General features: G+C 45.5%; 2 protein-coding genes across 4 annotated transcripts in view; one reads left to right on the top strand and one right to left on the bottom strand.

Moving 5' to 3' along the window:
- Positions 1–19969: 19969 nt before the first annotated feature.
- ACTR10 (actin related protein 10) lies at positions 19970–80658 on the bottom strand. Its single transcript, XM_068129535.2, has 13 exons — positions 80312–80658; positions 70501–70573; positions 60716–60798; positions 51455–51563; positions 48696–48803; positions 47757–47824; positions 45956–46035; positions 44795–44830; positions 36852–36931; positions 33810–33883; positions 23804–23885; positions 21946–22147; positions 19970–20810 (listed from the first exon to the last, which is right to left on the bottom strand). Exons 1-13 carry the CDS (start codon positions 80449–80451, stop codon positions 20632–20634), a joined length of 1314 nt encoding a protein of 437 aa, XP_067985636.1. The 5' UTR covers positions 80452–80658; the 3' UTR covers positions 19970–20631.
- Positions 80659–91451: 10793 nt separating this feature from the next.
- Positions 91452–137104, top strand: part of ARMH4 (armadillo like helical domain containing 4) — a 47923-nt gene continuing 2270 nt past the window's right edge. Inside the window, exons 1-4 of one of the 3 annotated variants that reach the window (XM_068129540.2) lie at positions 91452–93560; positions 95465–95590; positions 118493–118524; positions 128398–128532. In XM_068129540.2, the coding sequence (XP_067985641.2) occupies positions 91523–93560; positions 95465–95590; positions 118493–118524; positions 128398–128532 (2331 nt within the window). In that variant the 5' untranslated portion in view covers positions 91452–91522. Of the gene's footprint in view, positions 93561–95464; positions 95591–118492; positions 118525–128379; positions 128533–137104 lie in introns of all 3 variants that reach the window. The other 2 variants (XM_068129539.2, XM_068129538.2) reach the window with 2 other exon arrangements.

Below are 137104 nucleotides of genomic sequence, written 5' to 3'. Positions count from 1 at the left end.
TGGCCAATGAATTGGCAGGGAAAGACCCCGGGTAGTGTAAAGTGTGTTAAAATCATTTAGAGGATAGTTAGGATGAAGGATCTCCTCACACCATCTGCATCCACTCACCTGAGGTGACAGGTACTCCACACCATGCCATGTTTGATTATTTTTTACTGTGCAAATGTTTGGATTGTGAGACGCATCATGACGTGGGTGTGACATTGTGCTTTGATGTTCCATCTCTGCCTCCTTATGAGGATTGATGATGAATTTGGTGATGGCAAATTTTGAAGTAGAGGGATTGTGGTGACGAATTTGGTATAAGGGAAATATGGGGAGGACGTGACAGTGGTGACGAATTTGTAAATGGGTAGATTTTGTAAATGTGGGGTAAGAGCAAGGGTAGTGTAGGTGACAGGGGGGTGACGTACGGTAGGGACGAGCTTTCTCACTTCGCCCTCCGTACGCATTTCACCTTGCATTGCCTTGTTTGACGTGTACCCTTGTGACCTTACCCCTCGCTCAATTGTCTTTCTTTTGTCTCCCACATGACCTGTGCACCATTGGGTGCCGAGGGGAGCGTGCGTGAGGTGGCCATTGTGCGCCCGAGATTCCCAGAACCAGCACGCATTGCGTTGATGTACCACTTTATGGACCGCTGTTCGGCGGCCAAGTACCACTTGATGGACCCCAGGTTCTGGGGCAGAGCACCTCTGTTGGAGACCGGCCATAGTGGCCAGGGAATCTTGCTTGCGGACCTCGGTAAGGTGGCACCTATGCCAAACAGGTGGACCACCCTTCGTTGGCCCCTGAGGCCCTAAATAATAATAAAAAACGAACACAAGTTGTGCTTTTTATTATGTCCAAATAGGCCGCATGAAGCCAGAAGACGTCAGGAAGAACATCGGCCCAGCAGACAAGGAGAAGACCACCACCAGTTGTTTTGTTGTGTTTATTATGAACCATGGTGACTGCGCACCTTGTGGTGCTTTGTGGTGCTTTTGGGTGCTTTTGGGTGCTTTGGTGGTATTGGTCCTGGTGCATCGATGCAATGCGTGCTGTCTCCTCCCTCCCAACAGGAATTTCTTTCTCTTGTTCCCTAAAAAGAAAAGAAAAAAACACACAGGTCCTGGGTTGCGTTGTAAATAAGAAATCACGTCATTGTAAATAATGCTCCCCACCGTAAATGTATAGTTTGAGAATAATCCCGTAATTCGGTTAGCTGTGGGCTTGAGTCTGTTAGACAGGATGCAATGCAATAGGGGGACATACTTATTTGTGTTTTAAAATTGTCACACTCAGGGTCAGGTTAATTGTAGAGGGAATTACACCTACATGTCACACTCAGTTAAGTCTAGTAGGCCCGAGGACGTGCCTGAAGAAAGGAGGGTGCAGTGTAACGATTTTGAGAAGTGTAACGGGTTTTGAGAAGTGTAACGGGTTTTGAGAAGTGTAACGGGTTTTGAGGAGTGTAACAATTTTGGAGGAAGGGTAACGGATGTGAAGAGTATGGTTTTGGTATGGTAACATCCTGGTAATGTAAATAATGGTCGCAGCCGTCCTCCTAATTAATTTCATAGAACATACACGCAGGTCACGATATATCTTTTAAATAGTGTATTTCCTTATTCCATGTAGGCTAAGTATGTGTTTTCCACTAGATTGACTTTGCATTGTATCAAACAAAATAAGCGTAGGCCCTTCCAATTTCCCCAAAACCTCCCTTCCATTTGCCTTCCGCATTTTGGCTGGTTTTCTTCAAACCACCATTGGCCACGAGGTAAGGTTGGAGAAGAAAGGCGTGTCTCCACCTCGTCAGAAGAGGGCAGGAGTGAACCGGCCCTAACAGCCAATCAACACCGCGGTGAGTGACCCGGTAGGCGTGCCCTCGGAGCCGGCGGCTTAATTCCGCCGGAGGTGATAAAAGCGACTGCAGGGGACTGCTTTACGAGTCCAGATGAGAGATGACTGGAGAGAGGCCTTGAGAGATACGCTGGGGGATGACCTGGAAGAGGAGCGCAATCCACCGCAAGCCCTACCTACCTACCTACCTGCCTGCCTGCAATACCCCCCTGTCGTTGGAGAGACGCGCTGAACGGAGGGAGACGGCTCCACCCCAGGAAGAGGAGCAGGTGTGCCGAGCCAGCGCGTGACGGCCGCGGATACGCGACGGAGGTTTTCCCGCCAAAACCGCGAGGGGTGCTGCGGCCTCCGACCTTGCCTTCCTCCACGCGTCCACCTCAGCTATTCCTTCCTGCAATATCCACCGTGTGAGTGTGAACGTCCTGTCCTACTCGTTTGTCTTGGGGATTAAGTAAATGAAATAGAATAAGTTAACAATGCACTGTGTGACTGCTCTTTTCCATCTATTGCTGTAAATAATATTGGTCGCTCTAAAATATTGCTTGTGTGTGTATAATAAATCTGTTCTTCCTCCGTATTCTTCTTCTTCTTTTTCATTCTCTTGCGATCGCTTTAGAGATTTCCCGATTGAATATCCGTGGGGCGATCTGGTCAACGTCGGGTGAAATCGGGTTTTAATCGGGGAGTAACTGTTCGGACGCGGTTAAATACACCACCGCTCGGTCCATATAACATCTAAAAGCCGCGTCTGTAACAATACGATACATCACGCCAACACAAATCACATTTCACAAATCACATGTCACAAATCCCCGAGTGCCGTGAACCCCTTAGAACCCTTTAAGATTGTTTATTAAGGTTATGACAGCGGAAGAAGATGAAAGTTTAGGAAGACCATCCTCGGCGAGTCCCCGAGTGGAGCCAAACGAGCCTCACGCGTTGAGGCGAGTCCGGGCAGCGGTGTTCGCCGGCCTCGCTGAGAAGCCATGCGTAGGTGGGATTTCGAACAGCAGCAACGGGGCCACAGAGTAGTGCCAGCGAGGGGAATCGCATGCGCTTCGCGTGAAGAAGGGGTCCATCCAGCGAAGATGCGGCGCGCGCGACTGGCGCGTCGTGCCTAGTGAGGATGCCATCCAGCGATGGGGCAGCGCGTGATTCGTGCGTGAGGAGGTGATTCCGGCGAGCAGCGATAGGAATCGCCGGCCTCGCCGAGTAGGGCCCGCGAAGGGAGCTACGTGCGGCTTCGCGGCGAGGAGGTGATTCCGAGCAGCGATCGGAATCGTCGGCCTCCCAGAGTATTGCACGCGATGGGTGCAGTGCACGATTCGCGCGGAGGAGGTGATTCCACCGAGCAGCCGGAGTGAGCCGGCCATGTGAGGCACAGCGTGGTTCCGACGAGCAGTGCGCGATTCGCGCGGAGGAGGTGGTTCCACCGAGCAGCGAGTGGATTCGCGTGGAAGAGGTGATTCCACCGAGCAGCTGGAGTGAGCCGGCCGTGTGAGGCACGGCGTGATTCCGACGAGCAGTGCGCGATTCGCGCGGAGGAGGTGGTTCCACCGAGCAGCGAGTGGTCAGGGTGAGCCGGCCGTGTGAGGCACGGCGTGATCCCGACGAGCAGTGCGCGATCCGCGCGGAGGAGGCGATTCCACCGAGCAGCGAGTGGTCGGAGTGTGCCGGCCCGCGCGGAGGAGGCGATTCCACCGAGTAGCGAGTGGTCGGAGTGTGCCGGCCCACGCGGAGGAGGCGATTCCACCGAGCAGCGAGTGGTCGGAGTGTGCCGGCCCGCGCGGAGGAGGCGATTCCACCGAGCAGCGAGTGGTCGGAGTGTGCCGGCCCGCGCGGAGGAGGCGATTCCACCGAGTAGCGAGTGGTCGGAGTGTGCCGGCCGTGTGGAGGCATGGCCGACATGGGAGTCGTGATCACTCGCGTGAGAATCTCATCTCGGGCCGAGGCACGCAAATCTAGGATGATTCTCTCGGACGGAGCCGTTAGCGTTTCGAGCAACCGAGGCTAGACTCGTACCTTCGGCGCCAAGCGGGTCCGTCGTTCCGACGAGGTTGCGGCCGCAGGACGTTTCCCAGGAGCCTCCTTCACCAGGCGCCCTGCCAGAGTCCGTCATGCCTGCTCCGGCGTTCGGGCCCCAGGAGAGCAGTTCGCGCTTTGACGGCGCGGTTCCGCAAAATGCTTGCGCATCCGGTCCCGTCGAGGTAGACCGGCAGCGAGAGTCGTCGGAGCTCCGTGGCTGGAGCTAGCTCGATGGGCCCTCAGCTGGTCATTCTTCTCCGAGGTGGGCCGCGCAGGAGCATGGAGAATGTCGGGAAACGCTCGTCTGAGATCAGCGTTCATCCGGCCATCGCCAGACTCGTGTCCCGCCATTCCCGAAGATCTTGATTGAGATTAAGTGTTGTGAAAATCAACCAGATCCACAACTTGTTCCATATGTATGGTTTAATCTCAATCAGATCTGTACATCATCCTGTAAAGTATATCATGCAACATACATGTCAGGATCTAGGCATCATATGAGAAAGATTGAATATATCAGTCAATGCAAGCAAACCTAGAATATAGGCGGGTACGTACCATTCAATTCTACATGGCATTGTATAATGATGTCGCAGGAGTGGCCTCGAGTCGCGGACGTCCGAGGTCTTATAGACACCGCCCAGCGGTTTAAGGGAGCACCACACCTGGGTTCAACTTTGGTACAATTTCACCACATAGTCCATTCGCTCGGACGGGCGCGTGTCGCCGAGCTCGGGCAGGTCGAGCAGGCGCTGTGCGCGTTCCGCCGATGAGAGGGCGAAAGCGTCGAGGAGGAGCTTTTTAATCGCGTCGTATTTGTCAGCGGCTGGCGGGCTCTCGAGGAGGCTCAGGGCGCGGGCCGCGGTGGCTGAGCCGAGTGCTGCTACAACATGGTGGAAGCGGGTGTCGTCGGCTGTGATGCCTCGCAGGGCGAACAGGGAGTCCGCCTGGGCGAACCAAACCGCCGCGTGAGCCTCCCAGAAGGTAGGCAGTTTGAGGGCAACTGCCGTGTCCATGTTGGGTCACCAATGTAGGAGCTGTGCTCCAACGTAAATCGGAAGAATGGACGCGACAAAAAGCTGGAATTCGTCCGAGTTTCTTTATTGTGTCAAATCAACTCTGTTTGCTTGTTGATTGAGTAAATGTTGTAAATTACTTGAATGTAATTTGTTGTAAAAATGTAAACAACTTGAGTAAATGTTTGCTTGTTTTCTGACAATTCTAATGTACTTTGCTTAATTTACAGATGGCTGGATACTGTGAAACAGAGGTATCAAGAAATCCCACAAAGTGACAGTAACTTATCATGGGCAACCTACCATGCCAGTAAGGAGTCAGGACAAGTTAATCTGCCGGCGATCACAGCACTACTTCCCCTCTTTCCGGACGACTCCAAGTCTGTTGGTATGATACGGCACTCCATGGACGTGATTTATAAAGCTGTGATGGAAGTCAACCAAGGACAGAAACCAGTGATCACTGTGGATCAACCACTCTACACCATCTCCAAGCAGATACAGTGGACTTGGCCATCAACGTACGGGGAAGATCATTTCGTCATCATCTTGGGAGGGCTGCATATAGAGATGGCTTGACTAAAAGTGATTGGAGACTGGCTGGAAGATGCTGGATGGGTGGAAGCCCTGGTTCAGGCCAAAGTTGCTTCTCCTGGAACTGCAGATTCATTTCTGCATGCATCTCATGTTACAAAAACCAGACATGCGCATGTGACAGCAAGCAGCTTATATATCCTACTGACAAAATCTTACGCCCATTACACAGAGTCTCTGGAGTCTGAAAGCCATCCTGAATCCTTTGATGACTGGTGTAGTCAACGAATTCGAGATGTGCCACAGTTCCAATTCTGGCACATCACTCTTCAACTGGAAGTCCTCCTCTTAACGTTTGTCAAGTCACTGAGGACAGCAAACTTCCCCCTGTACATGGACAGCCTCACACAGCTTGCACCATGGTTTTTCAGCATGGACCACACCAACTATGCACGATGGGTGCCTGTCCACATTCAAGACATGATGAGTCTTAGCAAGTCACACCCAGATATTGCTACTGAATTCACCAATGGCAAATTCACAGTTCACAAGACAAAACGAGTTTTCTCATCTATGGCCATTGACCAGGCTCATGAGCAAAATAATGCTGCTGTGAAGAGTGACGGTGGTGCTGTTGGACTCACTCAAAATCCAAATGCTCTTAGAAGATGGATGGTGGCTGGGCCGGAACTGGTTAGAATGACTACCGAGTTTGAAGCATCCATGGAGGGAAGGAAAATAAGGATTAATCAAGACACACGCCACCATGAGCAAACATATAGTTCACAGGTAATCTTTACTCAACATGTCAAACGTCTGGTTGAAGTAATAGAGGAAATGGGAAACCCCTTCCTAGAAGAGAGTACAGACTTGCTGCGGCTGGACACAAGAGACATTGCTGACCCAACTGTTGTTTCTACTGTTCAACAGGCTGAGGAGATAGGTAACCAACAGTACAAGACCTTCGTAGCAGACCGTCTACTGGAGCGAACCGTACCTCTTACTGAGCCAATAAAGAAGAATAAACTCCCATTGTTTAGTCGATCGTCTCCAAGAGAGAAATCCAAGACAAGTTTGCAAGTAACTTCGCTAAAGAGTGACTGCTCTTTATTCTCAAGACTCTACATTGCGTCTCAAACACGAGATGGTGATCTTGCAAAAAAATTCCGCCATGAAAACCAAGCATGTCCCCCGTCTTTATCTCAGCTTGGGAAGTTACGACTGGGAACCAAATCAGATCTATTGGTGTGTCTAGAGAGTTGCGCAGAGGTCAGAGGTGATGCTCCAAAACCAGATACTGACGTCACTATCCTTGACGGGGCAGTGTTGGTGAACGTTCTGAAACCAGTTGCTGCCAAAACCTTTGATGATTATGCGCTGAAAGTATTCTTGCCACACATACAAGGTCACTTGCAAAGAGCCTGTCGTGTGGATATAGTCTGGGACCAGTACCGTGACAACAGCCTGAAATCTCAAGCCAGGGACAAACGTGGGAAAGGCATTCGAAGGAGAGTTGACGGATCCACTGTTCTTCCAGGAAATTGGCAGCAGTTCCGTGAGAATTGATGCAAACAAAACAGAACTGTTTGCCTTCTTGACAAAACACATCACACATCTTGTATCAGATAAGCAGATAGTCACCACGGATGGTTCAGATGTGACGTGCATTCCCGCATGCGACACCAGTCATCTTGCCCCATGTGGAGGCTGATACACGAATGATGATACATCTCGCAGATGCAGTCCGTGATGGATTTCAGAAAATTCTTCTACGTACGGTGGATACAGATATAGTGGTATTGGCTGTGGCAGCAACAACCAAACTCAAAATCCAGGAGCTTTGGGTGGCCTTTGGGACAGGCCAGCACTTCAGGTATATTCCAGCACATGAAATTGCAGCATTCCTCGGACCAGATAAGTCACAGGCCCTCCCGATGTTCCATGCATACACAGGGTGTGACACAGTCTCGTCATTTAATACACGGGGCAAGAATACAGCCTGGGATACCTGGAAAGTATTTGACGAATTGACGCCAGCGTTAGTTCATCTCTCCACGGGGACAGCAGACATCTCTGATGACGTTGTGGCAGTGCTCGAGCGGTTCACCATTCTTCTCTACGATTGCACCAGCAATCTCGTCAACATAGACGAAGCTCGACAGGCACTCTTCACGAAGAAAGGACGAGCCATGCAAGCTATTCCCCCTACCAGAGGAGCCCTGGTACAACAAATCAAGAGGGCTGTGTACACGGGTGGCCACTGCTGGGGAAACATGCTCATGGTTGTTATGGATCTGCCCTCACCTGGGGATTGGGGATGGATCGATCCCCACAACTGGAAACCCCTGTGGTCCATGCTTCCTGAAGCCAGCATTTCATCAAGGGAGCTGATTTGTTGTAAATGCAAAAAGGGTTGCAAGGGACGATGCAAGTGCAAACAAGCTAGTTTGAAATGTACCGCTTTGTGCCAGTGTGGTGGAGAAAATTGTGACGTATAAACAAGATCAAACTGGAACTATCTAGTAATATAAGTTACCGTTACAGTGCTTGGTGGGTTAATTGACATTGCTGGCAACACAAATGCAAATTGTTGTCATTTGGAGAATACAATTATGGCATATATGTGTATCTAGAGTCATTTCATTAGAACATAAAGAAGCATTTGTGTCGTCCGGTAAAAAATAATCGCGGTCAAAACGGCCATTTTGTAAAATGGCCGCCATGGCTACCATAGGACGTTTTCGCGGTGGGTCCATCTGGAATTATTCATTAGATTATTATCTATGACTGTGCCAAATTTCATGCTTGTACGTCTAAACCCACAATTCTTATGATGGATACACCTATCTGCCTGACTATACTCTGAAAAGCCCGTTTATCGGGCAGCAATATATATACACATTATCCCGGAGCGTTTGCCTGGGAAAGGCGAGACCGGGCGTGCCTGGGCGTCCTGGGCGAACCCTGGAAAGGGGAGTCTGGACATGCCCGGGCGTCCTGGACGAGGCCTGGCAAGTCGAGAGCGGGCATGCCCGGGCGTCCTGGACGAGCCCTGGAAAGGCGAGGCTGGGCGTGCCCGGGCGTTCTGGGCGAACCCTGGAAAGGCGAGTCTGGACATGCCCGGGCATCCTGGACGAGGCCTGGCAAGTCGAGAGCGGGCATGCCCGGGCGTCCTGGACGAGCCCTGGAAAGGCGAGGCTGGGCGTGCCCGGGCGTCCTGGGCGAGCCCGGCATGGTGATCACTCCGCGTCCTCGGTAGGTGCAAGGCGATTGTGTATACCCAGCGGTAGCCACTACATTACCTTTAAAATGAGCTCCGATGTCCCTCGCGAAATGATGGGGGAACGTTTTCCAAGATGGCCGCCATTAACATCTATCTATAATTCCACTAATCTCTGTGTGTGTGTGTGTGTGTATGTCTGTGTGTGTGTTTGTTTGTCTGTGACCGCTGTTTCTCGACAACCACGGGTCCGATATACTTGCAACTTGCCAGGTATATTGCTGGGGACCCGAGGATGTGCCTTTTCAAGGTTTGAAATTAATCGGACAAGTAGTTACCGAGCTATGTCCAAAAAACGATTCAACCAATCAGAGAGCAGCGAGCTATCACGTGTGCTGAACGTGGCGAACAGACTCTGCCTCGGACGGCACATTTGAGAGCGTATTCATTTATTTCACGTTGGCAAACTATGTTGGCGTTAAACTATGTTTTAAAACTAATTAAAACTAATTTGCGATTCATCGTAACTGCGATTTGCGACCTTCCGGACAGTGAAGACTTCACTTCCGGCAGCCAATCACAGAACGAGCCGAGCCGAGCGCGTGCGCCATTACGGTTCGTAATTCGATTTCTTCCGGAGAAAATAATAATTTCTCGATTTCTTATGCGCATTATTTCTCCCAATTCAGTCAGAGCGAAGGGCGGAAGCGAAGAGCGTTGTTTTTTTTGTTTACGGGCGTACGGGCGTACGGGCGGGGTAGAGCGTACGGGTAGCGTTTTTTTTTTTTTTTGGCAAGGAACGGGCACCCACGTACGGGCATGCCCTAGTATACCTAATATCGGTTTGGCCTACGATTTTCTATTAAAGTGTTTATAAAATCTATTCTGGGGTTTTGTTATATTCTAAATCCATAAATCATACTTATAACACATAGAGAAACTCATAAATACTCATATTGTTGATTTCTTTTATCTCAAATGACGCAGAAAATAACAAAATGGCTGCCGCAAGATACAAATTATTTGTCATTTCTTGTGATTACTTGATGTTTCTAAGATTTTCATCCAGATATTTACTCGGTGGGTTTCTGAAATGGACGAATGCCGCAGTGTCCTGACCAATCTCCATCGCTTTTAACTGAATATAGCACATCCAAAATGCTCTTTGCATGGGTTCAGGCATGTCTGCACGTATGCCTACCAAGCTATACTGCAAAGTAATACTATTTCCTTATATAAGTAAATTAATCGATTATTTTTTCGACGTAGGTCAAAGGACAACTGAATGAAATGGTCGCTTTTTTTTCTTTTCTTTTTTTTTGCACACAGAATCGAGGCTCGTGAAAGAGCTAACATTTATCACACAAACAAATCAAACAGACAAACAAACAAAGTATATAAAAAGGGGAGCGGTAGACAAGATGGGGAGAGAAGGGGAAGCACATAAACACAACCTTTCAGAGCAGGGACATCGGGAATGTGTGGGAGGGAGAGGGCTTGGGGGAGGCGGCGTGGGAAGGGGGGGGGGGGGGGGGGTTGGAAAGGTACAAACACAAGGACACCGAGGACTTCCAGGAAAGAAGTTGGTATTTCAAAAAAGTGGATTTGGGGTAAAATTAGCGGGGGTACAAAAGATCAAGGTTTTGGATGGGGGAAGATAAGAGATGGTGGTGAACAGCTGTTTTAAAGACCTGGAGGGAAGAGTGGGATTGAAGAGAGTGAGGGAGTTTGTTCCAGAGGCAGGAGAAAAGAGGAATGAAGGAGTGAAGGTGAGCAGAGAGTCTTGATTTTGGCAGTTTAACCATAAGAGGGTTGCAGGCAGATCTTGTGCGACCTGTAGGAATATTTAGGGGACAGAGCCCAGAGAGAGCTGGAGGAGCAAGGCCAGGGAGGAGTCGATAGAAGACAGAAAGACCACCAACCTGCCTGCGGTGAGTGAGTGAGAGGCCCTTGGAGTTAGCTTCATCGCAGGAGATTCCAATGATTCTGAACGCTTTGGTTTCAACAGCGTGAAGGCGAGCTCGGTGTGAGGCAGGAGCACCAGCCCAGATGGGAGAGCAATATTCCATTGAGCTGCAGATGAAAGCCTTGTATGTGGTGAGGAGCTCAGGTGTGCCAAGGAAGGACTTCGCACGACGGAGGATGCCCAGTCGGTGACTGGCTTTGCAGGCCAGATTTGAAATGTGGTTTTCCCAGGAAAGATCATGGCAGATAGTGAGACCCAAAAGCTTGAGTGACAGAACTTCTTGGAGAGGATTATTCAGAAAGTGGATGGGACGGTTGTCCATAATGTCTGTCCTTAATGTCCTTCTGTCCATAATGGATTGTTTATTCATTTATTGACATCAGCAACTCCTGGAGCTTCTATACCGAACATGCTTATTTCAGACCACCACAGTTCACATGGTCAGTCCGCCAGTTTCCGTTGTCTGGAGCGGTACTTATTCCTCAGTTGTCTCATCGTCACGATCATCAGAACGAGTTGAAGAATCAGAATCTGTTCCACTATCGTCGTCTTCTCTCTCCAAGACGCTCTGTTCATCCCGCATAATAATGGAAAGATCCCCAGGCATCATGGGTTTGGAGTGGATTACAGGCACGAGCGTGCCGGACGCATCTTTACTCCATCCATGTCCTAATGGCGTAGGAGGGGAATCGGGCTTGCTTTCCAGAAGTTTGGAAAGCATTCCAAACATTTCAGGGGAATGGGGCTTGCTGTAGTTTTGAAAAACCCAAACTTGATAATTGGCCCTGGCAATATGGAAACTGCGAGAGTCCGAGTCTGGTGGAAGTCTGGATATCACCTTTTTCTTCATCTTGTTCCATTTCACAGCACGGGCTTGTCCCAGGGAATCTGCGTGCTTGTCCCCTAACAACTCAAATAATCAAATACTCAAATACTAATAAATTAATAATTAATAAATATTAATACTCAATACTCAAATTCACTTAAGGGTGTAGTTCTGGTGAACAGGTGATTATTATTATTTTTTTTAGCTGAACAGTTTCCTTATAGTCTTATAAACAAGAATCATCCTATTAGAGGTCATAGAAGTACCCCTAATTATTGAAAAATTCAAATTTTCTAACATCATACATGCCCCTCAATAACCGGAAGTAGAATTATTTGTTATAACTTTAATTTGCATCATTCTTTTGGACTGAAATTTGGACAGGATATTCAGAATATCACTCCCTTTAAAATGATGAAGGCTTTTGTTTATAGGAGTAGCCATTGTGGATTTATTGAAGGACAACCACGTTTTATCTGGTAATTGGCATAATTAGCTAATTAGTGAACATTTGACATAATTTCACAAAATCCTCTCATCAGGTAGTAGAGTAACATGTATAATACATGTACCAAGTTTTGTGTGAAAAGAATGATGGGTGACATAGAAGATAGAAGTAGAAATGTGTTCTTTGTTTTTCCTTGTTTTTTATTGACGGTCTAATTTATGCAAATTATATGCATGTAATATGACAAAGAAGCGTTGAAACTGGTCTGAGTTAAAGCCAAGATTATATCTTTCAAGAAAAACTGAAAATTAGATATTAACTTGACTTTGTTTTTGTGTAAAGGCCTCTCAAAGGTACCTATGTAGTTTTCTCAATTTTTCACCAGGACTACACCCTTAAACCACAAAGAAGTTCAACGTATGTGAATTGGAGGCTTGATATTTCTCCTGAGTCAATAAAAAGAGTCGCCCTTTTGGTCTGTTAGGGTGTCGGCTATCAGCAGACTGGAAACACCAAATACAGACATCCTTCTGGTGTATAGTCCCCGTTTTGCCTCGCGTTATCCTGCTAGGTCCAGCCTCTTGTTCTGTCCCATCTGATTGATCTTGAAGTTCCTCTTGCTCTCTGTTTTCGTCTCTTGGCTTCGGCAATTGCTCGGCCGGAATAAATTTTAATTTTACATGCCATGTGCATCAATTGTCCCTTCGGTCCGGCAGATCAGTCAACGTTATCAAATGAGTTTGTAAAGGGATCAAGAGTAACCCAGTCTTGAGCCTTTACTCTGAGACTCCCCCATGCCGTCAACTCCTTCAACTCCAGAATATCGTCATCTTTAATTTCCTGCTCACACAATATACAGTTGGGTCGGTATTTTCTCTTTTGCCCACTCTCCTCTGGCACCGGTTTCAGCAGTGGCCTCGATCTAAGGGATTCAGCCATTACACCTGTTCACTGTATTGGAAATTGATATTCATATGAAAGATTATGACTCCAATAGTTCGATGACGTCATTCCCAGAGGCATTTCTGTTATCCAGATTTGCTTCTAAAATGGCTGCTAGTAGTACTCTGATTCACAAACCTTCAATATCCATAGTTCATACTCACAGCACTGCGGTATAGATATTTCTGAGTTCCTTTGTGAGCTATAACACTGATTAAAGGTTTTAGAACACTACAAAACCTGAGTGAACATGTTAAATTAGTTTTGAAGTGAAAAACGTAGGCCAAACCGATATTAAGTATATGTTAATGGCGGCCATTTTGGAAAACTCCCCCTAGCGGGAGTTCCCCATCGTTTCGCGAGGGACATGGGAGCTCATTTTAAAGGTAATGTCTTAAAGTAGCCAAATCCACCTTCAAATTTAGTTCTCCGCAAAATAGTTACGGGGTCCCAGAAAAGTGACCCCGCTACAGTCCTGATCCTCCGGAGACACGAATATCCTTCGACAGTCATCTCAGTCATCCGGTGACGACACTACCAGCCACGTCGTCCGCAACTCTCTCATCGACTGCCCTGGTTCCACACGGTCCTCCGGTGACAAGAACAGCCTCGAGGGGTCAGGTAGGCCTGCAACCAAAGCTCTTCTGCTTCCCAACGAGTCTCTCCATCCCATTGACACCACCAACTCTCTCTCTTCACTGCACCTCCCTCCCGTCTCCAGGGTTATGGCTTTGGGGTCACTACCAACGGGTCCATGTGAGAAGATGACAAGGACATCACGTGCTGGCTTCTTCTACGTCATCTTGCGTGTGTGTCGTTGGTCAACTACAAAAGTGGGTTTCGGGAGGTGAAACAGAGCTCTCCCAGGTCTCGATGCATTTGCCTTTGTGTGTGTATACATATGAGTGTGTGCACGTGTTGTGAGTGTCTCCTCCATAACTCCAAAACCATGAAACCGAGCAGTCCCACACTTTGCAAGCAGACTTCTCGACCTCAAAGAAAGTGCGTGAATGACTACTGTGTGTTTGGCTTTATTTTTGAAGATAATTTATGCCAACTGACTTACCTTTGGTCAGCCTACATTCAGGTGATTCAGCTTGGGGTCTTAATTCACCATTTTGTCTGCTCAACCCAAGTATGCCTTGGCTCAGGACAGGTCAGTTCCTGTTTACAATAAAGCTTCATATCTACAAATGGTAATATCGCTGATCTTCATACCTTCGAATCGATGTATTCCTGTATACATCACAATGCTTATTAACGCCAGCGTTCGTGCCTTTATTTAATTCCTGCAAATCTCTAGAATCTCTTCACCTGAACCAAATTTCAAAATGTTAACTCCAGACTTGTCCTCAGCAGGAGTTCCGACTATTAAAAAGGTGTTCATTTGTCTCATTCGGACATTGTGGGACACTCCAGGCATCTCAATGATATTGTTGGAGTGCTTGCTTGAGTGCTTAAGCTGCTTGGAGAGTGCTTTACAAGCAGCTTGGTAATGGAACACCCCGCTAGATGGAACACCGCTTCTCCATACTCAGATTCAATCTTTAAAAAGCAACTCCATCGTGCCGGAAGTGAGCGTCTTTAATTGACGCAATGGTCTCTTCACGTACGCAATCAACAACTCAAAAAAACAACAAAACCAACACCAATAATAATGCAACAACGGCAGCGTTGATGTAGCCTAATGCATATACTAAATTTCCCTTTCTTACAAAGAAACAAGGAAAGCAAAAGTATCTTTATATTTATAAGCTGCTCATGAATTAGCACACAACTTCAAAGTTAGATCAAATAGATCAATTAATTTTAAATGATTGTTTTTAAAGATCCAGATGTCGGGGAGGGTTCACTGCCCTGCTGCTGCTCCTGGTGGTGTACCTGATGTTTCTGGGTGATGCAATGACTTGAAAAGAAGACGCTGTTGGGAAGCTCCAGTATTCCGATGCTTGTACATTGGGACTTGAACACATTTTCCACTGGGGTGTGGTGTCCCATTGAGAAACGGGAGCAGGGACATCATTTACATCCAGAGAAACATAATAACAGGAGGGTGGCTGACTTTCCGCAGCTTTTCATTATTTTGTAAGAAATTCTAAAAAATAAAAAAACTCTACTTTGACATTATGGGGTATCATGTGTAGATCAGCGACAAAAATCTCGATGTAATCCAATTTAAATTCAGGCTGTAACACAACAAAATGTGAAAAGGCCAAGGGGTGTGAATACTTTCTGAAGGTCCTGTACATTGTAGAGAAGGCTCAATTCTCTCAAAGTAGCTTCTTAGATGTTGAGGTATTCCTCACTCATGATTGTGAGGAACTGGAACATGTTGATAGACAAGCTCCTTGCCAGCTTCCAAGCCGGTGTCTGTCCACAGGACAATGTGTCTGGAATATGGGAACTGATGGTTGCTTTATTAAACTTTTTCTTATTAGACTGCTGACAGGCTGGGAATGTGATTTTTCTCATGCCCTTTGATTACTCCCACCAGGGAGTAATGCATTCGATCGTGTCTGTGTGTGTCTGTGTCTGTGTCTGTGTCTGTGTGTGTGTGTGCGTGAACAAGATATCTGGAAATGTTCTGAACGGATTTGGATGAAAGTTGGTGGGATGATTGCCCTTGGGAAATGGAAGAATTGATTAGTTTTTGGTGAAGCTCAGGATATTATTCCGGATCCAGGAATTTTTTGAAGGATTTTTTACCATTGGAAGATAGGGCTCATTTCTTTTTAACATTATCTTCTATATATTCTATATTTAACATTGTGATATGAAAATAGTTTTCATATTTGTTGTAAATGTAGTTTAAACTCGTGGTTATGCGTTAGAGCGGTGTATTTTGTTAGCAGCGTTGTCTTCAAGGTTCTTTTTTTTTTTCTATTAAAGACATTCTGTCATTTTAAAACCACCAAAGTGTGTATTAGGTTTCCCCGTTTCATAAAATGTATCGTTTGATACGTATAATGCTTTAAAACTGTTTTGTTTTTTTTTACCTCAGAAGAGATATCAACATTTACCTCAGCGAATGTCAATCACGGTGTCAGTATTTGATGAACTTATAAAGACTTAGGTGACTTATACGTGTGACCAGCATGTGCACGGGATTCTTCCCAGAAGAATGAGTGGTCGCATTAGCTTGTACAACTTAAAATGAACGAGTTTTGTTTTGACGTTTGGGCCAGTTTTACATGTTGCATCCCTACGAATGAAACGAACGTTTTTTCTGGCTTACAATTTTATTTGAAGTCACACATGCCTCAAAATACACTCACCTATATGGAATTGAACGCTGAATCCGAAAATGTAAGTGAAATTGCCTTGTTTTTTTTTTAACATTATCTTCTATATATTCTAAATATATATCTGTGCAGTGTCTGTCTTGTGTTGTCTTGCCTTGTGTTGTCACTGAACAACTCCCTCAAACTTTTGTGAAATCGTACTATTCCAACTTGACCCATGGCGGGAGTATGCGCTCTACTGAGTGGCGTTCTAGTTTCTCTTGCATTTTGCTTCGTGGCCACAAGCTGGTCTATGTTTCTCTCCCTGCTTATCTGACCATGACAGGAACTCTGTGTTTTTCCTGCCCTGGTACAAAACTCCCACATCCTTGGGAGTGACCCTCAAGGTTACATGTGAGATGCACTGGGCATGAGCCATGTTGTTGTGGGAAGTTTCCTGTGGAGATGGTTATCTTTGCTCCGCTGAAAGTGCCTTTTTGCTTATAAATGGAGCGTGCAGTAAAACCTATTGAGAAGGAATCTGGCATTTATCTGGAGCCAACCCTTTTCCCGCATATGTGTGAATCCCATATTAAACGGCTTGTATCTTCAATTCTCCCCAGACATCGGACATCGGACTTCGACAGGAAGCACCAGCTCGGAAGCACGGCAATACTTAACCTCCAAACTATACCGCTGAAGCTTGAGCAACATGCGATGTGAACGCACGGGGGAAGATAGGAAAGGTTTCTTGAAGATTTCCTCGAGAGGCTTATGATCATTGTATGCGACCAACATGATGCTGCCACCACCATGCTTGACAAGCGGGATGGTGTTGACCGAGTGACGTGAAATGTTAGGCTTGTGTCAGACGTAACACTTTGAATTTAGACCAAAAAGTTTAATTTTTGTCTCATCTGAACACAAAACTTTTCTGTACATGTCTGCAGTATCATTACGATGCTTTTTCACAAACTCCATACAAGCTTTTGGATGTGTCTTTTTCAATAATGGCTTCTTTTTTGCCACCTGTCCGTAGAGGCCAGCTTTGTGAAGGGAACAGGATATTGCTGATTGATGAACACTGACCCCCATCTCAGACATAGAGTCTTGCAGATCTTTCAAAGTCATTGTTGGATTTACAGTCACATCCCGAACCAGTTTCCTGCTTGTCCGGCTGCCAACTTTGGATGGGCGACCTCATCTGGGTTGACTCTGGGTGGTATGATACATCTTCCTCTTCTTAATGATGGATTCACCATACTGAAAGGGATAATGAGTGACTGCAAAATCTTCTTATAACCTTTTCATGAACGGTGCTTCTCCACCACTTTATGTCTGACTTCTTTGAAAAGCTCCTTGGTCTTCATATTTGCCTTGTTGGTTGAATGAGTGAGTTTCACTTTAAAACTCCTTTGATAAGTGAGGTAGATTAATTTTAAAGGGAAACCACTGATTGCACACAGGTGAAACCTATTACACTTGTTTTGTAACTTTTCAAACAAAGAATTTACTCCTGAAATGATTTAGGGTTAATTAGGCAAAGGGTTTGAATACTTATACAACTGAGAATGCCTTGATTTTCTCTGTTAATCAAATTTATTCACATTTTATCTACATTTTTAAAATCTTTATCACTTTGCAGTAAGTTTGTGAAGACTTGTATATTAAGTTTGATTTGAAAGCATCATGGAATAATCTCAGGTGGCATCAAAATGTGAAAACTTTTGAGGGGGTGAATACTTTTGCAGGCCACTGTACATATATACACATATACGTACATACACACATGTAGAAGTGGATTAAATAATGATTGTCATTCCTGTCCACTCAGGAAAGCAGGAATGATGGAACCACATGATTACTGAACTCACGTGGGTAAAAGATTGCAATTAAGAAAACATTGAATGGACTTGTGTCCATGTGTGAACTTCCTGTTGACGAGCAAAAAGGACTTGCTATCTGCTAGGAACAAATCCAAGGTTAACCACCTGGTTCATCTCTTTTTGGCAGGCTTATGTGCCGTTGGTACAACTTTGATGAGAAAGTGTGGGCTGAACTGCATTCCTATCCTTTGGTTGAATTTTGCCAGCATATTGTGCTTTGTATAAATGTGGCTGCTGTACAGCCATCTCTTCAGAGATCTGCAAGGGTTGCGTATATGTTATTTCTTTACGCAGATGCTAATCTCTCCGTGTACACAAACTCTGAATAAATTCCTCTGTATCAGTCTGAAGTCTGTTGGTGACCCATTCCAGTACGAGTGGCCTCCACACACACACATCTCCATGGTGATGTCCCTGTGCCTGGCTCATTGCTCACCTCCTTCCTCCTCCTCTCCAACCCATGAAATTAAGTAAATAAACTGATTGATTGGATCAGTATGTTGACGATGTAGCACAGGCTTAATGGACAAAATGGGCTCCACTGTTAAAGTTCATTTTCCTTGTAAAACAGGAAAGGTCCCTGGATACAATGGAATTCTTATTACCCTGCGCTCGCGAAGCGAAAGGCCCCGTTAAGCAATCGGTTGCGTACATGTGCCGTGTGCCGTACGTGTGCCGTGTCTGCATTTTAAAAATTCATTTACTCGGCAACCGTTGGTCCGATTGACATGAAATTTTACCGTAAGAGCGCCTCTGCCTGTAGATTTTTTTGCTGATAATTATGACGTCATATGTCACGTGGTATGGACGCCATCTTGGAAAAACGTTACCCCTCTATATCTCCCAAACCGCTTAATGGGAAAAATTGAAACATGGCTCATTGTCCCATGGGGAATAAGACATGTTAATGATGTCATAGGTGCCTCCATTATGATGTCAAAATTCGAAAAAAGGGCAACGCTTGATATGATCAGTACGAGAAAAAAGAATTCCTCTGCAACTGTTAGTCCGAGGAACACGAAATTTTCAGAATATGAGCAGCTCCTCCTGTAGAATTGTTCCAATGATAATTACGACGTCATTGGTCATTGGTCATTGGTCACATGGTACAGGCGCAATCTTGTAAAAAAAATCGAAAAAGGTTGCACCTCTATATCTCCAAAACCACTCCATGGAAAAAATTGAAATATGGCTCAATGTCAAGCACTCCCCTTGGGGAATAAGATATGTTTATGATGATGTCATCAGTACCGTAATAATGACGTCATAATTCGGCAAGTACAACACTTGATTCGATCAGTATGAATTTTTTTCTCTATAATTCCTGGACCGATTGACACGAAATTTTCACCATACGAGCGCCTTCTCCTGTAGAATATTTTAATGATAATTATGACGCCATAGTTCAGCGGTAAAGGTGCCATCTTGCAAAAACCATAAAACTTTGCCCCTCGATATCTCCGACCCCGCTCCATGGAAAAAATTGAAACGTGGCTCATTGTCAATACTCCCCACGGGGAATAAGATATGTTAATGATGTCATCGGTGCCTTCATTATGATGCCATAATTCGACAAGTACAACGCTTGATTTGATAAGTAATTAATTTATTTTTTTTTCTTAGCAACTGTTGGTCCGATGGACACAATCTTCACCATACGAGCACCTCCTGTATAACTTTTTGTTGTTGATAACTGACGTTATCGGTCACGTTTTACGGACGCCATCTTGGAAAAAACGAGAATCTTTGCACCTCTATATGGAAAACAAGAAAGAGCAATCAGAGATCGCAGACGGAAATACAGTTTGAGGGAAATATAGATTGATAAAAGTGACATCATCAGTCACTGGTCGGGCAGCCATATTGGATCAGAAAAAACCCCCCCCCCAAAAACACCTTTAAACAACAGAAGAGTTGACTTGCACCAAGTCCTTCTCAAGACTGCACAGGGTAAGTAGTCTATGAATACCATCCAGTTCATGGAGTGGTGGTAATGAAACTATTTACAAATGGAGTGGAAGATGGAAAAGACAGAAGGAATCCACGAAAAAAGGATTTGTTTATTTATAATACCAAACCTTCCACGAGCCTCGACTTGAATATAATTTATTTTTAAAGAGTGATCTGAATGATTGCTTTCGTTCAACTCCCTGCTCTTCAAATCCCAGTCTGTCAAAATGCGTTTTATTTATGCAAGCTTCTAACCTTAGCAAGGCTAAGCGGTGTGCTGTGACAAGGCCACAAGGGAATCATGAATTCATCTTCACCGTGGCAAGGCCGAAAGGGAATCCCCCGACATGTAAACCTCAATGTCAAAGGTAAGCAGAAACTACATTTGGACAGAAATGAACAAAACATAAATAAATGGACTGAAAGGAACGGTACGTTATAAAATAACTGCAAACATGTTTAGACAAAGCTTACGCAGCATGTCTCAGACGATGTCCAGCATCAGATGCACAACAGCCAAGAGCAAAATATACAATTATACAGAATCTGGGGAAGTTGAACATTTCAAGTTAAAATGCACAAACGATAAGGGAGGTCAAATTGGAAACCTTTGAAAAGGTACACACAGTAACCAACCTGGGCCATCGATCTCGTGTCATGTTTAATTGAACCACCAAGCCAGGTTAAAGATCATCCAGAGAGAACGTGATCGTTGAGGCTTGGAGATGCAGTGATGGAGAAGGAGCGATGGATCACTTGTCTGTGGAGTAAGCGCGTTTGAGAAGAGGGACAGGAGTCTTGGCTTCCATGCTGAGTTCAGCTGGAGGGTTGCAAAGACTGCACCAGTCAGGAACACGACTTGTCTGCATGTAGAGATCCCGAGAAACAGATCTGCTGCCCAGCACCTCCTGCAGGGCTCCAAAGATTGCCCCTGAAATGCACACAGGGCCACACATGTTCAACCAAACAAGAGGGAGAATTTCCCAACCCCAACCAGGTTTCAGTTCCAGTTCCATATGTTAAAGGTGAACCTAAATACTCAGATCACCTCGACGCGAATCCATCCCATGATACACCACAAAATAGATAGGCCTTTAGGATAGGATATGGAGTGGTGAATCAAACGCCGAACTCGCCTCACAAGATGTGCTGGATAACATCTCCGCCACCACCATGCCCTATACATCTGAAGAGCTCAAAAGCCCTAGCTAACAAAAAGGGCATAACTCCGTGAAAAATTGGCAAAACGCCCCGAAATTCAAACTTGTTCTGTAGCTTATCATAATAAAACCACGTGCAAAGTTTCAGTTGAAAATGTTAAACGGTATGGGGAAAAAAAGTCTAGAAAACCATAGGTGGGACAGACAGACAGACAGACAGAGCAAACCTATGGTCCCCTCCGGGTAGGGGACTAATACTTCACACCAAAGGGTTCACGAAGGCCTTTTGCAGAAATGCAGAATAGGATGGAACCACAACAACAACAGGCATTTTAAGGCCATTTTCCCTGCTAGAGCGGGGGTTAGCCCAGAACAGGATGGAAACTTGAGATTTTTGCAGATATTCTATTAAATGAGGCTGGCTAAACAAAAGCACATGTCCCAAAAGCAGATTTTCCTCTAAAAGTGGGTGGGTGGTTCATGTACAGCCATCCAGCTGCTGGTTGCATCATTTCTGTGGGCGCGTCTGCCGCTGATGCAATGCCTCTCTTTAACCAGTTATCTGGTACTCATTTTGCCGACCTCGGAAGGATGACAGGCTGGGTCAGGTCAACCCCACCTGGCGTTAATTCAACGGGATTCAAACTCAGAACCTTAGGATACCAAGCCCACCACCCTAACCATCAGGCCAACACCAGGTATCCTATAAAAGTAAAGTGACTACAATTTGCCACAGTCACATGGCCGAGTAGATACATTGTTGTGATGAAGGTTCATAAAAGAGTGTGACATTGTGTGACAAGTAGATTAAACATATATTTATGGAATATCATGAGTGAAGCAAGTAATCTGCAGATAAGACACTGAAGTGCATTTTGTATGAAACATCCTGTTTTGGAAACGTACCCCCAAGCCAAGCAACATAGTTTGGCTTCGCAGGAGGTGTGTGTATCTGGAATGAGGAGATGGTGAGGGCTTCCTGATAACGTGGTCGCTGCAGCAGGAATCTCAACTCGGCCATGAGGCGATGGGTGAGGCCAGGCAGGGCAACCGTGCCCCCCATCACCAGCAGGTTATCGGCCAGTGTCTGGCGCATGTCGATTGGACACTGTGGCAAGAATAGAACGGAGGGCTAAACAAAATAACTATCAACTTGGAATAAAATCCTCAAGAGCAGCAGTACACATGTAACACTGTGAGGGACGGTGGGGGTACATTGGTGGTTGGAGCAGAAAGATGGGAAAACAAGTACAGATACATTCAAAGTACACCACCCCATGCCAATTAATTAAATATCCTCCAGCGCGGCATTGCTGGGGCGCCTCTGGCACCCGGCAATACCGCCGTGCAGCACATAGAGACTGTATTTGGAGGGAGAGGTGCACAATAATCGATTGATTAATTGCATAATTAAAATCAATAAAAGACTATCATAAAATATTTTCTTAATCAATTGGCTAATAGCAGAACTAAACCACGAGTGCTTCGTCTGAAGATGTAACTTTTAGAAACTTAATTAAATAAGCCATTAATAAATTTTTTTAATAACTAATTAAGTAATCAATATATAATTAATCGATTAATTGATTAATCAAGAAATCAAAAATATCCTTTATAGCCAGCCACATCACTTGGTCACTGTCGTGTCCAAATATCAGCTTCCAAGCTCAAAAGGTGCCCGAGATATTGCCCAGATGAGAAAGAAAATAAACAAATTATTAATAATGAAAATAAATAAGTAATAATCCTAAAAAATCAAATAATTAATCATTTGGCTAATAGAATACATAAACCACCACCATTCCATCCGAATCTGAAACTACAAAAAACAACAAAAAAATTAAGTCACTAATCGAATAATTAAATAATTAATCGATTAATCAATAAATCAAAAATACCCTTTACAGCCAAATCGCTTGGCCATTGTCATGTCCAAATATCAGCTTCCTAGCTCAAAAGGTGCCTGAAATATTGCCCAGATGAGAAAGAAAACAAAATAAATGATTAATAATGAAAATAAATAAATAATAATCATAAAAAATAAAATAAATAATCAATTGGCTAATAGAATACATAAGCCACCACCATTTCATCCGAATCTGTAACTTAATTTTTTTATTTTTAATTGAGGCATAAATCAAATAATTAAATAATTAATCGATTAATTGATTAATCAATAAATCAAAAATTGCCTTTACAGCCAAATCACTTGGTCATTGGCATGTCCAAATATCAGCTTGCTAGCTCAAAAGGTGCCTGAGATAATGCCCAGAAGAGAAAGAATATACAAGTACTTAATTAATCGATAATAATTAAGTAACTAATCAATTAATTGATTAATCAAAAAACAAAAAATACAGTTTTTGACAAAGTGCTTGTTCACTATTGTGCCCAAATTTCAGCTTCCGAGCTCAAATGATGGCTGAGATATCACCCGGACAAACAAACAAGTAAACAAACAAACAAACAACTGGAGTGAAAACTGAGTACTCCCTTTCAGTGTGCGTCATTGCCGAGCCCCCTTCGGTGCCCGGCAATGACGTTATGCAGCGCCTGGAGATGGCATAGCAAAGGAGCGGTGTACAATACCCAAAACTTTCACAACGAATGCAAATCAAATCAATGTCAAACATCAATTATTTTTTGGGAATTGTGAGGAAAATATCTTGAAAAATTGTTAAACTTTGCACCAAACTGCTGTCACGGTCCAAATGTGTATTTGTAACAAACACGGCAAGACGTATCCAGCAGAGACCAATTTTACCTTTATCAGACAGTCAAGCACCAGGGCAGCCACAGACTTCTCTTCGTTATCCTCCTCAAACAAGATCTCACATACAGAATCTCTACACAACACCAGAGGTGGGTGGGGGATGAGGGAGGGAGAAACATTGCAAGCATAACTGCTTTCCATAAATATTCCATTTTATTGAACTAACTACATCAAGAGCATGGTAGTATGCACTGACTGACAACCGAATCCTTCAGGGAGGAGGAAGGGGAGGAGGAAAAGTAGTGGGAGGAGGAAGAGTAGAGGGCGGCGGAAGAGGAACGGAAGAAGTGGGCAAGGGGAAAGCAGGAACGATAGGGGGAGAGTAAGAAGGGTGTGGATTATACAAGAGACCAAGAAAGAGCAATCAGAGATTGCAGACCCTCACCAAGACGTGTTTTAGTGTTTTAAGGCTTTTTTTTGTGTGAAAACAAATATGGTGGCCGAACCACGTGACCAATTATGTCATTACAGACATCAGATAATGATGCCTTTATATCATTTCTCCACCACTTTATCCCGAGAAGTCATAATTATTTTTTCTCCACCACTTTATCCCGAGATGACGCTCAAGAAAATTCATCTTGATCGGATGAAGTTTTGTACATGTCGAATTGTGATGTCATAATGGAGGCACCTATGACATCATTAACATGTTATTCCCCATGGAGAGTTCTTTACAATGAGCAGTCTCAAGTTTTTCTTTGCAGCACTTTTGGAGATATAGGTGCAATTTTTTTTGTTTTTTCCAAGATGGTGCCCGTACCATGTGACCTATGACGTCATACTTCATAAAAATTCCACAGGAGTTGCACCTATGGTGAAAATTTCCTGTCAATCGGACCAATGGTTGCAGACAAAATCATATATATATTCTGCGAGGACAAACAAATAAACAACAACAACAAACAACAACAGGCATTTTAAGGCCATTTTCCCTGCAAGAGCGGAGGTTAGCCTTGCGGTCCCCATGACAATCTTCTCCATTTTGCCCTATTTTCTGCATCTCCCCTTGTTAACCCCCTTGCCCGCATTTCTTCTTCGACCATCTTTAGCCAAGTCTTTCTCGGTCTTCCCCGTCCTCTACTTCCCTCTACATTCATTTCCATAACTCTTCTCAACCAGTCACTTTCATCCTTCCTCAACACATGACCAAACCATCTCAAACTGTTTCTCTTCACAGCATCCGTCACAGGCTCTATTCCCTTCACCTTTCGCAATTCATCATTTGTCCTCCTCTCTCTCTCAACGATACTCGAAACATCCACCAAACCATTCGCAATTCCACCCTTTCCAGCCTTCGTTGCTGCTCCACGTTCATTACCCATGTCTCGCTCCCATAAATCATAACACTTCTCACACATGCAGCATACACCTTTCCCTTCAGCTTCAACGACACTCCCCTCCTCGTCAGCACGCCACTCAGTTCCCGAAACTTCTTCCATGCACATCTCACTCTAGCAACCGTTGCCGAGTCTGATCCACTTTCTCCATTCAGCATGTCTCCTAGGTAACAAAATGTTTTCACACCTTCCAGCTTCACGCCGTCTCCAAGATCCAACTCTACATTTCCTCCATCTGCAGCTCCCTCTGTGCACACCTTACACTTGAATGTCGCTGCCACACTGGTTAATGACCCTCTCAAACCACTACATTTTTGATGAACCCACTCAGCGCACATTGTACATTGAATGGAATTCACTCCGACATCCTTCCTGCACACAGCACACGGCCACTTCCAAGTTCTTTCCACCTCACCACATGCTTTACCACTTGCCATCACCTTCGTTTTTCCGATATTCACCTTCAGACCTTTTGTCTCCATACATTCCTTCCACTTGTTCATCTTCTCCTTCAGTCCATCCATACTTTCCGCAATCAACACCAGATCATCTGCATACAACAACTCCCACGGTAAACCCTCCTTTACGTCCGAGCCAGCACCTCCATCACAGCTACAAATAGTAGTGGACTTAGGACCGACCCCTGATGCACTCCCACCTTCACCTCAAACTCACCACTGTCCCCGTCCTTCGTCCTTACAGCTGTGCGCGCTCTTTTGTACATTGCCATCACTACTCTGATAAACCATTCCTCCACTCCTAACTTCCTCAATGCCCAGGTCACTACTTCACGTGGAACCCTATCGAATGCTTTCTCCAGATCAACAAACCCAAGAAACAACTTCTTCCTCTTCTCCATGTACTTCTCCTGCAACTGCCTCACAATAAAAAGCACGTCTGTCGTTCCTCTTCCTGGCATAAATCCAAACTGCATTTCGTCAATCTTCACTTTCTTCCTTATCCTCCTCTCCAACACCCTTTCCAATACCTTCATTCCATGCTCCAATAACTTTATCGTTCAATACGAGCCACAGTCCAGAGGGTCACCTTTCCCCTTGTATGGAGGGACGAGGGTACTCAGTTCCCAATCCACTGGAATGCGGCCTTCTTTCACCACCAGATTGCAGATCTCTGTCATTCTCTTCACACCCCAATTTCCCGCTGCCTTCAACATATCTCCCACAACTCCCGTCGGCCCTCCCGCTTTTCTACTCTTCATTGCTTTTATCGCTTCCTCAACTTCCTTCTCAGTTATCTTCTCTGCCGGTCCTAAAACTGGGTTGCTCTCTATGTTGCCATCCCATTCATTCTCTGCATTCAACAGTATTTCCATATATCTCTTCCATCTTCCTTTAATTCCATCTGGGTCCACAACGATTTGTCCCACTTCATCCTTCAAGCAACTCACCCCCATCACATCACACCTCTCTTTCGCTATCTGCTTTGCAATCCTGAACAACGCTCTCTGACCCTCTTCCAAATCCAAGCGTTCTCCGAACATTTTCCTGTATGCCTCCTGTGACTTTGCTACCTCTTTCTTTGCAGCCTTCTTGGCTGCCTTATAACTTTCATGCTCTGCCTTTTCTGCCCCCATACCCTTCGCCTTCTGCCACTCCTTGAACTTCTTCCTCTTCTCGTCAATCCTCTTTCCAACTTCATCATCCCACCACCATGTTTCCGAGTGCCTCGGTGGTCCTTTTGTCCATCCACATACCTCACCAACGGCTCCCAACAGACTATCTTTCATTGACATCCAACCACTTTCAAGCTCAACCACATCATCCTCGACCATACTCAACCTCTCTTTTAATGCCTCCCTCACTGTCACCTCTTTCAACCTCCACACCTTCATTCTCGGTTGGTACTTTACCCGCCAAGCTATCCTTGCACCTTTCACCCTTGTAGACCAGGAGCCCAGAAGGTTTATTCAAGTGAAATTCAAGTGAAGTTTACTGACCACGTGGGTTGAAAGGGTTCTACCCCCACATCACAAAAATGCATTGCTGCCGGGTCAGGGCCGGTGCCTTCCCGCCCAAAATAGGGACGCCATTACCAAAAATCCTATTTTCTTCAATATCTGGAAAACTATACATGGCAGTATCACAAATCTGGTGTCTACACCCATGTTTTCATGGTCAAACATTACAAAAATGCAGTTTTCTCCTTAGTAAGGGTCATATTTTTCCCGCCCAAAAGCGCCCAAAGTAAGGAAACTTGTTGAAATCCTACGTTCCTCAATATCTGGAAAACTATGCATGAGAATATCACAAATGATGTGTCGACACCCATGTTTTCACGGTCAATTATTACATTGCCAGCAATTGCAGTGCTTTAAAAATGACTAAATTCACCATGTATTATCTAAACAATGGTGTATTATATTGTACCGTACATGGTGTGATGTAACATGTCTTGATTTTATTGCAAAATTTGCTTTTCTAGTTGCACCAATGTTTTTGATTTCCTTAAACCCCACGGAACACAGCCGGGTTGGTGTCATTTTTTTTCCTATTATTCCAATGGTGGCCATTTTGAATTTCACAATGTCCACCATTTTTACATAAAAATAACTATATCTCAGATTCTAGTACAGCATCTAGTGGTTATTTTGGTGCCAATGGGGAGGTTTATGGGATCAAATAATTCAAATTTCCCATTATTTCCAATGTTCCTGAGTATCCATCTGCCAAAATTCAAGATGGTGCCCAAAATGGCTTCCAAAATGGACGCCACAGCAGAAAAATAAATTCTGCCAGCTTAATGACTGTGGAAAAAAAACGTGACAATGATCACGGGAGATGGTGATAATACGAAATTATTAAATTAAATTGGACACATCTGGGTATCCGTAGTAAAAAAAAACAAAAAAAAAAAACTTTAGAGGGCAGCACAGTGACTACAGGCTTTGTTTACTACAACCATCAGCTCATCTAATTGGGTGGAAGTTCTGCATGCCATTGTTTGTATCAAAAGGTGACTAGTGTCATTGAACAGTACTATTTTCCTTCTGAAGGACAATGACTGCAAGTTGTGAGTTAAGGACACAAGTTGGATGGAAATACCATAATACACCATTGTTGAGGTAATGCATGGTGAACTAGATATTTTAAACACTGTAAATGTTGGCAATGTAATGACTGACCATGAAAACATGGGTGTAGACACGTCATTTGTGACTTTAAACACTTTTCTTGCACAACGTTTCGAAAAATCTTTAAAACCTAAACACAAATGTCAAATTCATAAACACCGTCTGTTTAATAAACACAAGCCATCAACTTCCTAAACATGTTTGGCATAAATTTAAACATGTTTAGAAACGTGGTGCAAGATAGTGTTTAGAAAAGTGTTTAAAGTCTAAACACTGTTTTTGCATATGGTATTATCATGTATAGTTTTCCAGATAATTAGGAAAGTATGATCTTTTAACAATGGTATCCTTACTTTGGGCGCTTTTGGGCTTGACCAAGGAGAAATGCATTTTTGTAATGTTTGACCATGAAGACATGGGTGTAGACAGCAGATTTGTGATACTCCCATGTATAGTTGTCCAGATATTGAGGGAAATAGGACTTTCAGCAATGGTTTCCTTACTTTGGGCACTTTGGGTGCTTTTGGGCAGGAAAGACACAACCCTGGCTAAGGAGAAATGCATTTTTATAATGATTGACCATGAAAACATGGGTGAAGACACCAGATTTGTGATACTGCCATGTATCGTTTTCCAGATATTGATGAAAATAGGATTTTCGGTAACGGCGTCCCGATTTTGGGCGATTTGGGCGGGAAGGCACCGGCCCTGACCCGGCAGCAATGCATTTTTGTGATGTGGGGGTAGAACCCTTTCAACCCACGTGGTCAGTTGCTTCGGCGCTTTTCACTTGAATACACCTTCTGGGCTCCTGGTCTATAATGTCGCAGACAACCAAGTGGTGCTGTGAAGCAGCCTCCTCTCCCGGGATCACCTTTGTGTGCCAGAGGTGCCCCCTCTCTCGCCTACGCACCAGCAGGTAGTCAACGGTTGTCGTCGACCCACCTGACGCGTATGTAACAAGCTTATTATCCTCTTTCTGGAACAGAGTATTACAAATCAGCTCCATCAGCAAACTCCAAAATCCTTTCACCTTCTCCATTTCTCACACCATATCCGTAACCCCCATGAACTCCCTCAAAACCGTCCATACTCCTTCCCACATGTCCATTTAGGTCTCCTCCTACCACAACAACTTCCTTATCTTTCACGTTTTCCATCAGCTTCTCTATTGCACACCAGAACTTGTCCTTCTCTTCATCGCTCCGACCAACCTGCGGAGCATATCCCGAGATGACGTTCACCAAGAGCTTTCCAATCATCATTTTCACCATCATCAACCTATCACCCACTTTAGTCACACTCACCACACTGTCTACAAACTCCTCAGAAAACAGGACACCAACACCATTCACGCCCTCCGGGCACCCTTGCCACGCAAACTTGTATTTCTGTCCCTGCCTACCCTTCACCATTCTCACACCACTTCCCTTCCATCTCGTCTCCTGCACACAACATATGTCCACTCTTCTTCTGACCAATACTTCCACCACTTCTCCTGATCTCCCTGTCATTGTCCCTACATTCCATGGCCCAAACCTCAGAAACCGATCTCCACGTCGGGCATCAGACGTTTCGTTGTCATAAATGAAGTCATTTCCACCCTTGCTTCGATCGGGTTCCCCACCTTGAGTTTTGACGAGAGGGAGTGGGGTCCCCCACGGGGTACTTCAGGCTGTACCCTGCCCATATGTAGTTGTAATTGTCATGGTTCTCTTTTTGAGGCAATGTTTTTATGGCCGGATGCCCTTCCTGACGCCAACCCTTTTAGTCGCCTCTTACGACAAGCAGGGATACGGTGTACCTATTCTAAACCGGGGTACACAGTGGGTACACCCGGACACACCGGGACACACTGGGACAAACAAACCCAAAAAACGGACTCAAACACTATAGCCTCTCCTCTGGCGAGGGTAGGATAACTCCAGAGCACTTGGAATGACAAGACAATAAAGTTGTCCAAATCATCAACATTACGAGTCGATTCAGTAATTACCACCTGGTAGAGGAAGAGAAAAGCGATCAAAGGTGTGCATCGTCTGCGCGGTTCAATACAATTGAGGGGAAAAAAAAAAGACCTAATCTTGCAAGTCGCGGGGTTTCAATCACGGCACTTCAGGAGGCACTAAAGTACTATAGATGTATTCAATGACAATAGATCTGCAGGAAAGGGCAAATTTACAAGACATGTTTATATATATATTTGTTCTGTTCAACGGAGGTAGAAGAGTCACAGTCCTGTGACACCACAAAGACAAAACCGTGGCTCTAAGTGCTTGACAGGTCCAACGGGAAGATAGATATATATAATAATAATAATAATTCATTTATTTTGTATAGCGCTTTTCATGAAGCCCAAAGGCGCTTTGACAGAGTGCAAAACATAATGCATAACAAAACATGAAAACAACAATTGCAAAAAGACAAGAATCAATAGGGAAATATTTAAAGCAAAAGGAGGGAGAAGGAGAAGTGATAGTCAGGGGTTAAATGCTGTGGGTTGAATGTTGAATGCAGTGCTGAACAGGTGGGTCTTGAGTGATGTTTTGAATGTGGTGAGTGAGGAGGAGTCTCTGATGGTGTGAGGTAGTGAGTTCCAGAGGGTGGGAGCAGCGATGGAGAAGGCCCTGTCCCCCCAGGATCTGAATTTGGTCCGGATGGGGGGGGGGGTCAGGAGGTTGGTACCGGCAGAGCGGAGGTTGCGGGTGGGAGTGTGTCTGGAGAGGAGGTCAGCCAGGTAGGATGGGGCCAGGTTATGGAGGGCTTTGTAGGTCAAGAGGAGGATTTTGTACTGGATTCTCTGGGAGATGGGGAGCCAGTGAAGCTTGTAAAGGACGGGGGTGATGCGGTCACGGGTCCGGGAATGGGTGAGTAGACGGGCAGCAGAGTTCTGAATGTATTGGAGTTTATTGGTGATTGTTGAGGGTGAACCATAGAGGAGGCTATTGCAGTAGTCCAGACGGGAGGTGATGAAGGTGTGGATGAGGGTTTCTGCAGCCGTGGAGGAGAGGGATGGACGGAGACGGGCGATGTTTTTCAGGTGAAAGAAGGCTGTCTTTGTGATCTGTTTAGTGTATTTGTCGAAGGAGAGGGTTTGGTCAAAGATGACGCCAAGATTCCGGATGAGAAGGGAGGTGGATACTGGGATACCGTCGATGTTGAGGGCAAAATTATGGGTGGATTTTGTGAGCGTTTTTGGGCCAATGATGATTATTTCAGATTTATCACAGTTAAGTTTGAGGAAGTTGATTTGAAGCCAGGATTTTATTTCAGAGATACAGTTTGTCAGGATAGAGTGGGTGTCGGTGGAGATGGACTTGGTGGAGATGAAAAGCTGGATGTCATCGGCGAAGCAGTGGAATTGGAGACCATGACGGCGGATTAAGTGACCGAGGGGGGACAGGTAAAGGATGAAGAGGAGGGGGCCAAGAACTGAACCTTGGGGGACACCTTGGGGGAGGGGAGCAGTGGGGGATTTGCAGTTATTGATGGAGAAGAAATGGCGTCTGTCAGAGAGGTATGATTTAATCCAAGAGAGGGCAGTGCCGGTAACGTTAAAGGTGGATTCAAGTCGGGTGAGGAGGATGGTGTGATCAATGGTGTCAAAGGCAGCGCTGAGGTCGAGGAGGACGAGAATGTTGAGGTTGCCAGCGTCAGAGGAGAGGAGAAGGTGGTTGGTGATTTTGAGGAGAGCAGTTTCAGTACTGTGGTTGGAGCGGAATCCGGATTGGAATGTTTCATACAGGTTATTGGCAGAGAGGTGATGTTTGAGTTGAGTGGCTACAGCACGTTCCAAAACTTTCGACAGAAAGGGTAGGTTGGAGATGGGTCTGAAGTTGTTTAGGGTGTCAGGGTTTAGACCAGGTTTTTTTAGAATGGGGGTAACAGCAGCAATTTTGAGGGATGGTGGGACGATGCCTGTAGACAGGGAGGAGTTTATTGTTGCAATGATAAGTGGAGAGAGAGCAGGGAGGGAGGCCTTGACAAAGCTGGAGGGGATGGGGTCAAGAGTGCAGGTGGCAGTTTTCATTCCTATGAGGAGTTCAGAGAGGTCAGATGGGGAGACCGGGGAGAATTGAGACAGGGGAAGGCAGGATAAGGGGGGGCAGGTGGTTGGAGGGGGAGCGGGTGCGGCGGTGGTCAAGCTGTTGTAGATGTTGTCAATTTTGCGTTGGAAGAAAGAAAGGAAGGAGATGCAGTTGTCTACTGTGAATGACTGGGTGGTGGTGTCCAGGGGGCGGAGGAGTTTGTTTATTGTCGAGAAGAGTGCTTTTGGGTTTCCGGAGCCAGAGTGGATAATTTGATAGTAGGCGGAGCGGGCGTGGGAGAGGGCATCTTTGTAGTGTTGTAGGTGGTCCTTGTAGACTTGGGAGTGAACTGTGAGACCTGTTTTATTGCGGAGTCTTTCATGTTGGCGAGCACGAGTTTTCATCAGGCGGAGTTCAGGGGTAAACCAGGGAGCAGAATGGGTGAAAGAAACTGTTTTGGTTTTTACAGGCGCAAGCTGGTCAAGGCAGGAGGAGAGAGTGTGGTTGTAGTAGTCAGTGAGGTCGGAAGGGGTGTGGAGGTCAATGAAGGGAGAAGTGGACATTTTTTCAGAGAGGGTGGATGAGAATGAGGTAGGTGAAAGAGCGTTTAGCTTACGGAAGTTGATAGTGCGATAATGTCTTGGTGTTGGGGTGGGGATGTTGATGGTCATAGTGATGGCTAAGTGGTCAGAGAGGGTGAGGTCGGAGCCAGAGAGATGGTGCAAAATTAATCCAGTGGAGCAGACAAGGTCCAAAATGTGACCACGGATATGCATAGGAAAGTCGACATGTTGAGTGAGGTTAAAGCAGGTGAGTAAATCAGTGAAGTCAGTGGTTATTGTGGAGTCAGTGGAGTCCACGTGGATATTGAAATCACCAAGGAGGAGGATTGAGGGGGAGAGGGAACATAGCTGGGTCAGAAAGTAGGAGAAGTCAGACAGGAATAATGGGTGTGGTTTGGGAGGGCGGTAGACGACAGCCATGACTGACTGCGTGCGACCAGAGAGTTTAAAAGCCAGGTGTTCAAAGGATGAGGATGAGGCGATGGGGATGAGGCTGGTCCTATATACAATTTTATTTATTTATATATATATATATATATATATATATATATATATATATATATATATATATATATACACACATATATATATATACATATATATACATATATATACGTATATATATATATATATATATATATATATATATATATATATATATATATATATATATATATATATATATATATATACATACATACATACATATACTTTTTTTCTTTTCTTTTTTTTTGCAAATCCCTCTTTGGTTTAACCAAGTGCTGAGGCTGAGCAAAACTGCACGGCCGATGGATGTGATCACACGTGTAATCGTCATAGAGTGAACCCTCGACATTGTTGTGAAGACACAGCCTTAGAGAAACCAAGAAACGTGCAAAAGGTCACTCTGCAAGGTCATGTCAAGATATTTATTGCATGTGGCACAAAACGAACTTTTACATCAATAAATTGTAACAAAATTTAAACATCATTTACCTGATTTCTCCTTTGATGTGCAAAATGTGAGCACCGTCGATTGGATACTGAACACCAGGAGGGGGCTTTGGGCGCTGGAAACAGGTGAATAGAAATCAAAATGAGCATGTGATCATAATAAACACCAAATGTTTAATTAATAAAGAAACACATTGAGGATCAGGTTCACATTTTCACGTACTCCTGAACATCTCAAGCAAATGCTTCATTGCATTGAGATATTAAAGGAGCCCCAATTGCATCCCATACTTCAACCCCCCAGCTTCATGGGGAATTGAAATATAATTAAATATTTCATTTAATGTACAAGTACGGCTTTCAGGTTCACACTTAAAATATATGGCCAAGTTGTTCTACCATGAATATGTGACACATAGTAAGCATGGGTTTAACGGGGACAAAGCCAGAGGGGGAGGGCAGTAAGGGGAAATCGAATCGCTTGCGAGTTGTTAATTCGATGACGAGAAAGTAAAGGATATGAAACAGTTACCGCAGACCTTTCAACACTCCGATTTCACAAAACCGAACCTGGAAACTTACATTAAATCCGTTTTACCTTTAAAATACATTTAGAGGATATTTGGGCTCTGGGGATTTAATATTAGATTGAATGTTTAATAAGGACAAAAAAAACCAAAAAACACCTTTAGAGGCCATTTTCCCCCGCAAAGCGGGGGTTGGCCTTTTTCGGGAACCGTGGTTGTTGTTGTTTTTCGGTCCCCTTTTTCGGTCCCCTTTAATAAGGACAATGGGAATGTAATCCATCAGGGAAGGTGATGTTAGAAATTTTGTACATTTTTTATCTCAAGCTGGAGGATGACACATCTTTCTTCATCCTCAAAGTAATAGCATCGTGATGAATACGGTACAATAATAGCATCGTGCTCGACTTCGCCGTCTCTGTCGTCGAGACATGGCAAAATAATTAGAGCGATTCCGTAGCTGAATGGATTAATAAGATTTTATTTCATCAACGCTGACACTTTTCAGTGCCCGAGAGAAAATAAAGGGACAAGTCGTGCCCACAAAGCGAGTGACATCTGGATACAGATGAGCAGATATAATGCATTTCTAAAGGGGAACCCAAACGATCAGACCACGTAAATGCTAATCTATCCCTTGCTGCCCCTCAAAATAGATATGGATGTGTCTTTCCCTAATTTCCGATTTTAAAAGTAGGAAATTTTGCAATTAAAAGGCGACATCTTCTTCACGATTAGCCGTGACACATTTACCGATGTTGATCAAACTTAATTTTACCGAACAGAAACGATCAAATTTGACCAAACGATCAAATTTACCGAACAGAAAATAGGGCAAAATGGAGAAGATTGTCATGGGGACCGCAAGGCTAACCCCCACTCTTGCAGGGAAAATGGCCTTAAAATTCCTGTTGTTGTTGATCAAACTCTTCACACAGATAATGAATGATGGCTTACACTACATGTCCAAAAGTATGTGGACACCCCTTATAATTAGTGGATTCGGCTGTTTCAGCAACACCCATTGCTGACAGGTATATATAATCAAGCACACAGCCATGCAATCTCCATAGACAAACATTGGAAGTAGAATGGGCCGTACTGAAGAGCTCAGTGACTTTCAACGTGGCACCGTCATTGGATGCCACCTTTCCAAAAAGTCAGTTCGTCAAATTTCTGCCGTGCTAATGCTGCCCCGCTCAAATGCAAGTGCTGTTATTGTGAAGTGGAAACGTCGAGAAGCAACAACAGCTCAGCCGCAAAGTGGTAGGCCACACAAGCTCACAGAACGGGACCGTCAAGTGCTGAAGCGCGTAGCGCGTAAAAATAGTCTGTCCTCGGTTGCAACACTCACTACCGAGTTCCAAAACACCTCTGTAAGCAACGTCAGCACAACAACTGTTCATCGGGAGCTTCATGAAATAGTTTTCCATGGCCGAGCAGCCGCACACAATCCTAAGATAACCATGCGCAATGCCAAGCGTCGGCTGGCGTGGTGTAAAGCTCGCCGCCATTGGATTCTGGAGCAGTGGAAAAGTGTTCCCTGGAGTGATGAATCATGCTTCACCATCTGGCAGTCTGACGGACAAATCTGTCTAGGGGTGTTTTTCATGGTTCGGGCTAGGCCCATTAGTTCCAGTGAAGGGAAATCTTAACGCTACAACATAGAATGATATTCTAGACAATTGTGTGCTTCCAACTTTGGGGCAACAGTTTGGGAAAGGCCCTTTCCTGTTTCAGCATTACAATGCCCCCGTGCACAAAGCGAAGTCCATACAGAAATGGCTTGTAGAGATCGGTGTGGAAGAACTTGACTGGCCTGCACAGAGCCCTGACCTCAACCCATCGAACACCTTTGGGATGAATTGGAACGCCGATGGCAAGCCAGGCCTAATCGCCCAGCATCAGTGCCCAACCTCACTAATGCTCTTGTGGCTGAATGGAAGCAAATCCCCGCAGCAATGTTCCAACATGTAGTGGAAAGCCTTCCCAGAAGAGTGGAGGCTGTTATAATAGCAAAGAGGGGGGTGGGGGGGAGGGAGGACAACAACTCCATATTAATGCCCATGTTTTTGGAATGAGATGTTTGACGAGCACATGAGGGTGTGATGTTCGGGTGTCCACATACTTTTGGCCATGTAGTGTATGTACGCCATCTTTTTTCAAGAGCAGATCCAAGATGGCCGCCTGGCAGCCATTTTGTTACTTAAACGTGTCCCCATTTCTTGAACAATGCATGGTCCAATTTTGTTCAAACTGAGCACAAAGACAATACATGAGAGTATACATATGTGGAAGATTTTGTTTTGTAATCCGACCAAAGATGGCCAACTGGCAGCCTTTAACTCCTGGCAGCCTTTAACTCCTGGCAGCCTTTAACTCCTGGCGGCTTTTAACTCAGTACAGCAAAATTACTAAAATCACGGGGGCTATGACATTTCATGTCTTTTTCTTCATGTTAACTTGGGATGACACAAAATAGAAAACTACCAGGAGCCAAAACGAATGCTGAAGAATAATAAATGTGGCCCGCCTGTTTTTCCAGTGAGGAAAACCGTACCTCTGATGTAGTTTCTGTCGGAAATCGTGAAGCCTGCAGCTTGTGGCCACGGTTATGATCTGACACAAAGCACGTCCTCACTGTCACAAACAGATGCACAAAGTTAAGGTCTTTACAAAAGTCCATGATATAATTAAACATAAACAATGGCCCACTTTAAAACAAAATAGGACACACCACAACCACATTAACCTAAAAATCGAAATGAATCCAAAACATTTGATTTGTAAAAATAGGCTAAAATGTACATTTAACTGGCATCTCAAATCACCACAGTATAGACACAGGTGTGGTATTTCTTTTTTTCTTTTTTTTTGAACACAGGATCGAGGCTCGTGAAAGAGCTAACATTAATCAGACAAAAAGTCAAACTGACACATAAAACACAAAATAAGGGGAGCGGTAGACAAGATGGGGAGAGAGGGGGAAGGACAGAAATACAACATTTCAGAGGAGGGACATCGAGAGAACTGTGGGAGGAAGAGGGCTTGGGGGGAGGTGGGAGAGGTATAAAACATATGGACACTGCAAGGACTTCCAGGAAAGAAGTTGGAATTTCAAAAACGTGTATCTGGGGTGAATTAGGTGGGGTAGAAAAGATCAAGGTTTTGGATGGGGGAAGATAAGACATGGTGGTGAACAGCTGTTTTAAAGACCTGGAGGGAGGAGTGGGATTGAAGGGAGTGGGGGAGTTTTTTCCAGAAAAGGGGAATGAAAGAGTGAAGGTGAGCAGAGAGCCTAGATTTTGGCCGTTTAACCATCAGAGGGTTGCTGGCAGATCTTTTGCGACCTGCAGGAATATTTGGGGGACAAAGCACAGAGAGAGCTGGGGGAGCAAGGCCGGAGAGGAGTCGGTAGAAGACAGAAAGACCACCAACCTGCCTGCGGTGAGTGAGTGAAAGGTCGTCAGAGTTAGCTTCATCGCAGGAGATTCCAATGATTCTGAAAGCTTTGGTTTCAACAGCGTGAAGCCGAGCTAGGTGTGAGGCAGGAGCTGACAACTCGGCCCAGAGCGGGGACCAGCATTCCATTGAGCTGCGGATGAGAGCCTTGTATGTGGTGAGGAGCTCAGGTGTGCCAAGGAAGGACTTCACACGATGGAGGATGCCCACTGCCCAGTCCGCGACTGGCTTTGGAGGCCAGCTTGGAAATGTGGTTTTTCCAAGAACGATCATGGCAGATAGTGAGACCCAAAAGCTTGAGCGACAGAACTTCTTGGAGAGGATTGTTGAGAAAGTAGTTGGGAGGGTTGTCCAGTCGGTCTTTTCGGAGAGACATAGTGAAAGTGTGATATTTGTCAGGATTGAAAGACATGTTCCACTTGTTTGACCATTCTGTGATTTTGTCCAGGTCTGCAGATAATTGTATATAATGTATATAATGTACATGTGGAGTCAGTGTTTGTATGTCTGCTCTATACCCATTGGTTGGACGGCTGACCTAACACCACCCACAATTGTAACCCGAAAAGAAAAAAAATCATACATCCGCCATTTTGGTTTCATCGTGAACCAAAGACATCTTCGGAAGTGTCAAATTTAAAATCGCCATGCCCTCCCTTCAAGTTTTCCGTTCAGTATAAAACAACCTCAGCAACTGTTAAAGGATCATCAAATATCGAAAGGTTGGAGCTGATTAGTGTCATGGGCCTTGAGAAGGAGACAGTACGTATAGGCCTTCGGCTTCAGGCATCTGGTGTCATCCTGTCGGTCACTGCAATTGGAATTAGTTGAGCTGTTCATAAGCACGATGTAATATATATGCACATAAGCAGTACACGCTTTCTTCCTTCATGTACCTAACTCGGGTTAGTTTTATTTCCTGAAGCAATCGAGGCACGGTCTGTTGCCTATACACCACCCAAATCAAGAATGTATCAGAGGAACGTGTTGCACACTTGAAACAAGGTTGCCCGAAGGGCAGGTAGATACTCTGCTAGTTTAATGCACAATACAAAAAAAGCTTCACTTTATCCTTGACAAGAGGAGAGGGTAGGGTTATTTTTGTGACTAAATTACACATCCTAACCCAATCGTATGGTATCCAAACCTCACCGTACCAAGCCGGGGATCTGTGCCTGCACTGGCCGGCTCGGCTAGATGAGTCATATGTGGTGCACCTACCAATCAGAGCAATGTCTAAGCATTAACGCAACATTTGGCGGTTGGTGAGTTCAATACTAACGCTCAAGAGGTTTTAAGGTTCATTTTGTATTCACCGATTGTGCAAGAAAATGCAGGCCGAGTGAACTACAATACGAGAAAAATAATGCAGACCTATCTAAACCCAGTTGAAGCATTTGTGAGTCATTCATTTTCATTTGGAAGGATTCAATACTTCTTTAAAAGATTTTTTCACAAAAACATTACTTCAAAAAAACCCAAAAACGTTTCGATGATTCGTGGTATTATATGATTTGGTATGATACACCTGAGCCTCTTCCTGATGGCGGAGTTTCACTGTACAGAAAAATAACTCGCTCTCCGTGTGCTGCTCTTACACCTCCCAAACCACATGAGTACCGTTGGCTACGGGTTCCCCTCCGCTCCCACCTTTTGTTCATATGTGTTCTGTACCGTCCACCAAACAGTGATGACTCCATTTACATCTTACTGTATGACAACATGGACCAACTTCTATCCACTCATCCTAACTCTCTCTCTTCCTCATATGTGGTGACTTCAACTGTCATCATACCAGCTCGCTGGGTGTGGGTTCCTCTCACACCAGCCATGACACTTCAGCAAAGGACTTCTGCGACTCTGAGACTGATAATCTGTCAATCTCCCGACAAGGATCAGTCAACGGTACATCATCTCTTCTAAACTTGGTTATGACTAACTTCCCTGCAAATGTCTGCTGTTCTTATTCTGCTCCAATTGGTTCATCTGATCATGTGCTTGTTAAAGTGGACATCTCTCTGGCCGTTCGCAGAGAGCCTCCTCAGTGCTGATGAGTCTAGCATTTCACTCAGGCCAACTGGCATGGCCTTCAAGCAGCCATCGAACTTCTAGTCTGGTCTTCCATCTCTACTGTATCTGACATCAACTCGTCCTCAAACCAGAACTAACGTACAGGAGGTTTTACATTTCTTTTCTACTCAATGATATATTTAAACCAAGAACCTAGAGGCAACTTACTATTTCGGCAAAAAAAAAAAAGATACACACACAGACACACAGAATGGTGGTTCTGAGATAAAAGCTCGAAAGGGAGCAAACGTGAGTGAGCGACAATGAGCGTCGAAGAGTGTCCGTTGAGCGGTTGTCTCAGAACGAATATTCTATTACTACTGACCCTTAAAGACTCCGAATACCCCAAAGACGGCGACCCAAAAGACTCAAAAGACCCTCCAGGTCACAGAGGACATCGGGGACACAAAAGACCATGGAGACCCCCAAAGACCCACAAGACCCCCCCCCAAAAAAGGACCCATAGGAACCAAACGACCATGAAGATCCAAAAGACCCTTAACTACCCCAAAGACTCAAAATACCCCAGAAGACCTCAAGGGCCCAGAGGAACCAAAAGACCATAAAGACCCAAAAGGCCCCAAATACCCAAAATACCCTCAAAGACCCCAAAGACCCCAAAAAAACCTCAAGGACCCAGAGGACCCAAAAGACCATGAAGACCCAAAAAATCCCGAATACACAAAATACCCAAACGACCCCAACACTTAAAAGACCCTTAAAGAACCCAAAAACCCAAAAGACCCGAAAACCCTAAATATCTCAAAGACACTTTAAGACTCAGAGGGCCGAAAAGACCATGAATATCCAAAAGACACTGAAGACCCAAAATGCCATGAAGACCAAAAACACCCTGATGGCCCAAAAGACACTTAAAGACCGAGAGGCCCCAAAATACCATGAATATCCAAAAGACACTGAAAACCCAAAATTCCATGAAGACCAAAAACACCCTGATGGCCCAAAAGACACTTAAAGACCCAGAGGGCCCAAAATACCATGAATATCCAAAAGACACTGAAGACACAAAATGCCATAAATACCAAAAACACCCTGACAGCCTAATAGGAGCCAAAAGACCCTGAACACCCAACAGACCCTTAAAGACCCAGATGATCCAGAAGACGTCAAAGACCCAGAGGACCCCAACGACCCAGACGATTAAAGAACATGAAGACCCTTAAGACCCCAAAGATCGGTTTGACACTTTAGTCCCATTAGACCAGCTTGGACCCTTGACCATTTAGAGCTTTAGACCAATTTAGACCACTTGGACCTTTTTAGATTACAAATAATATCACGTATATTCCAAATCAATTTGTGCAAAATAAATGTTTGTATTATGATTGGTGTAAATCATGACCACACAGCAACTCAAGTTCAGTCAAGTCATTACCCTCAATTAAAAGAAGCGCATGTCTTCATGGATTTTGCCGATCCATGCTTGTGTTATTCAACGACCTTTTGATTGTACTAGGACAAGGTGGTTTTGAACTTTGAAGCTCGCATGACGAGTCATGATCCTTCCACTGACTCCGTTTTAGAAAGCGCCATCTAACTAATTCAGAGCTGGGCACGCGCGGTGGGGATGCCAATGACGACTTTTAATTTTGCCAGTGATGTACAGTCAAATGAAAAAGTAAGTACACCCCATGTAAAGTTTTGACTTTTTCAACATATTTCAACATTCAGCTATTTGATCTTCATTTCAACAATATTGATAGATAAAGGTGATATAATATAACAAATATCATGAAATATTGACATTTTGTAGTCCATTGTATAATTTAAATAAACATAAATGCAAATTTCGCATGTGGAAAAAGTAAGTACACCCTTGGCTCTAATAGGTGGTATTGCCCCCTTTGGCAGAAACCACCTCAAGTGGACGTTTCTTACAACTGTCTACCAGTCTCTGACATTGACTGGGAGAAATTTTTGCCCACTCCTCCATGCAGAATTATTTCAGCTGTGCGATGTTTGAGGAGTTTCTTGCATGCACAGCTCGTTTCAAATCCCCCCACAACATCTCGATGGGATTTAGATCAGGGCTTTGATTTGGCCATTCCAGAACCCTCCATTTCTTTCTTTGCAGCCATTCCTTGGTGGATTAACTTTGTATGTTTAGGGTCGTTAGGTCCACCTTCGGTTGAGCTTCAACATTTAGACAGATGGCCTCACATTACCCTCAAGCACCCTCTGGTACAATGAAGAATTCATAGTGGATTCTATGATGGTGAGCTGCCCAGGCCCTGATGCAGCAAAGCTGCCCCAAACCATAATATTTCCACCACCATGCTTTACAGTTGGTATCGGGTTCTTGTGGTCAAATGCTGTCTTTGGTTTTCGCCAAACATGTCTTCTGGTACTGTGGCCAAATAGCTCTACCTTTGACTCATCTGTCCAGAGCACATTGTTCCAGAAGTGCTGGTCTGTGCCGAGGTGTTCATTGGCAAACTTTAGTCTTGCCCTGATGTTCTTTCTGGACAGCAAAGGTTTCCTCCTGGCACACCTCCCATGCAGATCAAATTTGTGCAGCCTCTTTCTGATGGTAGACTCGTGCACTTTGACATCAACAGTGGAAAGAGCGACCTGTAAGTCCCGTGATGACATTCTGGGGTTCTTGGAGACTTCTTTCAGCATCTTGCGGTCAGCTCTTGGGCTGAACTTGCTGGGGCGTCCTGGCCTGAACAAGTTGGCAGTTGTTTGGAATCTTCTGCACTTGTAGATGATCTTCCAGACAGTCGAATAATTGATTTCAAATTGTTTGGACATCTTTTTCAATCCCTTCCCAGACTCGTAGGCATCTATAACCTTCTTTCTGAAGGCCTCAGAGAGCTCTTTTGATCTAGGCATGGTGACGCCGCACACTTCAACAACAAAGAGCAAACCAAACTAAATGTCTGAGGTTTAAATAAGACAGGTTCCTATCAGATCCTCTCTAACGATGTTCTAATCATTTGCACCTGAGCTGGTGCACCCGATTCTAATTTTAGGCATTTGAAGTAGTGATAAATGTAGGGGTGTACTTACTTTTTCCACATGCGAAATTTGCATTTATGTTTATTTAAATTATACAATGGGCTACAAAATGTAAATGTTTCATGATATTTGTTATATTATTTCACCTTTATCTATCAATATTGTTGAAATGAAGATCAAATAGCTGTATGTTGAAATATATTGAAAAAGTCAAAACTTTACATGGGGTGTACTTACTTTTTCACGAGACTGTAACTCACCTTGATTCAAATGGTGGCAATACATAGAGGACACTGTATTTCGAGTTCAAATTCCGATACTCATTCCACCATCATTCGCAACTTTGAAGGTTCGCAGTATGTTTAAACTGATCAGTGGTATTTGGAAAAAAACTATTGGAGACAAAACTAGTGATGGAAACACTTTTGGGGGAATTATGGAGCCATATCGTTTCGATCCGTGTGTGGGCGATTCAGACAAATATGGTGTTCGTGAAGATGGCGGTGTCAGTAGTGCAGATGAAAACGAAGGTCACATGATCAATCACTACAGATTGGTAGGTTTTGTTTTTCCATTCAATTTATGATTTATCAGAAATTTTTGTAATAACTGATTGCATTTGTTATATTACTCGAGAAGAAATATGGCATGACACAGCACGGACACAATACAGCACGGACACTGCCCAGGCACACTCGGACACCACCGACCAAATGGCCGATGAATACACTGTCCCGCCGTAGCAGGCTGACTCTGTGTCCTGAACGTTGCAGGATTGTCCCGTTTCATAGTGTCCCAGGATGCCATTTGTGTCTGTGGTCGTGCAGTCCATGTTGAGGTCCCGCTACAGTGGAGGGGGTAGGGGGGTGGGGTGGTGCTGAGGTGAGATCGGTCACCGGCAAGCCAACACAGGTGTTTGATTCACCACTCAAATCGCCCGTGCTCATGTTCTGGTAGCTCGGTAGAGAAGGTGTCACAGTTGCGAGTGACGGCTGCTTCTTCCGCTTAATCATCGGGTTGGTATCCTCTCAATCATGGTGGATAACCACAAGATCTAGCCATCTTTCTTGTTTCATAACAGTGCTCTGTAAAACATTCCGAAGACAACAGCGCACATTTTGTCGGCCTGATCCACACTCGGGTATTTCAGACAAACCTCGTCCAATTTCTGGCAACCCTCGGATCTTTTGGCCATTGGTGTAGCATGAAACCATCTCGGTTTGTGTTACTACAACCACCAATGACGCATCGACCCGGCATATATCGAAATCTGAAAATTATTCACCATTCGAGTTAAATCGTAGTGCAATGTAACCCATAGACAGTACGAATATGGCTGTCGGCTTCCTGATGCAACGTCACGGCTAATCGTGAGAAAGAAGATTTTGACTGTTAATCGCAAAAGTACCCACTTTAAAAATGAGAAAATGAAAAAAGACGTCATATCTATTTTTGTTGGGTATCAAGGTCAGGAAGTTCCTGTTGGGTCAGGAAGGGCATCCGGCCATAAAAACATTGCCTCAAACAGGGAACCACGATTGTCATGGGGCCCGCAAGGCTAACCCCCGCTATAGCGGGGAAAAAATGGCCTTAAAACGATCATTCATTCATTCATATCAAGGGATAGATTAGCGAGCGTTGAGGTGGTCTGAGCGTTTGGGTTCCCCTTTTATCGGTTTTGATAAGTTAAGAATAAATACACTAAACAAGTTCATTTGAATACAATTATCTGGCCTACTATTCACAGACAGATGTATGATCGCACGTAAGCAGTGTTTTTACATACAAAGCAGGCAATTAGTGTAGAAGTCAAACAGATCAAGATTGAAGGCCTGAGCAATTCAATAAAATGCAAAACATTTTCCATGCTGAAACAAAGAATTATTGGAACACACATGAAGCAAGAAGTTATCCACAGTGGAAGCAATTAGTAGAAGCCTTCAAATGCCGTGCCAGTGCCAGAAACTCCTCGAACATGCAGTCACTCACCTTTTATGTCCTCGATCACCTTTTCCGTCAGTGAAGCTGAAAAATAACATCGGCCAACATCACGTATCATGTTTAAGGCAAAAAAACCGACCATCAAAATTTACAACAATAAAAAAAAAAACCACCTTTAGAGGCCATTTTTCCCCGCAAAGCGGGGGTTGGCCTTTTTCGGGAACCGTGGTTGTTGTTGTTTTTCGGTCCCCTATTTGAAGCAATGTTTTACGGCCGGATGCCCTTCCTGACGCCAACCCTTTTTGCCGCCTTTAACGACAAACAGGGAATTACCAGTGAACTGGTACTCAATTAGCCGACCTCGGAAGGATGACAGGCTGAGTCAACCCCCCTGGCGTTAATTCAGCGATCGACCGGGATTCGAACCCAGGATCCTTGGTATCCTAAACCGGCACCCTAGCCGCTAGCCCAACACCAGGGATTACAACACAAAATTTACAACAATGCTCCCAATAAATCTTGCAAAGATTTTCCACCGTCATCTAATGGTTGTCTGCATGCTATATCGACCAACCAACGATGGAGAATCCAAAATAGTGCAAGAAAAGGTGTTGCTGGTTTATCCACAAAATTACCCTCGTGGACAATTTGATATGCTCAATTTGTACGGAAGGGATTCGTCGATCTGCCAAACTGCAGGTATGGATGGAACATAGGTCTTATGGATGAATAAATTTGATTGCACAGGTATTTTGAATGAAGTAAGGGGGAATGAATGAATGCTTGGGGAGGAGGGGTGGGGGTGGGGGGGGAGGAGTAGAACAGACTTGTGTGTTTGTGACGTCACCAACACCATGCTACGTAGATGGTGAGAAATAAATAACCAATACAATGGTAACGATCAAACGACGATCACATTCACATCAGCAAAAGGAACATTCAAATAAAATTCCACAATCAAAGACTATCGGTGAAGATTAGAATCGGGAAAGAACGCACATTAACGAATATTGCTTACAATGGTACAAGGCCACGAAAGGCCAGTCATTACAGCAAACTCGTGTGAAAACGTGGACACAACAGGTGATTAAACCATCAAAACAACTTATTTTTAGTCACATGAACAGATGTGAAAGAGGGAATTAAAGGGATGGTTCTGTAACATACAATGCAAGTTGTGAGAAACACCAAATTAAAACACAAACTCACACTCGATGGAATGCAAACTCTGTGCAGTACATGTGGCAGTGTCCACCGTGCAGCTCTCATGTAGTCGTGAGGAGAGTTCTCTGGACAAGGGTGAGGAGGGGTTAAGGGAGGGAGTCATAATCATGATCTTTGTGAAATTGTTTCACATTTCTGCCATTTCATTTTGACAGGATACCCTTGACCTTAGTGTGCGTTTTATTCCCACCCCGGACATTACAAGTTGGTGTTTCATAGGCAGGGCGAGGCACCAATGTGTGTGCTAACCCTCGGATGGATGTTAAACTGGGCATTCTGTCTACTGGCATTAGCTCAGGGCAGGTTGGGTATGGGAGCATGTGCCGATTGTGCCGGGTCACCACGTCCACTTTCCGCCGATACTCCACAGGCCTCAGTCTGACCATCCCCAATCTCCTTGAAATACTGATCAACCTGCCACGGCCACGAGGCACCTGGTCGTCCCATTGGCCCTCTCTACTTATGAAGCTCCCTCGCTGAGGGAATCTGTTGAGCAGGATCAGTGTTAAGAAAACGAGCGACATGTCCATACAGCCGCAGCTGACGCTCACAGACTATGCAGGCAACAAATCTCATCTGAGTCTCTCTCAGCAAATGCTCATGAGACACAATGTTCAAACAGCAATAGCCAAGGATTCTCCAAAAATACCTGGTACCAAAGGAGTCAAGTCTTTGTCTCAGATCTTTGGTCAAAGTCCAAGTTTCACATTTGTAGAGCAAGACTAGAAGCACCAAGGACATAAAGACTTCGACTTTCGTCTTCCTGCATAAGTCCCGACAGCACCATGCCCCATGATCCAGTGAATCCATGGCTCCCCAGACCCGACCCAGACGTCGATAGACTTCTCGCTCAACATGCGGAAACATGAATATCAAAGCCAGACAGACACTGCCGAGGTAAATGAATTTATCTGTGCCCTCCACATCCTCGCCACAAACGGGTACTGACAAGATGGCAACATCCAAGATTTCATTGAAAGCCTGGATCTTAATCTTGACCCATGAAACCCATAATCTCAGTGACTGTGACTCCTCAATCAGCGCCTTGAGGGATCCCATAAGGATGTCGAGTCTCCCCGCAAATATGACTGCATCATCTGCGAAATCAAGGTCAGAGATCATGAATCTTGCCATTCCCAAACGATGCACCGCAGTTAGATCTTCCCTATAATCCAGTCCATACAAACACTGAAAAGTGTGGAGGCCAGTACACACCCCTGACGAACTCAGCAACAACTGGGATAAGTCAGAGATTGAATCACCACAACTCACAGCACTCCCAGTACCAGAGTTTATCTCGGAAATCATATCGATCAGCTTTGGTGGAACCCACGAAGACCGAGGATCCTCCAGAGGGCATCCCCATTCACCGAATTTAATGCTTTGTGGAGATAAGCAAAGGCAGCACGTGCTAAAACTCACCTGTCTGTGTTCAGTGAGATCAAGAAGATCAAGGATATAGTCAATTGTTGACCTGACTGAACTTGAGTTGCTGTGTTGTCATGATTTACACCAATCGTAATACAAACATTTTTTTGTACAAATTTATTGGTAATATTGGTGATATTATTTATTTGTAATATTTTTGTAATCGAAAAAGGTCCAAGTGGTCTAATGCTCCAAATGAGCAAGGGTACAAAAGCTAAGTCTATTGACGAGACATTAACAATGCAAACAAATTTAAACAGGTTCCACAATTTAAACAGGTTGCACACACTACATGTTACACCAACAGGCAAGGAGAAAATAAAACGCAAGATCAGGTGCTTTACAGTGAAGCACTTACTTGTGCAAAGCTTTACCCCCAAGGGGTAACGCCTCCCAAGCAGCAACCACAGGAATACCTTCGCACACCTGTTACAAATTCAGGAAATCACACAGAGCATCTGTGTATCCACACACATTGGGCACCTTGGTGAATGACTCTCACTGGTTTACGATACGATGGGGGGGACGGGGAGGGGGGGGGACGACAGTGGGGTTGCGTTGCCAAGGAAAACATTTTGGTCATCCTAACTTAACTTTCAATTAAGTACATGTTAGAGCCAAAATTTAAAAAAATCAATAAAGAACACGAATGGTGTGGGTTGAGAGTGGAGAGATTACAGGGAGGGAGAAGCAGGCCTTTGTGTCTCGGGCGGACTGCTCAAAGAACTTGTGGGCTGGGAATTGAGGAATTCCCAGCCCACATATTGAAGAATTCTGGAATTGAGAAATTTTCTATCGAGCAATCAAATGGGCCACTTGGCGAACTCGGGAGAAGTCGCCACCGGGGTGCCGAGAGACGGTGCGATCAGAGCGCCGGGGAAATAAGAATGGTTGTACGAAGACAAATCTTGTGTTAAGAAAAGAGTGCTTAAAAATGCCAACTTTAAAATGACGTACCTGTGCTTGATATTTTTTAAATCAACGTTAAATCGGACTACCACAACTCAAATCGACTATTGTCCCATGAGGCGTTAACGACATTCTATCGAAACGACGCAAATCGGCATTTTATTGTACCAACAAAACTGTGCTGTAAACCTTTCATTCACAAGGATACCTGGAATCCTTACACACAGAAAACTACCTTCATTAACGAGGATATCTGACATCTCAATATACACAAAATTAAACTTTACTTGTCTTTTTGCCCACAAGACAACCATCACGTAAAGGCATACCACAACTATGGTCTTTGTGAGATGCTTGATCTGCTTTATACAGAAAGAAAAAAGGATACAGGAAGGACCAACGTCTCCGTATATCCACAATCCATCACGAGGGCTGTATTTACCCCCAAGGTGAGAACCCCCATTAAATGGCTCGGAGCAAACAGGACCGAAGGTACCTAGAAGAGAAACATCAGGGATGACTAAACAGCTCAGCCGGTCTTTATACAGACATTACAGGAAGAAAGTTGGATGTTACAGTCAAAGCAAACAATCTGATTGGTTGGGAACTCTCCTCTACTTTTAACTCTTGATATTCCTTTCAGATGAGTTAGTTTTATCACTTTTGGCAACTCGAGCTAAAAAAAGGAAAAAAATTAAGGCAGTGCTGCTGAACCCCACTGATCAACATCAAGCACACATCTGGGAATCCAGTACATGTTCAACAGCCAAAGGGGAAACTGTGGCAAAACCAAAGGGGATTCTACATTAAAATAACAAAGCAGAATTTTTCCACTCTTCCATCCCTTGTATATTTTTCATGGCACAGCTTATAAACTTTGGAATCAATCCTTATCGTGGTGTAGATGTAGGTATTTAACCTTAGCCATGGCAATGGAAAGTGCAACTCGGTTAGAAGTTCCTGTCTATTCCAAACAGATGATCAATTTGTGAGGCAAAAGAAAATAACAAAAAATTTATGATAAAATAAGAAAAATTACAGATTGTATTGCCCGTCACGAGAGGAGCAGGTTCTGAGTGTGGAAGGAAAGGCAACCATGAATATATTAGAAATATCCAGAGAAATGTTCAACAATATTATTTTGAAATAAATCTTAATCTCTCAAGCCACCTGCCTTATTACACCGCTTAAAATTAATGCATCATGAATTGAGAAACAATCTATAATAATAATAATAATAATAATAATAATAATAATAATAATAACTAGAACTGAATGAATGAATGACTGAATGAAATATCGTTTTAAGGCCATTTTCCCAGCTAGAGCGGGGGTTAGCCTAGCGGGCCCCATGACAATCATGGTTCCCTGTTTGAGGCAATGTTTTTATGGCCGGATGCCCTTCCTGATGCCATATAATAATAAATAAATAATAACTAGAACTGCCACTTCATAACTGTTGGCAGTGATGACCGAGTACCACGGCATCCCGCATTGATAAAACCACGTTTTGATACAACCGCGCTTTTATCAGACAAGTGATGTTCTCTTTAGAAAAAAACTAAAGAATTGGATTCAAAAAAATTCAATTCACCAAAAAAAATAAACAAATAAATAAATAATCACACCTATGTCCAGAGGAAGCGGTACAGTTTGGCAGTATGCATGCAATTCCATGCAAGTTACAGGACTTACAGATGCTGACAACTTTAGAACCCTTTGTAATGACCCCTTAGAACACTGTATAATTACATTTAAGAAGCATTTATAATTATACACGGTGGGTTAGAAAGGTTCTTTTTCTTCATTTTTCACAGACGGATGGGCGGCTGGAAGGAAGGACATAGCCATTAGACAAATATTGAAAGGTCCGCACTCACTCTAAGCTGTCCAGCCTGGGTTCGAATCTCAATACAGCTATAAACTCATCCCGGTGATTCACAGTCAGGATGATTAATCAAAGGGTGTGCCGTCTCTCGGATGGACGTTAAATTGGGCGTCGCATCTGCCTGAATTTGTTGGTGGACATTAAAAATCCCTTCGTGGTGTCCATTGTGAAGAGTAGGGAAGCTATCCCCAGCAACCTGGTGAAATCCCAAATTTGTGATCTAACCTGCAGGGGCACGACATCAGCAGCACTGCCACACCCTCAGTTAATGATACTTCCCACAGCCTTATGCTGCACAGGGAAAGAAAAAAAAAAGAAGACCAGACCCCTATGTATTATATTTTATTATTATAATAATATTTTAATCAATTTACTTCGAAAAATTTCCACTCAATTTTTTTCTCTGTCAGGAACGCATTCCCCCTTTAATAGATAATTAAGGCAATGGGATTTTGAAGTTCAATTTACATTATTTTGATTTATGCTGTATTCCAGGAACGTATCTATGAATGTAAATAGAGAAGTGCCTGTGTGGTCATAAAGCACAACAAAACATTCTCTTTGCTAACTCCTCCTCCCCTTTCTCCCCCCCCCCCCACCTTTATGTCCCCTCCTTGCCCCCTCCTAATGAAGCACAACACTCCTCCCACATCTCTCTCCCTGCCACTCCCCTCCTCGCACCCTTCCTCCTGGAGTGTCGCAACGTGTGCTGAAGCGTCACACTCTCCTACCCCTTCTTTGCTCTTCCCCCATTCCCTTCACCCTCCTCCCCTCTCTCTCTCACCCCATTTTCCATGACAAAAAAGGCTGTCACAAGGCTGGATGCTCAAATTATTTAACTAAAATCGAACTTCCTACGGTTGAGAATCAGGTACGACGAGGACGTCATTTTATCATATGATGTCACTCATTTTGGGACGTGTCGCAGCGAGGTAGTTTTGTGGGGTTAAATCTCTATTCAAATAAATACCGATACAGTACGCATTTAAAACATTGTTTTACGTTCTCAAGAGGACTCAAATTTATTTTTACTTTGTTGGCAGAATTCCTTAAGTCATACGTCACAAAGTCGAGGATAAGTCATACATCACAAGTCCATTTTTGCTGGATTGGATGTGCCAATGTATTTTTTTTTACATCTCCAAACAAAAATTTTATGCAACATTGCAAAGAATTAAATAACTTTCCCATTTTTTCCCCCCTTGAACATGTGTTGTTTTCAAAGCCAAGTGGATATCGTGATTTCAGAGAAGACTTGCCTCAAAATGCTTGAAGAAAACTCTTGCCAAGGTTTCTCGAAACACTGATGGGCAAAGCACAGACTCAACCACCACCACACGTCGGTCTCGAGGGTTCACAAGCAAATGCCTGGTAAGTGTGCATAGGAGAATGAAAACAAAGTAAAACATGACAATTAATATTCAAAAGACAATATTTGAACAAAACCAGTCTGTTAAATCGCATAATGTACACCTTCACATGAATAGAAGCAATAATAAGGCCACAAGAAGTAAACACTCAAATGTGCACCCTTGGGAAACTTGAAATTGAATGGCACTTGGTAGAGAGCATACCTCCACCATGCGGAACAGTTTACGCTTTGTATCCCACTGTTGAGCTGGATTTGAATCCAGACCTGAACCAAAATCGAATCTGCTGGTTCCTGTCATGTAACCAACTCATCCACCCAATTTTGGCAAAACACATCCACAACTTTTTGAAACATCGTACTATATATCGTTTTTGGCTTTATCACTCAAAGAGGAAGAATCCGATTTAAAATTAAAAAAATTCAGACCACAATACATGTAAAATAAATGCCACCCCCCCCCCCCCCCCAAACTAGTTGGTTTCCCTATTTAGTGACAATGTGCAAATGCTGTTCAATTTTCAAGTCAATCGGATGAACATTGTTGGTTTTTCAGATGAAAATTGATGATTTTTGGGAGTTTGACCTTGAGTTGACCTTTGACCATTTGACCATTTGACCTCAAAAATTGTTGTTTGCCCAATTCAGTGACTCAATATGCAAGTGCTGTTCAACTTTCAAGTCAACCAGATGAAAAATGATGATTTTAGAATTTTGACCTCAAAATCAATAGGCAGTTGAGACTACCTATACAACTTGGTAAAGTTTTATGACAATCAGTTTAGAATTGTAACCTGTAGGTGAATGACAAACAAACAAACAAACAAAGGCAGACAGACAGACAGAGAGAGAGAATAGCAAAGTCAACCGACCAATATACTTGAAAAATGATCGATTTTGCAAGTAACAAACATGAACAACAAAGAGCAATCAGAGATTGCAAACCTTCACCAGGACTGGTTTGTGAGGTGTATTTTGAAGGGCGTTTTTGTACTTTCATTATTTTGTACAACCCCACTTTCATCAGACACGCGTGACACATGACGTCCTTTTCATAAAACTGAATTCAGTATTGTATTTTAAATATACTAGGGCATGCCCGTACTATATATATGCCCGTACTATATATCTATCTAAAATTATATCCCCCCCCTCTATTTACATGAAATGGTTTGGTCCATTCGCAACGCCAAAGCGAACGGCGAACGGCTTGCGAGTACAGTGACAATCCCCCCCCTCTATTTACATGAAATGGTTTCGTCCATTCGCAACGACCACAGAACCCCCCCCCCCTCTATTTACATGGAATGGTTTGGTCCATTCGCAACGCCGGCACACGCGATCGTTCGCTGCTCTCTGATTGGTTGAATCGTTTTTTGGACATAGCTCGGTAAGTAATTGTCCGATTAATATGAAACCTTGAAAAGGCACATCCTCGGGTCCCCAGCAATATACCTGGCAAGTGAAAAGTATATCGGACCCGTGGTTGTCGAGAAACAGCGGTCACAGACAGACAAACGTACAAACGTACAAACGTACAGAGATTACTGGAATTATAGATAGATATTTTAAATGAGGCTGCCCTCAGGGTCTTTTGCATCCTCGGAGTCTTTTGGGTCATCAGGGTAATTTGGCTTTTTTTCTTCTTCTTTGTTTTTGTATACAAGATCGAGGCTCATGAAAGAGCTAACATTAATCACACAAAAAGTCAAACCGACACATAAAACACAAAATAAGGGGAGCGGTAGACAAGATGGGGAGAGAGGGTGAAGGACACAAACACAACATTTGAGAGCAGGGACATCGAGAGAAATGTGGGAGGGAGAGGGCTTGGGGGGAGGTGGGAGAGGTATAAAACATATGGACACTGCAGGACTTCCAGGAAAGAAGTTGGAATTTCGAAAAAGTGTATCTGGGGTGAATTAGTGGGGGTAGAAAAGATCAAGGTTTTGGATGGGGGAAGATAAGAGATGGTGGAGAACAGCTGTTTTAAAGACCTGGAGGGAGGAGTGAGATTAAAGGGAGTGGGGGAGTTTGTTCCAGAGGTGGGGAAAAAGGGGAATAAAAGAGTGAAGGTGAGCAGAGAGCCTAGATTTAGAGCCTAGGGGCAGAGGAAAGTAGAAGGTTGGGGGAGGTGGAGGTATGAGATAGAAGGGAGATGAAGTGGGGAGGAGGCAGCTTTGAGAAGGAGGTGGGAGGGGGGAGAATTGGAGAGGGATGGTGGGGGGGGGAGTTTTGAAGGGGAGGAGTTAGGGGGGAGTTTTGGAGGGGAGGGGCAAGGGGGGAGTTTTGGAGGGGAGGGGCAAGGGGGAGTTTAGGAGGGGAGGGGCAAGGGGGGAGTTTTGGAGGGGAGGGGCAAGGGGGAAGATTTGGAGTGGAGGGGCAAGGGGGGAGTTTAGAAAGTGGATGATTAATGAAAGACGAACATTGATAACAAATTGGGTTTATTGTGATTTTCAAGTTAGAGATCCGTTTAAGAACGATGGAGGAGGGGTGGATTGAATTTGAATTTGGAGCATGTAGTGATTTAGAATTATAAGAGATTGAATATTTTTCTGAAATGGAATGAGTTGGAGAGGAAATTGAAAAAAGCCTTTTAAATATGAAGAAAAACAGCGTGTTGTAATATACCACTGAATAAAACACTGCAGGGGAAAGTTTGAACATATTTAAACAGAACCGTGAAGAACAATCTAATATTCACAAAAATACCAACGGGGAGAGGGAGCCTGGAGGGACAACCACGAGTCACGTGAACAGGGCAAAACAGATCTGGCTTTTTGGGGTCCTCAGGGTCTTTTGGGTCATTGGGGTGTTTCGAGTCCAGAGGGAGGGGGTGGGGGTCTTTTGGGTATTTTTGGGTCCTCAGGGTCTTCTTGGTCTTCCGAGTCCTTGGGGTCTTTTGGGTCCTCTGGTTCTTCATGGTATTTAAAGGTATTCGATGTATTTTGGGGTCTTAGTGATCTTAAGTATCGTAAAGGTTCTTCAAAGGTCCAATGGTTCTCAGCAGTCCAAAGCGTCAAAAGGTACATTCCGATAGTACATAATTAATAGACATATGTAATTAATAGACAGGATGCTACTGACCAAGCAGTACATAATTAATAGATTGAAAACTCACATGGCTGGAGAAGATAATATTGTAGAGTTTCTTCTTCTTCTAACAAAAACTTCTAGCTGCTGGACCGTAAAACCAATCATATTTAAATTTTAAGCACCTGTTCCACTTTACAACTACCACATTACTTTGAAGTATCACATCGATCAAATGAAGCGGTTCAAGAGATATAATTTTTTAAAGATTTTTGTTCAATCCAACATGACCGCCAAACTATATGACATACTAGCAGAAGTACCTGGCATTGCCGGGCGGGGGAGGGGAGGGGAGGGGAACGGGGGGGAGGGGAGAAGAGGGGGGGAGGGGAGAAGAGGGGGGGAGGGGAGAAGAGGGGGAGGGGAGAAGAGGGGGAGGGGGAGGGGAGAGGGGGGTGGGGAAGGGAGGGGCATGGGGGAAAGGGAGGGGGGAGGGGGAGGGGGTGGGAAGGGGTAGGGCAGAAAGGAAGGGGTAGGGGGGAAAGGGAGGAGCATGGGGGAGGGGTAGGGGGGAAAGGAATGGGTAGGGGGGAAAGGGAGGGGCATGGGGGAAAGGGAGGGGAGAGGGAGGGGAAAGGGGAGAGGGTAGGGTGGAGGGGGAAGGGGAGGGGGGAAAGGGAGGGAGGGGGAGGAGGGAAGGGGAGGGATATAGATGGTTACTGGCAATTATTGATCACATCCACAAATGATGTAATCCACACAATTTATGTACTTTACATAACGTTAATAGGAATACATGGCCGTGTAGATGGGAAATACAGTTTGTTTGAAATAAATCACAAATATCAGATGAAAGTGAAAAAAAACCTATGTGGTGTGAATGGCAATGTTCCTCGCTGAAATGTGAAAAAAACTGAATTACATGCGAACGCATAACTGTGAGATTATGGCGGCAAAGTTGGAACATCACGTGATCGCTCTGAGCGAATCAGCGCGCTGCTCTGCGACCAGCTGAGATTCCGTGTATAATGTTCCTCGCTGAAATGCGCTGAGGTAAATATGAATAAAAAATTCGATATATTTTCACTTTTACGTTTTGGCTAACTCGCTCACGAACCTGACGAAGATCCTGAGCAAGGATCGCTACGTTATGCTAACGCTACGTTAGCTACGCTACGTTCGCTACATTATGGCTAAAAATATGGATCTAAAGATGAAAGAAAAAAAAACCTATGTGGTGTGAATGGCAATGTTCCTCGCTGAAATGTGAAAAAACTGAATTACGTGCGAACGCATAACTGTAAGATTATGGCGGCAAAGTTGGAACATCACGTGATCGCTCTGAGCGAATCAGCGCGCTGCTCTGCCATTCCGGTCATAATATTCCTCGCTGAAATGCGCTGAGGTAAAAATATGGTTTAAAAATATTATGAAATAAATTTTTAGGTCGACCATGTTCGTACCAGGCTCAATGGCCATGTTTGTGCCAAATATCAAGTTCGTGAGCCTCTCCGTTTAGGAGTCTATCGGTAACATTACACACACACACACACACACACACACACACACACACACACACACACACACACACACACACACACACACACACACACACACACACACACACTGTGTTTTATATATATAGATGAATTATTCAAGGGCAGCATGGTATACGCAAGGCATGGGGAAGATATGTGGGAAGTTTCCGTTCGATCCTTTCAGACATTCTGGAGGAGTGGCTTTTTAAAGCTTTATTCTTTAAAAAAAATAAATTCAGAGCCCCCAAACCATGTGACCGATGACGTCATGGTCACGGAACGTTTTGTTGATCATGGGTAGGCGATCATGCATGTAATGTTTTGCCATGATCTGTTTCAGAGATCATGCCATTTTGCCATGATCATGCCATGATCTGCTTCTGTTTGCAGTTTCAGAGAAAAAGGGTTTTTGGTGGTTTTTAACCCTTTGAGTACGGGATTTTTTTTTGATAAAAATACCCCCGGTACGGGATTAATTTGGCAATTTGGTACGGGAACGCAACCACGTACTGACGATCTATTTATAGGTATAGTCGATGACGTGTAGTAACGTGATCCGTACACAAAACTTTTTCGCGGGTTGTGGCACTGGACGTCATCCGTACTCAAAGGGTTCAGGCTTTTGTGTTAAAACAAATATGGCGGCCGAACCACGTGACCGATGACTCATCTTTTTTTTTTTTCTCCACCAAATTATCCCGAGATGACGCTCAAGAAATTTCATCTTCATCGGATGAAGTTTTGTACTTGTCGAATTATGACATCATAATGGAGGCACCTATGACATCAACATATTTTATTCCCCATGGAGAGTTATTTACAATGAGCCATGTCTCAATTTTTTTCTATGCAGCGCTTTCGGAGATAAAGAGGTGCAAAGTTTTTCGCCTTTACCCAGGTGGCATCATAATTATCATGGAAAAAAATTCTACAGGAGAAGTTTCTCCGATGGTGAAAATTTCCTGTTAATCGGACCAATGGTTGCAGAGAACTTATTCTGTGTGGACAAAGACAGATAAGATAGACAAACAGATATACAAACAAACGGACTCAAATGCAATACCCTCTCTTCTGGCGAGGGTAAATATGTCGTGCCTTTTTTTTGTATACTTGGTCTAGGCTCGTATGAGAGCCAACACATATAACATATAAAAAATGGAACAAGACACAAGAGGGGGAAAGATAGGGACATGCAACAACAGTAGGGAACAGGGACATTTGTGGAAGAGAGCGGGCTGGGGTTGGGTACACAGGATAAAAACAAGATGAACCCTATGGGGAATTTCAGGAAAGAAAACAGGGAATTTGAAAGTTGGTTTTGGGTGTATTAACGAGAGTAGAAAAGATCAAGGTTTTGGATGGGGGAAGATATGAGATGGTGGTGAACAGCTGCTTTGAAGACCTGGAGGGAGGGGTGGGATTGAGGGAGTTTGTTCCAGAGTCGGGGAAAAAAAAGAGGAATGAAATAGTGAAGGTGAGCAATGAGTCTTGATTTTGGCAGTTTCACTGGAAGAGGGTTGTGACAAATCTTGTGCATCCTGCAGGAATATTCTGGGGACAGAGCATAGACGGAGCAGGGGATGCAAGGTCAGCCCAAACTACATCACCCAGCTCTCTTGTACCATAAATCTTCCTGAAATCAAATAGACTTACTCTTGACAGAATCTATGCACACACTATGTTATGGTCATTTGTCCCTAAATGTTCCCCTACCTCCACCTCTGCCATCATATTGGGATCGTTACTTAAATGGAGGTCTAACACTGCACACCCCCTGGTGGGCTTATCTACAGATCGAGTTAAAAAGGTGAATTGCTGATGTTCTTTGAGTGGTACAAGAGATTCAAATCAAGGCATTAAGAGTCTAGAATGTATGGGGGACAACACCTTTGTGCAGAAAAGTCCAGCAATGACAAAGTATACCAGGCCGTTGTCTGCATATTATTCAGCTCACTTCATTGCATAACAAGTCACTGTAGTAGTGCGTTGATGGTTTTTCCATGTTCAAAAAATTCCACACACATTGTCATTAAAGAACACCATTATCACAAGTGTTTCAGCCGATGAATGAATGTTGAATATTTTTGGTAGTGCAGATCAAAATCAAAAACGTCTCCGCTCCCAGTTGACTCTGTCCCGAAATGAAGGGCCCAGGTCTCACATGTCACAATACTCTTCCTTCGTTCCAGAAACTCTGTTGCAATGACCATGAGAGTTGCCTTTTCAAACATGAGGTCCTTATGTGCATACCCACCTTGCACCATCCTCAATTTCAAATGAGAATAAATGATTCCTTCCACACTTTCAATGCCAACATCCATTTATTCTGCAATTCACTTAAATAGTAATCTGGCGAATGTCAAAGACCACCTGTTCAACAAGATGAAGGTTCGCTTGAATGACCATTTGCTTGCACATCAGAATGCTGAAGATCACAAAGTAATCCACAGGTTTTTTTTAGTTTTTTTTTTTTACTTGCTGCATCATTTAAACAACTATGTGAAAGACGTAGATCACCATATTACATGCAGACTATCCCCTCGAATTTCAGCAGGTTTGACGTCCTCTTTCACAAGAAACTTAATCGTACACCACGGTTGCACAGCCAGTTGACACAGTGTTGGTTGGCATCTTGATTTAGCGTATAATTATATAATCAGCATCAATATCACTTCCTGTATAACTTGCACAGGGTGGGGACATATATATTGTTGCGGTTTTGAGAACCCACACAGGTAACATCATTAAAGGTTAAAGGTTGCACCCCATAGTTAGGCCACATGCAACACGTAGGTCACCTTAGAACGTTAGTTATTTCTTAGTATATGTGAGATAAGGCCATTTCCAATAGTTGCATCTGCGTTGTGTAAAACAAATAAGAGTAGGCCCCGTTCAGTTTGCAGCCTCCCTCCAATCGACTCCATTGAGCACTATCCAGTCTGCACCCCATTGCCCCTCGCGGTTTGTTATGTGTTGGGCCGGTAGCGTTCGCTGCCCTTGGGCTTTCGCTCGAACCAGCCCAAATGCCACGAGGTAAGGCCCGAAAAGGGGGCGAAGCGCAAGGGTGGGGGTGTGGCCACGTCAGGCAGCCATCAAGGGCGGAGCCGGTAAGACCTCATCAACCAATCAGGGCTGAGGCGACATCGCCTGACAGGGTGTGGCTAGAGATTTGAGAGGGTTCGCGAAGCGGCGCGATATAACCGCGAGCGCAAAGCCCTCTGAAGGACTGACGCAACTGCAATCATTGGGAGAGGGTGAGGGGACTTTTGTGGAAGGTGCCAGTATCGTGTGAAAGGATTGTCACGTTTGGCATTCGTGCAGAAGAATTGGGAAAGGCGCTTTGGTGACATCATTGTGGGAGTGGCGCATTGTACTGAGCGATACCGGGAGCGCGTATAAGGCGCCGGTACAACTATTACATACGCGAGTATAATCGCCAGCCTACCATCCCCCCCAGTATAATTGTCCGGTCCGCGCCACCGACACGGGACGATCTCGCCCGCCGTCTACCGTCTACCATCACCAGCTGCTTCGTGGTACGAGTCGGGGACCGGAGCGAGCTGTGGACGCCATCGGTGGACCCTCAACCCGACCATCTACAACCCCGTGTGAGTGAGTCTGAGAGTGAGTCTGAGAGTGAGTCTGAGTGTGAACGGGCCCGTGTCCAGGGATAAGTATAAGACTGTATAAGGCTGCCCTGTGTATCTGCTTCTTCCTCTTCACTGTACATTGCTTTTTCTTATTATTATTTGTACAAAGTGTGAATAAATTACCTGTTCTTCCTGTTTTCCTCTTAATCCGATCGTCTTAGTGATTTCTCCATTGGGTAAGCGTGGCACGATTAAGAACCGCTCCAATCGGGTTAGTTCCCGTTAACGGCCCGAATCGCGGCTCACTTCGCTCGGCGTGTCCACTAACGCCGTGGTTCGGGTGGGGTTATTTCCTTGCTTCGCGGCCGGTGTTAGTACTTAGGTAATAAGACTAATTTGGCTTACAACCCTATTTAACACCGACCGGAAGGAACGTAATAGCCCCAGATCGCGTCGGCTAGTACAAAGGACAAGGGGATTAATCCCCCCTTGATAAGGGGGAGGCCGACGTTTGAGATCCGCAACAATATTACTGCACATTTTACCGTTGATGCATTTTGCACGTCCATGCCACAAAGTAGCAGAAGCACAAGGCCCGTCACAGATAGACGAGTTGTGCTCTCCCATTAAATTATTCCTTGCGAAATTCTCAAAATACAAGTCGACAGCCGACCCCCGGATGAGCGAAATTCTAACAGCAATTAACATGACTGCCAAAAAAGCCTCCCACGAGGAACTGCTAGGAAATGGAATGTTACCTTTTTTGTCCTTTATAGATAGAAACGTGCACAAATGACCATGATTACAACTTTGAGTAGTTTGAGTTATTACAATGCTTTAAGGTCAAGGTCTGTGGTGGTCTCTCTACAAAAGATCTTGGAAAAAATAGAAACAGAAAAACGAGAACAAAGAGGCAAATGTCTAACTTATTCAAAGGACTCTTCTTGCTTAAACAAAAATAGACAGAATAAACCATAAATCGATTCTCACCTGAAGTAGAGCATGTGGATGAAGTCCTTGACGTTCACATACAGCTCTTCTGTATTGATGTGATATTGCACCACTTGCACTGCCTGGTCCAACAACAAAAACAACGGAGGGAAGAATGATTCAGCTACTGTGGATCAACCATGATCACTTCAACTTGACCTGGTCACCAACACCTCTATATTTGGGGAAACAGTTGATGAGCATTGGAAAGTCAGATCAGATCAGAAGCTAAACAACCTGAGCGATAAACATCCTGGACTATCCATGGAGCTATCACTTCATTATGATCCGATTTTATGCTCACCATCATCAGGCCCTTAAAAATGCAAAATTCAAACCCTTCCTATTTAGGACATGTAATGTGAAATGGTGAAGTTTCTTTGTGAGATTGTGAAAGATCATTTATTATTTTCCATGAAAAATAATACTCAATTTCACTCTTTTTGCTACTATGTATGATTTTGTCAGTGACGTATTTATTTATTTATCGATCTTCCTGCACAATCTATTACTCATCTGGTATGCCTTGGTTAATTGGCCGTTTTAGTTTAATTGGTAATAATAAGCAAATAAACCATGCTCTCTTAATCATCGCTCAGAGACTTGCTTTCGACTCCCTTTCCCGGTACCTGGTCAGCATTCTGCAAAAGCCCCATGTACACACCTGTGTGCATTATTTGTTCTGTACAAATGCATGGGTTATAGGTCGTGTGTTGACAACAACCATGATGTGGCCCTACTATCTAATGCTGGGAAAATACTTGCCCGCACCATTCTTCATCGCACGTCACCAACAAATGTCAACAGCATCACTCCAGAAAGCCAAAGCGGTTTTGTGTTAGACATGGCACGACCAATATGATGTTCTCTGATCGTCAACTTCAGGGGAAGAGCAGAGAACAACATCACGATCTATACATGGTCTTCGTCAACCTTACGAAAGCGTTTGACCTGGTACGTAGAGAAGACCTATGGAAGCTACTGTACAAAGTCGGCTGTCCCACTAAGTTGATCAACATCATCAGATCCTTCCATGATGGCATGGTTGCTCGTGTGAGGGAAAGTGGATTTTAAAAAAAATGGATATAGCCCCAGACAAGGCATACAGCCACTCCAGGTAAGGGGCTAAGAGAAAGTTAGAAAAATATGAGGATAAAGCAACTATATATATATTGTTGCGGTTTTGAGTTTGTACAGTGAGTCTAATAAAGGTTAAAATTTGCCCCTCATAGTTAGTCACACAAGCAAAATGTAGCCTCGCGATAGTATAGTTATGTCTTAGTATTTGTGAGCTTAGTTCCTTTCCATTTGTTAGTTCTGCGTTGAGTAGAGCCAAGAGAATAGGCCCTACTGTCACCGACTATCCAGCGTCCGTAGCCTCATGCCCTTTTGCGCTAATGTTGGTTCATTTTGGGCGAGTTAACACGAGGCAGGCTAGGAGGACCGGGGCGGAGCCGAGGGCGGAGCGGCAGAAGCGCTGATGGTAAGCACGAGCCGCCAATCAGAGCTCAGAGGTGGTGGCGGCGGCGTGGCGTCACAGGGCGTGGTGAGAGGGTTCGAGAGGGATCCAGAAGGTTCGGGGGGCGTAGCTATAAAACCCGCTGCCCTCGAAAGGACTCTCACAGATGGACTTGCACTTGATAGGACTCTGGCAGATGGACTTGCACTCGATAGGACTCTCGCAGATGGACTTGCACTTGATAGGACTCGCGCGGAAAGGATTAATGAAAGGACTCGCAAGTGGAGAGCGCTGAAGAACTCGCGCGCACTAAACAGCTCAGAGGATCGAGAAGAGGAGTTGGCAGCGTCAGAAAACTGTGAAAGATACGCGGGCGCAGCCAGACACGCATGAACCGATATGCAGCGCATTAAGTCGCGTGAGTGAGAACGGCTGTGCAATCGCCAGCCGCGCTGAGAGTCCCGCCCTTTACCGTTCCACCTCGTCATCTGCCTTGTTCGGGAGACGCGCTACGAGGTTCCTGCCATCGCCTGCTACCATCTTCGCGGGACGTGCTGGGGCCGTGGAGAGCCGGACGGGGACCGTCTCGGACGGATGGACGACCACGTCAACGCGTTGGGGAACATCTACCCATCTGCAATTCCCTGTGTGAGTGTGAGCCGGGCCTGAGTCCGGGGATTAAGTTACGATTGTCTCAGGCTGCTCTGTGTCTCTGCGTCCCTGACCATTGTACATACGTGTGGGAATAATTAAGCCTGTGTTCTTCCTTTCTTCCATTCGATCGTTTCTGTGGTTTCTTCATTGGCTAAGCGTGGTACGAATAGGATCGCTCGAATCGGGTTCCACTAATTAAGACTGCACGGACCACGTGGTACTCAATCCAATCCGCTCGGCGTACTCAAACCACACGTGGCTCGTGCGAGGCTTGCTTCCTCGCTTCCAGGGCAGCGCGAGGAATTATGTACGAGCGAGAAATGGTCCCGAGACCCTACTCCGCGTTTGTCCGGAAGGGACGTATCAAGCCTCGGTTTTTTTTTTTTTTTTTTGGTTTTTTTTGTATACTGAATCGAGGCTCGTGAAAGAGCTAGCATTTAGTTCACAAACAAATCAACCAGACAAACAAAATATACAAAAAGAGGGAGCGGAAGACAAGATGGGGAGAGAAGGGGAAGCACACAACCACAACATTTGAGAGCAGGGAGAAGTGTGGGAGGGAGAGGGCTTGGGGGCAGGAGGCGTGGGAAGGCGAGGGGGGGGGGGGGGGGGGAAGAGGTATAAAACACAAGGGGACCGAAATTAGCGGGGGTAGAAAAGATCAAGGCCAGAAAAGATCAAGGGAATCTTGGTTCCGCCAAGCCCAGCAAGAACAAGGGGATTAATTCCCCCTTTGTAAGGGGAAGTAGGGCGGCGTAGAACTGCAACAATATATATATACGTGGGATGAATAATTGGCCTTATAAGTGTGTGTGTATGTGTATGTGTGTGTGTGTGTGTGTGTGTGTGTGTGTGTGTGTGTGTGTGTGTGTGTGTGTGTGTGTGTGTGTGTGTGTGAGAGACAGAGAGACTAAATCCTTAGAAGGATGATGGGAGGACCACCGTACATGTCAAAATACTGAGTTGTTAGGGTTATATATACACACATATATATATATATATATATTGTTGCGGATATGGGATTTACATCCATCCATATCCGCTTGTAAATATTCCCCTATTTCCTCCATACTTCCCAACTATCCCCAATCCCCCATTCCCTAGTCCCATTTTCTGTAAACAACACTCTGTAGACCCGACCTCCCCCTATTTCCCCCATTAAATGTCGCATCCAGGTCCACCGCATCTCACGTAGACAACTATAGGACATCTTGCTAGTTATTCTTAGTCTATGTCAGTTAAGGACTCGTTTCCATTAATTCTGACTCTTCGTTGCACCAGAATGCGATTGTATGGCACCGTTAGGAAGTTTAGGACCTCCCAATACCTCCCCGCAGCTCTTCCTCATGGTTCAACAACAACAACAACAACAACAACAACGGCGGCGGCGCGGGGAGTGTGCGTCCTCACTCCGGCTTGGTTGGTAGGGGGTGTTGGGAGTGCACCAGGCCTTTCCAACGAGCCGCCATCGAGCATGTGCTCGACGGGGTTACCAAGTAGGGGCTCGCTGTCAGCTCCTCGTCAAGGGCGGAGCCCAGTAACCCCCGCGGCCCGCACCCAATAGAAGCGGCGGACCGGTCCCATCTGGGGCGGAGCCAACGAGCCGAGGGCGTGTGACTCCCCGCTGAGCATGCGCAGGAAGAGGGAGGTGACGTCAGATGCGCGCTGAGCTTGGAGAGAGAAGGACGCCACCTCCGAGCGCTGCGACACCTCCCCGCATCTCTGGACTGGACCGTGCGTTATCCTGTCCCTGAGCCAAGGTGCACCTTGTGCTATCGACGGCCTGTCCTTCCCTGCCATCAATCCCTGTGTAAGTCAGTCTTGTTCCGTTTGTCTGTGGTCTGTCGGGGATAAGATAAGACTGTAACTAAGTGCCCATCTCTTCTGTGTCTTTACCTCATTACCTTGTAATCTACCCCTTTTCTCCACCACTAATTATATCCTCCTCCGGAGGTCTTGAGAACTGTACCGCTGGCGTCGTTTCATTTATCCCAGTCGTTGTGTCCTTTCCATCATTGATTTAGCGTAGCGCGATTTGGCCAACGTTCGAGTGGAATCGGGTGAGTTGGGGGTAATCGGGTAAACTGTGCGAACACGGCGGCCATTCCGCTCGGTCAAGCAACATCTGAAGCCGTGTCCGTAACAATATATATATATTGTTATGGTTTTTAGAACCTTCACTAGTAAATTTTAGGAAATGTATCCCTTATAAATGTCCCCCTGTAGATATCCCCAAATTTCCACTCTGTCAAAGCGCCTTTGGGCTTCTGGAAAAGCGCTATACAAAATAAATGAATTATTATTATTATTATTAATTGGCTGGTTAAAAATCGCACCCTAGTTAGTCCATGCACAACACGTAGAGAACCATAGGACCTCTCTGTAGTTATTTCATTATTATGTGTTTCAGTTAAGGATCTGTTCCCAATTGTTGAATTTGCGTTGTCAGTTGTCAAGTGTATTTCTTGTCAGTGTACGCTTCCGGTCCCTCGAGCGACGGGGCTTGCTTTGATCTCTCCACGGCATCAGTTTGAGTGTTTTCCCGTTCGTTTCTTTGTCAAATTTCCGCTGCGTATTTTGTTGTGTATGTGTTATTGTGTGTTTCTATTTGGTTTTGGTTTTGTAGTTGTTGCAAATTTGTGTGTAATTAGTCGTTTCTTTGTCCGCGCCTCGTGCGGCCTGGTGTCTCGTGCGGCCTCCTCGTCTCGACTTGTGCCCCGCCCCCTATATTCTCGTTTGTTCTTTCACCTCTGCTCCTGTATTCTCAAATCCACATTCTCACTTAGAGACTTTTCCCAGATTGTTTTCATGGTTTTGTTTAAATATTTATTTAAATATGTTTAAACCGCAGCGGTGAGTTGTTAGGGTTAGGAGGAAGAAGTTGACGAGAAGAGGAAGAAGTTCAAGGAGTGGCAGAAGGCGAAGGGTACGGGAGCAGAAACAGCAGAGCATGAAAGTTATAAGGCAGCCAGGAAGGCTGCAAAGAAAGAGGTAGCAAAGGCGCAGGAGGCATGTAGGAAAATGTTCGGAGAACGCTTGGATTCTGAAGAGGGTCAGAGAGCGGTATTCAGGATTGCAAAGCAGATAGCGAAAGAGAGGTGTGATGTGATGGGGGTGAGCTGCTTGAAGGATGAAGTGGGACAAATCGTTGTCGACCCAGATGGAATTAAAGGAAGATGGAAAAGATATATGGAAATGCTGTTGAATACAGAGAATGAATGGGATGGCAACATAGAGAGTAACCCAGTTTTAGGACCGGCAGAGAAGATAACTGAGAAGGAAGTTGAGGAAGCGATAAAAGCAATGAAGGGTAGAAAAGCGGGACGGCCGACGGGAGTTGTGGGAGATATGTTGAAGGCAGCAGGAAGTTGGGGTGTGAAGAGAATGACAGAGATCTGTAATCTGGTGGTGAAAGAAGGCCGCATTCCAGTGGCTTGGGAACTGAGTACCCTCGTCCCTCTATACAAGGGGAAAGGTGACCCTCTGGAGTGTGGCTCGTACCGAGCGATAAAGTTATTGGAGCATGGAATGAAGGTATTGGAAAGGGTGTTGGAGAGGAGGATAAGGAAGAAAGTGAAGATCGACGAAATGCAGTTTGGATTTATGCCAGGAAGAGGAACGACAGACGTGCTTTTCATTGTGAGGCAGTTGCAGGAGAAGTACATGGAGAAGAGGAAGAAGTTGTTTCTTGGGTTTGTTGATCTGGAGAAAGCATTCGATCGGGTTCCACGCAAAGTATTGACATGGGCATTGAGGAAGTTAGGAGTGGAGGAATGGTTGATCAGAGTAGTGATGGAAATGTACAAAAGAGCGCGCACAGCTGTAAGGACGAAGGACGGGAACAATGGTGAGTTTGAGGTGAAGATGGGAGTGCATCAGGGGTCGGTACTAAGTCCACTACTATTTGTAGCTGTGATGGAGGTGCTGGCTCAGAACGTAAAGGAGGGTTTACCGTGGGAGTTGTTGTATGCAGATGATCTGGTGTTGATTGCGGAAAGTATGGATGGACTGAAGGAAAAGATGAACACGTGGAAGGAATGTATGGAGACAAAAGGTCTGAAGGTGAATATCGGAAAGACGAAGGTGATGGCAAGTGGTAAAGCATGTGGTGAGGTGGAAAGAACTGGGAAGTGGCCCTGTGCTGTGTGTAGGAAGGGCGTCGGAGTGAACTCCATTTAGTGTACAATGTGCGCTGAGTGGGTTCATCAAAAATGCAGTGGTCTGAGAGGGTCATTAACCAGTGTGGCAGCTACATTCAAATGTAAGGTGTGCACAGAGGGAGCTGCAGATGGAGGAAATGTTGAGTTGGATCTTGGAGACGGTGTGAAGCTAGCTGGAAGGTGTGAAAACATTTTGCTACCTCGGAGACATGCTGAATGGAGAAGGTGGATCAGACTCGGCAACGGTTGCTCGAGTGAGATGTGCATGGAAGAAGTTTCGGGAATTGAGTGGCGTGCTGATGATGAGGGGAGTGTCGTTGAAGCTGAAGGGAAAGGTGTATGCTGCATGTGTGAGAAGTGTTATGATTTATGGGAGCGAGACATGGGTAATGAATGTAGAGCAGCAACGAAGGTTGGAAAGGGTGGAAATGCGAATGGTTCAACGGATGTGCGGAGTATCGTTGAAAGAGAGGAAGACAAATGATGAATTGCGAAAGATGATGGGAATAGAGCCTGTGATTGATGCTGTGAAGAGGAACAGGTTGAGATGGTTTGGTCATGTGTTGAGGAAGGATGAAAGTGACTGGTTGAGAAGAGTGATGGAAATGAATGTAGAAGGAAGTAGAAGACGGGGAAGACCGAGAAAGACTTGGCTAAAGATGGTGGAAGAAGAAATGCGGGCAAGGGGGTTAACAAGGAGAGATGCAGAAAATAGGGCAAAATGGAGAAGATTGTCATGGGGACCGCAAGGCTAACCCCCGCTCTAGCAGGGAAAATGGCCTTTAAAATGCATGTTGTTGTTGTTGTTGTTGAGTACCTGTGGCACGATTCGGCCAACACTCAGAATCGGGTTTAGTCAATTGATAACGGCTCGAACCGCGGATTGCTAAACCGCTCGGCAAATACCATCTTGTCCGTGGTTCGAGCGGTACTTGTCTCCCTGTTTTGCGGAGGGATTGGTAAAGGTATTCGGGAGAACACCTGGACCAATAACACTGATCAATCCCACCCCGCAAAGGAGCGTTAGAAGTACCAGGACCAGAGACGGCCAGCTTAACAGGCCAAGGGGATTAATCCCCCCTTGGTAAGGGGAGTGCCGTCTCTGAGATCCGTAACAATATATATATGTATATGTACGTACGTACACACACACACACACACACACACACACACACACACACACACACACACACACACACACACACACACACACACACACACACACACACACACACACACAAAAACATCCAAGACACCGGAAGTAGCAGAGGTCAGGTAAAATGCGCATAAACCTCAAATATGTAGGAAGTATGAATTGAGATTCCTCTTCAAGAGGAGTAAATCGTAGGATAATGGGAAGCATGTTACAGGTAATGAATTCCAGAGCAAGACAACACGAGGGATAAAACTATCTGCATAGCCTTTCGTTCTGCACTTTGGATCAGCTCTAGTGTATGGGGGTGAAGAGATGGCAAACCGAGTCTTGCATCCAAACACACGAACAGGAGCAACCAGGTTACAAAGTCCAACAGAACATTTGCCATGAAAATATCTGGAGAACGAACCAAGAGGGGCAATCTACCTACGGTGAGAGAGTGGTTGAAGAGTTGAACCCATCTCCACACCAACCAAGTTGATGCACTTCTGAGTTATTTCCTGTTTCCAACGGCACAAAGCGAGGCTGTGGTCGAGCTCCCCTATTATTTACCATTGTGTTTTCCTCTTTGCTTCACGATGCCTTCAACGATTGCACCCTTTGAATTGCCTTCAAAGATGATCCAGTTTCGCACCAACGGTAGTGTCTTCAATTGTTTGGCATCTGAAGGCCAAGTCCAGAATCGTGCAAATGTTTCTCCGTGATATACTTGTCGCCGATGACTGCGCACTCTTCAGTCATAATCTTGAAGATATGCAATTTATTGTCAACTACTTTGCGCAATCTGCTCATTACTATGGCCTTACTATTAGCCTCAAGAAGACAGAGGCTATGCTTAAGCTGAGACCAGAAGGTGTGTATACCGTCCCATCCATCACCATTGATGACTCGCCACTCAAAGTTGTAGAAAGGTTCTGCTACCTTGCAGGTGTCCTCTCAAAATGAAATGATTGATGACGAAGTAACGCCAAGCAAGACTCGGTAAAGCATGTGTGTCCTTTGGCAGATTGACACATCGCCTTTGGCATAAACGTGGGATTCACCTGGGCAACAAGATCAGTGTCTATCATGCCGTGAACACCAAGAGCATTGTCTACCGTGCCGTGGACACCAAGATCAGTGTCTATCGTGCCGTGGACACCAAGATCAGCGTATATCGTGCCGTGGACACCAAGATCAGCGTATATCGTGCAGTGGACACCAATATCAGTGTATATCGTGCAGTAGACACCAAGATCAGCGTCTATCGTGCCGTGAACACCAAGAGCAGTGTCTACCGTGCAGTGGACACCAAGATCAACGTCTGTCATGCCGTGGACACCAAGAGCAGTGTCTACCGTGCCGTGGACACCAAGATCAGTGTCTATCGTGCTGTGGACACCAAGAGCAGTGTCTATCGTGCCGTGGACACAAAGATCAGTGTCTATTGTGCCGTGGACACAAAGATCAGTGTCTATCGTGCCGTTGTCTTATCGACACTCCTGTACGGATGCAAATCGTGAACACACTATCGCTGCCATATCAACCGCCTTGATCAATTCCATATGTGATGCCTTCACAAGATTTCTATTTTCCAACAATATATTCACATTGACATTTCCAAAATATGGATGTATTTTATTGGGGATACATTGGCCTTTGCATTCAGCTCAACATTCTGACACAGGTCCAATGATCCTTTCATTCCAGTAGTTGAAAAGGAAATTTTTCTTCAAATCTGCATGAAATTTATGGGGGAGCGGGTTCTTTCCAAGCATACATGCGCTTACAAAATGAATGTTGGGTCACGTGATTGTACTCATTGGAAAGCTCTCGATGTACCCATCAAATGATACCATGTTTACCAAGATAGCTTCCACCTGAATGGAGAAATGGAATGTTAACCCTCTATGTGTTGTTGAAAGTCATAAAATGTGTCTGCTGAAAATGTACGACAATGAAACAGAAAAAATTACAAATTTGCCCCCAAGATGGGGGAACAAGCAAATGTTGCATCCACAGCATCATCTACAGAAATATACGACTCACATAAATTCCCCTTTCAGGTGACACCTTTCCTCCACACCCTGACTGTGTAGATACTGGATAAATTCAGTAAATCGTTATTTCTACTCTTGTTGAAAAAAGAAAAGAAACTGGTTTGACTAAACCTTTTGAACCTGGTTGGCAGGAAAATGTTTCCCAAAGGAACCCCTATACAGGTGTACAACAAGTGGTTCACTGTCAAAAAAATGAAGGCTCATGTCCCTTATTTTGATGCAGAAGAGGTAGTAAAACCCACAATGCAATTCAGTTGTGTTACTGGACATTAGGATAACATGTATCGTATTAGTGGAATCGTGATATTTGTTTTTACCACATCGGTTCCAGGTCTTGTAATCTGACTTGGAATGATGCATCTTGGAGCATACTCCCCAGCAAAGCCACACCTGCACACAATGACCATAACAGACGTTTCAAATCGCATACCGAGGGCACAGAAATCAAATTCTTCCCTTGGCAGATTAGAATCTCTTGGAGAGCTATTGGAATTTAAACTCTCTAAAATCATTCCTATTTCGGCAAACACGCGAGTGTTACCGTTTTTAGAAACGAGCAAATGTTTTTAATCCAACCATTTACTACTTTTCACCCTTCAACTTATATTTTCTACTTGCAAAAGTACACGGCGTTGCTGGGCAATGCAGTTGCTTTGTGATGGGAATATTAAGAGAGGGAGAGGAGAGAGGGTGGGGAGAGGAAGGGGGAGGGAGAGGGGAAGGGGGAGGGAGAGGGGAAGGGGGAGGGAGAGGGGAAGTGGGAGAGAGAGGGGAAGGGGAAGGGGGAGGGAGAGGGGAAGGGAGAGGGGAAGGGGGAAGGAGAGGTGAATGGGGAAGGAGAGGGGAATGGGGAAGGAGAGGGGAATGGGGAAGGAGAGGGGAATGGGGAAGGAGAGGGGAATGGGGAAGGAGAGGGGAATGGGGAAGGAGAGGGGAATGGGGAAGGAGAGGGGAATGGGGAAGGAGAGGGGAATGGGGAAGGAGAGGGGAATGGGGAAGGAGAGGGGAATGGGGAAGGAGAGGGGAATGGGGAAGGAGAGGGAAAGGGGAGAGAGAGGGGAATGAGAGAGAGAGGGGAAGGAGAGAGAGGGGAAGGAGAGAGAGGGTAAGGAGAGAGAGGGGAAGGAGAGAGAGAGGGGAAGGAGAGAGAGAGGGGAAGGGGAGGGAGAGGGAAAGGGGAGAGAGAGGGGAAGGAGGGAAGGATAGGGGAAGGAGGTTAGGGAGTAATGGGGAGGGAAGGAGAGGGGAAAGAGGAAGGGGGGGGAAGGGAGGAGAAGGAATGGGGGAGGAAGGGGGAAAGGAATGGGGGATGAAGAGGGGGATGAAGAGGGGGATGAAGAGGGGGGTGAAGAGGGGGATGGGAAGGGGAGAGAGGAATGGGGGAGAGGAATGGCGGCGAAAAGGAATGGCGGAGAAAAGGAACGGCGGCGAAAAGGAACGGCGGCGAAAAGGAACGGCGGCGAAAAGGAACGGCGGAGAAAAGGAACGGCGGAGAAAAGGAACGGCGGAGAAAAGGAACGGCGGAGAAAAGGAACGGCGGAGAAAAGGAACGGCGGAGAAAAGGAACGGCGGAGAAAAGGAACGGCGGAGAAAAGGAACGGCGGAGAAAAGGAACGGCGGAGAAAAGGAACGGCGGCGAAAAGGAACGGCGGCGAAAAGGAACGGCGGCGAAAAGGAACGGCGGAGAAAAGGAACGGCGGCGAAAAGGAACGGCGGAGAAAAGGAACGGCGGCGAAAAGGAACGGCGGCGAAAAGGAACGGCGGCGAAAAGGAACGGTGGAGAAAAGGAACAGCGGCGAAAAGGAACGGCGGCGAAAAGGAACGGCGGCGAAAAGGAACGGCGGAGAAAAGGAATGGGGGAGAGGAGGGGTAGGAAAGGGAGGGGAGGCGTGGGGAAGGAGGGGGAGAGGAGGGGGTGGGGTGGTTTCTGGGAGAAAGGGAAGGGGTGGGGTGGGGAAGAGAGAGAGGCAAGTGGTGGGGTGGGCAGGGGAAAAAGGGACGGGATGGGGTGGGGAGGGGAGAAAGGGGAGGGTAAGGGGGGGAGGGTAAGGGGGGGAGGGTAAGGGGAGGAGGGAAGGGGAGGTGGGAAGGGGAGGTGAGAAGGGGAGGGGGGGCAAGGGGAGGAGGGATGGGGAGGGGGGAAGGGGAAGGGGAGGTGGGAAGGAGAGGAGGAGTGAAGGGGGAGTGAAGGGAGAGGAGAAGGGTAAGGGCTCTCTTCAGTTAAATTTCCTTAAAATTAAATTTTCTACACTTTTTAACATACAGGTAGATCGAGGTCCATGGCAGGACATTGCAAATCCCCACCCTTCCCACCTAAGCAAAGTTCAAAGATGGCAAAAAAAGCTCCACCAGGAATTACCCAATATCAAATTTTGAGTTAAAAAATTCCCCGATTTGACCCCTATGACCCCAAGTCCCCGTCTCCAGGGGCATGAACTGGAGGTCAAATCAAAGCAAAATTGTTACATATTTCATGCATCCCCCAATATTGATTGTATGTACAAAGTTCCATTAGAAGTGGTTTAAAATGTGGCCGTAATTAAATTTTGTTGGTATTTGATATTTTGACTGGAGGGGGATGGGGGGCGGGGGCAAAAAAATTACGACTCTCGCACTTTTGTGCCATGTGGTGGTCATAACTACCAAGTTTGGTGAATTTCTGCCCAACCGTTTAGGAGTTGACAGCGTGATGGACAGATAGACAGACGCCGATTACAATATCCTCCCGTTTTCTTCAAGAAACGTGGGGATAAAAATGGAAACTGTTATCGCTGCACACATCAGGTCATTTATTTGCTTCCCTTTCACAATATCACACCAACGATTTGATCGAGGCCTGGTGATTCAGCACTAGACGCAGCGATCCTCCTGAACCAGCAATGGATGGAGGCCCTGAAACTCAAACAGGAAAACAAACCATCTCCATGTAAATATATCGAGTAGTGTACCAAACACAGTTGGACTCGAAACCGTTCAGCTGACCTATGGGACGCATCGTGCACATCTTACTCGGTTGACAAACTTTCTCAATATGGAAAACCTTCACATATTGCCATCCATGGTGTTTTCCATGGGATAAGCACCTGCATCACTTCCTGGCAAGTCCACACACCATACTGTTGCTCATTCTACCAACACAGACTGCAGCTGAATCTTTGTTTGCTGACATTCGTTGAAGATCACAACTTGATGTACCACGTGGAACATGTCCTTCAACTCAGTAACATGTCCAGTCCTCACAGTATCTCTCCGGATGGATCACAAGTCAAATAAACAAATATTTCTCAATGAGACTCATCACAAAACTTGGAACAACACGTTTATATCTTGAAAAGTTTCCAGTGAACGCAGAATTACACAAACGTTTATCATTCTTTGATGTCTGGGGGGGGGGATGTTTCTTTCACCATTTGTTTTGTTTCAGGAATCAAAATCGCAGCATGTACAATACCAAGAACATGACCATGGCAGACAACCTCAGTAAAATGGACCTCTGTTCTGTTCTGTTTTCATACCATTTTGGTCTTGCTTTTAAATACAAACACCTTTTAAGCATCCATCCTCCCGGTGTGTACCCTGGTTAGAATAGGTACACCGTATCCCTGCGTGTCGTAAGAGGCGACAAAGAGGGTTGGCGTCAGGAAGGGCATCCGGCCATAAAAACATTGCCTCAAAAAGAGAACCATGACAATTACAACTACATATGGGCAGGGTACAGCCCGAAGTGGAGATCGGTTTCTGAGGTTTGGGACATGGAATGTAGGGACAATGACAGGGAGATCAGGAGAAGTGGTGGAAGTATTGGTCAGAAGAAGAGTGGACATATGTTGTGTGCAAGAGACGAGATGGAAGGGAAGTGGTGTGAGAATGGTGAAGGGTAGGCAGGGACAGAAATACAAGTTTGTCTGGCAAGGGTGCCCAGAGGGCGTGAATGGTGTTGGTGTCATGTTTTCTGAGGAGTTTGTAGACAGTGTGGTGAGTGTGACGAGAGTGAGTGAAAGGTTGATGATGGTGAAAATGATGATTGGAAAGCTCTTGGTGAACGTCATCTCGGGATATGCTCCGCAGTTTGGTCGGAGCGATGAAGAGAAGGACAAGTTCTGGTGTGCTATAGAGAAGCTGATGGAAAACGTGAAAGATGAGGAAGTTGTTGTGGTGGGAGGAGACCTAAGTGGACATGTGGGAAGGAGTATGGACGGTTTTGAAGGAGTTCATGGGGGTTACGGATATGGTGTGAGAAATGGAGAAGGTGAAAGGATTTTGGAGTTTGCTGATGGAGCTGATTTGTTGATTTGTAACACTCAGTTCCAGAAAGGGGATAATAAGCTTGTTACATACACGTCAGGTGGGTCGACGACAACCGTTGACTACCTGATGGTGCGTAGGCGAGATGGGGGCACCTCCGGGACACAAAGGTGATCCCGGGGGAGGAGGCTGTTTCACAGCACCACTTGGTTGTCTGCGACATAAGGGTGAAAGGTGCGAGGAGAGCTCGGCGGGTGAAGTACCAACCGAGAATGAAGGTGTGAAGGTTGAAAGAGGTGACAGTAAGGGAGGCATTAAAAGAGAGGCTGAGTAGGGTAGAGGATGATGTGGTTGAGCTTGAAAGTGGTTGGATGTCAATGAAAGATAGTCTGTTGGGAGCCGTTGGTCCTTTTGTCCATCCACATACCTCACCACCGAGGCACTCGGAAACATGGTGGTGGGATGATGAAGTTGGAAAGAGGATGGACGAGAAGAGGAAGAAGTTCAAGGAGTGGCAGAAGGCGAAGGGTACGGGAGCAGAAAAAGCAGAGCATGAAAGTTATAAGGCAGCCAAGAAGGCTGCAAAGAAAGAGGTAGCAAAGGCGCAGGAGGCATGTCGGAAAATGTTCGGAGAACGCTTGGATTCGGAAGAGGGCCAGAGAGCGGTATTCAGGTTTGCAAAGCAGATAGCGAAAGAGGTGTGATGTGATGGGGGTGAGTTGCTTGAAGGATGAAGTGGGACAAATCGTTGTGGACCCAGATGGAATTAAAGGAAGATGGAAGAGATATATGGAAATGCTGTTGAATACAGAGAATGAATGGGATGGCAACATAGAGAGTAACCCAGTTTTAGGACCGGCAGAGAAGATAACAGAGGAGGAAGTTGAGGAAGCGATAAAAGCAATGAAGAGTAGAAAAGCGGGAGGGCCGGCGGGAGTTGTGGGAGATATGTTGAAGGCAGCAGGAAGTTGGGGTGTGAAGAGAATGACAGAGATCTGTAATCTGGTGGTGAAAGAAGGCCGCATTCCGGTGGTTGGGAACTGAGTACCCTCGTCCCTCTATACAAGGGGAAAGGTGACCCTCTGGAGTGTGGCTCGTACCGAGCGATAAAGTTATTGGAGCATGGAATGAAGGTATTGGAAAGGGTGTTGGAGAGGAGGATAAGGAAGAAGGTGAAGATCGACGAAATGCAGTTTGGATTTATGCCAGGAAGAGGAATGACAGACGCGCTCTTTATTGTGAGGCAGTTGCAGGAGAAGTACATGGAGAAGAGGAAGAAGTTGTTTCTTGGGTTTGTTGATCTGGAGAAAGCATTCGATAGGGTTCCACGCGAAGTATTGACATGGGCATTGAGGAAGTTAGGAGTGGAGGAATGGTTGATCAGAGTAGTGATGGCAATGTACAAAAGAGCGCGCACAGCTGTAAGGACGAAGGACGGGAACAGTGGTGAGTTTGAGGTGAAGGTGGGAGTGCATCAGGGGTCGGTACTAAGTCCACTACTCTTTGTAGCTGTGATGGAGGTGCTGGCTCAGAACGTAAAGGAGGGTTTACCGTGGGAGTTGTTGTATGCAGATGATCTGGTATTGATTGCGGAAAGTATGGATGGGCTGAAGGAAAAGATGAACAAGTGGAAAGAATGTATGGAGACAAAAGGTCTGAAGGTGAATATCGGAAAGACGAAGGTGATGGCAAGTGGTAAAGCATGTGGTGAGGTGGAAAGAACTGGGAAGTGGCCCTGTGCTGTGTGCGGGAAGGGTGTCGGAGTGAACTCCATTCAATGTACAATGTGCGCTGAGTGGGTTCATCAAAAATGTAGTGGTCTGAGGGTCATTAACCAGTGTGGCAGCTACATTCAAATGTAAGGTGTGCACAGGGGGAGCTGCAGATGGAGGAAATGTTGAGTTGGATCTTGGAGACGGCGTGATGCTGGAAGGTGCGAAAACATTTTGCTACCTCGGAGACATGCTGAATGGAGAAGATGGATCAGACACGGCAACGGTTGCTGGAGTGAGATGTGCATGGAAGAAGTTTCGGGAACTGAGTGGCGTGCTGATGAGGAGGGGAGTTTCGTTGAAGCTGAAGGGAAAGGTGTATGCTGCATGTGTGAGAAGTGTTATGATTTATGGGAGCGAGACATGGGTCATGAATGTAGAGCAGCAACGAAGGCTGGAAAGGGTGGAAATGTGTCTCCCAATCGTGGATCCATAACAGTGTCTGTCGGGTCCTATTCCTCTCATCGGTCATTTTGGGTGGTGGCTCATCATCACCTCATCAAATCCTCAGTTTACTTGGGTGGTGGCTCATCATAACCTCATCAAACCCTCAGTTTACTCAGGTGGTGGCACATCACCTCACATCAAATCCTCCGTTCACTCACCTCATCAAATCCTCAGTTTACTTTGGGTGGTGACTCATCACCTCATCAAATGTTCAGTTTACCCGGTGGGTGGTGGATCATCTCATCAAAGCCTTAGCTTACTTGCGTGGTGGCTCATCATCTAATCACATCAAATGCTCAGTTTACTTTGGGTGGTGGCTCATCATATGCTCAATTTACTTGGGTGGGGGCTCATCATATGCTCAGTTTACTTGGGTGGTGGCTCATCATATGCTCAGTTTACTTTGGGGGGTGACTCATCACCTCATCAGATGTTCAGTTTACCTGGTGGGTGGTGGATCATCTCATCAAATCCTCAGTTTACTCGGGTGGTGGCTCAACATCTCATCACATCAAATACTCAGTTTACTTGGGTGGTGGCTCAACATCTCATCACATCAAATCCTCAGTTTACTCGGGTGGTGGCTCAACATCTCATCACATCAAATACTCAGTTTACTTGGGTGGTGGCTCATCATCACCTCATATCAAATCCTCAGTTCACTCACATCATCAAATCCTCAGTTTACTTTGGGTGGTGACTCATCATCACCTCATCAAATGTTCTGTTTGCCCGGTGGGTGGTCGAACATCTCATCAAAGCCTTAGCTTACTTGGGTGGTGGCTCATAATCACCTCATCAAATCCTCAGTTTACTCGGGTGGTGGCTCATAATCACCTCATCAAATCCTCAGATAACTCGAGGGGTGGCTCATAATCACCTCATCAAATCCTTAGCTTACTTGGGTGGTGGCTCATAATCACCTCATCAAATCCTGTTTACTCGAGTGGTGGCTCATAATCACCTCATCAAATCCTTAGCTTACTTGGGTGGTGGCTCATAATCACCTCATCAAATCCTGTTAACTCGGATGGTGGTTCATAATCACCTCATAAAATCCGGTTTACTCGGATGGTGGCTCATAATCGCCTCATCAAATCCTGTTTACTCGGATGGTGGTTCATAATCACCTCATCAAATGCTGTTTACTCGGATGGTGGCTCATAATCACCTCATCAAATCCTCAGTTTACTCAGGTGGTGGCTTATAATCACCTCATCAAATCCGCAGTTTACTCGGGTGGTGGCTCATAATCACCTCATCAAATCCGCAGTTTACTCGGATGGTGGTTCATAATCACCTCATCAAATGCTCAGTTTACTCGGATGGTGGCTCATAATCACCTCATCAAATCCTGTTTACTCGGGCGGTGGCTCATAATCACATCAAATCCGCAGTTTACTCGGATTGTGGCTTATAATCACCTCATGAAATCCTGTTTACTCGGGTGGTGGCTTATAATCACCTCATCAAATCCGCAGTTTACTCGGATGGTGGTTCATAATCACCTCATCAAATCCGCAGTTTACTCGAGTGGTGGCTTATAATCACCTCATCAAATGCTGTTTACTCGGGTGGTGCTGGTGGCTCATAATCACCTCATCAAATCCGCAGTTTACTCGAGTGGTGGCTTATAATCACCTCATCAAATGCTGTTTACTCGGGTGGTGCTGGTGGTTCATAATCACCTCATCAAATGCTCAGTTTACTCGGATGGTGGCTCATAATCACCTCATCAAATCCTGTTTACTCGGGTGGTGGCTCATAATCACCTCATCAAATCCGCAGTTTACTCGGATTGTGGCTTATAATCACCTCATCAAATCCTCAGTTTGTGGCTTATAATCACCTCATCAAATCCGCAGTTTACTCGGGTGGTGGCTTATAATCACCTCATCAAATCCTCAGTTTACTCGGATGGTGGTTCATAATCACCTCATCAAATCCTCAGTTTACTCGAGTGGTGGCTTATAATCACCTCATCAAATCCTCAGTTTACTCGGGTGGTGGCTTATAATCACCTCATCAAATCCGCAGTTTACTCGGATGGTGGCTTATAATCACCTCATCAAATCCTGTTTACTCGAGTGGTGGCTTATAATCACCTCATCAAATGCTCAGTTTACTCGGATGGTGGCTTATAATCACCTCATCAAATCCTCAGTTTACTCGAGTGGTGGCTTATAATCACCTCATCAAATGCTCAGTTTACTCGGATGGTGGCTTATAATCACCTCATCAAATCCTCAGTTTACTCGAGTGGTGGCTTATAATCACCTCATCAAATCCGCAGTTTACTCGAGTGGTGGTTCATAATCACCTCATCAAATCCGCAGTTTACTCGGGTGGTGGCTTATAATCACCTCATCAAATCTGCAGTTTACTCGGATGGTGGCTTATAATCACCTCATCAAATCCTCAGTTTACTCGGATGGTGGTTCATAATCACCTCATCAAATGCTCAGTTTACTCGAGTGGTGGCTCATAATCACCTCATCAAATCCTCAGTTTACTCGGATGGTGGTTCATAATCACCTCATCAAATGCTGTTTACTTGAGTGGTGGCTTATAATCACCTCATCAAATGCTGTTTACTCGAGTGGTGGCTCATAATCACCTCATCAAATCCTGTTTACTCGGATGGTGCTGGTGGCTCATAATCACCTCATCAAATCCTCAGTTTACTCGAGTGGTGGCTTATAATCACCTCATCATTTTACTTGAGTGGTGGCTTATAATCACCTCATCATTTTACTCGAGTGGTGGCTTATAATCACCTCATCAAATGCTGTTTACTCGGGTGGTGGCTCATAATCACCTCATCAAATCCGCAGTTTACTCGGATGGTGGCTCATAATCACCTCATCAAATCCTCAGTTTACTCGGGTGGTGGCTCATAATCACCTCATCAAATCCGCAGTTTACTCAGATGGTGGCTCATAATCACCTCATCAAATGCTGTTTACTCGAGTGGTGGCTCATAATCACCTCATCAAATCCGCAGTTTACTCGGATGGTGGCTCATAATCACATCAAATCCACAGTTTACTCGGATGGTGGCTCATAATCACCTCATCAAATGCTGTTTACTCGAGTGGTGGCTCATAATCACCTCATCAAATCCTCAGTTTACTCGGATGGTGGCTCATAATCACATCAAATCCACAGTTTACTCGGATGGTGGCTCATAATCACCTCATCAAATGCTGTTTACTCGAGTGGTGGCTCATAATCACCTCATCAAATCCTCAGTTTACTCGGGTGGTGGCTCATAATCACCTCATCAAATGCTGTTTACTCGAGTGGTGGCTCATAATCACCTCATCAAATCCTCGGTTTACTTCAGATTTTCTATTTTTCCGAGCACTTCTTTTCCTCCTGTACAATTCCTTCAATTTACTCTTCCTATTCCTCCCGTGAGTATCCGTCCTCCTCTGCCCGGGAACTCTTCCACAAGACTAGACGTCTGCGTGCATATGGCAGCAATAATTCATTATGATAAATGTTCCTCACAAATAAGGACCTTTTCCCTGGAGTAAAGAAACCATTAAACCAAAAGGCAAAACAAATTGCTCCAGGAACACAGCACAACATTGAACATCGGGTCCCGGTTACGTTAGGCCTCGATACTTCACAATCAGTAAGGTCAAAGCGACGGACGTACTTCGTATAAGCTGCTCCAATGTCAAACACCACGGCAGTCTTCTCACTGCTGATGCCCAAACCTTCGAAAAAGGGCAATTTAGCGGATCGAACCACCCGACCGTCCGCCTGGACCGGAGTCGACGTCGTCATTTTGGACATCGGTAAGCCGGGCAGGTAACCACACGGAAGGTAATAGCCCGTGCTGTGAGCGAGCCGAAGCTTTTCACTTATAAATTAACTGTCGTATAATGGTGATGGGTTATAATGCAAATTCGATAACTCCACTGTAACTGACTATAACACGGGAGGTATGTGCTTCATTACCCACAAAGCGTGACCATTAAAATATTTATTCCTCAGGTTGTTGTTGTTGTTGTTGTTTACTTTAACGATCCTACTAACGAAAGGATGATGGAAAGCGAAGCAATCGAAGTGGAGTGCAATAACCCCCAGAAAAAAAACTGGAAAAAAACTGCAAAAAATATGGGGAGAAAGTATCCGGAAATGACGTCCCACGACGGGGGGTGGGGAGCACTGAACTATATAGTGTTATAGTTCAGTGGTGGGGAGGAGGTATCCGGAAATGACGTAACACGACCGTACGGGAACCACGGATGTGTATAAAACGTATTTTATTATATAAATTTTATTTATATTTTATATTTATATAATATTATATAAATTATATAATTATTATATTATATATAATAATTATTATATTTATATATTATTTTATATATTTATATTATATATATATATATTATATATTATTATTTATAAATATTATATAATAATTATATAATTATATTATAAATATTTATATTTTATATTATAAAACGTATTTTATATACGTCCGTGACAAGAACAAAAATGAAGAATGGCAAGGTTTTCACCAGATGTCACCATGAAACGAGAAGGGCAAACAACTCGGTAGAGCACAAACCTCCGCCATGCTCAACAGTTTATGTTTTGTATCCACTGATAGGACGGATCCGGATTCGGACCTGAACCAAAGTCGAATCGGTTTGTTTTTGTCACCAAACCAACTAATGACTAACCCACCTAGTTTAATAGTCAGAACTCGTCAATAACCTTTTGAGATCTCGTGCTCACAGTCAAACAAACAAACAGGAGACCGCCGGGGTGAATACATAACCTCTCTGTCCTGCACCTTCGGTGCTGGAAGTGATAATCACCAGACAAATACTTCATACAAATATCATCAACAAAACAACAACAACAACGGGCGATAAGAACTGCTGTGACCGAGGGGTGCAGCATCATGGAGAACATTCTTAGGAAAAATGCCAGGGGCATAGAAAAGGCCCTTTATATGGTACTAGCAGAGAGGAGTACCCGGCGTTGCGAGGGGGATGGGGGAGGAGGGGGAGAGGGAGGGCTGAGAAAAGGAGTGGGGAGGGGAGGAGGGGGGAGAGGGAGGGCTGAGAAAAGGAGTGGGGAGGGGAGGTGTGGAAGGGGGAGGGGTGAGGGGAAGATATACCACATATACCTTTTTTTTGGTGGGGGGGGGGGGGGGGAGGGAGACAGGAGAGGGAGGGATGTGTAAAGGAGTGGGGGGCGTGGAAGGGGGAGGGGTGAGGGGAAAGATATACCACATATACCTTTTTTTGGTGGGGGGGGGGGGGGGGAGGGAGACAGGAGAGGGAGGGATGTGTAAAGGAGTGGGGGGCGTGGAAGGGGGAGGGGTGAGGGGAAAGATATACCACATATACCTTTTTTTGGGGCGGGGGAGGCAGGAGAGGGAGGGATGAGTAAAGGAGTGGGGGGGGGGGCATGGAAGGGGGAGGGGTGAGGGGAAAGATATACCACATATACCTTTTTGGGGGGGGGGTGAGGCAGGAGAGGGAGGGATGAGTAAAGGAGTGGGGGGGGGGGGGCATGGAAGGGGGAGGGGTGAGGGGAAAGATATACTACATATACCTTTTGGGGGGGGTGGCTTTGACAGGCCTCTCCGTTTTGGGGGTGGGGAGGGGAGGGGGAAGGGAGGGGGAGGGGAGGGGGAGGGAAGGAGGAAAAATCTACACCATGCGAAGAGTGCTTTAACCACAGTGTTGCCCAAGTAAAAAAAGGAAATTGTAATACCCTCTAACCTCAGTGTTGCCCAGGTAACAAAGGAAATTGTAATACCCTCTAACCTCAGTGTTGGTCAGGTAACAAAGGAAACCTGGCGTTGTTCAAGAGAAAAAGAAACATTAACATATTTGAAATGAGGGAAAATATAATGGAAAAGCAATTACATCCAAATCAGAATCCATCACAAATGTCGTCATCATTTCACCTTTTTGTTGAATATCTGCTGCTGAATGTACCGTTGATCACGTTTCTGAGTTAAGTATGATGACGTTCAGGAAGAAGAAGCCTTACCCCCAACTTCGTACACTTCCGGAATTGTTTGCTTATTTGTGTTCAAATGTTTGGTAATTGTTTTGTATTTATTTATTAGAATGTTGCTGTGTCTGATGGTTCGGGGAACCACGTGATGGGTGGGGGGTTAATGGAGGAAGGGTGCGCATGCGCAGAAGAGAGAGAATGTCGAATAAAGAAAAACATCTTGATGCTCGTTCATGTTTACTGAATCTACGGAAACTACAACTGTGCGACGAGGTAAACATTTCTGGGAACAATGACGGCGGTAGGCTCATTGGAGACTTTCGAGGGCAATGATTTTGAAGCATACAAAGAACGCTTGGAAGCCTATTTCATAGCGAGCGACATCGGACAAGTCGAGGTGGGCGCCATTGCTGCCGTGATCCAAGCGGCCAACAGGAAGAAGGTGGCTACTATGATCTCACTGATCGGTAAGAGTACTTACACTACTTTGAAAGACTTGTGTCTCCCGGAAATACCTTCTGCTAAAACATACGAGCAGTTGTGTGAAATGCTACGAAATCATTTCAAGCCGCGAGTATTAGAAGTGGCGGAAACTTATCGTTTTCACTGGACGAACCAGAGTGAAAACCAGAATAGGTGAGGGCGAGACTACCGGAAGTAAGCTGTAACACGTGCCCTTTTGTGGTTTGTTTTCAACGTATCCAATCACGTGACTGTTGTCGCGAAGGGTGCACTAACCGGAAGTTACGTAGTTCCGCAGGCGGCTATACAAACATTTCGTATTATTTTTCATAAAACTTTATATTGTTAGAAAGAGAATTACTTCTAGCTTGTCGGAAAGTTAAAATCTGAAAGATCAGACAAGAATTAAGCGAGTTATGATCAAATAACCTACACCGTTTCCATAATTTCCGGCTGTAACACGTGCCCTTTTGTGGTTTGTTTTCAACGTATCCAATCATGTGACTGTTGTCGCAAGGGGTGCACTAACCGGAAGTTGCGTAGTTCCGCGGGCACCTATGTCATGGACTATGCAAACAAGCTCAAACGTTTGGCCGTCACTTGCAATTTCGGAAATCACCTCCCACGTGCTTTACAGGACCAGTTTGTTGGAGGTGTATACAGCCAGTCCACAAGGAAAAAGTTACTTTCCCAGGACAGAACATTCGAACAAGCTTTGGCTGTGGCTGTGGCTGAGGAAACGGCTGAAAAGGAAGTAAAACAATTCAACTATGGAGACCCAGTGGTGTCGTGCTCTGTGGACTTTACAACGAGTATAAAAAAAACCAAAATGATTCGCATCGTGGTCCACGTTTCAAGGATCGGACGGAAAAAAGACCCTACCGTTTCCAAAGGAAAAACGTTGCTACAGATGTGGCTCTACGGAACATTTGGCTGATACATACAAACATGCTCGTACCATCTGCGGATACTGCCGACGTGAGGGCCATTTGGTTATGGTGCGTTTGAAGAAACGGCAAAATGCAAAACGTGTTTTGAAACAAATCCATCATGTTATGGCTTCGAGCGATCAGTCAGAGGACGAGCTGGATACGGTTCATTTAATGCATATTAACTCTACATCTGTTTCAAAAAACACCACTCCTCACTACCAACTTGAAATCTCCATCAACGGAACAGAGATTCTGATGGAAATTGATACGGGAAGTTCAGTTACTCTACTAAACAGTCGTGATTTTCAACGTCTGTCCAGTGACATCAATACCTTGAAACCAACTACAATATTACTGAAGAGCTACACGGGTGATGTCATCAAATGCTTTGGCGAGAAAGAAATGTGTGTTCAAATTGGGGAGCAACGTGGTTTTGTTACAGTGCGTGTGGTCGATGGAGCAGGACCTTCATTACTGGGTAGAGATATTATTTCAAAATTTTCCCTTCGCTGGAAAAATATTTTCAATGTTGCCGTTCCCATCACCACTGATGACATCGTCAAGCAATACCCCCAAGTTGTTTGAAAACAATGCCTTGGGAAGGTTGAGAGGGGTACAGGTTACGCTGAAGGTGCGGGACGATGATCCAGTATTCATGAAAGCTAGAACTGTTCCGTTTGCTATCCGTGAAAGGGTTGACTAGGCTTTGGACAAACTTGAAAAGGATGGGGTCATTGAGAAAGTTCGGTACTCAGAATGGGCCTCACCCATTGGGCCGGTCATTAAACCAGATGGCCAGTTGCGGATTTGTGGTGATCATTCTGGCACCATAAACAAATTTTCCGAATTGGAACAATACCCAGGACCTACGCTGGAAGAACTGTGACACAAACTAGTTGGTGGGAAGAAGTATACGAAGCTTGATTTGTCCCAAGCTTACCACCAATTAGAGTTGGCCCCTGGGAGCAGAAAGTATACTACGGTAAATACACACCGAGGCCTGTACCAGTATCGAAGGCTTTCATTTGGGGTAAACACAGCCGTTCCAGTTTTTCAATGTACCTTGGAGAATTTGCTAAAAGACCTTCCCGGGTGCTGCGTGTACATTGATGATATCCTGGTGACGGGAGATAGTGTTGACAACCATTTTAAAAACCTTCACAGGGTTTTGAAAAGGCTGGAGGAAAACGGAATTACGTTAAAACGTGACAAGTTCCACCTCATGCTGGACGAGATTGAGTATGTTAGATTTGTTCTTTCAGCTGCGGGGGTATTCCCGACAAAACAGAAGCTTAAAGCTTTCCAACAGGCAGGGGTTCCCGAAAACGTGGGTGAATTGCAGTCATTCATTGGCCTCGCAAATTTCCTTCGTCGTTTTGTTCCAGATTTTGCCGAAATCATGTCTCCTTTGTACAAGCTACTAAAAAAAAGGAGGTGAAATGGAAATGGGGAAAGGCCGAGGGTAACTTATTTGAAAAAATTAAAGCTGCTTTGTGCTCCAGTCATGTACTACGTCATTACAACCCTCATGCCTGCTTGGTCCTTCAGGCGGACACATCCTCCGTGGGTGTAGAGTAGAGGGTGAGTCCAGAGGGTGGGTTAGAGCCAGTGGCCTACGCATCGAGAACTCTGAATGGCGCGGAAAAAAAATCCTCCCAGATTGAGAAGGAGTCATTGGGAATAGTTTTTGGAGTGACAAAGTTTCGGCAATACCTCCTGGGGAGACATTTCACGCTAATGACAGATCATAAGCCTCTGATAACTAGCACAAACCCGTGTCACAGTTAGCATCAGCAAGGATAAAGAGATGGTCCTTACTGTTGGTAGCTTACGACTACACCATGCAGTTCATCACAGGCAAGAAAAACGTTTATGCGGATTTCCTCTCACGAAAACCCATACCGGGTCATCCTACAAAGCCTGAACGAGTGACTGTGGAGGTACTTCTGGTGAAAAATGATGAAATTGTGAATGCTGCTGTCGTCGCGGCTGAAACAAAAAAGGACCCAGTTCTCTGCAAGGTACTTCATTTCACAAAACATGGTTGGAATGAGAATCCTGAGGAGGTGATTCGGCCTCATCACAACAAAAGGCTGGAACTTTCTGTGGAAGACTATATTGTACTGTGGAACTGTCAGGTGGTTATTCCCACATCGCTTCGGCAGATTCTACTCACTGATTTACATGCTGAACATTCAGGCATGGTAAAAATGAAACAAATGGCCAGGAGTTACCTGTGGTGGCCAAATATCGACAAGGATATTGAAAGTGTTACGCGGTCCCCTCGGTGAATACCTGGTCTCAGTGACCCCCGGACCGTGAGAGGAACTTCGCCAGAAAGCTGTATTATATATGCGCTTTCGCCACGCAATCCATATGAATTTCACCCAAGAGACAACTGACGTTCAAGGATATATTTCAATGGTAATGATACCATACAATTTCAATGACACAACCCCGGAGATTTTCCCCGAGCCATCAACAATACACAACCATCAACAATATTTCAATGACACAACCACGGAGATTTTCCCCGAGCAATCAACAATACACTACCATCAACAATTCCCCAGCCACAATCAATTCCCTATGAGTAAGATGGCCATCTTATATACGTGTGTCCCGGTGAGTACTCACGACACCCTTTTGGTCTCGGTCCCGCACAATGTCTCTGGGCCCCTCCTGACCAAGATGATAGTCGGCGTCGCCGCACTCGGGCGGTTGAACGAACCCCGGGTGGACGTGTTTCCACCGGGCAGGTATCGTACCCGGCACCCCGGCTACAGCCCCTCGCGGCCACGCGACGCGGGGACGGGAAAGCAAGCCAAAAGCCCCACGCCGCTTGCCAGGCGTGTTAGGCCCCAACGGGCGACCCGCACGCGTCTGTTCAGACGGTGCCGCGAACGATGCCAGACGCGGTCGATGCACGGCCCCACGTCAACTTGACGTCTCCACCGGGCAGGTACACGTCCCGGTGATTCCTCTCGCCAGACAGGCTTCGGAACGCCGCTTTTCCACGCAGCGCAAGGTCGATCCCACCTTTTGTCGGAGCGGGGCGAGGAAGAATACTACTCGTCCCTTTTCTTCCTCGTGTCTTTTTCTCTTCCGTTTCCGGTCACTTCCGTTTCCGGCCACTGGTTCAGAAGGGCTCCTGACCCTCCAATCACAACAACCCTTAATATACTACACACGGATAAGCAAAGACCTGAATGGTAATCCACATACATTCACATAAATATGTAACAAAAGCACCGTGAAATTGTGTGTAATGCGTCAGGAGAATGCGAAGGCTCTGCCGGGGAGCCAGCCCGCATTGTGGTCTTGCCTGCTGGTCCCTGGAAACGACTTCATCTAGACTTCATTTAAAGGTAAAATGTTTTTGGTTCAGGTGGACGCATATTCAAAGTACTTAGAAGCAATTCCCTTGGTGAACACTTCTGCCACGACCATTATTCAAAGCCTCCGACATGTTTTCAGTGTTTTTGGTCTGTCGGAACACCTTGTGACTGATAACGGCAGCCAATTTACCAGCGCCGAGTTCAAAGAGTTTCTTATGACAAATGACATTAAACATACCCTGACTGCCCCAGGACACCCTGCTACGAATGGTTTGGCAGAACGTTATGTCGATCATTTTAAGGAGAAAATGGAAAAAATTGGAGATACCGGAAAGCTGTTACAAACCAAACTGAACAGATTCCTGTTGACATACAGGGCCACACCTACCTCGTTTGGGAAATCACCTTCAGAACTGTTAATGAACAGACAACCTAGAATAAGGCTCAGTGCTCTTAGAGCTAACCAAACCAAACAACAAGTGAAGGTGTTCCAAAAGAACCTCGGACATGTCCCAAAGTTCCAGCAACGCCAACTCGTGTTTGCGTGAAATTTTGAAAAAGGTCCGACCTGGGTTCCTGGGATTATCTTTCGGGTCATTAGTCCAATAAATTATGATGTGCGAGTAAACGGGTTGGTGTGGAAGACATGAAGAACAACTACGTCCCTGGAATGTGACCACCCCTTCATGTTTACAACCCAGGGGTGAAATGGGGGGCCCCGACCAATTCCCAGTCTCGCTTTCTGGACCCTCGTCTCCAACTAGTCTTGTTGGGAGGGGGAGTCAGGAAATGTCTATTCCATTTCGACCACCTGTTGAACGAGCTGCTCTTCCCGATCAGCATTTTGACGACTCGGTTTTTTTCTCCACTGGTTGATCAATTTGGGAACCCAGAACCGGTTGTGGATGAACCCGTGCCTTCCCCATCTTCTGGTCAACTACCTCATCGGGTTGGCGAGTCCAGAAGATTTCCGGTGCGAGAAAGGAAGAAAACGCGAAGACTAATTGAACAATGCTGAGTCTGTGTACTTGCCTACCTCCTGGTTGGATGAGAAATTTGTTTTTTGACCCCTCTAGTCTAACATTTGTGAAACTGAGTTAATTGTAGGTTGGTTAATGAAATGATGAACAGCTTGATGTGATTGTGTTATCTGGTTTATATGACAGATGAGTACAGTGATCTTGATGATTAACTACCTATTTGTTGTGAGATTTAAAGAGGGGGGACAGTTGCTGTGTCTGTTGGTTCGGGGAACTACGTGATGGGGGGTTAATGGAGGAAGGGTGCACATGCGCAGAAGAGAGAGAATGTCGAATGAAGAAAAGCCTCTTGATTCTCGTTCCTGTTGCTGTTTACTGAATCTACGGACACTACGTACTTGGATATACAGTCACGTGAAAAAGTAAGTACACCCCATGTAAAGTTTTGACTTTTTCAACATATTTCAACATACAGCTATTTGATCTTCATTTCAACAATATTGATAGATAAAGGTGATATAATATAACAAATATCATGAAACATTTACATTTTGTAGTCCATTGTATAATTTAAATAAACATAAATGCAAATTTCGCATGTGGAAAAAGTAAGTACACCCTTGGCTCTAATAGGTGGTATTGCCCCCTTTGGCAGAAACAACCTCAAGTGGGCGTTTCTTATAACTGTCTACCAGTCTCTGACATCGACTATCAGAATTTTTTGCCCACTCCTCCATGCAGAATTCTTTCAGCTGTGCGATGTTTGAAGGGTTTCTTGCATGCACAGCTCGTTTCAAATCCCCCCACAACATCTCGATGGGATTTAGATCCGTGCTTTGACTTGGCCATTCCACAACCCTCCATTTCTTTCTTTTCAGCCATTCCTTGGTGGATTTACTGGTATGTTTAGGGTCGTTGTCATGTTGCAAGGTCCACCTTCGGTTGAGCTTCAACTTTCCAACAGATGGCCTCACATTATCCTCAAGCATCCTCTGGTACAATGAAGAATTCATAGTGGATTCTATGATGGTGAGCTGCCCAGGCCCTGGTGCAGCAAAGCTGCCCCAAACCATAATATTTCCACCACCATGCTTTACAGTTGGTATCAGGTTCTTGTGCTCAAATGCTGTCTTTGGCTTTCGCCAAACACGTCTTCTGGTACTGTGGCCAAATAGCTCTACCTTTGACTCATCTGTCCAGAGCACATTGTTCCAGAAGTGCTGGTCTTTGCCTGGGTGTTCATTGGCAAACTTTAGTCTTGCCCTGTTGTTCTTTCTGAGGGCAAAGGCTTCCTCCTGGCACACCTCCCATGTAGATCAAATTTGTGCAGCCTCTTTCTAATGGTAGACTCGTGCACTTTGACATCAACAGTGGCAAGAGGTACCTGTAGGTCCCGTGATGACATTCTGGGGTTCTTAGAGACTTCTTTCAGCATCTTGTGGTCTGCTCTCGGGCTGAACTTGCTGGGGCGGCCTGGCCTGAACAAGTTGGCAGTTGTTTGGAATCTTCTCTACTTGTAGATGATCTTCCGAACAGTCGAATGATTGATTTCAAATTGTTTGGAGATCTTTTTAAATCCCTTCCCAGACTCGTAGGCATCTTCCCAGACTTCCCAGACTTCCCAGACTCAGAGAGCTCTTTTGATCTAGGCATGGTGACGCCGCACACTTCAACAACAAAGAGCAAACCAAACTAAATGTCTGAGGTTTAAATAAGACAGGTTCCTCCAAGATCCTCTCTGACGATGTTCTAATCATTTTCACCTGAGCTGTTCCTGAGAATGTTCCTGCATCAGGAACATTCCATACCTTATAGAAAATGTCAAACAATAGAAAAGGGACATTCAAAAAAATCTCGTGTGCATGCTGGACTACCCTTGTGTTCTTACGAGGAACGAAGTAATGCTCTAGAAAAGTTCCATGATTCCAAGTTCCATGAAAAGTTACTGTCTGGGACCATGATATAAAGGGCGCCAATTTGATTCATCCAGCTATATGAAGAAGTAAATGTATTTTCTTTTCCAGATGTAGGGCGCCCCTTTAGACTTTATTGGATGTTCGGGTTTATCCGTGTCCTCGCTCATTAATGAGGTTACTTCGTGGGTCCAGGTTAGGCCCACAGGAGATGGGAAAGGCCGTCTCCTTGGAAGATCCCACATCGTATCTTTACTCCTGTTATTTCAATCTTTCCTTCTGAGTGCTGCAGGATTAGCCTGGTATTCCATAGATCCATGGCCTTCTCGATCAGCTTGATTATTTAGGGATTTGGGATGCACTTCATCATCTATTAATGTGGAACACTATCAAAAGCTTCTTTTTTTATAATCTAACCATGCTGTGGATAATTGGGCGGGGAGGTAGGGGGAAAATATTTGTAAACTCTCAATGATCATTCCGTTGTTACCTGGGAGTTACCTCTGGCACTGAAGGTGGATGGAGGTTACGTTTTCACCCCTTGTCTCTCTGTTTGTTTGTGAACAGCAAATCTCAACAAGTTATGGACGGATTCGGACAAAACTTGGTGCATTATCTGGTTAGGTGACACGAATAAACCGATTTGATTTGGTTCAGGTCCGAAGAATTTGGTTCAGTTCAGGTATCGAGTTGAAAAGTTTACCTTGTGTGTTGTACATCTTCTAAATGCAAACATATTTCTTGTTATTTGTCATTAAGGATGAGTCAAAGCCCAAACTGTGCCACCGTAGGTTGAAAATGGGGAGAGATAGAACTTGCACCGCAGGTGATCCAGGTGCGTACTGGCACATCCAGGTGATTCGAGTGAGCGCCGACGATTCGGACGTGTGTACAGGTACTGAATGCTGGGATTCTTCTCCACTAACACTGTGACATCCATTCACGGATGGGCTGCAGGATAAGCTGCGAGCAGAGCGGTCCCACAGGAATCCCCGCCCTCCATTACACGAACCTCCCGCGGCTCCCCTCCATCCCTTTGATGCCTTCAATCCCTCCCGTTCCCACAATCCCTCGCATCCCCTCGATCACATCTATCCATCATTACGGGACGCCAAACTGGCCTCGCATCGAGCGCGTCGCTCACTCTACCCGTGACTCACCTCACTCTACCCGTGACTCACGTGATCATCGTCATTTGTCGGCGAGGCCTTTACCTGAATCCCAGGTACCCACTGCGGTAAATTTCACACGGAATGCAGCGCATCCCGAGCCCTGGATCTCGTGCCGTTTACGTGCAGTTACTGCTTCTCGTGTCGATGCGACCGCTCCACGTCCCAGCACGACCGACCGCGGCCACGTCACTGTGGATGCACCAGGTGCACGACCTGAAGGCCACAGGATGTGCACATCAGGTTGCTGCGGGAGACATGACCGGCCATGTGGCCAAAGGTGTGCATTCTCGAGGCCGGCGCTGGCTCGACTCGCTGCTCTCGGCGGAGAATCCCGCGGAATATCCCGAACGTGATTTTCCTGATCTTAGTTACTGGACCTTCGATGGCGCCACCCTCGCCAATGATGGAAGGTCACCACCTGGCGCCACCCTCGCCAATGATGGAAGGTCACCACCTGGCGCCACCCTCGCCAATGATGGAAGGTCCCCACCTGGCGCCACCCTCGCCAATGATGGAAGGTCACCACTTGACGCCACCCTCGCCAATGATGGAAGGTCACCACCTGGCGCCACCCTCGCCAATGATGGAAGGTCACCACCTGGCGCCACCCTCGCCATTGATGGGAGGTCACCACCTGGCGCCACCCTCGCCAATGATGGAAGGTCACCACCTGGCTCCACCCTCGCCAATGATGGAAGGTCACCACCTGGCGCCACCCTCGCCAATGATGGAAGGTCACCACCTGCAGGCCCCGGACAGCCGGAGAGCACCTCGGCGACCTCAGGCCGACATTCACGCAGGGCGACGACACAAGGCATCTCAGTCCATTCGAGCGCACGTGATAGAGGAGGTGAAGAGGGTGAGGGTGTAATGGTGGAGTCGAGTGCACGTGATAGAGGAGGTGAAGAGGGTGAGGGTGTAATGGTGGAGTCGAGTGCACGTGAAGGAGGAGGTGAAGAGGGTGAGGGAGTAATGGTGCAGTCGAGTGCACGTGAAAGAGGAGGTGAAGAGGGTGAGGGTGTAATGGTGCAGTCGAGTGCACGTGAAAGAGGAGGTGAAGAGGGTGAGGGTGTAATGGTGCAGTCGAGTGCACGTGAAAGAGGAGGTGAAGAGGATGAGGGTGTAATGGTGGAGTCGAGTGCACGTGAAAGAGGAGGTGAAGAGGGTGAGGGTGTAATGGTGGAGTCGAGTGCACGTGATAGAGGAGGTGAAGAGGGTGAGGATGAGGGTGTAATGGTGGAGTCGAGCGCACGTGAAAGAGGAGGTGAAGAGAGTGAGGGTGTAATGGTGGAGTCGAGCGCACGTGAAAGAGGAGGTGAAGAGAGTGAGGGTGTAATGGTGGAGTCGAGTGCACGTGAAAGAGGAGGTGAAGAGGGTGAGAGTGTAATGGTGGAGTCGAGTGCACGTGAAAGAGGAGGTGAAGAGGGTGAGGGTGTAATGGTGGAGTCGAGTGCAAGTGAAAGAGGAGGTGAAGAGGGTGAGGGTGTAATGGTGGAGTCGAGTGCACGTGATAGAGGAGGTGAAGAGGGTGAGGGTGTAATGGTGGAGTCGAGTGCACGTGAAAGAGGAGGTGAAGAGGGTGAGGGTGTGATGGTGGAGTCGAGTGCACGTGATAGAGGAGGTGAAGAGGGTGAGGGTGTAATGGTGGAGTCGAGTGCACGTGAAAGAGGAGGTGAAGAGGGTGAGGGTGTAATGGTGGAGTCGAGTGCACGTGAAAGAGGAGGTGAAGAGGGTGAGGGTGTGATGGTGGAGTCGAGTGCACGTGATAGAGGAGGTGAAGAGGGTGAGGGTGTGATGGTGGAGTCGAGTGCACGTGAAAGAGGAGGTGAAGAGGGTGAGGGTGTAATGGTGGAGTCGAGTGCACGTGAAAGAGGAGGTGAAGAGGATGAGGGTGTGATGGTGGAGTCGAGTGCACGTGAAAGAGGAGGTGAAGAGGGTGAGGGTGTAATGGTGGAGTCGAGTGCACGTGAAAGAGGAGGTGAAAAGGGTGAGGGTGTAATGGTGGAGTCGATGGTCCCCGCAGTCACTCTGGGGCTCTCAGAACCACCGTGGTTACCTGAGGCGGGGAAACGTCCAGTGGTCGCCGTTCAATTCCTCTTGTCCCCAAACGGAACTGACGGTAAGGAGGAGAGACCTGGAAAACCTCATAGAGCCCGTATTAACCCATAATAAACCCCATATTAACCCATAATAAACCCCATACAGCCCACATTAACCCATAATAAACCCCATACAGCCCATAATAACCCCCATACAGCCCACATTAACCTATAATAAACCCCATACAGCCCATAATAAACCTCATACAACCCACATTAACCCATAATAAACCCCATACAGCCCACATTTTGGTACAAAACACTTTATTATATTTTGGTACATAACACTTTATTATATTTTGGTACATAACACATGGTATTTTGGTGCATAACACGTGGTATTTTGCCACCAGAACACATGGCATTTTGGCACCATAACACATGGCATTTTGGCACCATAACACATGGTATTTTGGTACATAACACGTGGTATTTTGGCACCATAACACATGGTATTTTAGAATATAACATGTTGTTATTGCACCATAACATGGTACATAACAAAGGTATTTTGGCACCATAACATACGGTATTTTGGAACATAACACATGGTATTTTGGCACCATAACATTTTGGCACCATAAAACATGGTATTTTGGTACATAACACATGGCATTTTGGCACCATAACATTTTGGCACCATAAAACATGGTGTTTTGGTCCATAACACATGGTACTTTGGTACATAACATGTGGTATTTTGGCACCATAACACATGGTATTTTAGAACATAACACATGTTATTATTGCACCATAACATGGTACATAACATATGGTATTTTGGCACCATAACACATGGTATTTTGGTACATAACACATGGCATTTTGGCACCATAACATTTTGGCACCATAAAACATGGTGTTTTGGTTCATAACACATGGTACTTTGGTACATAACACGTGGTATTTTGGCACCATAACACATGGTATTTTAGAACATAACACATGTTATTATTGCACCATAACATGGTACATAACATATGGTATTTTGGCACCATAACACATGGTATTTTGGTACATAACATATGGCAATTTGGCACCATAACAGATGGTATTTTGGAACATAACACATGGTATTTTGACACCATAACATTTTGGCAACATAAAACATGGTATTTTGGTGCATAACACATGGTATTTTATAACATAACACATGTTATTATTGCACCATAACATGGTACATAACATATGGTATTTTGGCACCATAACACATGGTATTTTGGAACATAACACATGGTATTTTGGCACCATAACATTTTGGCACCATAAAACATGGTATTTTGGTACATAACACATGGTATTTTGGCACCATAACATGGTATTTTAGGACATAACACATGTGATTATTACACCATAACATGGTATTTTGGCAGCATAACACATGGTATTTTGGCAGCTTAACACATGGTATTTTGGTGCATAACACATGGTATTTTGGCATCATAACATGGTGCATACCATATGGTATTTTGGCACCATAACATTTTGGCACCATAAAACATGGTATTTTGGCACCATAACATGGTATTTTAGAACATAACACATGTGATTATTACACCATAACATGGTATTTTGGCAGCATAACACATGGTATTTTGGCAGCATAACACATGGTATTTTGGCAGCATAACACATGGTATTTTGGCAGCATAACACATGGTATTTTGGTGCATAACACATGGTATTTTGGTTGCCTCTCAGGGGAATGGTAAGCCGTTAGTGTGGTATTAAACTCTCTGCCATGTAAACTCGACAAACATGACATGACCGCTCTCTTTCACCTTGGAGGATTATTACACTGTAACTCCACCTGTTTGTGACGTTTCCTTTGTGCCATGATTCTCAACAGTTATGCTACGTTTAGCCGTTTGAACACCACTTTATCCCATCATGACTATGACTCCTGAACATTTTTTCTGCCCAGGTGGTTCTCTCAGTTGGGTGACCACCGAAACATCTGCCGCTGCAGTGACCGTACACAAACAGCAGTTTTCAGGGCTGGTTGAGGTTCCTTACCACCTGAAGGACAACAAAGGTCGAGGGTTTGTTGGTAAGTAACCTGTTAGCAAAATCTGCAAACAAAAAATGGACATATGTGTTGTAGAAATGAAGGTTACTGTAGTTCATGTGTTGTACATTACCATAAGGGCTTTTGTAGGTGGCAAGGTGAGGTATTAGTAGCTCACAATGAGGATTTCATTTTTGATGGATGCAGTAAAGCTGCTTTTTATATACTAGTGTGTATCGGCTCGCGCTCTCTTCACCACACGTCGTCGCTGCAGAGTCACGGGCTTGTTTCAACTGACGATAATGACTTGGCTGAACTTGAGTTGCTGTGTTGTCATGAGTTACACCAATCGTAACACAAACATTTCTTTTGTACAAATGTATTTGTAATATTCGTGATATTATTTATTTGTAATTTATTTGTATTAAAAAAAGGTCCAAGTGGTGTAAAACTCTAAATAGGCAAGAGTCCAAACTGGGGTAATAGGTCTAAAGGGTGTAAGGGGTCTAAATGGACTGAAGGGGTGTAAAGGTTTAAAGGGTGAAGGGATCTAAAGGTGTCTGAAGTATTGAAAGGGTCTTAGAGGTAAAAGTGGTCTTAAAGATATTGGGGTCGAATGTGTCTATGGGTCTTGCAGGTCTTTGGGGGGTCTAACAGGTCTATGGAGTTTTAGGGGTCTTAAAGGTTTTACTGGTCTAAAGAATCTTCAGTGTCTTTTGGGTCTTCAGTGTTTTTGGTGTATTAGGGGTATTTTAGGTCTTCGGGGAATTTAAGCGTCTTTTGGGTCTTCGGAGTCTTTTGGGTTTTTGGGGTCTTTTGGTTCTTTAATGTCTTTGGGGTCTTTGGGACTTCAGGGTCTTTAGTATTTTCGATCCTGTGGGTCTTCAAGGGTATTTTTGGTCTCCGTGTGTTCTGGGTCTAAAGTCTTTTGGGGTATTTTGGGTCCACTTGGTGTTTTGGGTTTTTGGGGTACTAAGGTCTTCAGGGTCTTTGGAGTATTTTGGGGTTTTCAGGTATTTGGGTTCTTTAACGGTATTCAGGGTCTTTTTGGTCCTTTGGGTCCTCTGCATCTTTTGGGTCTTCAGGCATGTTTTGTTATAACATTAATTATTATGCTCTTATCTTTGGTGTTGTTACCCTGTGCTTACAAAGCGAAAAGCGGGGTTAAGCGATCGGGTGGATACATACATCGTCGTATGTCCTCATGTAAGTGTCTGCTCTTTGTTAAGAGCGTACATCGAAACCATTCAGCGGAGGAAATTTAAACTTTACCACATGTTACAGGACCATTTGATATAACCGTCACCGTTTTTAGGTCAACATAGACCAAAAGGTCTTTTGAGGTCAACAAAGGCCAAATTTCTAAAATCCTCAATTTTCATCCGATTGACTTGAAATTTGAACAGGATTTGCATATCAGCGAACTGCAATCAACCACCCATTATATTTGAGGTCAACATAGGCCAAAGGTCAACATAGGCCAAAGGTCAACAAATTAAGTGGGATTTGTAATCCTCAATTTTAATCCGATTGACTTGAAATTTGAACAGGATTTGCATATCTGGTCACTGAATTCAGCCACCACCTATTTTTGAGGCCAACATCAGCCAAAAGATCAACATTGACCAAAACATTTTAAATTTTCCTCGCGGCCCCTCTGTGCTGTCTTTCCCTCGTGGTCCCTCTGTGCTGTCTTTCCCTCGCGGTCCCTCTGTGCTGTCTTTCCCTCGTGGTCCCCCTGTGCTGTCTTTCCCTCGTGGTCCCCCTGTGCTGTCTTTCCCTCACGGTCCCTCTGTGCTGTCTTTCCCTCGCGGTCCCCCTGTGCTGTCTTTCCCTCGCGGTCCCCCTGTGCTGTCTTTCCCTCGCGGTCCCTCTGTGCTGTCTTTCCCTCGTGGTCCCCCTGTGCTGTCTTTCCCTCGCGGTCCCTCTGTGCTGTCTTTCCCTCGTGGTCCCCCTGTGCTGTCTTTCCCTCGTGGTCCCCCTGTGCTGTCTTTCCCTCGCGGTTGTCAGCTCTTTCACGAGCCTCGATTCAGTATTTTAAAAAAAAAAGAAAAAAAAAAAGGTCTTTTCATCTGATGGACTTTAAATTTGAACAGAATTTGCATATCAGCTCACTGAATTCAACCATCAATTCTTTTTTTTCGGTCAAAAGCACTGAATGTATCGCGATCAGACAGACAGACAGACAGACCAAAATGCATATTGTAGTATGATGATGATGATGATGATGATGATGATGATGAAGAAGAAACCTTGGAAGGAACGAAATATGAAGGAGCGAAATCAGAAAAGGAACCATGTCCACAGATTGACAGAGGAGTTGTTGTTGTTTCGTATGCAGCCCGTGGCTGATTGGCTGCATCATTTTCTGGAAGTACGGCTGTGCCGTTAATCCAGTGCCCCCGCTACCAGTAAGCTGGTACTCATTTTGCCAACCTCGGAAGGAACGACAGGCTGAGTCAACCCACCTGGTCTTAACGGCACAACAGGGGCTCTTACTCAAGGCCTTAATACCTATCTTAAGCCAACCACCTTAGGTTCAACCACCTTATATAAGTGATAAGATATAAGTGATAAGATATATTATATAAGTGATAATGTGGCGGACACAAAAGCCCACTGGCGTGGTGACATCATTCCGCGCACCAAGTGGGCGGTGGCCACGCACCAGGGGTAGGCGTGGCCTCATGATATACACCGGGCGCCCAGCCCGGGACAGTACAGTGTTACAGTGTAGTCTTACAATAAAGACGTTTATATGTTACCGCTTGTCCGCTTCCTCCTTGCTCACAAGCAGCGCGCGTAACGCCGCGCTTTACTGGTGACCCTCGACGTTGGATCTGCTGGAGCGATCCTTCCACACGCGACGCCATCGCCATGGCCGACTTCGTCAAACTTCCGGAATTTTGGGAGGCTCAGGCCGAAGTCTGGTTCGTCCAGGCCGAAGCCCAATTTCAGCTTCGGCGCCTCACCGGCGATGACACGCGCTATTGCCACGTCGTCGCCTCCCTCGGGCCCGGCACGGCCGCTCGAGTTGTGTCCGTCCTTCGCCACCCACCGAACGGCCACAAGTACGAGGCACTCAAGCGGCTACTCCTAGCCACGTTCGGCCTTACGGACGACGCACGGGCCGACCGCCTCCTGGATCTCCCCGAGCTCGGTGAGACGCGCCCGTCGGTCCGAATGGACCATATGCTGTCACTGTTGGGCGACGAAGCCCCCGGTTCGCTATTCCGGGCGCTTTTCCGGCGCCAACTTCCAGCGCAGGTCCGCCTCGCGTTGGCCGGGACCGAGCTAGCGGAACCCCGAGCATTGGCGGCCGAGGCGGACAGGTACTTCGCCGCTTCGGACATGCGGGCGAGCGTCGGCGTGGCCGTCACGGCCCTCGACGCTGATGTTCAGCAGCATGTTCCACAGCATCAGCTTCTACAGCACGCTGATGTTCAGCAGCATGCTGATACGCACCTCGTGAACGCCGCCACGCCCCGCCCACCGCCGCGGAGAAAACCGCCACCGCGGGGAAACCCGCCAACTCCACCGGCCTGGCGGAGCCAGCCGCGCTCCTCCAGCTCCACCACCTGGTGCTGGTTCCATGCCAAGTTCGGCCACGAAGCTCGGCGGTGTCATCCGCCGTGCTCCTTCAACGGGTCGGGAAACGCCCGGGCCGGCGCTCAATAGTGGCGATGAGCGCCGGCCATTCGAACAGCCTGCTGTTCATAACGGACACCTTCTCCAGGCGCCGTTACCTGTGCGACACGGGAGCGCAGGTGAGTGTCATTCCCGCCGGCACGTCAGACAAGCACGCCGCGGGTGGGGGCCCCGCGCTGCTTGCCGCGAACGGGACGCCCATCCGTACGTACGGAAAACGCTGCCTCTCTCTGCGGTTTGGAGGGCAGGTTTTCCGATGGACGTTCGTCACCGCCGACGTGCCCATGGCACTGCTTGGCGCGGACTTCCTGTGCGCTAATGGGCTCCTGGTCGACGTCAAGCGCAGACGGCTTGTCCAGGCCGAGACGTTCAGCTCGCTCGCTTGTGCGTTGCCCAGCTCAACGAGCGGCTTGCCAAGCGGCTTGCCGAACGATTCGGTTCCGGCCACGTTGGTCTGTACGCTTCCGGCAGCGGACGCATTCACCCGCCTCCTCGCCGGCTTCCCGGCCCTCACGCGGCCCACCTTCTCGGCGGGGGCCGTCAAGCACGGGGTGGCCCATCACATCCCCACCGTCGGGCCACCGGTCTACGCCCGGGCACGCCGCCTCGAGCCGACGAAGCTGGCGGTGGCAAAAGCGGAGTTCGCTACCCTGGAGCGACTCGGCATCGTTCGGCGCTCAGAGAGCGCTTGGGCGTCGCCGCTGCACATCGTGCCGAAGCCCGGCGGGGGATGGCGACCGTGCGGGGACTATCGCCGTCTCAATGACGCCACGACTCCCGACCGCTACCCCGTCCCCCACATTCAGGACTTTTCCGCCCGTTTGGCGGGCAGGTCCTTCTTCTCGAAGGTGGACCTCATACGCGGCTACCATCAGGTCCCCGTCAGGCCGGAGGACGTCCCGAAGACGACGGTCATCACGCCATTCGGACTCTTCGAGTTCTTGCGCATGCCCTTCGGTCTGAAGAATGCGGCTCAGGCGTTCCAGCGACTGATGGACAGCGTCCTGCGCGACTTGGATTTTGTCTACGTTTACCTGGACGATATCCTCGTCGCCAGCGCGTCCCGCGAAGAGCACCTACGCCACCTCCGCACGCTCTTCGAACGCCTGGGCCAGCATGGCCTGATTGTGAACCCCGCAAAGTGCCGGTTCGGCGCCGCCACAATCGATTTTCTGGGGCACCGTGTCACCAGGCACGGAGCCGTCCCCCTACCGGCCAAGGTGGAGGCGGTGAAGGGGTTTCCGCGCCCCCGCACGATCAGAGGGCTGCAGGAGTTCCTGGGCATGGTGAACTTTTACCATCGGTTCCTGCCCCGTATCGCCCAGCTCCTGCGCCCCCTGCACGAAGCTCTCCGAGGTAAGCCGGGCAAAGGCGACGTTACCTGGACCGAGCAGATGGACACGGCGTTCACGGGCGCGAAGCTCGCCTTGGCTAACGCCACCATGCTCGCGCACCCGGCGCCCGATGCACCGATCGCCCTCACCACCGATGCCTCGGACTACGCGGTGGGCGCAGTGCATGAGCAATGGGTGCGTGGAGCTTGGCAACCGCTGGCGTTCTTTAGCCGGCAGCTTCGCCCGCCCGAACGCCGTTACAGTACCTTCGACCGCGAGTTGCTCGGACTTCACTTGGCGGTCAGGCACTTCCGCCATCTGCTCGAGGGCCGGGCGTTCACTGCCTTCGTCGACCACAAGCCGCTGATCTTTGCGATGGGCAAAGTCACCGAGCCGTGGTCGGCCCGGCAGCAGCGTCACCTCTCGGCCGTGTCCGAGTACACGACGGACATCCAGCACGTCGCGGGGAAGGACAACCCGGTGGCGGATTGCCTTTCCCGGGCCGTCGCCCACGCAGTCCACCTCGGCATCGACTATGCCCGGATGGCAGCGGACCAGGCCGCTGACCCCGACGTCCAGGCCTTGCGGACCGCCGTCACGGGCCTCCGCGTCACCGAGGTGCCGTTTGACGGCGCGGGCGCGGCCCTCTTGTGCGACGTCTCCCTCGGGCGTCCTCGCCCCATCGTGCCCGCGGGCTGGCAGCGCCAGGTGTTTGACGCCATCCACGGCCTGTCCCACCCGGGCGCGAGGGCCTCCCAAAGGCTGATCGCCGACAAGTTCGTCTGGCATGGCCTCCGGAAGGCCGTCCGCGGCTGGGCCAGGACGTGCCTCGCGTGCCAGCGCGCCAAGGTGCACCGGCACACCCAGGCCCCGTTGGCCCCGTTCACGGTGCCGGAACGCCGGTTTGACCACGTCCACGTGGACCTGGTGGGACCTCTGCCCCCCTCGCGGGGTTTCACCTACGTCCTCACCATGGTGGACCGCACCACCCGGTGGCCGGAGGCCGTGCCCTTGGCGTCGACAACGGCGGCCGATGTCGCGCAGGCTTTCATCGCCACCTGGGTCGCCCGGTTCGGCGCCCCCTCAGACATCTCATCCGACCGCGGCCCCCAGTTCACCTCGGAGCTCTGGGGGGCGGTTGCGCAGGGGCTCGGGGTCCGGCTGCACCGAACCACGGCCTACCATCCCCAGGCTAACGGCCTGTGTGAGCGATTTCACCGCTCATTGAAGGCCGCGCTCCGGGCCACCCTCCGCGACGGCGGCTGGGTCGACAGGCTCCCCTGGGTCCTGCTGGGCCTCCGGACGGCGCCCAAGGAGGACCTGCGCGCATCCGCGGCGGAATTGGTCTTCGGGCAACCGCTGCGGGTGCCGGGCGAGTTCCTCCCCGACTCCACGGCACCATGGTCCGCGGCACAGCAGCGCTCCGCTCTACAAGAGACCGCCCAGAGGTTCGCCCCGGTGCCAACGGCATGCCACGGGCACCCACCGACGCACGTCGCCCCGGAGCTTCGCACGGCGGAGTACGTCTTCGTCCGCCACGATGCCCATCGGACACCACTGCGGCCCCCGTACGACGGGCCTTTCCGCGTGCTGGCGACCGGGGCGAAGCACTTCACCCTGGACATCGGCGGTACTCCTGACCGCGTTTCGGTAGACCGCCTCAAGCCGGCCCACCTCGATGTGGACCATCCACCGCCAGTGGCCCGACCCCCACGTCGGGGCCGCCCTCCTGCGGGCGGACCCCCGGCACCGCCCAGCCCCGCCGCCACGCCGCCCCCCGGTCCTGCACCCATCCCAAGGGCAGCCAGGGGCATCCCACCTGGCATCCCTGCACCCCGGACGCCGCCGATCGCCAGGGGGTGCTTCGGCCGGGTCATTCGTCTGCCCCGCAAACTGGCCCTCCAGGTGCGCGGGAATTCTGGGGGGGCGCGTGTGGCGGACACAAAAGCCCACTGGCGTGGTGACATCATTCCGCGCACCAAGTGGGCGGTGGCCACGCACCAGGGGTAGGCGTGGCCTCATGATATACACCGGGCGCCCAGCCCGGGACAGTACAGTGTTACAGTGTAGTCTTACAATAAAGACGTTTATATGTTACCGCTTGTCCGCTTCCTCCTTGCTCACAAGCAGCGCGCGTAACGCCGCGCTTTAATAAGATATATAAGTGATAAGATATATTATATAAGTGATAAGATATAAGTGATAAGATATATGATATAAGTGATAAGATATAAGTGATAAGATATATTATATAAGTGATAAGATATAAGTGATAAGATATATTATATAAGTGATAAGATATAAGTGATAAGATATATTATATAAGTGATAAGACATAAGTGATAAGATATATTATATAAGTGATAAGATATAAGTGATAAGATATATTATATAAGTGATAAGATATAAGTGATAAGATATATTATATAAGTGATAAGATATAAGTGATAAGATATATTATATAAGTGATAAGATATAAGTGATAAGATATATTATATAAGTGATAAGATATAAGTGATAAGATATATTATATAAGTGATAAGATATAAGTGATAAGATATATTATATAAGTGATAAGATATAAGTGATAAGATATATTATATAAGTGATAAGATATAAGTGATAAGATATATTATATAACTGATAAGATAGAAGTGATAAGATATATTATATAAGTGATAAGATATAAGTGATAAGATATATTATATAAGTGATAAGATATAAGTGATAAGATATATTATATAAGTGATAAGATATATAAGTGATAAGATATATTATATAAGTGATAAGATATAAGTGATAAGATATATTATATAAGTGATAAGATATATAAGTGATAAGATATATTATATTAAAGCGCGGAGTTACGCGCGCTGCTTGCGAGCAAGGAGGAAGCGGACAAGCGGTAACTTATAAGCGTCTTTATTTCAGGAGCTCACTGTAACACTCGCGCGCTCCGGGCTGCGCGCCCGGTGTATATCATGAGGCCACGCCTACCCCTCGGGCGTGGCCACCGCCCACTTGGTGTGCGGAATGATGTCACCACGCAAGTGGGCTTTTGTGTCCGCCACACGCGCCCCCCCAGAATTCCCGCGCACCTGGAGGGCCAGTTTGCGGGGCAGACGAATGACCCGGCCAAAGTGCCCCCTGGCGATCGGCGGCGTCCGGGGTGCAGGGATGCCAGGTGCGATGCCCCTGGCTGCCCCTGGGATGGGTGCAGGACCGGGGGGCGGCGTGGCAGCGGGGCTGGGCGGTGCCGGGGGTCCGCCCGCAGGGGGGCGGCCCCGACGTAGGGGTCGGGCCACTGGCGGTGGATGGTCCACGTCTAGGTGGGCCGGCTTGAGGCGGTCTACCGAAACGCGGTCAGGAGTACCGCCAATGTCCAGGGTGAAGTGCTTCGCCCCGGTCTCCAGCACGCGGAAAGGCCCGTCGTACGGGGGCCGCAGTGGTGTCCGGTGGGCATCGTGGCGGACGAAGACGTACTCCGCCGTGTGAAGCTCCGGGGCGACGTGCGTCGGTGGGTGCCTGTGGCATGCTGTTGGCACTGGGGCGAACCTCTGGGCGGTCTCTTGCAGAGCGGAGCGCTGCTGTGCCGCGGACCATGGTGCCGTAGAGTCGGGGAGGAACTCGCCCGGCACCCGCAGCGGTTGCCCGAAGACCAACTCCGCCGCGGATGCGCGCAGGTCCTCCTTGGGTGCCGTCCGGAGGCCCAGCAGGACCCAGGGGAGCCTGTCGACCCAGCCGCCGTTGCGGAGGGTGGCCCGGAGCGCGGCCTTCAATGAGCGGTGAAATCGCTCACACAGGCCGTTAGCATGGGGGTGGTAGGCCGTGGTTCGGTGCAGCCGGACCCCGAGCCCCTGCGCGACCGCCCCCCAGAGCTCCGAGGTGAACTGGGGGCCGCGGTCGGGCGAGATGTCTGAGGGGGCGCCGAACCGGGCGACCCAGGTGGCGATGAAAGCCTGCGCGACATCGGCCGCCGTTGTCGACGCCAAGGGCACGGCCTCCGGCCACCGGGTGGTGCGGTCCACCATGGTGAGGACGTAGGTGAAACCCCGCGAGGGGGGCAGAGGTCCCACCAGGTCCACGTGGACGTGGTCAAACCGGCGTTCCGGCACCGTGAACGGGGCCAACGGGGCCTGGGTGTGCCGGTGCACCTTGGCGCGCTGGCACACGAGGCACGTCCTGGCCCAGCCGCGGACGGCCTTCCGGAGGCCATGCCAGACGAACTTGTCGGCGATCAGCCTTTGGGAGGCCCTCACGCCCGGGTGGGACAGGCCGTGGATGGCGTCAAACACCTGGCGCTGCCAGCCCGCGGGCACGATGGGGCGAGGACGCCCGAGGGAGACGTCGCACAAGAGGGCCGTGCCCGCGCCGTCGAACGCCACCTCGGTGAAGCGGAGGCCCGTGACAGCGGTCCGCAAGGCCTGGACGTCGGGGTCAGCGGCCTGGTCCGCTGCCATCCGGGCATAGTCGATGCCGAGGTGGACTGCATGGGCGACGGCCCAGGAAAGGCAATCCGCCACCGGGTTGTCCTTCCCCACGACGTGCTGGATGTCCGTCGTGTACTCGGACACGGCCGAGAGGTGACGCTGCTGCCGGGCCGACCACGGCTCGGTGACCTTGCCCATCGCGAAGATCAGCGGCTTGTGGTCGACGAAGGCAGTGAACGCACGGCCCTCGAGCAGATGGCGGAAGTGCCTGACCGCCAAGTGAAGCCCGAGCAACTCGCGGTCGAAGGTACTGTAACGGCGTTCAGGCGGGCGAAGCTGCCGGCTAAAGAACGCCAGCGGTTGCCAAGCTCCACGCACCCATTGCTCGTGCACCGCGCCCACCACGTAGTCCGAGGCATCGGTGGTGAGGGCGATCGGTGCATCGGGCGCCGGGTGCGCGAGCATGGTGGCGTTAGCCAAGGTGAGCTTCGCGCCCGTGAACGCCGTGTCCATCTGCTCGGTCCAGGTAACGTCGCCTTTGCCCGGCTTACCTCGGAGAGCTTCGTGCAGGGGGCGCAGGAGCTGGGCGATACGGGGCAGGAACCGATGGTAAAAGTTCACCATGCCCAGGAACTCCTACAGCCCTCTGATCGTGCGGGGGCGCGGAAACCCCTTCACCGCCTCCACCTTGGCCGGCAGGGGGACGGCTCCGTGCCTGGTGACACGGTGCCCCAGAAAATCGATTATGGTGGCGCCGAACCGGCACTTTGCGGGGTTCACAATCAGGCCATGCTGGCCCAGGCATTCGAAGAGCGTGCGGAGGTGGCGTAGGTGCTCTTCGCGGGACGCGCTGGCAACGAGGATATCGTCCAGGTAGACGTAGACAAAATCCAAGTCACGCAGGACGCTGTCCATCAGTCGCTGGAACGCCTGAGCCGCATTCTTCAGACCGAAGGGCATGCGCAGGAACTCGAAGAGTCCGAATGGCGTGATGACCGCCGTCTTCGGGACGTCCTCCGGCCTGACGGGGCCCTGATAGTAGCCGCGTATGAGGTCCACCTTCCAGAAGAAGGACATGCCCGCCAAACGGGCGGAAAAGTCCTGAATGTGGGGGACGGGGTAGCGGTCGGGAGTCGTGGCGTCATTGAGACGGCGATAGTCCCCGCACGGTCGCCATCCCCCGCCGGGCTTCGGCACGATGTGCAGCGGCGACGCCCAAGCGCTCTCTGAGCGCCGAACGATGCCGAGTCGCTCCAGGGTAGCGAACCCCACTTTTGCCACCGCCAGCTTCGTCGGCTCGAGGCGGCGTGCCCGGGCGTAGACCGGTGGCCCGACGGTGGGGATGTGATGGGCCACCCCGTGCTTGACGGCCCCCGCCGAGAAGGTGGGCCGCGTGAGGGCCGGGAAGCCGGCGAGGAGGCGGGTGAATGCGTCCGCTGCCGGAAGCGTACAGACCAACGTGGCCGGAACCGAACCGTTCGGCAAGCCGCTTGGCAAGCCGCTCGTTGAGCTGGGCAACGCACAAGCGAGCGAGCTGAACGTCTCGGCCTGGACAAGACGTCTGCGCTTGACGTCGACCAGGAGCCCATTAGCGCACAGGAAGTCCACGCCAAGCAGTGCCATGGGCACGTCGGCGGTGACGAACGTCCATCGGAAAACCTGCCCTCCGAACCGCAGAGAGGCAGCGTTTTCCGTACGTACGGATGGGCGTCCCGTCCGCGGCAAGCAGCGCGGGGCCCCCACCCGCGGCGTGCTTGTCTGACGTGCCGGCGGGAACGACACTCACCTGCGCTCCCGTGTCGCACAGGTAACGGCGCCCGGAGAAGGTGTCCGTTATGAACAGCAGGCTGCTCGAACGGCCGGCGCTCATCGCCCTATTGAGCGCCGGCCCGGGCGTTCCCGACCTGTTGAAGGAGCATGGCGGATGACACTGCGAGCTTCGTGGCCGAACTTGGCGTGGAACCACCAGCACCAGGTGGTGGAGCTGGAGGAGCGTGGCTGGCTCCGCCAGGCCGGTGGAGTTGGCGGGTTTCCCCGCGGTGGCGGTTTTCGCCGCGGCGGTGGGCGGGGCGTGGCGGCGGTCACGAGGTGCGTATCAGCATGCTGCGTATGCTGTATAAGCTGATGCTGTGGATCAGCAGCATCAGCAGCAGCATCAGCAGCATCAGCCACGAGGGCCGTGACGGCCACGCCGACTCTCGCCCGCGTGTCCGAAGCGGCGAAGTACTTGTCCGCCTCGGCTGCCAATGCTCGGGGTTCCGTTAGCCCGGTCCCGGCCAAAGCGAGGCGAACCTGCGCTGGAAGTTGGCGACGGAAAAGCGCCCGGAATAGAGAACCGGGGGCTTCGTCGCCCAACAGTGACAGCATATGGTCCATTCGGACCGACAGGCGCGTGTCACCGAGCTCGGGGAGATCCAGGAGGCGGTCGGCCCGTGCGTCGTCCGTGAGGCCGAACGTGGCTAGGAGTAGCCGCTTGAGTGCCTCGTACATGTGGCCGTCCGGTGGGTGACGAAGGACGGACACAACTCGAGCGGCCGTGCCGGGCCCGAGGGAGGCGACGACGTGGCAATAGCACGTGTCATCGCCGGTGAGGCGCCGAAGCTGAAATTGGGCTTCGGCCTGGACGAACCAGACTTCGGCCTGAGCCTCCCAAAATTCGGGAAGTTTGATGAAGTTGGCCATGGCAATGGCGTCGCGTGTGGAAGGATCGCTCCGGCAGATCCAACGTCGAGGGGGTGACCAGTAAAGCGCGGCGTTACGCGCGCTGCTTGCGAGCAAGGAGGAAGCGGACAAGCGGTAACTAAGCGTCTTTATTTCAGGAGCTCACTGTAACACTCGCGCGCTCCGGGCTGCGCGCCCGGTGTATATCATGAGGCCACGCCTACCCCTCGGGCGTGGCCACCGCCCACTTGGTGCGCAGAATGATGTCACCACGCCAGTGGGCTTTTGTGTCCGCCACAATATAAGTGATAAGATATAAGTGATAAGATATATTATATAAGTGATAACTGATAAGATATATAAGTGATAAGATATATTATATAAGTGATAAGATATATTATCTATCTATAATTCCACTAATCTCTGTGTGTATGTTTGTTTGTATGTTTGTATGTTTGTATGTTTGTATGTTTGTATGTTTGTCTGTGACCGCTGTTTCTCGACAACTACCGGTCCGATATACTTGAAACTTGCCAGGTATATTGCTGGGGACCCGAGGATGTGCCTTTTCAAGGTTTTAAATTAATCGCAGAAGTAGTTACCGAGCTATGTCCAAAAAACGATTCAACCAATCAGAGAGCAGCGAGCTATCACGTGTGCCGAACGTGGCGAACAGACTCTGCCTCGGATGGCACATTTGAGAGCGTATTCATTTATTTCCCGTCGGCAAACTATGTTGGCGCTATGTTGGCGTTAAACGATGTTTTAAAACTAATTAAAACTAATTTGCGATTCTTTCGCTTTCCTGCGATATGCGACCTTCCGGACAGTCAAATGAGGACGTCACTTCCGGACTTACGTAGCGGCGAGCGGGCGCCATTTGGAGGAGCTGGGAGGACTCAGCGTGATAGAGTGAAACTGAGTGAGTATATCAAGACAAGAACAAGATCTAGAAGGAGGTATGTACGGTGCGATTCATATAATATATTGTTTAGTTATCGTCGATGAGGAATTTGGGGGCCCGATTAACTGCAGCGCCATCCGAGCTGCGGCGTCGGGACGATACATTCATTGTACGGTAACATCACGCACTTACGGGCACGTCCTATATATATAGTACGGGCATGCCCTAGTATAAGTGATAAGATATATTATATAAGTGATAAGATATATTATATAAGTGATAAGATATATTATATAAGTGATAAGATATATTATATAAGTGATAAGATATATTATATAAGTGATAAGATATATAAGTGATAAGATATATAAGTGATAAGATATATTATATAAGTGATAAGATATATTATATAAGTGATAAGATATATTATATAAGTGATAAGATATATTATATAAGTGATAAGATATATTATATAAGTGATAAGATATATTATATAAGTGATAAGATATATTATATAAGTGATAAGATATATAAGTGATAAGATATATAAGTGATAAGATATATTATATAAGTGATAAGATATATTATATAAGTGATAAGATATATTATATAAGTGATAAGATATATTATATAAGTGATAAGATATATTATATAAGTGATAAGATATATTATATAAGTGATAAGATATATTATATAAGTGATAAGATATATTATATAAGTGATAAGATATATAAGTGATAAGATATATATAAGTGATAAGATATATTATATAAGTGATAAGATATATTATATAAGTGATACAGATATTGAAGGAGCCGGGGCTCCCACGTCGATCGGAAGAATGGACGCGACAAAAAGCTAGAATTCATCTGAGTTGCTTTAATGAAATCAAACACTCAGGCACTCTGAAAAACCGTTTATCAGTCAGCAATATATATCTATTCCGCCAGGGGGTTTGCCCAGGCCCGGCGCCAGGGGGCGTGGCCCAGCGTCCTGGCTGCGGCCTGGCAAGTTGAGCGCGGGCCTGGGCGTCCTGGACGAGCCCGGCATGGTGATCGCTCCGCGTCCTTGATAGGTGCAAGGCGATTGTGAAAACTCAGCGGCAGCCGCTACACACGTCCCCCCAGAATCGACTTGCACCGGCAGGGTCAATTTGAGGGGGGTCCTGATGACCCGGCCGAAGCGACCCCTGGCGTGTCGTGGGAGGGGGTCCGGTGAGGTGGTGGGCGGTCGAGTGGGGGGCACCGTGGACGGGGGACGGCCTCGCCGCGGCGGAAGGGCCACCCGTGGTGGGTGGTCGACGTCCACGTGCGCCGGCTTGAGGCGGTCCACAGCAATCCGGTCCGACCTGCCGCCGATGTCGATGACGAACGACTTGTCGTCCCGTCGCAGCACCCGGAAGGGCCCGTCGTACGGCGGCTGGAGTGGCCACCGATGTGCGTCGTGACGCACAAAAACATACTCCGCTGTGCGGAGTGCTGGGGGGACGTAGGACTGGGGGTCACCGTGGTGGGATGTTGGCACGGGGGCAAACCGTCGGGCGGCCTCCTGGAGGTCCGAGCGCTGGTGAGCTGCGGACCAGGGACTGGTAGCGTCGGGCACAAATTCGCCCGGGACGCGTAGCACCTGGCCATAGACAAGCTCGGCGGTGGATGCCTGGAGGTCCTCCTTGGGGGCCGTGCGAAGGCCCAAAAGGACCCACGGCAGCCGGTCGGCCCACCCGACGTCTTGAAGGCCGGCCATGAGCGCGGCCTTCATGGAGCGGTGGAATCGCTCGCACAACCCGTTTGCTTGGGGGTGGTAGGCCGTAGTACGGTGGAGCTTGATCCCCAGGTTGCGGGCGACCGCGCCCCACAGCTCGGAGGTGAACTGTGGACCGCGGTCTGACGAGATGTCCGCCGGTGCGCCGAAGCGGGCGACCCAGGTGGCGATGAAAGCCTGCGCCACGTCGGCGGTGGTGGTGGAGACGAGGGGAACGGCTTCCGGCCACCTGGTGGTCCTGTCCACCATGGTGAGCAGGTGTGTGAACCCCCGTGACGGGGGGAGGGGGCCCACCAGATCCACGTTGACGTGGTCGAAACGTCGTTCGGGCACGGTGAAAGGTGCCAGCGGGGCCTGGGTGTGTCGGTGGACCTTGGCCCGTTGGCAGGCCGTGCAGGCGCTGGTCCAATCGCGGACGTCCCGACGAAGGCCGTGCCAGACGAAACGCGCCGACACCAGCTTCTGGGAAGCTTTCCGGCCCGGGTGGGAAAGGCCGTGGAGGGAGGCGAAGATGCGGCGTTGCCAGGCGACGGGCACGATGGGGCGAGGCTGGCCTTGGGAGACGTCGCAGAGCAGGACAGTGTCCGCGCAGGGGATGTCGGCCAGGCGGAGGCCCGTGTCCGCCGCCCGGAGGGCTTGCACCGTGGTGTCGGTGGTTTGGTCCGCCGCCATAAGCGCAAAATCCACGCCCAGGTGGACCGCGTTCGCGCTGGCCCGGGAAAGACAGTCGGCCACGGCGTTGTTTTTGCCGGCGACGTGCCGGATGTCCGTGGTAAACTCCGACACGGCGGAGAGGTGGCGCTGTTGGCGGGCCGACCATGGCTCCGTGACCTTGGCCATGGCGTAAACCAACGGCTTGTGGTCGACGAACGCCGTGAAAGGTCGGCCCTCCAGGAGGTGGCGGAAATGGCGGACGGCCAGGTGTAGACCGAGGAGCTCCCGGTCAAACGTGCTGTATTTGAGCTCGTTCGGCCGGAGCTGCCGGCTGAAAAAAGCGAGTGGCTGCCAAACCCCGTTCACCCATTGCTCATGTACGGCGCCCACCGCGTAGTCGGAGGCATCCGTGGTGAGGGCGATGGGAGCGTTGAGCACCGGGTGAGCGAGCAGTGTTGCGTCGGCGAGGGCCCGCTTTGAGCCTTGGAAGGCCGCATCCATTGCTGCGGACCAGGCGATGTCGTGCTTGGCCGGCATGCCCCGGAGGGCTTCGTAGAGGGGCCGCATGAGCTGAGCAGAGCGGGGCACGAAGCGGTGATAAAAATTCACCATTCCCAGGAATTCCTGCAGGGCCTTTATGGTGCGGGGACGCGGGAACGTGGTGATGGCCTCGACCTTGGTTGGCAGCGGCACGGCCCCGTTCTTGGTGATGTGATGGCCCAAAAAATCAACGGCCGTCGTGCCGAAGTGGCATTTGGCCGGGTTGACGATGAGGCCATGCTCGCTGAGGCGCTCGAACAGTGTCCGGAGGTGGAGGAGGTGCTCGGCCCGGGACGTGCTGGCGACGAGGATGTCGTCCAGGTAAACGAAAAGGAACGGCAGGTCACGCAGCACGCCGTCCATCAAGCGCTGGAACGCCTGAGCCGCGTTCTTGAGACCAAACGGCATCCGCAAGAATTCGAATAAGCCGAACGGCGTGATGACTGCCGTTTTAGGGACGTCGGCCGCCCTGACAGGTACCTGGTGATATCCCCGTATGAGGTCAATTTTCGAAAAAATGACCCGTCCCGCCAGACGGGCGGAGAAGTCTTGGATATGCGGGATCGGGTACCTGTCGGGGGTGGTAGCGTCATTGAGACGGCGGTAGTCGCCACACGGGCGCCATCCACCCCCCGGCTTTGGCACGATGTGCAGTGGCGAGGCCCACGCGCTATCGGAGCGCCGCACGATGCCGAGGTGCTCCAACGCGTCGAATTCGGCCTTCGCTACGGCGAGCTTGGCTGGGTCGAGGCGGCGGGCCCTGGCGTAGACCGGCGGGCCCGTGGTTGGTATGTGGTGCTCGATCCCATGCCGTACTGCGACGGCCGAAAACGTCGGCCGCGTGAGGGCCGGGAACTCCGTGAGCAGGCGAGCAAACTCGTTCGCCGCCGGGACGGCGCATGCCAGCTCGGTCGGCGCGGAGCTGCTCAATGTGCATACCAGGGAGCTGAAGGTTTCAGCGTTGATTAAACGACGCCGTTGGACGTCCACCAGCAGTCCGTGTGCGCAGAGGAAGTCGGCGCCTAGCAGAGCCACGGGCACGTTGGCGGTTACAAACGTCCAAGCAAAGCGTTGGCCGCCGAAGCAGAGGGTGACGTTGCGCGGGCCGAAGGTGCGGATAGTCGATCCGTTGGCCGCAACTAAGGAGGGGCCGCAAACCGCGGATTGCCTGTCCTGGTCAGAGGCGGGTATGACGCTCAGTTGGGCGCCGGTGTCGCACAGGAAGCGCCGTCCGGACGCTTTATCCGTGATGAACAGTAAGTTGCCCGTGTGGCCGGCGCTCATGGCTGGTAATGAACGCCGGCCCGGCCGTTTCCCGGCCTGCCGAAGGTGCACGGGGGTCGGCATGTCCGGGCCTTCTGTCCGAACCTGGCATGATAGTAACACCACGCTTGGTCAGGTGGAGGCCTCGGTCGTCGTGCCGGAGGTGGTCGGCTCGGTAGAGCGGCCGCCAATGGCGTCGGCAGTTCGGCCGTCGACCGTGCCGGGTGCTCGGGCGCCCTGGGTGTTGCGTCGGACGGCGGTGGGTCCCATGTCGCCGCTACGATGCGCTGTCCTGCGGCGGAGATCTTGTCGGCTTCTCTGGCAAGGGCCCGGGGATCTGTGATCGTCGTGCTTGCCAGGGCGAGGCGTACCGGGTTAGGCAGCTGACGGAAGAACAGCTCCCGGAACAGGAATGCCGGAGAGTGCTCGCCGAGCAGTGAAAGCATGTAGTCCATGCGCTCGGAAGGGCGCGTGTCGCCGAGCTCAGGCAGATCGAGCAGGCGCCGTGCGCGTTCCGCCGATGGGAGGGCGAAAGCATCGAGGAGCAGCTTCTTAATCGCGCCGTATTTGTCAGCGGCTGGCGGGCTTTCGAGGAGGCTCAGGGCGCGGGCCGCGGTAACCGACCCGAGCGCAGCTACCACATGGTGGAAGCGGGTGTCGTCGGCCGTGATGCCTCGCAGGGCGAACAGGGACTCCGCCTGTGCGAACCAAACCGCCGCGTGAGCCTCCCAGAAGGTAGGCAGTTTAAGGGCGACTGCCGTGTCCATGTCGATAGGTCACCAATGAAGGAGCCGGGGCTCCCACGTCGATCGGAAGAATGGACGCGACAAAAAGCTAGAATTCATCTGAGTTGCTTTAATGAAATCAAACACTCAGGCACTCTGAAAAACCGTTTATCAGTCAGCAATATATATCTATTCCGCCAGGGGGTTTGCCCAGGCCCGGCGCCAGGGGGCGTGGCCCAGCGTCCTGGCTGCGGCCTGGCAAGTTGAGCGCGGGCCTGGGCGTCCTGGACGAGCCCGGCATGGTGATCGCTCCGCGTCCTTGATAGGTGCAAGGCGATTGTGAAAACTCAGCGGCAGCCGCTACAATATATTATATAAGTGATAAGATATATTATATAAGTGATAAGATATATTATATAAGTGATAAGATATATTATATAAGTGATAAGATATATTATATAAGTGATAAGATATATTATATAAGTGATAAGATATATTATATAAGTGATAAGATATATTATATAAGTGATAAGATATATAAGTGATAAGATATATTATATAAGTGATAAGATATATAAGTGATAAGATATATTATATAAGTGATAAGATATATAAGTGATAAGATATATTATATAAGTGATAAGATATATAAGTGATAAGATATATTATATAAGTGATAAGATATATAAGTGATAAGATATATTATATAAGTGATAAGATATATAAGTGATAAGATATATTATATAAGTGATAAGATATATAAGTGATAAGATATATTATATAAGTGATAAGATATAAGTGATAAGATATATTATATAAGTGATAAGATATATAAGTGATAAGATATATTATATAAGTGATAAGATATATAAGTGATAAGATATATATATATATATATATATATATATATATATATATATATATATATATATATATATATATATATATATATATATATATATATATATATATATATATATATATATAAGCCAAAACCAACCACCTTAGGGCCGTTCAAAAAATACGTAAAGTCTGGCAGTGTGGGGGTGTGTGTCAAAGCATTACAGAGTGTTACAGGGGGTTAGGTGACACCATTAATCAATAAATATTTTGTTTCATTAACCAACAAAACAAATATTTAATGACAAATAAGTCGGACATGATCAGCGATTTAAAATTGAATTTGTTTAAACCGGCAAAATGGGACAAAATATTTCCAGGGAAGTGGAAAGAGTCGTAAAGTAGTAGGTCGTAAAGCTAAGCCTTGGGAACACTAGGCCTTGGGGACACTATTGGGGACATTAGGCCTTGGGGACACCAGGCCTTGGGGACACCAGGCTTTGGAGACACTAGGCCTTAGCTGTAGTAGGCTTTGGGGACATTTGACATTTTGCTGATCTGAAGAGTACTGATGGGATGTGACATTTGACATTTGGTTAAACCGCAATGGCGATCCAAAGATTAGAGAGTTGTAGAAAATAGAACGCAGAGGTCTGCAATGATGAGAGATTCCATAATGTTGATTAAAATGGGGAAATAGCTCACGGCCCATCTGTAATTGAGTATATCAAACCTGGAACCCTTTTTGTGAATGGTGGTGACATTTGTAACTTTATGAAATGAAGGAAAGAGACTGGAAAAGAGTGAGGATGATGGAGAACAGGATCGGGCCAAAGTAGTTGTGAGGATTATTGTTCCAATGTTGTTGGGTCCTGGTCCAGAGGTGGTGTTGAGGTTGTTGAGGGAGCTGTCAATCTTAGTGGGAGAGGTTCACATTGAGGTTGTTCCAGGACCTGTCAACCTTAACAGAGAGGTTCATGTTGAGGTTGTTGAGGGATCTGTCAACCTTAGTGGGAGAAGTTCATGCTGAGGTTGTTGAGGGACCTGACAACCTTAGTGGGAGAGGTTCATGTTGAGGTTGTTGAGGGACCTGTCAACCTTAACGGAAAGATTCACATTCTGCAGAGAACAATCTGTGATTGGAGAAAGGGTGAGTAGGGGATTGGAGGGATTGGAGACCTCAGCCTTTTCAGTGAAGACATGATCAAGATGTTCTGCTTTTACTGAGTGGTGTCCAACATCCTTTAAGAGCGAATGTAGAGAATTGGATTGATATATGTGGGAAAATTACATTCCCAGATGTAGCAATTTAATTATTTCTCACATATATAAATTTAATTATTTAATCCTGTTCATTATTTCTAATTGCTTAACTATGCCCCCAGTGGTGCATAAAAGAGGACATGGATTTGTCCCCCCCATTGGACGAAGACCCTCTCGTGTTCAGGCCGTTGGTGCTCCAATGGTTGGCAGCGAGTGCCCCGGAAGCATTGACGAAAAGAGAGTGGCAAACATATGTGTGGGAAAATTGGATGCTCAGTCAGGGTTGCCAAGATAGCTCAGATGGCAGAGCATTGGTATGGTTTTGCAGAGGACTTGGGTTGGGTTCGATTCGTGGTCTGGGCATGTAATTTTTTCACATATATCAATTTTATTATTTAATCCTGTTCATTAATCTAATTATTTACAAATAATTTGCTTATAATATCTACTTCAACTTCAATGGTCTCAATTATTCCCACTTTCATGTAGGGTTAGCTGGGTAATGTTTTTGGTCGAAGTCTTTCAAGAACCGGCTGGCCAAGCTTAACGACTGAGTGAAGGTGGCAGAGATTAATAATTTGTTCAGGGTCCAGGATGCTGACGATAAATCGCCTGCCTTTTAGGAAAGACTGTGCAGTATCTCTAACCCTAACAACTCTCCTCTTTGCCGGGCCCTGATCCCTCCGCCTGCCATTGTTTTGACATCTCAAGCACAAAAAAGGAACTCTTCCCGAGTTTCGGAATGCAACCCTTTGCTGCCGGTAAAGATAAGCAAACCTTTTTCGTCGTTTGTAAGTTTGTTTCCCTTTATCTTCACTTGCATGCTCTTGCTGCAATACACACTTGTGCAAACAGCTGCGGTTCTTTAGTTCTGCTGTAAAAAACAGCAACATGGGATAACTTAGCAAGACCACATTTGGAGGAAACAAACTCTTCCAAACAAGAAAGAGCAATCAGAGATTACAGACCCTCGTCCGAACGTGTTCGTGTGTTGTATTTTGTGTGATGTTTATTAGCTGCTGTGTTTGTTTATTTATTGATGACGTAGATTTATGTTCTATCCAATATGGCTATCGAAACACGTGACTGATGATGTCATCAATTTAATTCTCCCATACAATTTTTGTGCAGATCGTGCTCAATAAATTTCAAACTTATCGGATCAAGCATTCTACTTGTCTAATTATGACGTCACAATGAAGGCACCGATGACATCATCATGAATATATGTTCTTGCCCATGGGGAGTATTTGACAATGAGCCATGTTTCAAGTTTTTCCAGGGAGTTGTTTCGTAGATATAGAGGTGCAATTTTTTCCCGTTTTACAAGATGGCGCCCATACCAGGTGACATACAGTATGACATCATGGTTATCATTAAAAAAAATTGACAGGAGGAGTTGCACCATTTGTGATAACTTGTTGGCAATCGGACAAACGGTCGCAGAGAACAGCATACTCACGTTCTGTGCAGATAAACAAACAAACAAGAAAGGCATCGTGCAAACGATACGTGGAAAATCCACCACCCCCACTCCCAACCCAAAAAAGGTTGCCATGGATACATCAAATTGTCCATTTCATTAACATTTAAATTGATAATTCAAATTTTTTATTAATCAAAGCTTGGTTCAATCGGACGAGAATTTATGATTTTAGAAGTTTGACCTTGAGTTGACCTTTGACCTATTGACCCCAAAAGTAGTTGGTTTTCCAATTCCGTGATGTACTATGTATGCAATTGCTCTTTAATTTTCAGGTTAATTAGACAAAAATTGCCAATTGTTCGGATGAAAACTGATGATTTTAGAAGTTTGACCTTGAGTTGACCTTTTGACCTCAAAAATAGTTGCCCAATTCAGTGATGCACTATGTAATTGCAGTTTAATTTTCAAGTTAATGAGATGATGTTGGGCTGGTGTTGGGTTGGGCTAGCGTGTTGTCCTAGGATGCTAGCTAGGATGTTAGTCCCTGGTGTTGGGCTAGCGGCTAGGGTGCCGGCTTAGGATCCTAGGATCCTGGGTTCGAATCCCGGTCAATCGCTGAATTAACGCCAGGGGGGTTGACTCAGCCTGTCATCCTTCCGAGGTCGGCAAATTGAGTACCAGTTCACTGGTAATTCCCTGCTTGTCGTTAAAGGCGGCAAAAAGGGTTGGCGTCAGGAAGGGCATCCGGCCGTAAAACATTGCTTCAAAAAGGGGACCGAAAAACAACAACAACCACAGTTCCCGAAAAAGGCCAACCCCCGCTTGCGGGGAAAAATGGCCTCTAAAAGGTGGTTTTTTAATAAGATGAAAAGTGATGATTTTTCAGTTGAAAATTGGTGATCTTAAAGTTTGACCTTCAGTTGACCTTTGACCTTTTGAGCTCAAAAATAATTGCTTTCCCAATCCAGTGATGCACTATGGAATTGCTGTTCAACTTTCAAGTTAATAGGATGAAAAGTGATGATTTTTCAGATGAAAATTGGTGATCTTAGAAGTTTGACCTTCAGTTGACTTTTGACCTTTTGACCTCAAAATAGTTGGTTTCCCAATTCAGTGATGCACTATGGAATTGCTGTTCAACTTTCAAGTCAATCAGCTGAAAATGATGATTTTAGAAACTTGACCTCAAGATGACCTTTGACCTTCGACCTAAAAATCAATAGGCTTCTTCCTTATGACAAACTCTACCATCTGGTGAAGTTTCATGAAGAGCGATTTTAAATTGTGACCTTTAGGTGATTGGCAGACAAACAAACATCCCGACAAACAGAATAATGCACAAAACCAACCAATATACAATATACTGCTACAATAAAGAAGTAATTATTATTATAATTACTATTACCGAGTACAATAAGAAGTTTATCATGGAGTATGGTATGGAGGGATGGCTCAGGATATATATTTTAACCTGCTGTGAAATGTTGTTTTACAGTAAGAACGTGGGTACACCAGTTTCGTAACAAGGTGAGTTGTTTACACCACAGGTACACACTTACCTTATTTACATCAGTACAGTGCATCGTCAAATTGTGTACAGACAAAATCATGATTAATCCCTGTGATGTACCGAAATCATGATTAACATACAGTTTCTTTGGGAAGCGTATGTAATTCCACAATCATCATAAATTTTGAAGCAGAAGAGCAGTGTAGGCAGACTTCAAATTTGGCATAGTTCATCTTTTCAGTGAATCGAATGTCCTGAACTATTAAGAATGAGATCCAGTACCGAACTTTTTATGATTTTTTTTTTCTGAAAAGGTAAAAATAATTTTACAAAAGGTTGAATGTATTTTTAAATGTGGTACTTCTATACATGTTGTTTAGTTCATGATAAATACATAATACTCCAAATGTGAACAAATTTGAATAATGCATTGAAAAGTTGTGACGAAAACTAGGAAATTTAATTTATTGCTTTTCGTTCATAATTAATGTGCAAATTCAATGCACAACATCACAAAATTGAGTCATGTGATATGACAAAGTATAATAAGATAGAAAAATTACGTTTTGAAAGCAAATAAATTCCTTGAATGGAATTTTATTTTCCTCCTATATATTTATGTAATAAGTCACTTGTAACTGGATCATTCATCCATTGATTACACGATCAATGATTACAATTATCCGGGGTGAACGCACACATTATAGAGAGGGTGAAATGATAGCAAAGTGGGGATTCCAATCGAAAATGTCGAAAGAAAAAGACAGAGGGACAAGGAAGTTAAAGAACTAACTTGACACGTGATCCTGGCCGTCGCTAATTGGGCTCATCTGGATCTCATTGACACATCATTACATCATTACGCAATATCTGTACAACAATTATAACGCCTCAATCCCTTCACCTATGCGTGATTTCCGATCTCTGTATTACAGAATGAACCACCTCATCTGTTCGAAGATTCATAAAACAATCAGATAAGATAAGGGATTTACGCAACCGGCAGCCCCTTAATTGACACGTGACACGGAGTTTAAAATGTAAAACGTGCTTCTGAAAGTTACATCTCGTGCTCTCACGAGGAGTCTGTTGTGTTGTAATTTACATACAACCAGATGGAGTATGAAAATGTGTTTTTTGAGGGTGTCATTTGGCGCCTCATCCATGTTCACGCTCGGGGCGGTCGCCCCGTCTGTCCCATCCACCTCCTCCATCACTATGCCTATGTGCACTAGACTTGGGCGATTTTTTAAATTTGAGAATCGATTCCGATGCCGAACTGCTGTCTCAATTCCGAAAGGAACCGATTCCGAATCCTTCATCAAAATCGAATCAATTCGTCCATGTCACACAACCAATCTGCTCAACTAGCTTATTTTGAAACCGTCCACAACTTTAAGATATCCTGCAAGAGGGAAAGAGGAGTTATTCTGCGTATTTTCAACACGAACGCAAAATATTGTGAGATCAGGTAAAAATGGTAAGTTACCTCGAATCCTCCAACCCCAACCCCCAACCCCCAACCCCACCTCATATGGGGTTGGTGTTCCTTCTGTTATGATCATGACCTGACCATGGGTACGAACAACATGTACGGAATGCAAAATTTGTTGGAGATCAGTCTAGTCCTATTTATTTATTTTTTCACATCTACAAAGTACAAAAAAAACAATCGGCTTATTTATTAGAGTAGGATAATTTGTGTGGGAGGTGGAGTAGTCCACCAGGAGTGACTGTTGAGCATGGCTTGTATGATCCTGAATCGGTGCAAGTTGATTGCTTCCGATTTGCCGATAATGGCGACTACTCTCGGTTCCCTTGGATGGAATGACTTCAGATACGAATATGTATCAGAAGTAGACGACAAGTAAGACGACTTGCTGCAGAGCACGCATCAAACTTGCTTTGGATTAAAATCTTGCCCGGTTTTCGCGGATTCTTTATTCAAATCCAAAGAAGCTCCAGATCATGCTTGATGCCGTACCAGCTTTTAGAAGCAGGTTTTTCTTTCCGAGGACGTTCTACATATCCATTCCTACTTTTGCCACACAGAGAAAAAAGGTAATGACGTCTTCTGTGTGTCTCCTACCCTGAAACACGGAAATGCTCCTGGGAAAGAAAAGAAGTAAAAATTGCTTCGAAATAATCCAAACCTCCGGAAAAGTATGATTTTTTTTTTTAATTCGATTAAAAAAAAATTGAACCCTGTTTACCTGGGTGGTGAAAAAGACAATAGACAGCTCCTCGATTGCTCCAGACTTTTTTTCATTTGCTTTTAACAAATATGCCGTGATATATTTGCTTTTAATAAATATGCTGTGATATCTTTGCTGTTAATAAATATACCATGATATATTTGCTTTTAATAAATATGCCGTGATATATTTGCTTTCAATAAATATGCCGTGATGTATTATTTGCCTTTAATAAATACACCATGATATATTTTCTTTTAATAAATATGCCGTGATATATTTGCTTTCAATAAATATGCCGTGATGTATTATTTGCTTTTAATAAATATGCCATGATATATTTTCTTTTAATAAATATGCCATGATGCATTTGTTGTTAATAAATATGCCATGATATATTTGCTTTTAATAAATATGCCGTGATATATTTACTTTTAATAAATATGCTGTGATATCTTTGCTGTTAATAAATATACCATGATATATTTGCTTTCAATAAATATGCCGTGATATATTTGCTTTCAATAAATATGCCGTGATATAATATTTGCTTTTAATAAATACACCATGATATATTTTCTTTTAATAAATATGCCGTGATATATTTGCTTTTAATAAATACACCATGATATATTTTCTTTTAATAAATATACCATGATATATTTGCTTTTAATAAATATGCCGTGATATATTTGCTTTCAATAAATATGCCGTGATGTATTATTTGCTTTTAATAAATACACCATGATATATTTTCTTTTAATAAATATGCCATGATGCATTTGTTGTTAATAAATATGCCATGATATATTTGCTTTTAATAAACATGCTGTGATATCTTTGCTGTTAATAAATATACCATGATATATTTGCTTTTAATAAATATGCCGTGATATATTTGCTTTCAATAAATATGCCGTGATGTATTATTTGCCTTTAATAAATACACCATGATATATTTTCTTTTAATAAATATGCCGTGATATATTTGCTTTGAATAAATATGCCGTGATGTATTATTTGCTTTTAATAAATATGCCATGATGTATTTGCTTTCAATAAATATGCCGTGATGTATTATTTGCTTTTAATAAATACACCATGATATATTTTCTTTTAATAAATATGCCATGATGCATTTGTTGTTAATAAATATGCCATGATATATTTGCTTTTAATAAATATGCCGTGATATATTTACTTTTAATAAATATGCTGTGATATCTTTGCTGTTAATAAATATACCATGATATATTTGCTTTCAATAAATATGCCGTGATATATTTGCTTTCAATAAATATGCCGTGATATAATATTTGCTTTTAATAAATACACCATGATATATTTTCTTTTAATAAATATGCCGTGATATATTTGCTTTTAATAAATACACCATGATATATTTTCTTTTAATAAATATACCATGATATATTTGCTTTTAATAAATATGCCGTGATATATTTGCTTTCAATAAATATGCCGTGATATATTTTCTTCTAATAAATATGCCGTGATATATTTGCTTTTAATAAATACACCATGATATATTTGCTTTTAATAAATATACCATGATATATTTGCTTTTAATAAATATGCCAGTAAAGCGCGGCGTTACGCGCGCTGCTTGCGAGCAAGGAGGAAGCGGACAAGCGGTAACTTATAAGCGTCTTTATTTCAGGAGCTCACTGTAACACTGGCGCGCTCCGGGCTGCGCGCCCGGTGTATATCATGAGGCCACGCCTACCCCTCGGGCGTGGCCACTGCCCACTTGGTGCGCGGAATGATGTCACCACGCCAGTGGGCTTTTGTGTCCGCCACACCGTGATATATTTGCTTTCAATAAATATGCCGTGATGTATTATTTGCTTTTAATAAATACACCATGATATATTTTCTTTTAATAAATATGCCATGATGCATTTGTTGTTAATAAATATGCCGTGATATATTTGCTTTCAATAAATATGCTGTGATATCTTTACTGTTAATAAATATGCCGTGATATATTTGCTTTTAATAAATTTGCCGTGATATATTTGCTTTTAATAAATTTGCCGTGATATATTTGCTTTTAATAAATATGCCGTGATATATTTGCTTTTAATAAATATGCCATGATGTATTTGCTTTTAATAAATATGCCGTGATATATTTGCTTTTAATAAATATACCATGATATATTTGCTTTTAATAAATATGCCGTGATGTATTTGCTTTTAATAAATATGCCGTGATATATTTGCATTCATTCATTCATTCATATTCATTCATATTTGCTTTAAATAAATATACCATGATATATTTGCCTTTAATAAATATGCCGTGATGTATTTGCATTTAATAAATATGCCGTGATGTATTTGCTTTTAATAAATATACCATGATGTATTTGCTTTTAATAAATATGCCGTGATGTATTTTCTTTTAATAAATATACCATGATATATTTGCTTTTAATAAATATGCCGTGATGTATTTTCTTTTAATAAATATACCATGATATATTTGCTTTTAATAAATATACCATGATATATTTCCTTTTAATAAATATGCCGTGATGTATTTGCTTTTAATGAATATGCCGTGATGTATTTGCTTTTAATAAATATGCCATGATATATTTGCTTTTAATAAATATACCATGATATATTTGCTTTTAATAAATATGCCGTGATGTATTTGCTTTTAATAAATATGCCGTGATATATTTGCTTTTAATAAATATACCATGATATATTTCCTGTGAATAAATATGCTGCGATATCTTTACTGTTAATAAATATGCCGTGATATATTTGCTTTTAATAAATTTGCCGTGATATATTTGCTTTTAATAAATTTGCCGTGATATATTTGCTTTTAATAAATATGCCGTGATATATTTGCTTTTAATAAATATGCCGTGATATATTTGCTTTTAATAAATATGCTGTGATATCTTTGCTGTTAATAAATATACCATGATATATTTGCTTTTAATAAATATGCCGTGATAAATTTGCTTTCAATAAATATGCCATGATATATGATTTGCTTTTAATAAATACACCATGATATATTTTCTTTTAATAAATATACCATGATATATTTGCTTTTAATAAATATGCTGTGATATATTTGCTTTCAATAAATATGCCGTGATGCATTATTTGCTTTTGATAAATACACCATGATATATTTTCTTTTAATAAATATGCCATGATGCATTTGTTGTTAATAAATATACCATGATATATTTGCTTTTAATAAATATGCCGTGATGTATTTTCTTTTAATAAATATACCATGATATATTTGCTTTTAATAAATAGGCCGTGATATATTTACTTTTAATAAATATGCTGTGATGTCTTTGCTGTTGATAAATATACCATGATATATTTGCTTTTAATAAATATGCCGTGATATATTTGCTTTCAATAAATATGCCGTGATATATTTGCTTTTAATAAATACACCATGATATATTTTCTTTTAATAAATATACCATGATATATTTGCTTTTAATAAATATGCCGTGATATATTTGCTTTCAATAAATATGCCGTGATGTAGTATTTGCTTTTAATAAAGACACCATGATATATTTGCTTTTAATAAATATGCCATGATGCATTTGTTGTTAATAAATAAACCATGATATGTTTGCTTTTAATAAATATGCTGTGATGTATTTTCTTTTAATAAATATACCATGATATATTTGCTTTTAATAAATATGCCATGATATATTTGCTTTTAATAAATATGCTGTGATATCTTTACTGTTAATAAATATGCCGTGATATATTTGCATTTAATAAATTTGTCGTGATATATTTGCTGTTAATAAATATGCTGCGATATCTTTACTGTTAATAAATATGCCGTGATATGTTTGCTTTTAATAAATTTGCCGTGATATATTTGCTTTTAATAAATTTGCCGTGATATATTTGCTTTTAATAAATATGCCGTGATATATTTGCTTTTAATAAATATGCCGTGATGTATTTGCTTTTAATAAATATGCCGTGATATATTTGCTTTTAATAAATATACCATGATATTGTTCGGGTTTTGAGAACCCTGCACTGTGTAAATTGTGTAAATATGCCCTTTGTAAATAATTCTTTTTGTAAATACCCTCATTCATTGTAAAGGTCAGAGGTCGTCCCCTAGTTAGTCCACATTGCAACACGTAGCGAACAATAGGCCCTTTTCGTAGTTATTTCGTTGTTATGTGTTCCAGGTAAGGCTGTGTTTCCAATAGTTGACTCTACGTTGCATCAATGAAATAAGATAGGCCCCCTTCAATTTCCCCAATCGTCTCTTTAAAGTGCCAGTAAGGCAGCGTTCGCCGCCGTTGCATTGGGCTGTTTCGTTGGCATCACACCGCCAAAACTCCATTACGCACGCGGCCAAGAACTGAGAAGAAGGGGGGAAGAGCCGCCAAATCACGGGCGTGGCACCAACTCGTCATCAAAGGTGGAGCCAGAGAGCCCTTACCAACCAACCAGGCCAGAGGTGAGCCAACCGGTAGGCGTGTCATCGGAGTTGGCGGCTTGATACGGCCAACAGCGATAAAAGGAACTGCTAGGGACTGCTTACGGAGATGAGTGAGAAAAGACGCGTAAGGAGGCTCAGGAGAGAGGAGGGAGAGAGGAGCACCGGAGAGACGCGTGAGGAAGTCCATGAGAGAGGAGGGAGAGAGGAGCGAACATCGAACATTCATTCTTGGCGCGAACATCCTGCGGCGTGTGAGAGTCGGCATGCTCGTGGGCGATACCAACCACGCTGCCTGCCGGGTTTTTCGCCACTGAACCGGAGCGTGGACGTTCAAGCGGGACCTCGACATCGTGCCGCGATCCCCGGACCTCCCAGCCCACCCGCTCTGTGGACCGTCTGCCCCTCTCATCCTTCCAGCCATTCCTGCCTGCAATCCCCATTCGTGTACGTGAGTTTGTGCTGTCTGTATTGTCCTGGGTATAAGTAAGACTGTTCAAGGATTTGTGCTGTTTCTTCTTCTTCTTCATATTACTTTCGTTCCTTCTCTTCCTTTGGTTTATGGTAAATAATTAATAAACCCCTGTTCCTCCTTATTCTCTTGGTTTCATTCTCGTCCGATCGTCTTTGTCTTTTCCCAATTGAGTACCTGTGGCGCGATTTTGGCCAAACCGCTTTTAATCAGGTTTAGTCTTTGGTTAACGGCCCGCGTCGCAGCTCGCTTCGCTCGGCGCAATCCATCCATTACGCTGCGGCCTGGGCGGGAGTATTTCCTCGCTTACCGGAAGGCGCTGGTACTTAGGTCATAGGAAGAATTGGCCTACTACCCTATTCAGCACTGACCGGGAGTGGCGAGATACCCCCAGGACCGGTCGGACAGCCAGCTTAACAGGACAAGGGGATTAACCCCCCCCCTTGCTAACGGAAGTGCCGTCCCCCAGATCCGTAACAATATATTTGCTTTTAATAAATATGCCGTGATGTATTTGCTTTTAATAAATATGCCGTGATATATTTGCTTTTAATAAATATACCATGATATATTTGCTTTTAATAAATATGCCGTGATATATTTTCTTTTAATAAATATGCCATGCTGCATTTGTTGTTAATAAATATACCATGATATATTTGCTTTTAATAAATATGCCGTGATGTATTTTCTTTTAATAAATATACCATGATATATTTGCTTTTAATAAATATGCCGTGCTGTATTTGCTTTTAATAAATATGCCGTGATATATTTGCTTTTAATAAATACTAGCCGAAACCCGTGGAACATCCACGGAAGGGAGGATGTGGTGTATGGATAGAGTGTACCATTATGGATGGCATAGGGGAGCGCTCATGGGATCTTCTTCTTCCGTTAAGCTCCAATTTTTTCTCTTTAAGTTAAGTCCAATCAGTCCTCTCTGCTCGAAGTGCTCAGGCCATGCCTTCCCGCTCTCATTCTGTTATTGCCGTTCGGTGTAGAAAGGGATTGACATATCGTTCATCTGTTTCAGCTCGTTATCTTTAAGCTTCCTTACATCTCGCCACCTGCTACACCTCTCTGAGTTACGAGGATTAATGCAATACACCCCGAGTATCGCAACGTCACTCCATTTAACTTTATTAAAATGACGATAAAGACGTTTCCTTATATATCCTAATTTAAAATGTTCAAGGGAATAAAAAGACCATTTGGTTCACACCACCCATGTTCACACCACTCGACTGTCCAATCAGCGGACGGCTCGCTTCGCCTTCGCCCAGCAGATGCCAATACGATGGCGTCGTAAGATGGCGTCGTATCGGCAGTTAATCGGATGCTTTTGGGCCCCAACGTCGGCTAATTCAGATTTTTCGAGTATGGCTGTACGTGATAAACAAAGAGCGTGGTTCGTAGATCGTAAATCCATTAGTGCCGTGGGCATCGGGTCACTGGGTGCGGCGTAAAAGGGATAACAAAGTCGAGTCCTTACGCTATTATTATATAGATACCATGATATATTTGCTTTCAATAAATATGCCGTGATGTATTTGCTTTTAATAAATATGCCGTGATGTATTTGCTTTTAATAAATATGCCGTGATGTATTTGCTTTTAATAAATATACCATGATATATTTGCTGTTAATAAATATGCTGCGATATCTTTACTGTTAATAAATAAGCCGTGATATATTTGCTTTTAATAAACATGCCATGATATATTTGCTTGTAATAAATATGCCGCGATATCTTTGCTGTTAATAAATATACAGTACCATGATATATTTGTTGTTTATAAATATAAATATCAACAAGTGTTGATGCCACAAACTCACATACCGTCACAACTTGGTGCTCAACCCGAATATCTGCAACTAGTAACGGGCACAGGTAACTGTATAAAGATGTTCTAAAGGACTTTAAACATTCAAGTTTCCTTACACATTTACTTGTCCTTCAATATAACCTTACCTGCCAGCTCATTTTCATCTGCAAATGTAAACTATTTAGTTCTTTGACATCTTCATCATTATCTAAGACCTCTCAGCACAGTTTTCTGTGTCATAACAAATGAGTTATAAACTTGAGTGATGTTAGTTATGTTTCCTCTCTCCAAACGATGTGACGTATATTCTGTATTTGTTTAGCAATTTTGCTTTGTATACATTCAGCTTTCTATTTCCAAAGACACCACTAAATGGAAAAGAAGAAATAAGAGGAAATATATATATATATTTGTTGCCAATTGTGATTTGTACAACACTAAATAGAATGATCGTTTTAAGGCCATTTTCCCTGCTAGAGCGGGGGTTAGCCTTGCGGGCCCCATGACAATCATGGTTCCCTGTTTGAGGCAATGTTTTTATGGCCGGATGCCCTTCCTGACGCCAACCCTTAGTCGCCTCTTACGATGTGCACGGATACAGTGTACCTATTCTAAACCGGGGTACACACCGGGGTACAACACTAAATAGGAGGGGGAATAAAAAAAAGTTTGTCTTTCCAAAATGTGTTAGAGCCAAAAACACGAGTTATATTCTACTCACTCCTGATGGGAATAACGTGACACCAGCTGTAAAATACAGAGTAAAACAACTATAATCTGGGGCAAAAACACTACTTAAGGATTGCTGAAGATTATATAAAGAGGAATGCAGGTTATTATGAGGTAAGGATGGTTTCCAGAACAATGTTGATGTCAGTACCATGTGGCAGTCTGCTTTGCCCCAGCAGGTGCACTATCTATCTGGGGTGCTGATTCCCTTTGGTGTCGGAGTGCTCAGCGCCATTTGCATCCTCCTCGCTCTTTATGGGCTGCGCTGTGCTGCTAAGCACAGGTTACACCGAGGTATCAAGCGCTGTCCAGAGGTAGGTTCACATGCATATGTACCTGCATGCTGTAATAAAATACAATGCCTTGAGAAAGTATTCACACCTTTCACTTTTTTCACATTTTATTGTGTTTCAGCCTGAATTTAAAATGATCTTTTTTATACTGATCTTTGCATAATACCCAATAATGTCAAAATGGAGTTGTTGTTTCAGACATTTTTTTTTTACAAGATAATTAAAAATGAAAAGATGAAATGTCCCGAGTCAATAAGCATTCAACCACTTTGCTATGACAATCCAAATTGAGCACAGGTGCATCCAATTTCCTTTGGTCATCCTTGAAATGTCTCTACAACTTGATTGGAGTACTCCTATGGCCAATTCTATTGATTGTACATGATTTAGAAATAAACACACCTTCCTATATAAAGTCCAAACAGTTGACAGTGCATGTCAGAGCAAAATCTCTACCATGAAGTTCAAGGAACTGTCTGTAGAACTCTGAGATATAATTGTGAGGAGGCAAAGATCTGGGGAAGGGTATAAAACAATTTCTAGTGTTAAAAGTTCCCAAAAGCAAAGTGAGCTCCATCATTAGGAAATTTAAAGAATATGGAACTACCCAGACTCTTCCTAGAGCTGGCTGTCCGACCAAACTGAGCAACTGGGCAAGATGGACCTTGATCAAGGGGGTGACCATGAACCCAATGAGCGCTCTGACAGAACTACAGAGTTCCTTGGTTGAGACGGAAGAACAACAGTCTCTGCAGCACTTCACAAATCTAGGCTTTATGGGAGAGTGGCCAAATGGAAGCCACACCTGAGAAAAAAAAGCACATGACAGCATGCCTGGAGTTTGCAAAAAGACATGTGAAAGACTCTGAGAGCATGAGGCAAAATATTTTATTTTGGGGAAAAAAAATATATATATATATATTGCGGCCTATTCATTAACAGCAAATACATCACGACATATTTATTAACAGTAAAGATATCGCAGCATCTTACTATAATTCACCATATGTCCGTCCGTCCGTCTGTCCGTCCGTTCGAAGGTACCGCAAAAACGGCTGAACCGAACGCAACGATATTTTGGGTGGGTAATCCTGGGATCTCCTGGAGTAAAATAGGCTATATTGTTTTTCCAATTTCAGCTTTGGCCTCCAGCATTTTCAGGTTTGGACTCCCGCATAACGTTATTTGCCCGTTCAGGGACGGGCCGCGTTCAGCAACGAGCCACGTTCAGGGATGGGCGGTGTTCAGGGATCAGTAATGTTCATGGACCGGTAATGTTCACAGATCGGTAATGTTCACAGAGAATACAATATATTCGTTTTGTTTGTGACATTTCATTATCAGGCGCGATGGCAACTATACAAGGCCAATCGGTCAAATGAAACAGTCCAGAGCTTTGCTTTCTGCCAACTCTTTTCAGAGAAAATTATAATTTTGGAATGATCTTGGAGGAAAAGATGCATTAAAAAAACATATTTTGGATGAAGTTAGCTCTGTCGTTGCATTGCGAGGTGCCACCATTTTTGTCTGAATCTCGCTCTTATTCTGCCCTCAGAATGTGTGGCTAATTTGATTGGTTTAGACAGTGTAAAGATTTGCCCATGTACTACTAAACTGAGGATTTTTGGAAGCGCAAGCAAGGTGGTTTGTGTTCTGCAATGTTCAAATATATAATTCAATCAAATGAAATAAAACTATTAAGGGTTGTATAAAAAACCCAAAGCAAACCATTTATTTGGAAGTTTACCACAAAAGATACACCGTCTTTTAAAGCACCTTATTTAACATGTTAGATTAGTTATTCATGCTTGTTGTTTGTGTCCTTTTTGACGTCCCCAAAAACAAGTTTCCTGTTTGGAACGATTTTCAATTTTGTTTCACTGCCAGACCAATACAGCCTGAAGCAATTGCTGCACCGCACCATGCGCATTGCGCATGCGCACTCAGGACGAGGTTCCATACAATTTGCCAAATTCAGAGTCAAAGTACTGCTAAACTTCAGGTTTGTGTTACCATTCATGGTCCGATTCGCATTCTACAGGATACAAAATGGAAAGTTCAATTGAAATCAAGTAGTTCCTCGATCATCTACTGACATCTGTCAGACAGACATACGGAATGAACCAATTGCTTAATCCTGCTTTGTGCTGTGTGTGCAGGGTAATAACAACCTCGGCCATGACAACAACTACGTGTTATAAAAGATCATTTTTCGTGACTTTTACTTATTTTTATATCCTCATTGACACTCACAGATACAAACGCAATATGTTTATGAAATACAACATACTGTCCCTTGATTAAACCCATCGGCGAAGGAGGAACACTTCGTGTTAGTATAATAAAATTGTCCTGTCTGTGTCACACACCATATCTGTGCAATCAACCAATTGTTGACCTTTAAGATTTAATAGCCCATGCTCAGAAAGAAAGTGCTGTCAACATTTGCAAACAAGGAAAGTTGTTGTTCTGCCATCTTCGTATGCAGGAAGTCCCCAAGATAAGCAAAACAATTATCAGGATGCAATGGCCATAGTCTGTAAATATGGAAAGGCTTGGATTTTTCTCACTTTTACATGCAATCCAAGACTTTTACATGCGACTCAAGCAACTCGTGCAAGAACTTCTCAAGGATGAAACAGATAGGCATGTTCTTGACTTTCCTGTAGGCCATATGCACGCTATTGAATTGAAAAAGTGAGGCCTCCCACATGCTCACATGTTGATTGTCCTTGACTAGTCAAGCAACATTTGTGATGCATCTGATATTGATTCTCTGATATGTGCTGAGACCCTAGACCGTGCCACTGACCCTGCTTTGTTTGATGTTCTTCAATCATGCATGGTTTATGGACCATGTGGCGCTCCCAAGCCTGGTGCAGTTTGTATGCAACATGTACAATGTTTGAAAGGAAACTCAAAAATGTTTTGTGAACGAACTGTTCCAAGCCATGGTAGTTACCATGAGATAATGGTTCTGTGATCAGAGTTGCAGGTCATGAGTGGATACTGCCTTACAGTCCATGGCTGTCTCGGAAAGTTTGTGCACGCATCAACTTGGAAGCTTGCATGTCTGGAAGAGTGTCAGATACTCATTGAAGTATTATACAAGGGCCACGATTGTGCCAATGTTGAAGGTATTCAACGTGATATGATATCATGAAGAAACTAGAACAATGCGACTGTCACCAATATGCCTCCGCATAGTCCCACAGCGGGTAGATGCCCTCGTTCACTGTCCTAAACATAAACAAGTTTGATTTAAATCCCTTCAGCTGTTCTCAAGTATCACATTTTTACCAGACATGACAGGTTTCACATTGATCGGTGAAGCAGTTTCAGGGAGGGATTTTTTAAAATATCGGCTTTCAAGCTAACATGGCTGCCATACCACACAACATATGACCTTCAAAAATGTACACTCTGCATATGTATGGGTAGGGGATCACATTTGTGAAGATTTGTGTTGATTGGATAAGGTTCATTTTTCTATCCAAGATGGTTGCCAAACCACGTGACCTACGACATCATCAATTTCAAACTATATGCAACAGTGCTGTTGGATGATATTTGTAAAATTTTGCATCGATAAGGTGAGCGGTTTCAGCTATATAATTATTTAATATTTTCCTTAAATCCAATATGGCTGCCAAACCATGTGACCTACAATGTCATACATTTTATATTTCAATCCAAATGGGTCATAGATCATGTGCATGCTATTTCAGATTTTTAGGATAAGGAATTTGATTAAAACATTTTTGGCTGGGATACCACTTCACTGATGATGTCATCATTATCATGCTTTTGTTCCTCATTGGGAGTACTTGACAATGTGGCAAGTAAAAAAAAAAAAATTCCATTCAGCGGTTTCCGAGAAATAATTTTTTCATTATTTGCGTTGAATCCAAGATGGCTGCCATACCACGTGACCGAAGACATCACAATTATCAAAAAAACATTCTGCATGGGTGTCACTCCTACCCTGAAAGTTTCGTCTCAATCGGACATGTGGTTGCTGAGAAAAACGAGGTTTAGCCCGTACGGACGGACGGACAGACGGACGTACGGACGTACGGACAACCCGAAAACATAATGCCTCCAGCCACCTTCGGGGGCGGTGGCATAAAAACGGGAGAATTAACAAATGGATATGAACTTGTCAAGGTCCATAACATGGGTGATGTATTGTCCAAACTTGGGACATGAAGTAAATTGGCAAACATGTAAACGGTTTGCTAAAAAAAAATGCAAATTGGTCTTGTATAATAAATAGTGATGCTAATGAATGAGTGATCTTTTAATAGTGATCTTTATGAATAAATGATCATTTATTAGTGATCCTTATGAATGAATGACCATTCATTAAAAATCTTTATGAATGGTAATTTATTTAAAATCTTTATGAATGAATGATCATTTATCAGTGATCTTTAGGAATGATCATTTATTAGTGATCCTCATGAATGAATGATCATTTATTAGTGATCTTTATGAATGAATGATCATTTATTGGTGATCCTTATGAATGAATAATTATTTATTAAAAATCTTTATGAATGAATGATTATTTATTCATGATCTTTACAAATGAATGATAATTTATTAATGATCCTTAAGAATGCATGATCATTTATTAGTGATCCTTATGAATGAATGATCATTTATGAGTGATCTTTATGAGTGAATGATCATTTATTAATAATCTTTATGAATGAATGATCATTTATTAAAAATCTTTATGAATGATCTTTCATTAAAAATCTTTATGAATGAATGGTCATTTATTAGTGATCCTTATGAATAAATGACCATTCATTAAAAATCTTTATGAATGGTAATTTATTAAAATCTTTATGAATGAATGATCATTTATCAGTGATCTTTACGAATGATCATTTATTAGTGATGCTCATGAATGAATGATCATTCATTAGTGATCTTTATGAATGAATGATCATTTATTGGTGATCCTTATGAATGAATAATTATTTATTTAAAATCTTCATGAATGAATGATTAATTTATTCATGATCTTTATAAATGAATGATCATTTATTAGTGATCCTTATGAATGAATGATCATTTATGAGTGATCTTTATGAGTGAATGATCATTTATTAATAATCTTTATGAATGAATGATCATTTATTTAAAATCTTTATGAATGATCTTTCATTAAAAATCTTTATGAATGAATGGTCATTTATTTAATATCTGTATGAATGATCATTTATTCGTGATCCTAATGAATGATCATTTATTTTAAAAGCTTTATGAATTATCATTTATTAGTGATCTTTATGAATGAATTATCATTTATTAGTGATCTTCACAAATTAATGATCATTTATTAATGATATTTATGAATGATCATTTATTAGTGATCTTTATGAATGAACATTTATTAGTGGTCTTTATGAATTAACTTGTAAAAAGCCCGTCAAAATGACGGGTTGGAACAGTTTATTTGACGGTGCAGCCGCGTGAGCATGCCAAAGTCTGAAGCCTTGGCCTTGTGTCAGGTGTGCTTATATCTTATTACTTGCAGAATCGAAGATTTTTCAAGTATATTGGTCGGTTCTGTTTGTGGTTCTTTCTGTTTGTCTGTTTGTCACCGGCCTACAGGTCACAATTCTAAACCGATCGTCACGAAACTTCACCACGTTGTATAAGTCGTCCCAATTGAGAAGCCTATTGATTTTGAGGGCAAAGGTCAAAGGTCATCTGGAGGTCAAATTTCTAAAATCGCCATTTTAAATCCGATTGACTTGAAAATTGAATAGCATTTATATATAAAGTCACTAAATTGGGAAACATACTATTTATGAGGTCAAAAGGTCAAAGGTCAACTTAAGGTCAAATTTTTAAAATCATACATTTTCATCTAAAAAGCCGTCAATTCTCAACCGATTGACTTGAAAATTGAACAGCATTTGCATATCACATATCATTTGCATACATGTGACAGACAGGACAATTTTATTATACTAACACTGTGTTCCTCCTTCGCTGATGGGTTTAATCAAGGGACAGTATGTTGTATTTCATAAACATATTGCGTTTGTATCTGTGAATGTCAATGAGGATATAAAAATAAGTAAAAGTCACGAAAAATGATCTTTTACAACACGTAGTTGTTGTCATGGCCGAGGTTGTTATTACCCTGCACACACAGCACAAAGCAGGATTAAGCAATTGGTTCATTCCGTATGTCTGTCTGACAGATGTCAGTAGATGATCGAGGAACTACTTGATTTCAATTGAACTTTTCATTTTGCACCCTGTAGAATGCGAATCGGACCATGAATAGCAACACAAACCTACACATGTTTCTCAGTCGCTTTTCACACGCTGCCGTGTTACCTCGGAGCCACTCGTTTATATAGGAAGAGTTCGTCAGGAGTCGATCTACTCTCTCCTGCTACGTAGAATTTCAACAAAAGCCTCATCACTATTCATATCGGTAAATATTATTCCATCGTGTTTGGAAAAACTAGAAAATTGGAAAACTTGGAAAACTTGGAAAAACATATATAGCCTATTTTACTCTCAGGGGTCCAAGGGAATACCCACCCAAAATATCGTTGCGATCCGTTGAGCCGTTTTTGTGGTACCTTCGAACGGACAGACAGACATTTGGTGAATTATAGTAACATGTGAATGCCCTATTTATATTTAAATATACTTTGAAAACTTTGAATATCTTCAGATAAGTAGGCTCACTACTCACTTGTTTTGGAAATGTTTTCACCGGAATCAAATTGAGAATGAGGTCGTAATTGCTGTAATTGCCGATATTCGGTTCTTCACCTAATGTCCTAATGGCCTACAATCTCAAGTAATGTAGGGCCCACATTATGTGACGGCACATTGGCTCAGTGTGAACTTTGACCCGCCCTAATCGCTATGTAAATGTTCTCATTGTCATGTCAATCATGCATTGTAATCGCATGCATACGCCTGAGGCGTGTCGTTGATTTATTCGAATTTTATTAGAAAATTGAATTTATATTTGTTTGAAATATTATTATACAAATATAATTTCTTTTGAAATATATATATTTATATTTAAATATATATTTATTATATATTTAAAGTTGATATTTCATTGAATTTATTACAATTTATGATTATTATTTATTACGAGTCCCATACCCCCAGATTTTGGTCCCCATACCCCCAAGGGGTATGGATACTCCAGGTTAAGAACCCCAGCAATAGAGGAAACCACAAGAGCTTAATTGATGGTTACTTTGGAAATTGTGTAAAACAAAACCGCTTTTAGCCACCGAAACAGTAATATCCTGATATCTCTTTTTAGCCACGTCGCAGACGCTGCTCATAGAGTGCCCTCTGCTGTTGTTGTTGTTGTTCTTGTTCTTCTTGTTCTTCTTGTTCTTGCAGAGAAGACAAAACCTCAAAGCTCCACCCATTCTGGGAACCATAGCTCCACCCATTGTGGGAGAGGCTTCATATTAACAAATATCCATCATTTTATTAACTCGCATAGCTTTGAGGCCTGTTTTGTAGGCCCGTGGTGTCTTCCCCTCTCACACAGTTTTCTTTCAAATCAAATTCGATATATCATTTCATTTTTCACAGTCGCTAACATAGTTTTAGACTCGGTTGAAAAAAAATGGGAAGAAAATCCGATGAAAGTTGCCCTTTATAGAACGAAATGAATTCTCAAAGGCCTGTAACTTCAAGTCCATTGAGATATATTTTTTTACAATCACGGCATGGTCAGTCATACACCGCCTGAAATAACGGACGGGAAAATGCCGAGATATATTAAAAATTCGTCCATTTGATGACAATCGTCACGATGAAATATTTAATTTATACGTCGTCACAATAATGTGGAGAGAGGAGCATAGCTTCGTTCACGTGTCGCCACACACGGGAAATTGCCGAGATATATTTTTTTTACATCGCGGCATGGTCAGTCATACACCGCCTGAAATAACAGACGGGAAAATGCCGAGATATATTAAAAATTCGTCCATTTGATGACAATCGTCACGATGAAATATTTAATTTATACGTCGTCACAATAATGTGGAGAGAGGAGCATAGCTTCGTTCACGTGTCGCCACACACGGGAAATTGCCGAGATATATATATTTTTAATCGCGGCATCGTCAGTCATACACCGCCTGAAATAACAGACGGGAAAATGCCGAGATATATTAAAAATTCGTTGCCACACACGGGAAATTGCCAAGATATATTTTCACTTTGCACAAAAATAACATCAAGTAATCGAATCAATAGGAATGTTCTGTGCCTATAACGTCGACGTTATAGGCACAGCTGCATCTAGGCATTGTGTAACATCGACGCGGCTTTTGTTTTAATTAAAACTTTTTGTACTTGTTGATATCTCTAATGGATATATATATTTCTAAAAGACAATCTATCTGTAAAAGAGAAATCTAAAATACATATTTAATGAAGAAATCTCTCTATAAATCTCGTAAGATCCATTTCATAGAATGGAATCAGATTTGAAGCAAAGTTTGTGGTGGAAGAAATTTATGATTAGTGAACATTTGTGCATAACCATTGTGAGTGGGAAAACAATGATTGC

Source organism: Myxine glutinosa, chromosome 9 (genome assembly GCF_964187855.1).
Source record: "Myxine glutinosa chromosome 9, kmMyxGlut1.1, whole genome shotgun sequence".
NCBI classification, from domain to species: Eukaryota; Metazoa; Chordata; class Myxini; order Myxiniformes; family Myxinidae; genus Myxine; species Myxine glutinosa.
The sequence above is the reverse complement of the archived record's forward strand: the minus strand, read 5'-3'. Positions and strand labels throughout refer to the sequence as shown.

Excerpts from the sequence above, each read along its gene's own strand:
- ACTR10 (XM_068129535.2), bottom strand. The coding sequence starts at position 80,451 with ATGTCCAAAATGACGACGTCGACTCCGGTCCAGGCGGACGGTCGGGTG. Across the intron at positions 48,804-51,454 it reads TTTTCTTCAAGCATTTTGAG|GTACCTTCGGTCCTGTTTGC; the intron begins GCAAGTCTTCTC and ends TTTCTCTTCTAG. Across the intron at positions 47,825-48,695 it reads CGGAGACGTTGGTCCTTCCT|GTGTGCGAAGGTATTCCTGT; the intron begins GTATCCTTTTTT and ends AATTTGTAACAG.